Source organism: Engystomops pustulosus, chromosome 7, assembly GCF_040894005.1.
Source record: "Engystomops pustulosus chromosome 7, aEngPut4.maternal, whole genome shotgun sequence".
Lineage (NCBI taxonomy): Eukaryota > Metazoa > Chordata > Amphibia > Anura > Leptodactylidae > Engystomops > Engystomops pustulosus.
This window is the reverse complement of record NC_092417.1, coordinates 15,305,267-15,449,445: the sequence shown is the minus strand read 5'-3', so window position 1 is coordinate 15,449,445 and position 144,179 is coordinate 15,305,267. Positions and strand designations below refer to the sequence as shown.

Here is a 144,179-nt window from a genome sequence, read left to right as displayed (position 1 = left end):
ACCTTATAGCCACGCCTCTGAGGAAGGAAATCTAAAACCGTGTTCTGTAGCCACTCCCCTGAGGAAGATGAATAACATCAACTTAGTGGAATACTATCTACAGCTACAACTTGAGGAGACTTCTTAACATTAGTGTAGAGGGCTACCTTCTTTAGACACACCCCAGAGGAAGATGATAGACATCACCTTAGATGAATAATCCAAGCGGGCATAAAGAGGGCCAGGCCCAGCGGCAGAGTGGGCTTATGTGGGGCATTCTTGGCAGACAGGACCTTATGTAGAACTGCCCCGCTTCGTGATGGAGCAATAGGGCCAGGGCCTCAAAATATTTCCGATGAGGTGGGAGGGGGCAGTGGAAACATCATGTGCCGGCTCACCATGACGAATCCCCCCACGCCAGGAGATAACCTTCTGGAAAGGACCAGGAGAATTGCCCATAATTGCATCTCCCCTACGAATGGGAGCCTTAAACCAAGAACTTTTTGGAGACTTCTGTAGACTATGGTGGTTTTTTATGGTCCAGTGAAGCAGAAGATCCGCTCTTCGATGGTTACCTACCACATCGTGGAAGCCTCAGCTCGAGTAATGTGACTCCTGACACTTATCCCATTTATTCCAAAGAAAAACTAACACAAGCATTTGCTCCTAACGCCCCTTTTATTGAGTCTCGTGTTCACGGGTTAAACAAAAATAAATGCCCAAACAATGGCCCCGGGGGGCCGTAAGAGTTAACGAGTAATCCTCTTATCAGTAAAAGTACTTCCTTAGCCCCTTGTCATCAGCCCATTACTGCCATCATCCCAATTGTGTATCCACTGCAGAGGGCCTCCTGCTGGCCGGGAGATGGTACTACAGGCCTCATATGGAAAACGCTGATGTGGATTAGCATGTGTAATTAGCGTATTTACACGTGAATGAGGCTTCTGGGCTATTCTGAAAGCTGCATCTGAAAAGTTTCTGTTTATGGAGCTGCCCTGCAAGGTGATACTGAGGGATTAGGCCTGGATTTACATTTTGACTACTACCCCCAGGCTGGAAAAGTCTTAGCATAAGGAGCTGGGAAATTGGAAATACCAGGATCTTGGCTGACCCAGGTCATCAGCACCAACGCCTGATTAAAGGCTGATTTCAGGTGGAGTTTTCCTTTAAATCTTAATGATATTTGATATTAATGACTAATAACATCGCTCAAACATCCTCAGTCCAACCCTAGACAAGCTCAATCATGACCCTAGTGGTGGTCAATGCTACAGATGAGAAATACGTTTTCAGCCACCAGTTGTAATACCACATACAACCTGCTGACAGTGATGGCGCTGTTTTCATTTGCACAATTATATCTTGGACATCCGCTTAATAGGCTCTTCACAAAGTATATTCCACAAGCAATGTCCACTATGACACTCAACGTTGGTGGAGCTTGAAGGAGTAGTCTGAGAATGGGAGACCCCACCTCACAGTGGAAAGGTTTTGAATAAAAAGAGATGCAAACCCCCAATTTGGGAGGGTCCACCTGGTCTCAGGTGTTTCTGGTCTGGTTAGAGCGGAGGTGATGACATCTCATACATGGTGCATGTGACCATTGGACAAACCACTGACTTCATTGGTCACATGTATCTGATGGCAGAGCTTCTGGTCCGATGAGGGCCAATGGGGATCTCTGGAGCCACGGGGGGACCTCTCAAGAGGAAAGTATGGAAATTTTTCCTCTATTTTTCCTCAATCCCTTCAGGATCCTTGATTATCAGGAGACATGAGATGGTATGGTCCATCCCTTTCCTCTATCATACGACTTCTCACCCAGCTTTGCCTTGTAACTAGAAGGTGTTGGTAGATGCTGAAGACATTGCCGGATGGATCTGGGGAAGAGACAATCCCGGGAACAGATACATCTCTGGATCTACCTCCTAAGAGGAAAGTATGGAAATGTTTCCTCTATTTTTCCTCTATTTTGGAGACATGAGATGGTATGGTCCATCCCTTTCCTCTATCATACGACGTCTCACCCAGCTTTGCCACATTCCTTGTGACTAGAAGGTGATGGTAGATGCTGAAGACATTGGATCTGGGGAAGAGACAATTACAGGACCCAGTTTTGGCTTTTCCCGGGAACAGACACATCTCTGGATCAGTATTTGGAGTCAGGAGTGAAGGGGTTACATTATCTGCACCCTGTATATGCATTTTTTGGCGTGCAGGTAGCCGGGGTAAGGTGACCCCGCAGGTGGGATTGTTGGAGTTTTTCCTTTCTTTGCCTTTTTTTTAATGCCCCTCCCCGGGAGGAGGGAGAGGTGGCAGCATCACACATCTGAGGGAGGGGGGAGGTATATATAGTCAGCGAGGACGCTGGAGGGTGCAGTAGACAGAACACAGCAGCCCACCCCCAGGCACCGGCCACAGGGAGCGCAGCTGGAATATAACGTATCCTCCTTCTCCATCGCTGTGACCCCCCCAACTACTCAAAGATGCCCAACTTCTCCGGAAACTGGAAAATGAAACATTCCGAGAATTTTGAGGAGATGCTGAAAGCTCTGGGTGAGTCACAATGAATGGGACATGGGTGCCGGGGGTCAGGGAGAGAACGGGTCTATATGTGTCATGTAGAGACTGTGCGGACCTGGGTGTCATCCTAATACAGAGGTAATGGGGTGGGGGGGAGGCGAGATCTGAGACTGATACAGAGATATCAGGGGGCGCGAGACCAAATACAAAGACATTAGGGGGGGGGGGGGCAGAAGAGATTTGGTCCTAATACACAGGCATCAGAGGGGACAGAAGAGATTTGGTCCTAATACACAGGCATCAGAGGGGACAGAATAGATCTGGTCCTAATACACAGGCATCAGAGGGGACAGAAGAGATCTGGTCCTAATACACAGGCATCGGAGGGGACAGAAGAGATCTGGTCCTAATACACAGGAATCAGAGGGGACAGAATAGATCTGGTCCTAATACACAGGCATCAGAGGGGACAGAAGAGATCTGGTCCTAATACACAGGCATCAGAGGGGACAGAAGAGATCTGGTCCTAATACACAGGAATCAGAGGGGACAGAAGAGATCTGGTCCTAATACACAGGCATCAGAGGGGACAGAAGAGATCTGGTCCTAATACACAGGAATCAGAGGGGACAGAAGAGATCTGGTCCTAATACACAGGAATCAGAGGGGACAGAAGAGATCTGGTCCTAATACACAGGCATCAGAGGGGACAGAAGAGATCTGGTCCTAATACACAGGCATCAGAGGGGACAGAAGAGATCTGGTCCTAATACACAGGTATCAGAGGGGACAGAATTTACATTGGTATTAGAGCGTATGAGATATGATCTGTCCTAATAAACAGGTATAGGGGGCACAAGATGAGATCAGGTCCAAATACAAAGACATCAGAGGGGACAGAAGAGATATGTTCCTAATACAGAGGTATCTCTGGTCCTAATACGAAGACATCAGGGGGAACAGAATATACATATGGTCCTAATACAGTATCAGACAGTACAAGATGATATCTGGTCCTAATACACAGCCATCGGATGCACATAATGAGGTCAGGTCCGAGGAGGAGATATAGGACTAATACACAGATATCAGGGGGTAGGAGAGGAGATATAGGACTAATACACAGATATCAGGGGGTAGGAGAGGAGATATAGGACTAATACACAGATATCAGGGGGTAGGAGAGGAGATATAGGACTAATACACAGATATCAGGGGGTAGGAGAGGAGATATAGGACTAATACACAGATATCAGGGGGTAGGAGAGGAGATATAGGACTAATACACAGATATCAGGGGGTAGGAGAGGAGATATAGGACTAATACACAGATATCAGGGGGTAGGAGAGGAGATATAGGACTAATACACAGATATCAGGGGGTAGGAGAGGAGATATAGGACTAATACACAGATATCAGGGGGTAGGAGGGGAGATATAGGACTAATACACAGATATCAGGGGGTAGGAGGGGAGATATAGGACTAATAAACAGATATCAGACGGAAAGGGAGAAGATTTGGTCCTAATACAAAGACATTGGGGAGACAGAAGAGATTCGGTCCTAATACACAGATATCTCTGGTCCTAATACAAAGACATGAGGGGGGGACATAATATACAGATGCTCCAAATACAAAGGTATCAGAGGGTACAAGATGAGATCTGGTCCTAAAACACAGATATCAGGGAGTAAGGGATAGGATCAATGAGAGATCCTAATGAACAGACATCAGGGAGTAGAGATGAGATCCTCTCCTAATACACAGGTATGAAAAGACCTGAATCAGTAGTAGATTAAACCCGTCCCTAATACACAGATATCAGGGGGTGATGTGGGTCACTGGGGTGGATATATATTATGCGTATATTGTAGTTTGCCCTCTTAATACACAGATACTGAGGATTCATGTGTCATAAATTGTCCTAATACACAGTTATTGGGGGTTATTGTGTTATATATTGTCCTAATATACAGTTATTGGGGGTTATTGTTTTATATATTGTCCTAATACACAGTTATTGGGGGTTATTGTTTTATAAATTGTCTGAATACACAGTTATTGGGGGTTATTGTGTTATATATTGTCCGAATACGCAGTTATTGGGGGTTATTGTTTTATATATTGTCCTAATACACAGTTATTATGGGTTATTGTTTTATATATTGTCCTAATACACAGCTATTGGGGGTTATTGTGTTATATATTGTCCGAATACGCAGTTATTGGGGGTTATTGTGTTATATATTGTCCTAATACACAGTTATTGGGGGTTATTGTGTTATATATTGTCCTAATACACAGTTATTATGGGTTATTGTTTTATATATTGTCCTAATACACAGTTATTATGGGTTATTGTTTTATATATTGTCCTAATACACAGCTATTGGGGGTTATTGTGTTATATATTGTCCTAATGCACAGTTACTGGGGGCTATTGTGTTATGTATTGTCCTAATACACAGTTATTGGGGGTTATTGTGTTATATATTGTCCTAATACACAGTTATTGGGGGTTATTGTTTTATAAATTGTCCTAATACGCAGTTATTGGGGTTTATTGTGTTATATATTGTCCTAATACGCAGTTATTGGGGGTTATTGTTTTATAAATTGTCCTAATACGCAGTTATTGTGGGTTATTGTTTTATATATTGTCCTAATACACAGTTATAGGGGGTTATTGTTTTATATATTGTCCGAATACACAGTTATTGGGGGTTATTGTGTTATATATTGTCCTAATACACAGTTATTGTGTTATGTATTGTCCTAATACACAGTTATTGTGGGTTATTGTTTTATATATTGTCCTAATACACAGTTATAGGAGGTTATATGTGAGTTATTGGAGATTAATATTTCATACCTTGTTCTTATATGTAGGTATTGCGTATTATTGTCTTATTTCTTGTCCCAACATACAGTTATTAGGGAATTAGCGTGGGGGTCAGTGTCACCTGCGTTAATCTTATATCTTGTTGTTATACAGAGTTATTGTGGATGACTATATCACATTGCTGTAATGTACAGTTTTAATTGTGGATTAATATGTGATATACTGTATGGTCCTAATATACAGTTATTATGTCTCGTACAGTTATTGGGGATTTATTTATCATTTTTGTCATAAACTTATGTATTTAGATATAAAAGACTAATATAGAATATTTTATCCTAATACAGAGGTATTGGTGGTTCATGTGTGTTTTATAAACAGGTATTAGGGATTTACATGCCATATATTGTTCTTATATCTTCTATGCCTCCCTTACACACTATGTCCTAATACACAGGTCTGTTTCTCTGATCCTTATACACATGTCATGGATATACTATTGTATACATCTCATTATACACAGATATAGCAGGTGCATCTATCATGTATCCCCTTCGTCTACAGATATGAGGGGGATGTTGTAATACACAGGTAAAGGGATATACATGATAGGGGCAGAGCTGTGCCTTGTGTTATACACAGAGACTGCCTGAGGGATGGTAGGAAAGGCTCCTGGATGATATATTACATCTATCACAGCTAGTCCTCAGGCTTCTCCCCCTCCTTATATACAGACATCAGGCTTCTCCCCCTCCTTATATACAGATATCAGGCTTCTCCCCCTCCTTATATACAGATATCAGGCTTCTCCTCCTCCTTATATACAGACATCAGACTTCTCCCCCTCCTTATATACAGATATCAGGCTTCTCCCCCTCCTTATATAAAGATATCAGGCTTCTCCCCCTCCTTATATACAGATATCAGGCTTCCCCCTCCTTATATACAGACATCAGGCTTCCCCTCCTTATATACAGATATCAGGCTTCTCATCCTCCTTATATAAAGATATCAGCCTTCTCCCCCTCCTTATATACAGATATCAGGCTTCCCCCTCCTTATATACAGACATCAGGCTTCCCCCTCCATATATACAGACATCAGGCTTCCCCCTCCTTATATACAGATATGAGGCTTCTCCCCCTCCTTATATACAGATATCAGGCTTCTCCTCCTCCTTATATAAAGATATCAGCCTTCTCCCCCTCCTTATATACAGATATTAGTCTTCCCCCTCCTTATATACAGTTATCAGGCTTCCCCCTCCTTATATACAGACATCAGTCTTCCCCCTCCTTATATACAGATATCAGTCTTCCCCCTCCTTATATACAGTTATCAGGCTTCCCCCTCCTTATATACAGATATCAGCCTTCTCCCCCTCCTTATATACAGATATCAGTCTTCCCCCTCCTTATATACAGATATCAGGCTTCCCCCTCCTTTTATACAGACATCAGTCTCCCCCCTCCTTATATACAGACATCAGGCTTCCCCCTCCATATATACAGACATCTGGCTTCCCCCTCCTTATATACAGATATGAGGCTTCTCCCCCTCCTTATATACAGATATCAGGCTTCTCCTCCTCCTTATATAAAGATATCAGCCTTCTCCCCCTCCTTATATACAGATATCAGTCTTCCCCCTCCTTATATACAGTTATCAGGCTTCCCCCTCCTTATATACAGACATCAGTCTTCCCCCTCCTTATATACAGATATCAGTCTTCCCCCTCCTTATATACAGTTATCAGGCTTCCCCCTCCTTATATACAGATATCAGTCTTCCCCCTCCTTATATACAGATATCAGGCTTCCCCCTCCTTTTATACAGACATCAGTCTCCCCCCTCCTTATATACAGACATCAGGCATCCCCCCTCCTTTTATACAGACATCATTCCCCCCCCTCCTTATATACAGATATCAGGCTTCCCCACTCCTTATATACAGATATCAGGCTTCCCCCTCCTCATATACAGATATGGGGCTTCTCCCCTCCTTATAAACAGATATCAGTCTCCCCCCTCCTTATATACAGATATCAGGCTTCTCCCCCTCCTTATATACAGATATCAGGCTTCCCCCTCCTTATATACAGATATCAGGCTTCCCCCTCCTTATATACAGACATCAGGCTTCCCCCTCCTTATATACAGATATGAGGCTTCTCCCCCTCCTTATATACAGATATCAGGCTTCTCCTCCTCCTTATATAAAGATATCAGCCTTCTCCCCCTCCTTATATACAGATATCAGTCTCCCCCCTCTTTATATACAGATATCAGTCTCCCCCCTCCTTATATACAGACATCAGGCATCCCCCCTCCTTATATACAGACATCAGGCATCCCCCCTCCTTATATACAGATATGGGGCTCCTCACATCACTCTTTCCCTGCAGGCTGGAGATAATGTTACATATAACAGTGAGATTCCTATTTCCGTGGCTCCATAAATCTCCCGGGATGACGCGTCCGCGCTCCACATCTGCAGGAGCCGTGAGTGATGTCTCCTCAGATACATGGATTCTGTGCCGAAATGAGACATCTTCATCTCACCCCACCCCATACCTCCTGCTGTGTGGAAGCCTTGTCTGAAGATCTATGCCCCATTACTGATGACCACCCTATAGTCACCTACAAGAGTCAGGGAGGCGGGGTCTATGTCCTTCTACCTGGGTGAAGGTGCAAATCCCTAAAATTGGCCTCACTCCTTCTCACCTGCAGCAGTGAAATAATGAAACTAGGAAACCATCCAAAACTTGGCTCCAAGAAATATTCCGCAGATTCAAAGAACCCACTAAAGTCTTAAAGATATCAAAGCGCCTTGTAGTTTTATTTTAATAGGATTTTAAAAATTCTGGCGGAGACCCCGGTGCCTGAGGATTACGAGAAGCGTCTGATCTCCGGTTCTGGTTTGTCTGTTCCTCACATTGTCAAATAACCCTGAAGGCACAGAAATGTGAGGCTGGGACAACTCCACGCTAGACAACCGAGCTCATGTAGGGTCTAGATGTCTCCACGGGACCAACATTACCCCCACATCCCCATAAAAGTTATTAGTCACCAGAAAGACCCTTTAAATTTGAGTCTTATAAATATTCCTACAGGAACGGAGGCTAGTAGGACCATCTGTCACATTCTCGAAGCCCCACCATACTCTAATGAGGAGAAATGCCAAAATGATCACCATGGTTGGCCAATGGAGACATAAGCTCCATAAATTAGGGGTCTTTGCATCGTTTTAGGTTAAGGATCCTACTAATATATCTCCTGATCAAAATTAAAGGGATTGTCTGGTGGCAATCAGGAATGGAGGCAAGTAGGACCATCTGTCACATTCTTGAAGCCCCACCATACTCTAATGAGGAGAAATGCCAAAATGATCACCATGGTTGGCCAAGGGACATAAGCTCCATAAATTAGGGGCCTTTGCATCATTTTAGGTAAAGGATCCTACTAATATATCTCCTGATCAAAATTAAAGGGATTGTCTGGTGGCAATCAGGAATGGAGGCTAGTAGGACCATCTGTCACATTCTCGGAGCCCCACCATACTCTAATGAGGAGAAATGCCAAAATGATCATCATGGTTGGCCAAGGGGACATAAGCTCCATAAATTAGGGGCCTTTGCATCATTTTAGGTAAAGGATCCTACTAATATGTCTCCTGATCAAAATTAAAGGGATTGTCTGGTGGCCTATTACTCAACCTATGAGAAGAACCCAAGTTGGAGCTTCGACGTAGATGTCTGATTAGGTCCCATCATTATTGTAAGTGGTTGTCAGGATACTAGAAAAGGAGACCATTTTCCCTGACTCTTTCGAGGAACATAGAAGGGTTCTCCAGGCAATAGCTATTCCGTCAAACCTTCAGAACCTAAATATTTGTGTGTTCTCTGTGGTAGAATCAAGGATAAAAAATGTTCAAATTCAACACAATCATTTTTTCCATGACATGTACCTAACAAATGTTGGCCAAACATGAAGAACACCTCGGATGGTTGGCCAGTCTTGATATGTTTTATTGACCATTGGGGTTGGGCCAACTTTAGTAAAGAAAGGGTTGGCCAATCTTGCCAAAATCAACATGTTTTGCTAACCGTTGGGTTGGGCCAATTTTAGGGATGAAAGAGTTGTCACTCTAACTTGTAGGATATAGTCCTTCAACAATTCCAGAGTGGGTCCACTCTTTGGTTCTTAATTGGTCCTTCTTTGAATTTTATAGTCTCAAAATGGTCAGCACTGACTTGCCTCCATACAGATCCTCAAATCCTCAGGTTTCTCCCCTTCTACTACAAAAATGACCAAATTGATCAAATATCTTCAAATTTTAGTCTCAAAATGTTGGGGTTATGACCCAATAATCTGCTGTAGATCTGTAGACCATAGATCTTGATGTTCCTCAAAACCCGGCTATACTCAGATTTTGTGGTTCTTAATCCCTCACAGTTATCAGCTTTTAGGGCTTGAAGATCATGGATCTGGGTCACAGATCTCGGTGTTCCTCAAGTACCGAGAACCTGCCAACCTGTCCTTCACCTGATGAATAAAATATTACCGGAGCTATTTAATATGGAAACCGACACTCCACTGCGTGGCATCTCCGTGGAGAAGCATTTTGTCATTAACACCAGGGAACATTTTCCAACTTTGATCATATTACGGATGATAGGTCATCCACATTGTTTCTACATGAAATGGACATTTTTGAATAGTACAGAATATTTTTTGTAATATTGATTAAGAGGACATTTCACCAACTCCAACTCTTTAAAATGTCTTCCTTTCACTGAGTCTGACGCACTTGGAATTTTTTCTCTAGCCCCCACCATTCCGGAGCAATCAATACTTAAAGTTTTTGCATTTGATATGCATTATAAAGTGGGCGGTGCCAGACACTGCTCCAGCCCACCTGACAGTGGAGAACCTATTTAGCCTTTCTGGTGCCAAAAATAATGTCACTGATTTCTCCGGAACGGTGAGGGCTACAAAAAAAATTCCAACTGCGTTGGAATCAGTGGAGAAGCGCCATTTTAGAGCTGGTATTGGGGGGAGGTGATGGAAGGTCCTCTTAAATTTCAAAGTTGGGTGTAACATTATAAAAATGTTATTTCTTGCTTTCCCGTGTTGTTCTTAATTGGTCTCACAGCCAGAAATCTTTTTATTGCACTGATTTCACAACCTAGAAGACATGGATAGGGTAGAATGTTATAAAAATGTATAACTTTTATCACCAATAGATCAATGATGACTCATTGCAGTTATACTGATTTATATGTTGCCCTCGTCTGTGGTCTGTAATACGAGAAACCTGAGAACGAATCTGTAACTATATAAAATGTACATATCCGATTTACCGTAAAATTTTTTGAGCTATCTAAACAATGAAAACAAATTTTTACGCCATTCTACAAGAGTAAAATGGTTTTCTCGGTCATTTTATCCGAGATCTTGAAGCAACAACTGGTCTCGTCCTCAAGCAGTTCCTTCAATGTTTCCCTATGTGGTGCTTAATACTTATTGAATGTTGGCGGCAATGGGGTTAATGCACTAAATCTCACCAGTATTTAGTACAGGCCACACGCAACAGGTGCAGTTGTCCCTCGACATCCTCCCCCCACCACACTCCACGCTTCCCGTGTTTCGAGAGACCAGGTCGCTGGCAGAATCTTGGCTCTTAACCAGGACAGCTTGGCCAGCTGGAAGGAAGATTGTTGGGGTTGCGAATTTGACACAGAACTTATTCGACATCCTCCACCGAGAGAGAAAAAAACGGTCGGATTTTTCACCACAGGCTTCTCCAACAGCAGGAAAAATTAATAGGATTTAATTAATGGGCGGTGGGACACAGCAGGGGGTGGCCATTGTGGAGGCTGCTTTCTGAGGGACCTGAGTTGTTAGGAATAACATGGTGATTATTTGGAACTCCTAAGCTCTCAAATTTGTATGAGGGCCGTAACTTGTGATGTCTTAAAATTATGCTGAATGTTCTTTCAGGAAGAATTGATAGTATTAACTAGTAAGTTGTTAATACATATTGGATAAATGTCAGGCAAACATCAATTTTGGTAAGACTGGCCAACTATCTGAAGTGGTTGTTCTCATTGTTAGATTTTAAGAAAATGAAGGGTTGGACTGTTGAATTTCACCAGAACTAAGCTGGAGGTGTCTACAAGAAGCCTTTCCCACTTCTCCAATCTAGAACACAAAAATCTCATCCAAGCTGAGTGTGTATGTGTGTAGGTGGTTAGTGTCGGAATGAGATTCCTTGGATCTACCCAGATGGTAATGCTGAGGTCTACCTCATCTATAATGGGCCTGTTTGTGTCCTTGTTGGATGTATCACCTAAAATCCCATAATATTTGTGAATTATCCCATAAGAAATGACCCCAGGGTAAAATTTTGTCCCGGTCACTTCCAAATAAGGTTGTCCATTTTGTGTCGGATCCTCTGTTCCTCTCATGGCCCAATTAGACTTTGTAGAGGAGTCTTGAGGGATATAGCTGTAGCCTTAAAAATTTAAACTGTATGACCAACATTAGAAGTTGCCACCGGTGTGGTTTGATTACCTCTTAATTCCATAAAAATTCCTCATGGTCTTTGTGTAGCACAGTTTCTAGTAGGGTGGCATAAGAGTCAGATAATTTGTGACTCCACAGAGCTTGGTGGTTCTTAATGGTCATCGTTTTACACAGTGTCGGACTGGCCCACCAGAGTACCAGAGGATCCTCCGGTGGGCCCTGGCTCAAGCCAATACTGAACCCCAGAGCTCCATCAGAAAACAGCACAATTTGTAGGCTGCTAGAGTATATATCCTGGGGGATAATGAAAAGTGGGCCCCAGATTGATTTTCTCTGGTGGGCCTAAGGAAACACTGCTACTGAATACTGAACCCCAGAGGTCCAACAGAAAGCAACCCAATTTGGAAGCAGCTAGAGTCTATTTCGCAGCAGATAATTAAGAGTAGGCCCCAAATTTACTTTCTCTGGTGGGCCTAAGACAACCTTCTTAACATGGGCAACCAGAATAAGAGTCTCCACCAGGGTTGGATGGTTGGTCTATGAGTTCGTTTTTTCCATGGTCCCTTTAGACTTTTTAATCTCCATTGGACCTAGTATAGTAACCTATGACCCCAATCAGGTTTATTTCTGTTTCTTTGACCTTTCCAAAGTATAATGACCCAATCTCCATCATTTCCTTCAACCTTAGTTTAACCTCTAGACATTGAGCAGTTAATTTTTTACATCAAACACAACACAAAAAAAACAATAGACCACCATAATGTTTATGGCTTTTAGATGGGACGCACTTTGATGCACAAGCAGAAAACAACTCTGGAGTTTTAGTGTCTTCTCCATTGTCTGGGAGGATTGTGTAAATCTCCTTAAGACTTTATGGCCTTATCGGCCTGTAGAAAGATCAAAGCGAGGAGTACAGCAGTCCCGGGTTGAGGGGAAGAGTCATCTTGTATTCACTGGGGACTCTAGTCTCTTAGATTTGCAAAGTATTTCACACCTCCACTAGATAAGATACAGTACTTTGAACCTAACTTTATATCATTGTCTAGAACCAAAGAACAAAAAGCACTTTGTATAAGATTCCTTAAAGGACCATTCCCCTATAATAAAGAGTGTGTAGTAAAAAGGGAGTCCTTAAGTTCTTCTATTCTCTCCAATTGTCAGAACATTTTTTTTGAATTTTTGACAAAACCAAGATATCTTCCATGGAAGAAACCAAGGGGTCAACACTTAACTTCTCAGGAGTCCCCGGGGACAACCCTTATTAGTCGCTTGAGAACCAGGGATATGGTACTATATGATCCTCCAATTTATCATGCATTATTTTTAGAGTTGGCCTCCTCGTATGGAGCTGAGAGACCTAACTGACCCCAGTGTGGGGATCAGGGCCTGAATTTGGCTACCAGTCCTGAAAACCACATTCATGGTCATAGCAGGTAAGACTGAGGAGTTCGTTAAGAGTGTCCCAAAATAAAAGCTTATAGATGATAAGTAGAGATGAGTAGACCCAATATTTCCATTCGGGAACAACCCCTCTGGTCAATCAAAGCCATGACTAGTAACTAGGGGCATCAATTTGCTGGACTGGCTGTTCGTCCACCAATCCAGAAATGTGTCACGTGGGTTAAACCCAAATGGAAACATGGATTCAGTTCATCTCCTGTGATAAGTATCTGACTGTTTGAGGACATAAATCCTAGGTACCTATTTGAGTAGGGGGTGTTAAACCTGACACCAGTCCCGTAGAAGTTCAAAGAATCCATACAAACAGATACTTATCACCCTAAATCATATTCCTTGGAGGCCTAAAAGTCTTCAAAATAAAAATAAATCAATTTAAAAAAATTTAAAAAATTATGCATGAATGCATTAACATAATGACTACATGGTGTTATAAACAGGTATAACCTTGAGAATGAGAAAAAATATGAGGACCAAGTTATATAAAATCTGTAAAAAAAAAACTAATCAAATAAAAAGAATTTTGCTAAATGGAAAAAAATACTACGGTAATTTGGAATATAAAAATGTTGTATTATGAGGACCCTGGGGCAATTTTTCTCCTAAGAGTTGATATAAGGGTTATCAGAGGCCACCTATGATAGGAGAAGCTTGGATTTGATGCGGGAGGGGCCTGGGCTCTGTGTCTGCCAGCGTTACCTACATCGGCAGCCAAGGCCCGGGGCAAACAAGGCCTTTATTCTTCATTCATTCCAGACAAGATGGGTCTTATATGAGGAAATGACAGCTCTGTCTATTATATTCTGCACCGAGCTGAATCATACTCGTCTCTCTTACAGAGACGTGACCTTCCATTGCGAAGGCGGGGGGGAAATCATGTGCCTGCCCTGAACTTGTATCTTGTCGGAGGCTGTAGACCTCACAAGACCCACCACCAGTCATTCAACCAATGCTTAGCTAATGACATTTATCCACTCATGTACCATTACTTCACGTTCCCGATGTTCCACAATCCACTTATTGTGTATTTCCAAGTATACGGAGCTTCTCTTTTTCCAAAAAACAACAAAAATATCTTATCTTCTTTCATCGGTAAGTATGAGATTCGTCTCCCTCCGGGATTGTTGCCAAGGTCGAGGTGGGTATCATCTACAACAGTCAATCAAATTCCATCTCTTTGGCAACTTGTTTTGATTGCCACTATTTATTGGGTAACAATATGGGTTCCCTACACTGCTATATTCAGGTGTTACGACCATGGATGGAGCCCTGATGACAGGGGCTGTAGAGGATGTGGTGGCAACTGGCCCAGGTAGCCTGCAATGCCCAAAAAGGATACACATAAGAAGACTTTTATTATAAATAAGGCCTTTTTATTCCGGCCCCTCTATTACATAATGAAAACTGTAAGAGGACCCTCAACCAACAACACAATGAGGGTCTAGTCACAAGTTTAGCATCATAGTCTAGAAGCTCTAGGACCTTTCACCACTTCCACTAAGTCCAACTTTTTGCATCCTTTAGTACACTCTTATCCACTGATTATTCAGCATTTGTTTTTTTTTTCTATAGACTCCACCCAAGAAATCATTCTAAAACCCAATGAGGTTCTCCAAAGTGTTGAGAGGACCCAAACCTCAAAATTTGGTTCCCACTAAACTTTGCCGGTTCAAGTCCAGACCATCATTAGAAGTTCATGTTCAGGTTTGGTTCAACCCCCGATTGGGAGGTCAACAAAGAGAATTGTTGCTCCCTAATGTAGTCAGCCACAATTGCTTATATGCCAGTGGGAGGTCGGGTTCAAGACCTAAGCAGATTTTTCAAATTCGGGACGAATTTGGCAGAATTTTCAGAGGTCCGCTTATCTCTAGCTCTCTAATGTCGGATCGGTAGTGTTAGGTTCCCTGTTGCTTCCCAGGATCACCCACTTGACAGAGATCTAATTAGCACATTGGGTGTTAAAACTACTGCTACTTATTACTTGGGAACAGTGAAGGCTGGCAAACAATTGACGGTCCAGCCAAGGTCCACGGTCTTAAAATGTTTTTTCTTTATTGAAGCATATATGGCAATCACAGATCCACTCAGAAAGACGTGGAAAGAAAGTCGCCTTTGGCGACTACCGTCTTTCTGAGTGGATCTGTTATTGCCATATATGCTTCAATAAAGAAAAAAATTTAAGACCGTGGACCTTGGCTGGACCGTCAATTGTTTGCCATATATTCTCCTACCCCAGCAGAGGGTTGGCCCGTGCCGGGTCCGGTCGTTTTGTGGAGGTGAGCTGGCATCTTTCTTTTTACACGATGTAACAGTGAAGGCTGCAGAAAAAATTCCAAATGTGTTGAAATCGGCAGAGAAGCCCATTCTGTAAGGTGCAAAGACTAGAAGATAGTGGAGTCGGTGAAAGAATTGTATCATGTGGACACAGGAAGTAGTGATTACCATTCAGGTTTACGCTTGATGTAAAAAACACAATAAAAAAGTTCAATAAGATATTTTTAAGTAAAGGAAATTTTTTAACAAAAAATTGCCATTGGCTGAGCACCTCCCTTCCGAGTCTCTCACGTGAAGCACTCAGATCATCAACTTGTTCCTTTCACGACGCCCGGGGTGAATGTTTTTGTAGAACTCCGATGAAGAATGTTTCATGCTGTCGCGTAGGAATGTTGTGCCGTATGTCTGTCATATTTTTGGTCTTTGTTTCACACGTGGCCTATTGGAGGTATTTATCAAAAACAACAGAGCAATTTGTTTAACTTCACTAAATATATTCCCACGATGACAAGTGTAACTCTCAACTCCACCACCGGCCTGGATCACTTGAAAAGTACATCGCCTGAAGGAAATGCTGAAATAATACGAGCATTTGGGTTATTTTAGCACAAATTTTACAGATTCTCTTCTAATGGGGTTGGGAAACAAGTTATTTCGAGGCCAAGAATGTTGAAATATTCACCTTTCATCCAAACCACCCACCTAAAATACCCCTAGAGTCTTTCATCTTGGTTGAATGAGCCGCCTGGGTTCACTTAATGGGATGGGGGACATCTTACTCGTGATGTGGAACGAATGGGGGGGAAGTGCCAGACGGGGCCTGGAAATACTAAACTTTTCTTCTATGAAGCCAATGGCCACACCTCAAATGTGAGATGACATTTTTATGTACTCAGACTCCATTGGAAACACCAACAGTTCTATGGGTCTAGTATAGTGCGGAAGGTCGACTTCTTCTGGTCTCCAGTCTGGCACTTTGGGGCAATAAGGTTAAAATTGTGTATTCTGACCAATCACAGATATGGATAGCAGCTAGGGGGCATCAATTTGACGGATTGGCTGCACGGCTGACAATCCAGCAATACAACCGGTTTGAGCGTGACGAACCCGAACACTGTAGCTGGACTTTTTGTTCAGTTCCGCTCATCTTTTATTGTAAGTTTTATGCCTTTTTATATATACTATAAGGGTAACCAAGTGTGGCGTAGTCTGGTTTCTACTAGAATTTTTTTTTAATTATTTTTTTTTTAATTTTTACATTTTTATGAATTTCATTGAAGTAAGACGCTGTTGTAGGTTTGATATCTTTTTGTATATTGGACATTTGTATATTGGGTTCTTATTTTAGTATTTCTTCCCCTAACTAGCCACATCATAGGAATATTATTTTATTATTGCTTTTACAATTTTCTTCCGATTTTTATGAGTTAACAATTTGTGTTTGTGCCTGTTATCAACTCTCGACTAAAGTTTTGTGCCTAGGAAGCAGAAAGTCTAATTGCCCACAGGTGCAGGGGGGGGGGACATCTCAGGAATCCATCTGTCATGTAATGTGGTATAGGATTCCCCTACTACGTTGACAGACATTCCTATGACAAATGGGGATAAAATTAGCCGTCCTGAGGAAGAGCGTCTGGGTTCTGTCTCCTCTACAGGCTGACAGATCAGCTGACCCGGGTGACCTTTTTAACGCATTTGACGAAACAGATTTCCTGCCACAAAAGCGAAACAAATTTTATAGATTGATCATCTGGGCAGCGTTAATTGTTAAAAATGTGTCAAATTTTGTACCTAGGTGGCGCTGTTGTAACCAATAAATTCTCACTTTCCATAGGTGTAAATGTCATGCTAAGGAAAATAGCGGTGGCCGCAGCCTCGAAACCGGCCGTGGAGATAAAGCAGGAAGACGAGTCCTTCTACATCAAGACCTCTACAACCGTCCGCACCACTGAGATCAACTTCAAAATCGGAGAGGAGTTTGAGGAGCAGACGGTAGACGGTCGTCCCTGTAAGGTAACTATCGTGTCTTCTTCTAGAAATATGTGGGAAGACATTTCTATCCAGTGTTAGGAGTTCCGTCTTCATCTTGAAACATAATAGATTGAACCACAGATCCTCTAAGAGACGTTCAGCCACATTGTCCATAACAATGAAGACCATCCCAGAACCTCCATGACAATGTCATCCACTGTTCCCCATAACATTGACATAAGAGGTCCACCCACAAAGCCCCCAAGCTATAGGCCACCTGTGATATTGCCATTCACAAAAGCACCATCCAAAGCCCTGTAAACTAGAGCAAGCCACAGGAACCCCACAACAGTATAGAGCAAAGTGCCCACAACAATGCTATCCCTAGTGTCCAATAAAAGTGACCAGAGACAGTGGGACATATTTACTTACCCGGTCCTGTCGCGATCCTGCGGTGCGTTGTCTGACGAGGATTCGAGTCTGCCGCGATTTACTAAGATCGTGCGCCTGAGTTCCTGCATGTGTCGCTTCTGCGCGAGGTCCGCCGGAGTTCACCTTCTTCTTGCGCCTTCGTTTTTAAATTCTGCGGTTGTCCGACGGCCACGCCCCCGATTTCTGTTGCATGCAAGCCAACGCCGATGTGCCACAATCCCGGCCCAAATTCGGCGCAAAACAGAAATGATCGCGAAACCCAACGAAAGTGCGGCATTCGGACCCTTAGTAAATGTGCAACCGGGGTGTCTCTTAACACGGGTTACTAAATATACCCCATTGCTCTATAATAACCTCTCCCTGTGTGTTGGCTGCCACTATTTGTCTATGATGTCCGTGTTCGGACTGCTTAAACGCAGTTTACCCGCACACAAATCACCCCACAAGTAAATCCATCATTGTGTAGGACACTTTATAAGCTTTCCAGAAATATCTTTTTTTTTTTGTTCCCCAATGATCTTTCGTTTTGGAGAAAATGCCATTTTCATATTTATGCAAATGAGCTTCTATGTGCATTGGGGGCGGGACCATGCCTGCTTACCTGTCTTCTGTCTATGGTATATGTCAATTGTTTTGTAAAGATATAAAGATGTAAAGGTGGCATCGGGGATCATAATGGGTGCATCAACAGGAGTGGTCCCACCTCTGCTGCAATAAGGACCTCATTTGCATAACAAATGAAATGTAAATTTCTTTAAAATGAAGAATTGAAAAGGGAAGCTTATAAAGTTCTCCATACAATGGTGTACAGCTGATTTGGTATTTGTTGGTCCCCCCCCCCCAACCCCAACCATTCACCTAGCTACCTGTGTGGCCTCCATAACAAGGTGTCATTGATGGTCACAGTCATGTGACATTCATCCCCTACACGTCACCACCATCGCACCTTTCTAACTTAAGTCCAAGTTCCCCCTTGAGAAAGAAACTCGAACACGAGCTTTTCCAATCCGGGGCAAAGACAAGTAATTTTATTGCCCACCATATGAGATTTAATACTGTCATTTATTTTTGCACGCGGGTGTCAAAAAATACCCATAAAACCGATTTCGGATTTCTGCTCGCAGGTGCCTGAAACACAGCACTCATTGTTTCAGCAGAAACGAAGCAGGAAAAAAAATCTGGCTCGTTATTTTCGGGGGGCGCCTATCCCTGCCATTGGCGAGCCATTAAATCATGGACCAAATCCGCCTCTGGTTTACGGCGTGCCGGGAGATTTCTAATAACATATTAGAGGGTAGTGACAAGCAGGCAGGAATCATGTGGCTTCCCCCAGTCGGGGTAATGACTCATAAAGCTATTTATTTATTGTGCGTCGATTTCCACAATTAACCCCGGCACAGCCCCCGCAGTCAGGATCGTCTGTACGGAGATCCCAGTCCTGGAAGCTGAAAGGGTGGAAATTGGAATCTTCTCGGCTCTCGTGTCCCGGTGCAGGACGGTTTTAAGTCGTACTTAGAGGCAATCATTGAGTAACTATTTTAGCAGAGAGGAAATTGCAGTTCTCCTGGATTGCTTTCTGTCAGGCCATTTGCGGTTGGGTAAGGTGAGGTTATGTTGAATCCTTGCCATAAAGAAATTCAGCACCGATGTGAGACCGTGCCCAATCTCACGTGGAGAACGACGTAGGCCCAACGCTTCTTACTTACACTAGATTCACATGTAATGAAGAAAGATAGATTGTCATGACACGTTTTTACACTGAGGTATCAATTTTCTTTAGAAATACATTTTACTTCGTAAACTCTAAGTATTTTGGAGCCTACAGAAACTTGGGAAACATCAAGAATAGTAGATGTCCATTCATTGGCTAACAGTGGCAAAGTATGTTAGGGGGTTCTCTCACCAGTAGAGGTCATGGGCCAGGGATGCGTGAGTGAGCAGTTGAGTGGAGTGGATGCCCAACCATAAGTTGGTGACCCATCCTTGGTTTCGGGAAGTAAGAGTGACTTTGCTAATCAAGACTGCCTTGCAGGCGTGTGGAGACTTAGAGCCATTAAGTTTCTTGAAAGTCATGCTTGACGCTAAAGGGGCTTCCAAAAGAGGCAATGTTTTCCTTGTCCCGTCCTGGAAAATGTATTTGTGTGTTTCTCAGAATCCCCCAGTGGAGCGTCAATGGCTGTAAGTCTCCATTTGCCTGCAAGGCTGCTTTACATGGCAAAGTCTCCATAAGGAGGACTCTTACTTCCCAACCCTAGCCTCTCACTCAGCCAAACCAGTTCCTTACACTGTACTGGCCAGATGCAAAGACATCAAAATAGATATACTGTTTGGCTTTAATCCAGCATCTTATCATTAGGCTTCATGAAAGCCATGCTTGATAATAAGGAGGCTACCTTATCAAATGGCCAAATGAGACAATGTTTTCTTTATCCCATTTTAGAAAACGTTTTTCCATATTTCCCAGTGACCCATCTTTATCGTAGGTTATCATCAAAACCATTCACGAAATTGGCAGCACCTCCACCAATCAGATTCTCGTTCAGGATAGGTAATTGATATTATACCAGAAAACCCCTTAAAAAGAACTCTGCACAAGGCATGGGGATACCCTAAATGCCCCCCATTAACTAACATGATACATGAAACTGGGTGTTCTAAACTGTACAACCCTTTTAAAGGCTCCCCCAACCAAAGTGGTAATCAGAGTCAAAATTTTAGGATGGTTCCATGTGTTCTCATAATATAAAGTGTGGATTAACACTTACCCTAAACGTAAGAAAATATTTAGACATTTCTGAAACAATAGGCACATAAAAAACTTGTGGTTGGGCTCAATTATCAGCCAAGCGTCTACTTCAGAAGTATAAGGGACATTTTGATACAACGCATTACGCCAAGGGCATTGAGAAAGTGTTAAAACTCATAATGAGCCTGAGAAATATCCATTGTTAGAAGTCATTACCTCGTAATAAAGAAAAGAGGACAACGCATGGCACAGGGCCACCTCCAACAAAGGCTTCAGACAGGCTCCTTCAAGCATGACAAGTCTATGGACGGGTCACACACTCCGTTTCCTCAAGTCGTACATGATTCTGATCTCATTATCTGATATATGACTCCCATCGCTCGCTTCGGTGACTCCTCTTGAAATTCTCCTTTGTTTGGTCTCTGGTTCAATAATAAATTGGTATCTGTCTTCTGTACATGATAGACTGAAAGCTGAGCAAAGTCTGGAGAGCAAAGTAAATGGAGATGTTATGTGTCGGGGTGTCATCTACTGTCATGGTCTATGGCAGACATAGTAGTCCAGGTTGATTTTCCATCATGGTGTCAGTAGTGGCCCAGTTCCAGAGGAAACAGGGGAATGAAGTAGGGTGTTGGCATTTTTGTACAACTGTAGATGAATATCGTGGGTTTAGCAGGCTCTAAAGATGTTGAGATGTTGGACACCATGGGGAGTAGAGGAAAAGAGGACACAGATACAATTTAACATGGTCGTTGCTGGTGCTAAAGGATATCTCATGGGGGCCACAGACCATATACAGATGTGGTTTAACACTTGAGTAACTGAGAACCATCCATCCTAATCTCCTGTACCAGTGGTGGCGAACCTATGGCACGGGTGCCGTCACCCTAACAGAGTTCTCCAGACAGGACTCAAGGCCTTTTGCAGTCCCAGGCAGGCCACGACCCTGAAAGGAAGCTAAAATGATATTCCGAAACTTTTTCTTCTTCTTTCTACCGTATTGGTGTCCTCAGGTGCCTTAATAAGTTACTGCTTAAATTGTTGTATTGGCACTTTGCAAAAAATACATGGATTTTGTTTGTAGTTTGGGCACTTGGTGTCTAAAAGGTTTGCCATCACTGTCCTATACCCATTAATGCTTAGTTGGACCCAGCATGGGTGATCTCCCTAAGGAGGTAGATAAGTTGTTGTCAGGCTCCTTTGTTGGTCGCCTAACTCTTGTAAACATAAGATTGGGTATCTAAAAGTTTTGCATACTTTATCCTTGTTTTCCCAAAAATTACATACTAAAAACAGAGTTGGCCTGTACTTCAACGTTGTATGGACATCCGCAAATTTAATGATCTGATTCTTCAAAGTTCCATTAAGGAAAATTAATCAATGAGCTAGTACTATGTGTTTCCCTTCCCCCATTCACTTCCCACAGTCACAACATTGACGAATCAGGGAAATGTAGAAGACAGGAGTCAATTGAGTGTGTTAAATTCCTCCAGGATGAGCTTCCATGAGGTTGGCTGCTGTCTCCTACATGTGATGGATGATGGCCATGGTTTTGAGTATCCTTGTCTGGAGGGCCGGTTTGTTATTTAATTAAGTGTCTTCTCCTTTTATCTTTGTCTGTCTTCAGAGCCTGGCCAAATGGGAAAGTGAGAACAAGATGGTGTGTGAACAAAAGCTTCTCAAAGGGGATGGACCCAAGACTTCCTGGTCTAGAGAACTGACCAACGACGGAGAACTTATCCTGGTAAGAAAACCAGAGCTGGCATTTCATCACTGTGTCCAGAGAGAGAGAGTGGCCTTACTGATCATTATCAGGCCCATTAGGATCATTATGTCATGTATATATTACAGGATCATTGACCTTTAACCTCAACAACAATTAGCTTTTAAGTGTAAGGAATGCAGCAAGCCAAACATTTGCTCTCTATCTGCCAGGTTCTTCTGATGAAATCTAGAAACCTGTCGGCAAGACACTCTTTGTGCTGATACCTTTCCCTTCCGACTCTCTAACAAGGGGGGATTAAGATGACCATGGGCCTCGGGCCATAAAAAAATTGTCGGCCATTACAAGTATAATTTTTTATAATTAAATTTATTTGGCAAATGAGGGGGGTCCCTTCTGTCCACTTTCAGTTCTACAGTTTGAGGACCTTTGGAATACCTTCAAATGTGCCGGAAGGACACTGGTATAAGAAGGTGTTGAAATCATGAGGATTTCAGGATTTCATGGCTGGAGGTCTTCTTTATTATCTCTACAGGACAGTATCAAACTTGCCTATTGGTCCAGGTGGTCATGGGTCCCACTGGCTGCCCAAACGCCTACATTATAATTTGCTACTGCTCCCTAAGTACATGCACACTGGGCTTTACCAAACATGCATTCTGAATCAGAGAAGTCCCTGCCAGACAATTTTACCAATGACTTACTATGAAATAAGAACTAAGGATCAGATCAATTGTTCCTGGTGATATCGACAAATTTGGCCAATATCATGGTAATTAATGCCAAAAGTGGCCATATACTTCAAAAAGCCAACTATATGGTCCATTGACCAGACTTCTATATGAATCCATACATTGAATACTCATCGTTTTGTAGAGTTGACCCAAAGCTGAAATGACCTTTTTGTCTTGCAATATTTCCATTTTGATTCTAAGATTGGTGTGGGCCTCAACCAAAACCTGTGACCAGTTTGATCAAACAGAAGACATAATTAGTTAGGAACCTCCCCGAATGTCTTTTGACAATGCCTTGAAGGTGTCATTAGCTATGTTGGACAAAGGGTCTAGATCTTTATTAATTGTGGATTCTTTGGAATCTGTAGGAGTTTTGACCACGGTTCTTCATCTAGTTTTCAATACATTCTATCTAAAGTCATAATTCTTTTCTAAATAATTCCTAACTTATTGTACAGGGATGGTAAGGTCATATTATACACTAACTTTCATTCGTTTTCCTACAGACCATGACTGCTGATGATGTTATTTGCACACGGATTTACATCAGAGAATAAACCGGCTTCCCGAGGGACCTGAGGCGAGATCTTCTCCGGCCAATAGTCTGAATTTTATTAACACTTATTATGAAGCAGAGAGTATCCCGTTTACAGCAACGTAACGTCAAGCCACCGCTTCTCCTGTAATGTCTTCCATCTTTCATCGACTCTTTGGAAGATGGTAGAAATGGCTTTAACTCCATACCGGGAGTGGGCAACCGGGAGTAGTGTTATCGGGACTGTGAATTGACAACGGCGGGAAATGATTGAATTGTCAATTAGTGTTCGATTAAACAAACGGTTAATCCATAGATTAGATGGACCATTCCAGATCACCTCTGTCGGCCATTTTGAATGTACGGCCATCTTGTTTTGCATAATGTTTTAAGATGAGCTACCAGCCAAAAAATGTGTTGCAGGGAAGGCACTTGGTAGTAAGAATTGGTAGATTATGAAGCAAAGATGTGAATTTATAGTGATTAAGAGTAGTAAACCATGCTTGAAGGTGTATTACTATGAGACGCACTGGATAATAAGTCACATGCAAGTTCTACATATGGAAAATGGAGGAAAATAAGATAATGGCCGCCGGCAAATTGAAAAGCGAGTTCAATAGTGAGTTCCCCTTCAAAATGACATTTATGGTGGCCCTGGCCGAGTGAATATTCCCCTCAGATTTCTTACTGAGAACATTCTAGATGAAAACGAGCCTCATGTTATAAAAATAAGCCTCATGCCCATCTAAAGGTTGCCGTGGCCAATGGGGCAAAAGGTAAAATTTTAAAAGCTCTTGGATATTTTTGATTTTACGGAAGGCGTCCATCTTGTCTGCTTTTACCTTATGAACAAAATGTCCGACTTGCCAACATTTACCACCACCTATGAAATGAAAATGGATCTTCTCTGATTCCGTGACTGGCTTCAATGGTTTTATACATTTTTTATGTATGTTAACACGTGGCTAGAGATTGTAGTCGTGCTAGCGGTAAGGATTATTCCACCAAGGTAGAAATGTCTCACATCACTTCCTCATTTTCTAGTTCGCGCATCATTTCTGTATTTATTTGTCAATATGTTTTTTTTTAATTAATTAAAGAAAGAAAAAATCTTACCTTGCTTTTGTCGAGTTCTTTCTGTGTTTGGGTGGTCAATGACTACAGACCATAACTAGTAATTCTTCTGACTAGGTGGCAGTACCTGATAAGCCTGATAAACCACAATATGAATCAATGGGTTTCATCGAGCTCCATTGGTATGTATTGTACTTTGGATCTGCCATAAGATGTCTTGGAACATCTTCAGGTGACCCTAGACAGAGGATAACTTGACCGAGAGCCACTAGTTATTAGCCATGAATCCATCCTTCTTGACTGCAGTCAATGTCCATGATGCACTAAAGATTAGTGTCATTCAACAACATCACGTCAACCCATCACAGCTCTGCTATACATCTGTCCCCCAATAGTCTACATTGATGGCATCCATCACTTTACCATGGTCTGCATTGATAAAGTCACCAAGAAGGACCATCCTAGTGATGTCAGTCAGAAAAAACACAAAGATCCTATGAATAAGGTCAACCAGAAGGTCCTCCCATAGGTAGTGGATACTATAAATTCAAAAAGTGGTGCCTTAGGGCACAGATCATATAACACAAACAAAAATTGTGATTCTTATGGTGGTGTTGGTTGTTTTGGTTAGTTAAACAACCGAGGTATAATGCCTTGGTTGGGTGATGTGGAGTCATCCAATAGATGTGAAGGATGATGGTGCAGAAAAAAATTGGGATAACGGCCTGCTACATCATCTGGGTCATCATTGGTTCAAAAAGATCAAAGTGAGGAGCCAATCCAATGATATCAATGGAGTTTTTATTGGCAAAACACTCCATTGTTCCGTGTTTCAATGCTGGAACAGCATCTTTCTAAGCCAATTCTAGAGAGACTGGAGCTGTCAGAAAAGTCCATCTATCCTGTAGACCTGAGGACTCTCAAGAAGTGTATGCTAGAAGGACTCCACATAGCGTATAAGCCAGAAGAACCACATGAAGGGTATCAGCTAAAAAGACCAAAAGAATAGTGCCAAAACAAACTTTTAATCCAGAAGATTTTCCTCAAGCCAGAAAGATCCCTCAAACTATATCAGTCAGAACCTCGAAATATGGGTGACCTGATGGAACCCCATCCCCACAAGTTTCATTGAGAAGAACCCAAAAAGTAGAGACATCTAGAAGTACCCCACAAATGGGCTCAGCCTCAAATACCCCAGACAGAGCCAACAACTAGGAACCCATTGGTCATTCCATTAGAGGAACCGGGACCCTCAAATTTACATAAAGGGTGTATTAAACCCAATGGTTTATTAATGATGATGAAAAAGATATATTTATGGGGTTAATTAACTGTGTGCCTAGAATCTAATCCTTCATATTTATGTGTAAGCCTTTGCTAATTCCCACTAGTAAGGAGTCAGCTCGTAGTCTGTAACTTCAAAGCTTGGTCGGCTCGCAGCTCACGCATAATGGATCAGAAGAAAAGTCTTGGTATTAAATAATCATCACAGCAGCTTGGTAAACTGTCTCTAACTCAGGCCAGGAGATCCTCACGGGGCAGAAAAGTAGGTCATGAGACTACAGTAACTTTACTTTTAAGACCAAGTAACCAGAACGTGTAGACATGTAGATGGTCATATAATTACAGAAGTGACCTTTCATAACCCTACACCTGGTGGTCTATCCATGGGGTACTTAGTCCTGGCTAAACCCTTTTTTAACTAGTGTGGGTGAGTTATAGAGGAGGAGAGCAGTCAGACACTTCTGTTGGTAGCTTATATTCACTGAAAACAAAAATATCAAAACCAAAATCCCAATGGTTTTCTCCTGACATCTTCCATAGATGTTGACCAGTTCCACCGATGTCCATGAGGTTTGGCCAATATCTTTGTTATGTACATTTTCACCATAAGACACTTTTGTCTAAAAATAAAGAGTAGATTCTAAAGGAAGAGTGACCATGTCCTTCAGGAATACAGTTCAGTTCAACCAATACAGTTCAGCTCAACCAAAATGGGATGGTCTCCAGATATCGAGGTGACTGTTGACAATGAACACTTGTATCTCTGGTATGTTTTTGTATCTTGTGTATTTCCTGGCATGCTTCACCATGTAGTGTCTGCAGTGTGTCAACAAGGATGGGAACAAAGTAATCTACACAAAGAAAGTTAAGACGAAAGGCTGTCAAAGATTAGGGAGTGTCTGGGTGGTCCAATTATTTCATCTGTTTCTGCAAGAGTAATGTCATCAATCATATCTTCTGGCCAGAAAGTTCTTCTTAGTGAACAGAGATCCTAACAAAACCTTTTAAATAAAGAGGTCCATGACACTGTTGATCCCTACAATCTTGTGAAATGGTACTATACCACCATTTTGAACCAGTCGATAAAAAAATATTTCGACAAGGGTGTCAAACACTCACCCCACAGAGTTTTTGGGCCATGGGGCACCTGAGCTTTAGTTAGGGTTGAGTCCTGTGGCAACACAGGGAGTTGTAGACTCTGCTCACTTGGCTGGCCATGTAGAGTTAAAAAGATCTAAGTCTTATAAGTAGTACATGGTAGTAGGGTTGGGCATGGGAGCCCAAGACCCAAGTTATTTCAAGATACTGTGGTACTTTTGGACCAGTCCAGAGAAAAATTTTCACATTTCTTGTCACCACCCTAACCATGTTTCCTTATTATAGGGAACACAGAGTAGACTTATATAGGAGAGACCAAACAATTTCGGGACAGACCTTCTATTATCTATTTTATCTAACCTTTAATTTAAGATATTACAGTTCCGTGAGAATCAGTCTTTCCCTATACACCTCACTGGATATGTTAATCGCCGATGCATTTCTGGTACTCTATTCATGGATCAGAAAGATAAGGATCATGTGAGATTTTTGGTTAGGACACAAAGTACCATGTACAGAGGTTACAGAGTAAACCACAACTCTTTAGACCTACTTTGGTTAACAATGCCCTACAATTAGAATTACATTAGTTATGGATTTTGCAAGTTATGACGATACATCTCTGTTCATTCCTGGCTACATATACCGTCTCTTCTGTAGAGTATTTTGAAGGCAACTCCATGAGTCATCAGGAGCGTCCTCCTCACCAGGTCTCCTTGGCATGGGTACAGGCCTACAAGCCATTCACACTTAAGTCTGACTGGATGTACAAATAATAATCAGAGCTGCTCATTTGTGTGCCAGGAAGACATTAACATTTGGGAAAGCAGTTGCCCAGAATCGAGGGAAGTTTCCGTAGACTTCTCATTGTCATCTTGGCTTCACACAGTTGGGTGAGGTTCTTGGCTATCTATAGAGAAGGTTCAGGCTTTGATTAGTTTATTTACTCATCGTCAACTCATTGCTGGACTCTTTGTAGTTAAGTGTGTACTTGTCACACCTTGGTTGTTGTTGACATGTTGGATGTTTGTAAGATATGGGTGAGATTTGTATGGCCTGATTGAGTGGATTGGTTCTGCAAGCTTTGATTCCCCAAAAACTCCACATGTAGAGGTTCCTGAGACCAGTGGACAGTATACAGTAATTCCTGACATCATTTTGAAGCCTTGCGTGATAAGTTAGGTATCAACATATAGTTACCCAATGGAAATGTTCCCTAACATTCTTTACACCTTGATTGACCAAGTATTTTCTGAGGTGACAATATTAATTGACCCCACTGCCGTATAGAAAAACCCCAAGTACTAGATGTGGAACCTGGTATTTAGAGTCAGATAGTCCTAGAATTCAACTTACACCAATTTAATTTGATACTTTTGGACATGGGGGTTAGTCCATGACAACACTTACAATTTTGAGGTGCTATATGGGAAAATTTTGGGATACTTTTGAATTCCTTTTCAATACCGTGACCATTATCTTGGGTTGATATACAGTGTTTTTGAGGATTTTTTAGGTTGAGGTTTACACTCTTTGACCCTTCGGAGGTTTCCATGCAATCCTATAATACTGGTCAACCCGTTCATTATTGGTATGCGCTGATGTAAACTCTCGCTTTAATCTTTGGTTGATCTAAAGGACTTTTGAGGAAACTTCACCTCTAGGTTCTGATGTTCTTATACATGGAATTCTCCATGTTTCCATTAACTCTAGTTAAACTGTTCATTGTATTAATAGACCAAATTAAGTAAAATTTTTTAGTTCTTTGACAAAACACCTGGCTTCATCCTTGGTTAATCTACAGGATATCAGCAGATGCTTCAGCTCTAGGTTCTTACATTCTTTGACCTATCCAAGGTTTCCATGCAATCCTATAAGACTGGTCAACCGGTTCATTATTGGTATGCGCTGATGTAAACTCTCGCTTCAATCTTTGGTTGATCTAAAGGACTTTTGAGGAAACTTTACCTCTAGGTTCTGATATTCTTATACATGGAATGTTCCACGTTTTCCATTAAAACTGTTCATCCTCAACATACTAGATCAGTGGTGGCGAACCTATGGCACGTTTGCCAGAGGCGGCACTCAGAGCCCTTTCTGTGGGCACTCAGGCCATCACCCCAGCACCAGACAGAACTCAAATAATCTTTCTGCAGTTCCAAGCAACTTAAAAGATGCTGCTTTCAGTCATATATTGATACTTACTTCGCTACTTGGAACTGTAGGAAGAGGGAGAATGAATAGACAGGGCCGAATTATCTTAGGAGGACTTCCTGCTGGCCCCTACAGGTCTATAGACACTGAAAAGACACTGGGACACAGGAAAGCTAAAATGATGCAAATTCTCCATCTTTTTACTGTGTTGCTGTCCTCAGGAGGCCAATATGATTGTTGAAGGAAGCAGTAAGTTACTGCTTTAATTTTTGGTTGGCACCTCACGATAAATAAGGGGGGTTTTGGGCGTCTTTTTGGGCACTTGGCCGCTAAAAGGTTCGCCATCACTGATATAGATAGACCAAATCAAGTTAAATTTTTTAATTCTTTGACAAAACGCTTGACTTCATCCTTGGTTGATCTACAGGATATCAGCAGACGCTTCAGCTCGAGGTTCTTCAGAGTTTTCCATGTAATCCAATAACACTAGTGAAACTGTTCATCGCCCCACGCTGTGAGGAGGGTAGTGACAGGATGATGAAAAATAAGACACTGTTTTTCTCATCTTCTCAATAGGGAAAACTTCCTCAAAAAAAGAAGACAGCTGCCTCAGAATGAGGGATCACCCGAAAAATGGATGAATGGAAAGAAGTAAGAATGCATGAAAGCTTCCTGTCCATATGAATGGGGGAGTGTAATTATTAATAGCCCTTCTACACATCCCAGGCACGGATACTCTCTTCTCCCTCTTTTCTCCGTGATGGATAACATTTTACGTTTAATATTAAAATGGAGGCATGTCTGACAAAGAGTGGTCAACTTTCTCACCAAGACACAAGACCTGGGGGTTTTTGTGTCTTGGAGAAGTAACTTAATTTATTGTAATCAAGGCTTCTGCTGAGCAGATGTCGCCTCTTTCTTGGTGGGTTGGTCTTTCAGATTCTTCAAGTTTCCAGAACAACGTAATATAATGGAGGTGGACAGTTCTAAAGGTTTCGGAGATATTGACTAGAAGTGATGAATTGACTGTAGCAAGAGGCCCACATAGAGGCCCCCTATGGGTAGACTATATATACATATTAATGACACAACAGTTTCGATAAAGTTTGGTAGGAAAAGCTCCATGTTTTTCTCACCCCGATGCTCCCCGTCATAAGCATGTGCGGTTGTCTCAACATTCCCGACCTGTCACTTCTCTGATAATTGTCATTGGGGGTGTTTGGAAAGGCCACCATACAACATTTCTACAGCAGTGATGGTTGAACCATTTCGAGATCAAGTGCCCGAAGCCCAGTAACTTTTTCTAAAGTGTCAACATGGTAGTAACTTAACTTATTGCTTCATGCTTTGCCAAAGCTTGTTAAAGTATCAGAGACCTAAGGACCCCAATACAGGTGAAAGAATGTATGGTCCCCTGAACAGGGAGAATCATGGGTAGAGATAAGCGAACCCAACGTTCCCATTTGGAGGGTTCAGGTTTGGCTATGACCCAGGCATATTGCTGTTTGGCAGCCAATCCAGGGAAACACTTCTGGCCAATCATAGCCATGGCTAGTTGCTAAAGGCATCAATTTGCCAAATTTGCTGTTTGTCAGCCAAAAAGGCAATATACTTCAGGGTTGTGAGGCTTAACCTGATCCCAAATGGGAACACTGGGTCCACTGACCCAAGTTTCCCAATAGCTCCATACCGACCCTGTCCAAAACTTCTCTCTCTCTTACAGTCCAGGGCAGCCCAAGAGGAGTCACTTTAAAATAGTGCAGGACTACCTAGACTGCCTGGGATTACAGGAAGATTACATGTCTAGCAAACACTGCGCCTGGGAAACAGCCCACGTGCCCACAGAAAGGTCTCCGAGTGGCACTCGTGTCATAGATTCACCACTCCACCTAAAAATAAAATTCTGTCCTGATGTTGCTGTTGATCTCCTAGCATGCCCCATCAGGTCTAAGGTGGCCCATGGCTTCTTCAGGGAAGCTGGCTAGGTCTCAGGTGACAGTTATACCCCTTCCTCAACAGAGATAACATATGGGCCATGGTCTGTGGCGTTCAAACTTGACTGGGCCAGTAGATAAAGCAACTAAGGCTCCAAGAGTGGAACAGAGGACAACAGGCATGTAGACTGTTTATGAAGTACTTCTTGGTCTTCTTACCAGATATGGTCACTTGGATGTATCTAATATTTTTAGAATGTACCAATTTAGTGATTCATAACATCGAAACCCATGGGATTGGTTGCGTTTCGTCAGCATCTGCCAACAAATAAAAAAAAAATCCAACATGGCAAACCACTGTTTATAGATATCTTCTCTCCATTAGCATCTGGCATGATCTTTCATGTTGAGTAAAGATGGCTCCTGCTGGCAGAAAATAATCCCAATCCGACTTTAGCTGTACAAAGTTAAAGGCCAACGTCAACCATCATAAGATCCAATGCTACACATGACTTTAGGTAAATATTTTTTGTATATATCACCCTATTCCCTTACACTGCTCCCAATTCCCACTGGGGCTCATTTCTGCAAAGGGATTATCTGGGCTGTTGGACATTACTTGAAAAGAGCATTAATATTAGATCAATGAGAGCCCATCATCAAGACCTCACAGCGATAAGATGTTTCAGGTATAGGGTATTGAGGTAGAAGTGACTGGGGCTCAGGGCCCTGGGGTTGTACCCTCTTTCATCCAGCAGTGGCCGTTCTTCATTTTCGAAACCCCCGTTCACGGCAAACCACCATGATGTTCTGGACTGATGTGGTTTCCAGTTCCTTACCGCAACATCAACATTTTTGGGATAACCACTTAAATCTCGCTCCTCAAAAAAAAACAAAACCTTGGTATCAAATTTTGACAAAAACTACCATGAATGAATAGGATAATCAACATGGTCACAAAAAGTCAACGCCAGGTTACAGACTTTTATATTAATGGAGTAAAATTCCACTGTCGGAACTTATTCTTGAGTAAATTCCTGTCATGGTTTATGAAAAATAAAATCTACTGAGCAATGAATTTTTATGTGAGAAGTTCTATTGCAGGGATTTATACTTTACTCTAGCAATGGTGGTGGATTATGGGCCACCACCTCTTCTGGATCCTAGTACAATCTTTGTATAATTTGGAATAACTGATAACCATGTTGGTTGTCAACGTTCCCCTGCCTTATTAGACGAAAAAAGTTGATTAATACGTCCTGTTATGGATTATCCGGAGTCGTAGACTTCACGTCTCCTCGAGTCACTGATTGACCACAGCACATGATGTAACTATTTCTAATGCAGCCTCCAGCCTGGTCAGACAAAGACCTAAGGTCTGCTAAGACCAAATATCCAGGTCTGTAAGACATTGCCCCCCCCCCCTTTTCATCTCTTCGGACACCCCCTCCCATTCCCACCAACCCTTTATGTCTACTTTTCTTTGGGCTAACACCCACTTTATCACTGCCAGCCAGGTCAGAGGCCGAGGAGGACTCATTCCTCCGGACCCTACTGTGTGTTAGGAGGTTTTTGCCTTTTCATTATGACATGACATCTCCTAACCTCCTGCCTCCCCCTCCCCAGACCATCCATCATTAGATATTAAGCCGTGAAAGTGTCTCTAAACAGTCTCATTGGATTTCAAGTGATTAAATAATGTTTAGATTCTGGTACTATTTATTTTAATAATACGGTTTAATGCATTGGATAATATTCATACCGTCCCGAGAAATGCTTAGATTAACTTTATTTATACAGTTCTGTAAACCTGACAGAGGATCCAAGGGATTGGGCGAGATGATAGGAGGTGGGAGAAGGGGAAAAAATATAAGCATGTATGGGAAATTTTATGTCATGGCCTGAAAAGTTAAACATTTTGGATGAAGAACACCTCTAGGTCTTGTGTATGGAGAGACTTCATAAAACAAGGACAAGCCATGTGAGGTCAAGATACCTATGCAAACTTTCCGAATTACAATTAGGTCTAAGCAGAAACATCTCAGTATATCACTAATGGTGGAACATTTCATCAACTTGTTGATTTAGGTTGTCCCATCCATCTTTGAGGGGTCATCACGGTTTTTCTACCATGTAGCTTTGTTGGCCACTGTGGACTTACAGACAGGTGTAGCCCAGTTCTCCCTTAGTGACAAAGTTGATTGATCTATCCTATAATAGATTGTAAGACTTTACAGTACCCATGACTATAATCCACTAGCTTGTTGCCAACCTCCATACTTCCAACGACTTACGAAGCCCACTCTGTTATCCCAACCTCTAGACATTATTAATTAAGTACTCAAACATCTTTTAGTCATCTCTATCTTGCTGTTAGTTTAGTTGTCTCTATCTTGGTCAAGTATTGTTCTAGGAGTCTACTTGACCCCAAAAAGATTAACTTGGTACAAGTTTTAAAAGTGGGTACCAGAGAAAAATCATTTGACCACTGAGCCCTATGTGAGTTATTTGCTCGATCATTGGGACATTGGTCACTGGTAGATGTCATAGGAAAGGAATTGAAGAACTGGGCTGCCACGGGTGCTCCCGCAATCTCTGTCTCCAATCGCTCTGCTCACCTGCCCTGGCTCCAGCGATGTCCTCTCTTGCTTATGTGGCTCGGCGTGCGCATCCCCGTCCCCTAGGGCGTGCTCGCGCCAGCTCGCTCAGATTTAAAGGGCCAGCACGCCAGTAATTGGCTCTGGCCTGTTATAAGTTTATGCCTCTTCCTGTGACCCTTGCCGGATCTTCAAGTCTTATCCATGAAGAAAAAGCTCCCATTATTCCTGCGTTCCTGTGATTCCTGCATTCCTGTGATTCCTGCGTGCCAGTCCGTTCCTGTTGTCCTGCGTTCCTGTTTGCCAGTCCATTCCTGTGGTCCTGCGTTCCTGTGTGCCAGTTCGTTCCTGTGGTCCTGCGTTCCTGTGTGCCAGTCCGTTCCTGTGGTCCTGCGTTCCTGTGTGCCAGTTCGTTCCTGTGGTCCTGCATGCCAGTCTGTTCCTGTGGTCCTGCGTTCCTGTGTGCCACCTCCTGCACTTCCTGACGTGAGTCCTGCTGTTTCCTGTATTACTACCTTGGCAGCCACGGCGGGCTAGTCGCACCTGTGGAACAACCTGGTGGTATCCCGCCGCACCAAGTACATCCCGCTTTGCGGCGGGCTCTGGTAAACACTGGGTTCCACTTAGACTCCAGTCCCAGGTCGGCTAGTACCACCTCCCGCGGTGGTCCAGAGGATCCACAGACTCCCTGTCCTGACATGGGCAAAGGATCTCCATTGACTGGACCCTTCACCAATGAGAAGTGTGATATTTGATGTGCTCAGAATTGACATTAAATGGGTTTTCCAGATTAATAAGAGTGACACATGATTCATGAGGTGAGTTATATCTTCTTAAACCCCTTTAAGAAGCCCATAAACATTGCTTTTTGTATGATAGTGCCCCTACTTTCCCTTGTGGCAGATGTTGTATGGTAGGTGTCACATTTCAATTGGCCGGATATCTTGGGTGAGCCTAGTATGTATTTGTATCAGGAGAACCAGCTGTTTGGTGGACAGCTTCCTGAAGAGTATGGCCAACTCTCCTCACACCAATTGTTTGTGTAAACTTTGGAGGAATTTACGATGAAACGAGAAACTGGAAATGTTATCCCCTCCTATAGCCAGTGCCCTCCGAACCCCAGAAAAGCAATTATGGCAGATGTTACCAAAGTAATTAACCCCATTAACTTCTGTGTGCGTGCGGCTATCTATTCTGGATGACAAGTGCAGACATTAATCTCATGATGCCTGAGGCTGGACCCTTTTATATCCCTATGTCCTCATCCTCACTTAATGAGTTATAAATCCTTGACATTCAGGAGCCTCGGAAAAAAAAAAATTCAAGTGACCCTCCACATGGGATATGCCATGAATAGTCAACATTGCGTCATCCATTGTGTTGGGGGTGTCTCCACTAGGGCTCTCCTTAAATATGCGCTGACTTCTTACGGACAGCTTCAGGAGCGTGAATGTGACGGCGTTCCTCTAGAAGTCAGTGGCAATTTTAGGGTGAGGAAGCTTCAGGTGAACCAGGGAAATGGAATCATTGACTACTCACGCCCAATTTTTAATAAAATACTGTTTTGTGAGTGGAGGGTCACTTTAAGGTTGACACCCTAATTTTCTATGATAAGTGTTTAAAATTACACCTGCACCGACAACGTAAGTTGAAAAGAGCACCTCAAGCTATCTATAAAGGCCCTCTTCTGCAAGATGGTGCTGGTGGGTCAGGGATAGCTGAGGGTAGTGAAGTTCTTTATGTTCTTACTGTATTAACCAGAAAGCAGATGTCTGTCCGAGTCCTGGTCAAACTGCAGATCCGATGTCCAATGTCGGAGGTATAATACAATGGCTTTAGGGTGGAGGAGCACCAGCCGGTGGCTTGACTCCGATACACTCTTTGTAAGGACAGTTTACTAGTTCTTCTAGTTTATTGATTAACCAATATCTCTTCTCCCACAGTCAGGGCTAAACTTGAGGGTCCATGTCTTTTAGGGGGCACATAAGCTGGCTTTTCTCTACATGAGGTAAACCCAGTGTCGGACTGGCCCACCAGAGTACCGGAGGATCCTCCGGTGGGCCCTGGCTCAACTCAATACTTAGCCCCAGAGGTCCATCAGAAAACACCACAATTTGGAGGCTGCTAGGGTATATTTCCTGGGGATAATGAAGAGTGGGTCCCCAGATTGATTTTCTCTGGTGGGCCTATGGAAACCCAGTCCAACACTGGGTGAACCTAATTGAAATGAATACATTATAGTCGTGCCTCTGGTACAAATTTCAGTAGTGGCCATATTGGTATTAATTAATCTACATGCTGAGAACTAGAAACGCAACCTTTGGGTTACTCCCTCTCTGGGTTTTTTTTCAAAAATTCTCAGTTCCTACTCTATGTGTCGAGGTATCGAATGCAGGGATCCATTTTGCCGAAGTGGTAGAGCTGACAATTCCAAGAGGAAGGACTCTTCACGACTGAAGATGAGGATACTTAAAAGGTCAAAGGCCACCAGTAAAGCTCCCGACTCTGTCAGAGGAAAAACTCATTAACGTCAGACAGTTTGTACAGGAGACTTACTATGCACATGAGGAATGGTTTTTAAAGCTGGCCCAGTAGGAGACTTTCCACACAGATTTATGAGTTTGGGACCACCTTCATGACAGGCATCTCCTGCAGCCTCTAGGTCAAGGATGTGTCAGTATTTATTGCGTGATGACTAAGTGCTTGAGAAAACATCTACAAAGTATGGCCAACAGGTTGTGAGCTGGGGCTATGTTAGTCAGGGCAGGACCTTTCTGCAGGCAGCATTCCTTTGAGGTGGCTGGCCCCTGAAGGAGGGCTGAGAAGCTTTGAAATCTCAGTTTAGGTTATTTGTCTGAAATGTTCAATTCTCTATGGAGACCCGAAGGCGGCTCCTGTAGCAGCCTTGGTGGCCATCTTGTTCTTTCTATTTCAAAGGGAGACACCATCAAATAACACTAAACATCTCAGCTCCCTTGACACTTGTAGGTGTGACTTGTTTCTAACATCTCAGAATAGAGAAATGGAAGACCTTCTGGTCTTCTGGAAGAATTGTCAAGTCTTCCTCATACTGAGAACCCCTCTCCCCCCAAAAGAAACCCGAAGCTACACAAATTTCCACTGTAGCTCGAAGCCAGGGTCACCATCAGTCTGAACCTCACCATCAATATGTCCTATATTGGGGGCACACCAGGCCTTATATTCTTGCTGTGGTGGTGAGACTTTAACCACGGTTAATGGGGACAGCTCTGAGTGACACATGATTCGTCAAATTCTTGTGGGATCTACTAAAATACATCAGTTCCCAAACTTTAATATCATTTTGTTGAGGTCTCTTTTTGTCTTTGGTAAAAGACACATTTTGGAGGCCTACGATGTTCATAAAGCCTGAGAAATCAACGTGTGGTGGGATTAAAAAAGGGTCTGTGGGTAAATCTAGGGCCTCAGGATGATTTGTTGAGAGATGGGAAATTCTATGCCGAACATTACCCAAGAACTTTAAAGGGGTGTAGATGTAGAAAAAATGGGGTGCGGTTTGCGGCCCAAACTTCAGCATGGTGCTTTGTAGAATCCCTATGAGGCCTACAGTTTATTATTCTGTTATATAGGTGCTCATTGTACAGAGGCATTTTAGTATTGATTTGCTACGGCATATGATAGTGCTATATAAATAAAGATTATTATTATTGTATGGCACTATTATGCAGTCACTATATGAGTGTATGGTATCATTATTTAGGTTCTGTCTTGCATCCTTGTGGTGTGGCATGACCCGGGCAGTTAAAGGCAATGATATTTTGGCGGTATAGGATGTTATAAATGGGCATTGTATACAACCGTTATCATATAAAACCGCTATACAAAGACTCTATTAGAGGACTATATGTGGGATTGATAGGGCGCTGTATGGATTGCTATTTGTGCCGTTTGGGTTGTTATTTGGATACGGTTTAGTGCTATTATTTGTGAACCATACAGTGGTTTTATAGAATCAAATCCTTAGATAAATTATGGTAAAGAATTGTGAAAAATGAAGAAATATGTGAACCCTTTTGTCCCCGATCAGCTCTTCTGCTATGACAGGGTTAAACTATGGTCTCCTGGAGGCAGAAAAGGGTGGGCACCCTACACCCCCTGCTGGTTGTGTCACTCCCATAAAGCAATCAGTAATATCCATCCCAAAGCCTGAGGTAAAGCTATTGTATAGACCTGCTTTACATAGGAAAAGCCGAGACACAGAGGGAAGAAGCCGAGCCGGGAGGATAATGGCTGAAAGGAAAAGACACATCCTCAGAGAAAGGAAAACTTTACCATCATCACTCATAGAGGTTCAGTCACCCCAGGAGAGAAGAATGGGGCAACCCCCCCCCCCCAACCCGGTGACAATCTATCAGGGCATCCGTCACCTCATGGCAGGGCTCCGGCCTACACTAATCAGTCTCTATAGGGTTTCCAAAACAGCTTTGTCCTCATGTTAATGGCTAAACCTTCCCCTGGAAAAGTGACTGGATCCTGGGGAAACCAAATACAGAGGGGACATGGGAATAGGATTATAACATTAAATTATATATGTCTTACTTGTCAGCCTGTCCTGTACCTCATGTCCAGCATAATGACACTGACCCAAGACAGGGACACGCTGACACTTGGGGGACAGGACGGGGACACGCTGACACTTGGGGTACAGAGCAGGGACACACTGACACTTGGGGGGGTACAGGACAGGGACACGCTGACACTTGGGGGACAGGACAAGGACACGCTGACACTTGGGGGACAGGACAGGGACACGCTGACACTTGGGGTACAGAGCAGGGACACGCTGACACTTGGGGGGGGTACAGGACAGGGACACGCTGACACTTGGGGGACAGGACACGGACACACTGACACTTGGGGGGGGTACAGGACAGGGACACGCTGACACTTGGGGGACAGGACAAGGACACGCTGACACTTGGGGTACAGAGCAGGGACACACTGACACTTGGGGTACAGGACAGGGACACACTGACACTTGGGGGACAGAACAGGGACACGCTGACACTTGGGGGACAGGACAGGGACACGCTGACACTTGGGGGACAGGACAGGGACACGCTGACACTTGGGGGACAGAACAGGGACACGCTGACACTTGGGGGGACAGGACAGGGACACGCTGACACTTGGGGGACAGAACAGGGACACGCTGACACTTGGGGGACAGGACAGGGACACGCTGACACTTGGGGGACAGGAAAGGGACACGCTGACACTTGGGGGACAGGACAGGGACACACTGACACTTGGGGGACAGAACAGGGACACGCTGACACTTGGGGGACAGGACAGGGACACGCTGACACTTGGGGGACAGGACAGGGGCACGCTGACACTTGGGGGTACAGGACAGAGACACGCTGACACTTGGGGGGACAGGGACACGCTGACACTTGGGGGACAGGACAGGTCACACTGACACTTGGGGGTACAGAGCAGGGACACGCTGACACTTGGGGGACAGGACAGGGACACGCTGACACTTGGGGGACAGGACAGGGACACGCTGACACTTGGGGGACAGAACAGGGACACGCTGACACTTGGGGGGACAGGACAGGGACACGCTGACACTTGGGGGACAGGACAGGGACACGCTGACACTTGGGGGACAGGACAGGGACACGCTGACACTTGGGGGACAGGACAGGGACACGCTGACACTTGGGGGGACAGGACAGGGACACGCTGACACTTGGGGGTCAGGACAGGGACACGCTGACACTTGGGGAACAGGACAGGGACACGCTGACACTTGGGGGACAGGACAGGGACACACTGACACTTGGGGGACAGGACAGGGACACGCTGACACTTGGGGGACAGGACAGGGACACACTGACACTTGGGGTGTAGGACAGGGACACGCTGACACTTGGGGGACAGGACAGGGACACACTGACACTTGGGGTACAGGACAGGGACACGCTGACACTTGGGGGGACAGGACAGGGACACGCTGACACTTGGGGGACAGGACAGGGACACGCTGACACTTGGGGGACAGGACAGGGACACGCTGACACTTTGGGGACAGGACAGGGACACGCTGACACTTGGGGTGCAGGACAGGGACACGCTGACACTTGGGGGACAGGACAGGGACACGCTGACACTTGGGGGACAGGACAGGGACACACTGACACTTGGGGGGACAGGACAGGGACACGCTGACACTTGGGGGACAGGACAGGGACACGCTGACACTTGGGGGACAGGACAGGGACACGCTGACACGTGGGGGACAGGACAGGGACACGCTGACACTTGGGGGGACAGGACAGGGACATGCTGACACTTGGGGGACAGGAGAGGGACATGCTGACACTTGGGGGACAGGAGAGGGACATGCTGACACTTGGGGGACAGGAGAGGGACACGCTGACACGTGGGGGGGCAGTTGGGTGACAATTGGGGTGTTTGGTAAGTGAAGCAGTGACATCTGGCAGTCAGATATGGAGACAGTATGGGGTGCGGTCCCCTCTCGGGGTGTCGGGCAGGTTACGGGGAGGTCACTGGGCACTTTGATGAATGTGTGATCAGCCTGTGTTAATAGTCAGTGACAGGCGCAGATGTCGGATCCCTCGCTATCAGCAGGACGCGCTCATTCACATGCCGCCACCTATCCGCTAATGAGCCCATCACTGCCGCTGCTGCCGTCTGCCCGGGACGCTTTCCCTGAGCCAATCAGCAAGCGGTTACAGATCAGCAGAGCGTTCCCTGACATTGTATACATGAGAACATGGCGGCTCGTACCAAACACACAGGGAGGATACAGTACTAGGAGCTCTGGGCAGGAGTCTAGGGCCACATCTGCAGCCAGTGTTAGGTATTGTCCATGGAGAGACGTGTAATCAGCCCTCTGTGTGTGTTGTTAGTAGCAGCAGGACTGTGATGTATGGATTCATATTCTATTAGTATTGCTGGGGGCGTGTCCTTTCACTGCTGTGCTCTGTGCTCTCTGCGGCCACTGTTAGGTATTGCCCCTGGAGAACTGTATTGGTTTATGTTTTACGTAGCATCAACATTCATTTATCTTCCAGCATTGTAGCCTCTCCTCACACTGCTGTGCTCTTGGCACTCTGCAGTTCGCTGCCCTTCTCTTGAGTAAAGGCTTTGCAATGCTTCCAGTTGAGATACTAGAGCAGTGAAATCAATGTGTAGGGGAGGGGCTGTGCAGCATTTCAATGCTGAGAGCTCAGAGCACAGCAGTGTGAGGACATGCTGCAATCCTGGGCTATAAATGCATAGTACACAGTCCTGCTTAGCTGTCACACCTGAATCGGTAAAGAAATCCAGATGTGATGGAGATAACAGATCGCAGACACTTTATTGATCTCTTTTGTGTGGCGAAGTGCTGCCCCCTACTGTTGTCATGGTAGAACATTTAGTCTGTTACGTTTGATAGATATATAGACAGGAGATAGATGATAGGCATCTTCACCCGGGGATTCAAAGAGCAATACATCCTGTGCCTACAAAAGTCCACATGCAGGAGGCCCCTTTAGGATAGGGGGCCCTGGGCAAATGCCCAGTTTGCCGCCCCCAGTCCGGGTCATTGTGTCACCCTATGTGATTATATCCTAATATAAGGAATATATCAGTATTTTAAGCCTATTTCATAAATTGTATCTAATCTAAAGCACAAAATAAAAATGCAAATGAGATCATTGTAAAAGACACTGATCAAAATTCGAGAAAACTTTCAGATACCTGCAAGTTATTGGTGTTAATCTGACACCAGGTGCTAATTTTCTTGATTATCGGATAAACCCGATGTAACTGGTGCAGAACTTTTTACTGACTTTGAAAAAATGTTGTGTTGTTCCAAAGATACGGAAACGCTCCGGCAGCAGGTTGTACAGATGAAGGACAAAAGGGGTGACCCTATCAGCCACAGCAAGAGAAATTTGTCTGTGATTTCTAGAATTTTGCATCTTTACAACATCACAAATTCATTCAATCCCCTTAAAAGATTAGGGTCACTTCCGAAAAAGACAAATGCAAGAGAGGACAGCATAATGCGGAGAATCTCCATGGGTAATTGTTTCTTCACTGCAGCATGGAATTGCTCACTGGTTCAGCACGGAACAGGGTAAGGATCTGTGGTTCAGTGTCTCCACGTTTAAGATTATTTGGACTCAAATTTTGGCGCACGCGATCGGATTGTGGCACATCGGCGCCGGCATGCACGCAATGGAAATCGGGCCGAGCGAAAACCCGACAGATTCGGAAAAACCACCGCATTTTAAAAAAAATAAGTGTCGCTGTACTCGCGCTTACCTTTACTTGGTCCGGCTTGGTGAGGATCAGTGCATTCCGGGGAACTTCAGCGCAGCAGCGCCACCTGGTGGACGTCGGAGGAACTACCTTAGTGAATCGCCGGAAGACCCGAATCCACTGCAGAGAACGTGCCGCTGGATCGCGAATGGACCGGGTAAGTAAATCTGCCCCCATTATGTTCATTGAGAAACTGGGGAAAGACTGAACCTAAAGTGTGCAGAGAAGTCAGTGAAAGATGGTGGAGTAAGTGTCATGGTTTGGGGAATGTTTTCTACAGCAGGAGTTGGATCTCTCATACAGCTACAGGCAGAGTGAATACAAGTATCAGAAGCTTCTTCAATGACAGATGGCTCCTTCTTTGTGTTCTTCACTCAGTCAGTAGCAATTTTCATGCAGGACAATGGCCCCTGTCACACGGGTAAAGCCGTTTTTTGAAACAGAAAACATTTGAAAAATGAAAGATCCCAGAGTCCTGATCTAAACCCAATTTAAAAACCCCAGAAAATCATTGGTGACAAAGTTCTGGCCAAAAAACCCACAACAGTCACTGATCTATGGAGGAGACTGGAAGAAGAGCGGAACAGATCCCAGCAGAGCCGAGAGACTAGTGATGTCCTGTGGCCGGTGCGGAGGTCCTGTGCTCTCCCTACTGATTGGTGACTGGTGGGACCTTCAGAGAATGTCATTATAATCTTTCTCTGCGCTCCAGTCATTGCTCTTCTCTAATTAGGATCAAACTGTTTTTATGTGGAAAAAAGGTTTTATGTTGATACTTTGGTAATTGTGTAAATCCCTGTTCTAGTGACCTGGAGACCCCTTACACAAATCCATGAAACGTTCATCAATGGAGATGACATTATTCCCGAAAAAAATCAAGTGACCGGATTCTCTTATTCCCCATTGTGTGTGTGTTGTGGTCTTGTCTATGTCTTGTCTCTGTATAGCGTTGTATGTTTGCTGTATTTAGTCCTCTGTACATGTGTAATTAGTGTTTTATGTGTGTGTTGTGAATTCTGGGGATGGGTCACCCCCCCCCCTCGTCACTGTCCCCCTTAGGGCCTGACCCATAACATAAAGTATTGTCTGTGGCTCAGCTGTTAGGAAAAAGCACTTAGCAAAGGAAATGGCTCCGATGTGTGAAGAGGCCGGCGCTCCCATGAGAGAAGCTCTGTCCTCCTAGGCCGTGTCATGACCATGTGTCACTTAGGCACAAGTGTTTGTATGTAGGTGGCAGCTGATGTCCTAGTGTCTTATCCGTCCCTCAGTGGGATCCTCATCATTAACCCTTTCCGTACCTTTTCCACAAACAACCTCACCCATATCTAAGACTACGAGCCGATTGGCCACCACTCTATAGGCCGTGTCTGGTATTGCAGCTCAAACCCCTCAATGTTTAGGGCGAAGCAGCTATCGGCTTGTTGCTATTGAAAGTGTTTGGTTGTCGTCTGAGTGAGGACCTGAAGATCCATGAAGAACTGGAATTAGTCTTCCTAAAAAAAACTGCGACAGACGTGTGTTTTTATATTGAACTTAGCTCCATGAACAGCTGAAGGCCAATAGTTATGGTGCACATTCTGAGGATCCCTGAAAAAGTGGAAAAGATGCCCAGAAACAGCACCACACTTGTCTACAGGTTGTGTCTGGTATTGCAGATCTGATTCATTGACCTCACCGAGTGGGAAGGAACAGCTGTCGGTCTTCAAGATGTAGGGTAAGATCATCGTCTAGTCATAAATCCCAACTACATGAAAAAAAAATCAGAAACCTGTGGATTCCTTGAAGATATCCAGATAGTCAACCAGACTTTTTATTGTGAGGAACAGTTATCAGTATAAAGATATTAGGGCAGATTTACTTACCCGGTCCATTCGCGATCCAGCGGCGCGTTCTGTGCGGTGGATTCGGGTCCGGCCGGGATTCACTAAGGTAGTTCCTCCGACGTCCACCAGGTGGCGCTGCTGCGCTGAAGTTCCCCGAAATGCACTCAAGTTCACCGGCCTATTCCTAGTGAAGGTAAGTGCAAGCTCCGCGACACTTTTTTTAAAAAAAGCGGCGGTTTTTCCAAATCCGTCGGGTTTTCGTTTGGCCACACCCCCCCCCCTTTCGGTCGCGTGCATGCCAGCACCGATGCGCCAAAATCCGATCGTGTGCGCCAAAATCCCAGGGAAATTCAGGGGAAATCGGTGCAAAACGGAAATATTCGGGTAACACGTCGGGAAAAAGCGAGTCGGGCCCTTAGTAAATGACCCCCATTGGGATAATAAGGTCATTATCTAATCAATTGTACTGGGAAGAACAAGAACCTGAGGATCCTTCAAAAACTAGAACCATGGAAGGAGATTCCAAGAAACAGCACCACACTAATGGTCATGTCTTCTACTCAGGGAAAGCTGTCGGCCTGTAGCTAGTCAAATTATATGGTTTAGGTCTAGGCGTATAAGTAAACTGTTCTGGGAAGAACAAGAACCTGAGGATCCTTCAAAAACTAGGACCATGGAAGGAGATTCCAAGAAACAGCGCCACACTAATCTAAAGTTATGTCTGATGCTGAGGAACAACTGTCTGCCTACAGCTATGGAAAGTGTTAGGTGAGAATCTAGTCATACATCAAAACCGTATGAGAAGAACAGGGACCTGTAGATCCCTCAAAACTAGGATCATCGGAGAGGATTCCAAGAAACAACACCACACTAATGGTTATGTCTGGTACTCAGGGATATCTGTCGGCCTGTAGTTAGTCAAATGATATGGTTTAGGTCTAGGCGTATATGTAAACTGCATTGGGAAGAACAAGAACCTGAGGATCCTTCAAAAACTAGGACCATGGATGGAGATTCTAAGAAACAGGACCTCAGTAATCTAATGGTTATGTCAGGTAATGAGAGACAGTTGTCAGCTTGTAAATATTGAGAGTGTAGGGTCATAATCTAGACATATATCTCAACTACATGGGAAGAACAGAAAGCTGTAGATCCTTCAAAAAGCTAGGGTGATGGTAGATGGCTCTCAGAAACACTAGTTGTCTACTGGTTATGTCAGGTCATAGTTGTTGGCTTGTAGATATTGAGAGCATAAAGTATCTAGTCATACATCTAAAAAGCATAGAACGGTAACCTAGATCATTCAAAACCAGGATTATGGGAGAGGATTCCATAAAACATGCGTGTTTGGTACGGAGGAACAGTTGTGGTCCTACACATATTGAAAGTGCAAGGTCATAATCTAGTCATACATCCCAACCACATGGGAAGAACAAGAAACTGTAGATTCCTCAAAAACCAGGATCATGGAAGGGGATTCCAAGAAACAGCACCACGTTAATGTAATGGTTATGTCTGGTACTGTAGAACAGCTGTCTCTAGGTGTATCTTCCAACTGTCCGGGCATGAACAAGAACTTGACTTGGGCCATGGAAGAAGGTTCCAAGAAACAAGAACATCATCAATCTAATCGCTGCCTACAGCTATTGAAAGTATAAAATCAAAGTCATATATGACATGGGAAGAACAGGAACCTGTAGGTCCCTCAAAAATAGGATCATGGGAGATGTTTCCATGAAATAGCACCTCACTTATCTAATGATTATGTCTGGTACTGAGGAACAGCTGTTGGCTAACAACTATCAAGAGCGTAAGATCATAATCTAGTCACATGCTGTGTGCTCAACTCATTGGGATCTCAACTGTATTAGGAAGAACCAGAAACTGTGAGTCCTTTAAACATTAGGACCAGGAAAGAACATAATAAGAAACGGCACCAAAATATTCTAATGGTTATGTCTGGTACTGATGAACAGCCGTCGGCCTATAACTAGCCAAATTATATGGTTTTGGTTTAGTCATATATCCCAAATGTATTGGAAAGAACAGGAACCCAAGGATCCTTCAAAAACTCGGATCATGGAAGAAGACTCCAAGAACCAGCACCACAATAATCTAATGGTTATGTCTAGCACCGAGGAACATCTGTAGAAGGTGTAAGATCATAGTCTAGTCATACATCCCAACCGAATGGGAAGAACATGGACCTGTAGATCCCTAACAAAATAGGACCATGGCAGAGGATTCTAATGGTTGTGTCTGGTACCGTGAAACAGCTGTCGGCCTAAAGCTGGTCAAATTATATGGTTTGGTCGTCATAAATGTTCCAATTGTACTGGGAAGAACCAGAACCTGAGGATCCTTCAAAAAACTAAGACCATGGAAGAAGATTCTAAGAAACAGGACCTCAGTTATCTAATGGTTATTACAGATCGGCTTCATTCACATCAGTTAGTAGGGAGGAACAGTTGTCGGCCTATAGCTATCAAAGCCTTATGGAGAAGAGTCATCTATGGTGCCCTAAAAACTGGGATCAAAGGAAAATAGGAGACACATGATGGTTGCACCGGAATTGCAGATAAGCTCTATAGCCATTAAAACCGGGTCCCCCGAAACACAGTTCTCTAGTGGTTATGTTGGGAAGAGCAACTGTCGGTCTATAGCTATCAAAACCGCATGGAGAAGAAGAGGAATTTATGGACCCCCAAAAATTTGACGAACGGTAAAGAATCACCTTCAGTCTTGGTGTTGGTGGTGGTGGGGTCTATCATGAGCCACTCAGAAGTGTCCGGACTTGTCCAATCTCTTAAATTTACCCAAAACATTTGTTGGTTTACCCACAACAAATAAAGGAGCCCTCCACCCCCCCTCCCCTCCTCCAGCTTCTTATCAGTTAATGAGATAATTGGTTCTTCAATTAGGAGCCAGTGTCTCACAAATGAAGCCGATTTGCATGATGTTTGTATCTCGGCCCTTCCTAAATATTGCGGGACAGCAGGGGCATTCTACATTAGGGGTTTGGGGAGGGGGTCAGGTATGTTACTAATCCTCCACAAAGTCAATTACAGCTAAAGCCGTTACCTTTGTAGATGGGAGATCTGCTCCGGGCAATGGGGGGAGAGGGGGGGGGGTGCATAATCTCATTAGTGGATGATTCTTTACACAGTCAATGGTTTTCTCTACCCCATGGGAAGGGGGAATGAGGCTGATAAGACCAGGAATGGGATCAGGTTAACTTGTCCTCATCAGGATGCAAGTCAGGTAGTCAGAGAGAGCCGGGATAGGACTGACATAGGGAGCCGTGATGTCATCATAGGAAAGGGTTGTGATGTCATAGAGAGAATTAGGACACATTACACTGAGCATAACATCAACATAAATCCTCTAATCTGACGACCAACAGTCCAGGAGAGAAGCAGATGTAATCCGACGGGTCTAAACTTCACGGTGGAGCTTGTTGGTGCCTTAGTTTGGCAACAGTGATGTCATCTAGCAAGGTTCATGATGTCATAGAGAAGATTAGGGCGCATCAGGCTGAGCACACATCCATATGACATAAATCCTCTAATCTGCCGACCAATGGTCCAGGAGAGAACCAGATGTAATCCAACGGGTCTTAAAGAGAACCCAAAATAACCCACTAAACTAAATATATTTTCATAAACTGCCATTAGAGAGCATTGCCTCTATCCCTTCATTGTCCCTCTACATGCCTGTAACCCTAAGCAATGAGGTCCTAAAGCTGTATGCAAATGACCTGTGAAATGTCCAATAAGTCATTATCAAATTCAAGCTGTCCAGCTTATTCATGAGTGGGAGGCACAGCCACACCCCCAGTGCTAGACTGACAGCCTGTATAATGGTGTAATGGCTCCTCCATGTGCTTCCTGGTGCTGGCGCCCCCTGCAGCCTGTGTGTGTATGAGACACTACTATACACATGACTGACAGCCTGTATAATGGTGTGATGTATAATGTGTAATGGCTCCTCCATGTGCTTCCTGGTGCTGGTGCCCCCTGCAGCCTGTGTGTGTACGAGATACTACTATACACATGACTGACAGCCTGTATAATGGTGTGAGGTATAATGGTGTAATGGCTCCTCCATGTGCTTCCTGGTGCTGGTGCCCCCTGCAGCCAATGTGTACGAGATACTACTATACACATGACTGACAGCCTGTATAATGGTGTGAGGTATAATGGTGTAATGGCTCCTCCATGTGCTTCCTGGTGCTGGTGCCCCCTGCAGCCTGTGTGTGTATGAGATACTACTATACACATGACTGACAGCCTGTATAATGGTGTGAGGTATAATGGTGTAATGGCTCCTCCATGTGCTTCCTGGTGCTGGCGCCCCCTGCAGCCTGTGTGTGTATGAGATACTCCTATAGACATGACTGACAGCCTGTATAATGATGTGAGGTATAATGGTGTAATGGCTCCTCCATGTGCTTCCTGGTGCTGGCGCCCCCTGCAGCCTGTGTGTGTATGAGATACTCCTATACACATGACTGACAGCCTGTATAATGGTGTGAGGTATAATGGTGTAATGGCTCGTCCATGTGCTTCCTGTAGCTGGCGCCCCCTGCAGCCTGTGTGTGTATGAGATACTCCTACTATACACATGACTGACAGCCTGTATAATGGTGTGAGGTATAATGGTGTAATGGCTCCTCCATGTGCTTCCTGGTGCTGGTGCCCCCTGCAGCCTGTGTGTGTATGAGATACTCCTATACACATGACTGACAGCCTGTATAATGATGTGAGGTATAATGGTGTAATGGCTCCTCCATGTGCTTCCTGGTGCTGGCGCCCCCTGTAGCTTGTGTGTGTATGAGATACTGCTATACACATGACTGACAGCCTGTATAATGATGTGAGGTATAATGGTGTAATGGCTCCTCCATGTGCTTCCTGGTGCTGGGGCCCCCTGCAGCCTGTGTGTGTATGAGATACTCCTATACACATGACTGACAGCCTGTATAATGTTGTGAGGTACAATGGTGTAATGGCTCCTCCATGTGCTTCCTGATGCTGGTGCCCCCTGCAGCCTGTGTGTGTATGAGATACTCCTATAGACATGACTAAGAGGCTGTATAATGGTGTGAGGTATAATGGTGTAATGGCTCCTCCATGTGCTTCCTGATGCTGGTGCCCCCTGCAGCCTGTGTGTATGAGATACTACTATACACATGACTGAGAGGCTGTATAATGGTGTGAGGTATAATGGTGTAATGGCTCCTCCATGTGCTTCCTGGTGCTGGCGCCTCCTGCAGCCTGTGTGTGTGTATAGGAGAGAGCCAGGCAGCCATGTTACAGCAGAACATGTCAGGTACTTGTGTAGCTGATGTCTGTGTCTCTCACCTGTATATTAGGAGGATGCAGCATGTCAGCAGATGCAGCACACACACTAGCAATGCTTTACTATACATTACACACAGACATGAGCAGGGGGAGGAGAGGGGAGGGGTAACAGGGGTGACATCACTGCCTCTGACCATGTGACCAGCCTCATTTACATAATAAAAAATAGATGATTTTACAATGAATAATGTATGAAATAACTAGATAAAGGCTGGGATGGGATCCTTGTGAGCTGCTCCAACAGGTAGAGGTGACAGGACAAGTGGCAGAGACCTGATGACAGGTGTCCTTTAACTTCACGGAGCTGGGACAATTGTAGTCCGGCAGGTCAAATCTTTAGGGAGAACTGTGTGATGTCCTGATGTGGGAGCAGTGATGACATCATAGCTGTGGCCATGATGTCAGAAGATCACAGCATGCCAGACAGAGCACAACATCAATGTGGTATAATTCCTTTAATCCGGCATTTGATCATCCAGAATTCTTTCCCGCGTGGAGAACCAATTCCAATCAGGAACTTCAGGGTTTCAGGGAGAGCTGAACAATGAGCAGTGACATCATCATCTCGGGATATGATGTCATATACATGATGGGACGGAGCGTCAGATTTATATGGTATAATATCTTCTAATCTGATGACTGATAATCCAGTAGAGAACCTGTAACGGATCGGGCCCCCCCGGGGATGGTCAGATCGAGAATTATGGGAGACCAGAGTGCGGTGATGTCATCATAGCCGGGGTTATGACATCACTTGGACCAAAACACAACATGAATGTGTCCTAATTCCTGTAATCTGGCGCCCAATAATCTGGAAAATTTTGCTTTGACTGTAATGTAAATGTAATCCTGCAGTCCAGGACATCAGGGAGAGCTGGACAGCTGTAATACCAGACACAACCAGTGGGGAGTGGTGGCGCCACGTCTACCTCATCTCATGGCTTCCCTTAATGTTTCCCAGCCGGGTGTATAATGGGCTGGATGTGGGTCCCCCAGGGGGGGCGGGTGACATTTAGGTCGGATGATAAGAGGTGTGAGAACCCGGGCGTCTCATGGAGACATCAGGACAATGGCCGGTGATGAGGAGACGCTGGTGTTGTCCCTGGGAGAGGAGGCCTCCTCCTACCGCACTGACACCGGATACCCCCAGGGGGCGCCGCACTGAAAGGAGCATCAACCTGACCCCACTAATAGCCCCACACACACAGAGAGGATTGTCACACACACAACCACGAGATGTATCCGAGCCCGTCATGTGTGATACTGACTGCTGAGCCACGTATCTAATCCTATCATGTGTAATACTGTCTGCTGAGCTGTGTATCTAATCCTCTCCTGTGTGATACTGTCTGCTGAGCTGAGTATCTAATCCTATCATGTGTGATACTGACTGCTGAGCTGTGTATCTAATCCTCTCCTGTGTGATACTGTCTGCTGAGCTGTGTATCTAATCCTACCCTGTGTGATACTGTCTGCTGAGCTGTGTATCTAATCCTATCCTGTGTGATACTGTCTGCTGAGCTGTGTATCTAATCCTACCCTGTGTGATACTGTCTGCTGAGCTGTGTATCTAATCCTATCCTGTGTGATACTGTCTGCTGAGCTGTGTATCTAATCCTATCCTGTGTGATACTGTCTGCTGAGCTGTGTATCTAATCCTATCATGTGTGCTACTGTCTGCTGAGCTGTGTATCTAATCCTGTCCTGTGTGATACTGTCTGCTGAGCTGTGTATCTAATCCTACCCTGTGTGATACTGTCTGCAGAGCTGTGTATCTAATCCTATCCTGTGTGATACTGTCTGCTGAGCTGTGTATCTAATCCTACCCTGTGTGATACTGTCTGCTGAGCTGTGTATCTAATCCTATCCTGTGTGATACTGTCTGCTGAGCTGTGTATCTAATCCTATCCTGTGTGATACTGTCTGCTGAGCTGTGTATCTAATCCTATCCTGTGTGATACAGTCTGCTGTGCTGTGTATCTAATCCTATCCTGTGTGATACTGCTGAGCTGTGTATCTAATCCTATCCTGTGTGATACTGCCTGCTGAGCTGTGTATCTAATCTTCTCCTGTGTGATACTGACTGCTGAGCTGTGTATCTAATCCTATCCTGTGTGATACTGTCTGCTGAGCTGTGTATCTAATCCTATCATGTGTGATACAGTATGCTGAGCTGTGTAACTAATCCTATCCTGTGTGATACTGTCTACTGAGCTGTGTATATAATCCTATCCTGTGTGATACTGACTGCTGAGCTGTGTATCTAATCCTATCCTGTGTGATACTGTCTGCTGAGCTGTGTATCTAATCCTCTCCTGTGTGATACTGTCTGCTGAGCTGTGTATCTAATCCTCTCCTGTGTGATACTGTCTGCTGAGCTGTGTATCTAATCCTCTCCTGTGTGATACTGTCTGCTGAGCTGTGTATCTAATCCTATCATGTGTGATACTGACTGCTGAGCTGTGTATCTAATCCTCTCCTGTGTGATACTGTCTGCTGAGCTGTGTATCTAATCCTGTCCTGTGTGATACTGTCTGCTGAGCTGTGTATCTAATCCTATCCTGTGTGATACTGTCTGCTGAGCTGTGTATCTAATCCTACCCTGTGTGATACTGTCTGCTGAGCTGTGTATCTAATGCTCTCCTGTGTGATACTGTCTGCTGAGCTGTGTATCTAATCCTCTCCTGTGTGATAGTCTGCTGAGCTGTGTATCTAATCCTATCATGTGTGATACTGACTGCTGAGCTGTGTATCTAATCCTATCCTGTGTGATACTGTCTGCTGAGCTGTGTATCTAATCCTATCCTGTGTGATACTGGCTGCTGAGCTGTGTATCTGATCCTATCATGTGTGATACTGACTGCTGAGCTGTGTATCTAATCCTATCCTGTGTGATACTGACTGCTGAGCTGTGTATCTAATCCCATCCTGTGTGATACTGTCTGCTGAGCTGTGTATCTAATCCTATCCTGTGTGATACTGACTGCTGAGCTGTGTATCTAATCCTATCCTGTGTGATACTGTCTGCTGAGCTGTGTATCTAATCCTATCCTGTGTGATACTGTCTGCTGAGCTGTGTATCTAATGCTCTCCTGTGTGATACTGACTGCTGAGCTGTGTATCTAATCCTATCATGTGTGATACTGTCTGCTGAGCTGTGTATCTAATGCTCTCCTGTGTGATACTGACTGCTGAGCTGTGTATCTAATCCTATCCTGTGTGATACTGTCTGCTGAGCTGTGTATCTAATCCTATCATGTGTGATACTGTGTGCTGAGCTGTGTATCTAATCCTATCATGTGTGATACTGACTGCTGAGCTGTGTATCTAATCCTATCCTGTGTGATACTGTCTGCTGAGCTGTGTAACTAATCCTATCCTGTGTGATACTCTCTGCAGAGCTGTGTATCTAATCCTATCCTGTGTGATAGGATTAGATACTCAGCTCAGCAGACAGTATCACACAGGATAGGATTAGATACACAGCTCAGCAGACAGTATCACACATGATAGGATTAGATACACAGCTCAGCAGACAGTATCACACATGATAGGATTAGATACACAGCTCAGCAGACTATCATGTGTGATACTGTCTGCTGAGCTGTGTATCTAATCCTATCATGTGTGATACTGTCTGCTGAGCTGTGTATCTAATCCTATCCTGTGTGATACTGTCTGCTGAGCTGAGTATCTAATCCTATCATGTGTGATACTGACTGCTGAGCTGTGTATCTAATCCTCTCCTGTGTTATACTGTCTGCTGAGCTGTGTATCTAATCCTATCCTGTGTGATACTGTCTTCTGAGCTGTGTATCTAATCCTATCATGTGTGATACTGTCTGCTGAGCTGTGTATCTAATCCTATCATGTGTGATACTGTCTGCTGAGCTGTGTATCTAATCCTATCCTGTGTGATACTGACTGCTGAGCTGTGTATCTAATCCTCTCCTGTGTGATACTGTCTGCTGAGCTGTGTATCTAATCCTATCCTGTGTGATACTGTCTGCTGAGCTGTGTATCTAATCCTATCATGTGGGATACTGTCTGCTGAGCTGTGTATCTAATCCTATCATGTGTGATACTGTCTGCTGAGCTGTGTATCTAATCCTCTCCTGTGTGATACTGTCTGCTGAGCTGTGTATCTAATCCTATCCTATGTGATACTGCCTGCTGAGATGTGTATCTAATCCTATCCTGTGTGATACTGTCTGCTGAGCTGTGTATCTAATCCTATCCTGTGTGATACTGTCTGCTGAGCTGTGTATCTAATCCTACCCTGTGTGATACTGTCTGCTGAGCTGTGTATCTAATCCTCTCCTGTGTGATACAGTCTGCAGAGCTGTGTATCTAATCCTATCCTGTGTGATACTGTCTGCAGAGCTGTGTATCTAATCCTATCCTGTGTGATACTGTCTGCTGAGCTGTGTATCTAATCCTATCCTGTGTGATACTGTCTGCAGAGCTGTGTATCTAATCCTATCAAGTGTGATACTGACTGCTGAGCTGTGTATCTAATCCTATCCTGTGTGATACTGTCTGCTGAGCCGTGTATCTAATCCTATCATGTGTGATACTGTGTGCTGAGCTGTGTATCTAATCCCATCCTGTGTGATACTGTCTGCTGAGCTGTGTATCTAATCCCATCCTGTGTGGTACTGTCTGCTGAGCTGTGTATCTAATCCTATTCTGTGTGTACTGTCTGCTGAGCTGTGTATCTAATCCTTTCATGTGTGGTACTGTCTGCTGAGCTGTGTATCTAATCCTATCCTGTGTGATACAGTCTGCTGAGCTGTGTATCTAATCCTATTCTGTGTGTACTGTCTGCTGAGCTGTGTATCTAATCCTTTCATGTGTGATACTGTCTGCTGAGCTGTGTATCTAATCCTATCCTGTGTGATACTGACTGCTGAGCTGTGTATCTAATCCTATCCTGTGTGATACTGTCTACTGAGCTGTGTATCTAATCCTATCCTGTGTGATACTGACTGCTGAGCTGTGTATCTAATCCTATCCTGTGTGATACTGTCTGCTGAGCTGTGTATCTAATCCTATCCTGTGTGATACTGTCTGCTGAGCTGTGTATCTAATCCTATCCTGTGTGATACTGTCTACTGAGCTGTGTATCTAATCCTATCCTGTGTGATACTGACTGCTGAGCTGTGTATCTAATCCTATCCTGTGTGATACTGTCTGCTGAGCTGTGTATCTAATCCTATCCTGTGTGATACTGTGTATCTCCATCTCCCTGTATCCTCCTCAGTACAGGCGGTACAGCACTGCCACCTAGTGGGCAGCTTCTTTATGACAGTCTAGCCCTATAGAGCAGGGAGGTCTCTGCTGAGTTAATACACTGTATGTGTCAACCTATTTCCATTTTCCATACCTCTGCTTGCTGTAAGTGAATGTGTCCATTCATCTGTTTTTGTATAAGAGAGGTAGGTGGCTGAAGGTGTTGGATGTGTGTCCCATGTAGGATCAGGGGGTCCCGCACTCCTCCCCTCTCCTGTGTGTAGGGCATGGACATCCCCTTTAAGCTGCTATTCCTGCAATGTATAAGGAGAGACACCAGGAGGCGCTGTGGGACACAGAGGACATTGCATTTTATTCCCCCAGGTCTGGACCCTGTATAAAACATGATAAAACTGGGGGTCCGCCGGTGGTTGGTTGGAGGGGTCATTGTGGTATTTTGCCTTCTGCCCGTTCTATCTCGTACTCCGACTCCACGGCGCGGTACAGCTCCATCGTGCTCCTGGCGTCTTCCACCGAGGAGTGGCCCTGCCTCCCCATCTACAAGATACAGACAGCAGGTAAGTACCACATAGCAGACACTGGCAGGTACAGTCCCTGGAGATCTGTGTCATCCATCCATGATTTATATTCCAGGATTGTAGCTGGACATGTCCTGCCACTGCTGTGCTCTCTCTGTTCGCAGTGTTCTGTACTGTCCCTGGAGATCTGTGTTATCCATACTGCTGGGTGTGCTGTTAGTAGCAGCAGGACTGTGAAATATGGATTTATATTCCAGGATTGTAGCTGGACATGTCCTGCCACGGCTGTGCTCTTTCTGTTCGCAGTGTTCTGTACTGTCCCTGGAGATCTGTGTCATCCATACTGCTGTGTGTGCTGTTAGTAGCAGCAGGACTGTGAAATATGGATTTATATTCCAGGATTGTAGCTGGACATGTCCTGCCACTGGTGTGCTTGCTCTGTTCACAATGTTCTGTACTGTCCCTGGAGATTTGTGTCATCCATACTGCTGTGTGTGCCGTTAGTAGCAGCAGGACTGTGAAATATGGATTTATATTCCAGGATTGTAGCTGGACATGTCCTACCACTGCTGTGCTCGCTCTGTTCACAGTGTTCTGTACTGTCCCTGGAGATCTGTGTCATCCATACTGCTGTGTGTGCTGTTAGTAGCAGCAGGACTGTGAAATATGGATTTATATTCCAGGATTGTAGCTGGACATGTCCTGCCACTGCTGTGCTCGCTCTGTTCACAGTGTTCTGTACTGTCCCTGGAGATTTGTGTCATCCATACTGCTGTGTGTGCTGTTAGTAGCAGCAGGACTGTGAAATATGGATTTATATTCCAGGATTGTAGCTGGACATGTCCTGCCACTGCTGTGCTCGCTCTGTTCACAATGTTCTGTACTGTCCCTGGAGATCATGTATTCATCCTTTTTGCAAGCTGTTAGTAGCAGCAGGACTGTGATACAAGGATGTATGTTCAGGGATTGTACGGTGGTCACGCCCTCACACTGCTGTGCTCTGCACTCTCTGCAGCCAGTCTTTGGTATCGATCTGTGTCATCATACCTTTAGACCTTTGCATGTGTTGTTAGTAGCAGAAGCAGGACTGTGAAATAAGGATTTATATTCCAGGATTGTACAGGGGGTTTGTCCTCACACTGCTGTGCTCTGTGCATTCTGCATTATTATTAGTGTATTTTACCTGGTATCTGTGAAAATTGAGTTACATTCCAGGATTGCAGCCGGACGTGCACTAGTCCACTACAACTCTCATTTAGAGCTGACGGAAGGGGCTGTGAATCAAAGAAATGTTCAGAGCACAGCAGTGTGAGGATGCATCCCTGATGCTGCATTTGCACACCTACTGCTACTAACAACATACACAGAGGAACGATAACACATCAGAGCTGCATAAAACCTGTCCTGTAAGTAATGGCACTGGGGCAGTGTCCTCACACTGCTGTGCTCTGTGCATTGTACTACCACACAGCCCTTCAAATCCGCTCTTAGTAACATTTTTAAGCTTCTGGGTCAATGCTACATCCAAAGAAAAGGGGATGGGAGGGGCTGTGCATCTGCTCAATATACAGAGCACAGCAGTGTTAGGATAGCAGAAAGTAGCTACAATCATGGAACGTAAATCCACATTGTACAGTCCAGCTGCCACTCTAACAAACCTAAAGGTACAATTACATATCTCTCTAGGGATACAATCTAACACTGCTTTTGAAGAGCACAGCCCTGTGTGGGCATGTACACAGTCCAGCTACAATCCTGTAACATAAATCCAAATTTTACAGTCCTGACGCTACTAGCGTCAGACACATAGGTATGATTGCACATCTATCCAGGGACAAGAAATAACACTGCTTGCAGAGAGCACCAGTCAAAGCAGTGTGAGATTATGTACACAGTCCAGCTACTTTCCAGGAATATAAATCCAAAATGTTACAGTCCTGACACTACTCACAACATAGACACATGGGTATGATTTGAACATCTCTCCAGTGACAAGACATAACACTAGTTTGCAGTGAGCACCAAGCAAAGCAGTTTGAGGGCATGTTCACAGTCCAGCTACTTTCCTGGAATATAAATCCATATTTTACAGTCCTGCTGCTACAACATGAACATGCATAAAGGTCCGATTACTTACCTCTCCAGTTACAACACCTAACACTACTTGCAGAGATCATAGAGCACAGCACTGTGAGGGCATGTAGACAGTCCAGCTACAATCCCGGAATATAAATATATAAGTGGATCCCACTTCAAGGGCTCCAGTGTGGTTGGGTGATGGGTATTAGGTCAGTACCTGGATTTCCTTTTGTAGAATCTGCTTGGAGAGTCTCTTCAGGGAGACGACCTCTGTCTCGCGAAAGCCGGCTTTGCGGTTTAGTTGCGGCATCTTGGAGGTGTCTCGCGTCATCTCCTTGGGGTGGAAGTAGCCCAGCGCCTTGTAGTCGTTCTCGATGGCGTGCCCGATGACCACCTTACCCTGCAGCAGCTTCAGGACCTGCAGGGAGGAGAAGGGGTGACTACCCAGGATACATCATACATATATCGCCACATATTATGAGCGCCCTCTGGTGGTGACTGCAGGAAACTATGAACATCTCCCAGTGAGGAAACATCTATGAGAAAGACGGGTGTGCCCTCTGGTGGTGACTGCAGGAAACTATGAGGCATCTATGAGAAACACAGGGGCGCCCCCTGCTGCCAGAACCTGGGATATACAGTGTATTATGCGCTACGCTTTGCTTGTATATAATTTATATTATTTCTCTGCTTACAGACCTACGCGAGGGCTTGTTTTCTGCGGGACACACGGTACTTCCTACTGGCACCATTTACTATTCCGTAGAATGTACCGGGAAGCTGGAAAACAATTCCAAATGCAGTGAAATTGTCAAAGTAACGCAGTGGTGCCGTATTCTAGAGGCCTTTGTATATGAGGCTGAGCCCCCAATATACCGGGCAGGAGTCTACCGGGGCTGGAGAGGTGGAGTCCTGATAGAATGGACACTTTACTTGTCCACGTTGTCACACTGCTCAGGTACAGCAACCACAGGACAGGACAAAATGCCATAAAACTACTAATACTGGAGACCCCAGAGCATAAAACTACTAATACTGGAGACCTCAGAGCATAAAACTACTAATACTGGAGACCCCAGAGCATAAAACTACTAATACTGGAGACCCCAGAGCATAAAACTACTAACAGTGGAGACCCCAGAGCAGAAAAAAAAAATTTAAAATATACTCTCCTCCCTGCACCGCACACTGCAGCTTCCTCTCTCCTCCCTGCACCGCACACTGCAGCTTCCTCTCTCCTCCCTGCACCGCACACTGCAGCTTCCTCTCTCCTCCCGGCACCGCACACTGCAGCTTCCTCTCTCCTCCCGGCACCGCACACTGCAGCTTCCTCTCTCCTCCCGGCACCGCACACTGCAGCTTCTCCTCTCCTCCCGGCACCGCACACTGCAGCTTCCTCTCTCCTCCCGGCACCGCACACTGCAGCTTCCTCTCTCCTCCCGGCACCGCACACTGCAGCTTCCTCTCTCCTCCCGGCACCGCACACTGCAGCTTCCTCTCTCCTCCCGGCACCGCACACTGCAGCTTCCTCTCTCCTCCCGGCACCGCACACTGCAGCTTCCTCTCTCCTCCCGGCACCGCACACTGCAGCTTCTTCTCTCCTCCCAGCACCACACACTGCAGCTTCTCCTCTCCTCCCGGCACCGCACACTGCAGCTTCTCCTCTCCTCCCGGCACCGCACACTGCAGCTTCCTCTCTCCTCCCGGCACCGCACACTGCAGCTTCCTCTCTCCTCCCGGCACCGCACACTGCAGCTTCCTCTCTCCTCCCGGCACCGCACACTGCAGCTTCCTCTCTCCTCCCGGCACCGCACACTGCAGCTTCCTCTCTCCTCCCGGCACCGCACACTGCAGCTTCCTCTCTCCTCCCGGCACCGCACACTGCAGCTTCCTCTCTCCTCCCGGCACCGCACACTGCAGCTTCCTCTCTCCTCCCGGCACCGCACACTGCAGCTTCCTCTCTCCTCCCGGCACCGCACACTGCAGCTTCCTCTCTCCTCCCGGCACCGCACACTGCAGCTTCCTCTCTCCTCCCGGCACCGCACACTGCAGCTTCCTCTCTCCTCCCGGCACCGCACACTGCAGCTTCCTCTCTCCTCCCGGCACCGCACACTGCAGCTTCCTCTCTCCTCCCGGCACCGCACACTGCAGCTTCCTCTCTCCTCCCGGCACCGCACACTGCAGCTTCCTCTCTCCTCCCGGCACCGCACACTGCAGCTTCCTCTCTCCTCCCTGCACTGCACACTGCAGCTTCCTCTCTCCTCCCTGCACTGCACACTGCAGCTTCCTCTCTCCTCCCTGCACTGCACACTGCAGCTTCCTCTCTCCTCCCTGCACTGCACACTGCAGCTTCTTCTCTCCTCCCTGCACCACACACTGCAGCTTCTCCTCTCCTCCCTGCACCGCACACTGCAGCTTCTTCTCTCCTCCCTGCATCACACACTGCAGCTTCTTCTCTCCTCTCCTCCCTGCACCGCACACTGCAGCTTCTCCTCTCCTCCCTGCACCACACACTGCAGCTCAGGATCCAGAAAACCTAGAAGCAGTGATGATTTCTCAGCTGTACTCACTGATACCCAGCCTCCTGCACCAATGAATGCTTCCATCAGTTATGGAAGTGCTCATTCGATTCATTGAGATGAAGGTGACTGCACTTTATGTACATGCTCAGCAGTTAAACTCCTCTGCTAGAGATCAGGGAAATAAGGCACTGGGAAGGAACGTATCTCAGCATACAACAAATGGATCCCATATACTCATCCCTGTGCACTGGTGCCCTATTTATTGCTATGAGACTGCAGTGCCATGCATGAGCCCCCTATTCTCGTCAATCTGACCCCTACCAAGTGCTGTGGTCCGCGGGTGATGAGACGCCATTACTTATCCCATCACATGGTGTTCACTCACCTCTTTCTGCGCCACCTTAAAGGGAGTGGCTTTCAGCATGTGCTCCTTGCGGATCCCGCTCCACCTGGTCCTATAGTTCACAATGTGACAGGGGGGCTTTACGTACTTGTCGTACATCACGTCTCCATGGTAGCTCACGATGCTGCAGCGGGCCAGCGAGCTCACCTGCCCCTTAGGCCCGGTGCCCACCATTTCACAGTCGATGGCCACTATTTTGTGGCTGGGCACCAATCTACTGGAGGGGAGGCCGCTGTCATACTCACTGACCAGCTCCGGTTGCACCATTAAGGGCTTTTCGGGTTTTGGGGCAGCACCTGTCTTTGTGGTAGATGAGGCAGGATGGGGATGATTTGGGGCACACTTTATAATAGCGCCAGCCTGCTGTGGGGCAGTTATAGTCTTGGAGGACGTATGTGGTGCCCCCTTCTGGTGGAATATATTAATATGTACCCGCCCAGTCCTGTCATGGACGCCCTTCTGTCCGTTGGGTTTATTACTGCGATCCTTAGGATTTTCCGGCGGTTTCCGGTTTGGCAACTTCTGCGGGAGCTGCTTCTGCTTCAGGAATCCGCGTCTTTCCAGGAACCTTCTCTTCTTAAGGAACTTCTTATGCTTGGAATTTCCCTGCTCGTTTATTGGACCTGACGGAACGGACGAAAAGTCCAAGTTCATAAGCAAGTCTGCCATGACGGATCAGGCCAAGGCAGGCGGACTACTGAGCGACGTGCAGGATCCAGTAGGAGGGCGGCGGGAAAGCGTCATCACCTACAACACAAGAATGGAGTTATTTATAGATATTAGGTATGACATCATCCTGAGATACTGATGACCCAGTCACTGGACTATTGAGGCCGATGATCACATGACGTGGTAAACTTCCTATGTGATAAATCCAGACATCTGGGATTGTGGCCCTTTCACTATGGTGGTCACTATATCATCCATGGGGCTTATCATTCCGCTTTTCCTGGGAAAGCTGGGTGATTGATAATACACAGAATGGCATTATTGTCATTGCTATTAGGTGACAACAACATAATCTTATAATATTAAACAGCTGTATACTGTGTGCGGTATAAACCAACATCGGTGCGGACGCGTTACATCAAAATCCGGCTGAAGATTCACAGCAAATAATGCGATAGATTTGTTATGGAATTTCCTTTGGATTTTGTCACATAGGATTTCTATTTGTCCACTGAAAGAGGGTAAATCGGCTGATACGCCGCTTATTTTAAAATCAATAGGCCACCACAGTTCCCATAGAGAAATTTCGGGTTCGTGGAGATCAATTTTCCCAAATGTCATTGAAAAATATTCAGAGTATGTCCACAGGTCACCAAAACACTGCGGGTATTGGTAGAATTTTTTATGTTGTGCAAATTTCTATACGAAAACGAGAGCTCCCACCGGTTTTACAAAATTATTCGGGGATGTGTATCGGGTATGGACGAACAATGGCGTCTTAGGGTACACTCACACTGACGGCAATGTGTGCACAGCACCGTACGGTAGAGGTACGGCGCCATGCCCCATGTTTCTTTATGGAGAGGGGCGCTCATCCCCTCCCCGGCGCCAACGTGTGCCCACAGTAAGACGAGCACACATCATGTGAATGTGGCGGCACAAGTGGCATTTTGAACCAGTTTTTGGCCAGTTTTTAACGCATCCGTTTTTGACCGTTTTTACCAATTATCTTAATTAAAACGGGTCTAAAACGTTTGTGTTTTCCAAAATGCATGTGTTTTTTAATGGACTGCTTAAAAACGGCCCAAAAACGCGTTCAAAACGGCACGTGTGAACGCGCCCTTAGGCCGAGATTACATGTTGTGTTTTGAAGTATAATTCAAGCCCATCAAAGAGGAGCAATTCCCGAACTTAGATGCGTTTAGTACACAACACTTGCGTTTGGGAAACATCAACATGTGTTTTGCTGCTTAAAGGAAACCTACCACTTGTAGTGGCAGGTTTCTGATGGCAATACCGGGCACCAGCTCAGGGTGAGGTCAGGGTGAGCTGGTGCCGTAGCTTATTTTCGTTAGTGTTTTAAACCGCAGTATCGCGGTTTAAAACACTTTTTAAACTTTATAGCCGGCGCAGGCAGGTACGCGCTCGGCGCTTACCGTGCGCGCGGCTACATAGGAAGTGAATGAGAGGCGCGCGCATGATAAGCGCCGAGCGCGTACCTGCCTGCGCCGGCTATAAAGTTTAAAAAGTGTTTTAAACCGCGATACCGCGGTTTAAAACACTAACGAAAATAAGCTCCGGCACCAGCTCACCCTGAGCTGGTGCCCGGTATTTCCATCAGAAACCTGCCACTACAAGTGGTAGGTTTCCTTTAAAAAAAGCAAAACACGTATTATGTGTTCCTGTAAGCAAATGTGTGGCTGCGTTCACACGTTGCGTTTCAGTTGTATTTACATACGCAGACGGTAGGGAATTACCCGTAACCCCTGGAAACGCATGTGTGTTCGGGCCGAGGACCTCCCCCTGTGCGCTAGTGTCGCGTTATGACGGACGCCTAGCGGTACGTGTGACCGCGGCCTTATGCGTTCTGGGGAAGCCCCTGCCCGTCGTGTTTGAATTGTGTTTAAAAACGTAACGTGTGAACACAGCCTTTGTCTCCAGCTGTGCGGTCAGCTGTTGAGTTACATCTCAAAACGCAATGTAAATGCAATGTCCGGACGCACCCTAAACGCATCTTCGGTCTGAATTAGTTCCTCAGCAATACTATAAAATTTAATTTCCACAATGCAATACATACACAAAGCATCAGTGCATTGCCTATGTTGCAAATGTGAACACAGCCTTACATCTGCACCTGGAAAAGCTGGGTGCTCGGGACTTTTTTGCTACATCTATATTATAAAGATGTAAATAATGATATATGTGGCATAATGGCATAAATGTAAACATTATATGAAGAATTGAATTAAATATCCGCAGTCACACACGTCTCTCTAGAGCGCGGTAATGGTGTAGGCCGCACGTGAGGCCGCGGACTCTCGTACACCGCTGCCGGGGACGCGCTGAGCGATGCGGTTGCCCTATAGGAGAGGCCGGGGATTTACAGGCCGTCACCCCGTTAGGTGTACGGGCGGGTAATAAGTACCGTAGACGGGGTGAGGAGGATAGTACCAGGGACTTACCAGACACACAGACCGGGGCGGAAACCATCAGCGGCCATGAGAGGCTTCCGGGTGTAACGTCACGTCCCACAACACATGGAGAGCCGGCCTCATGGAGGAGTGTAAGTGATGGAGGAGGGAGGAAGCGCCTCATGTCCAGTATACACAGTATAGGGCCCCTAGCGCTGACAGTAACAGTTACTGGGGCCCCAATTGTTTATAATGCTGGCTGCATGTATCGCAAGGATTGGGTTTAGCTACCTGGCTTAGATACAGATATTAGGGGATATGCAATGTATTGTCTCACACCAACCCCCCCCCCCCCGAAATGTTTATATTTTGGATAAAAAAAATGGTGAAATATAAAATATTGCTTTATTTTTCTAGGGTTTATTTAGGATAGGATTAGATACACAGCTCAGCAGACAGTATCACACAGGATAGGATTAGATACACAGCTCAGCAGACAGTATCACACAGGATAGGATTAGATACACAGCTCAGCAGACAGTATCACACAGGATAGGATTAGATACACAGCTCAGCAGACAGTATCACACAGGATAGGATTAGATACACAACTCAGCAGACAGTATCACACACGACCGTATTAGATACACAGCTCAGGAGACGGTATCACACAGGATAGGATTAGATACACAGCTCAGGAGACGGTATCACACAGGATAGGATTAGATACACAGCTCAGCAGACGGTATCACACAGGATAGGATTAGATACACAGCTCAGCAGACGGTATCACACAGGATAGGATTAGATACACAGCTCAGCAGACAGTATCACACAGGATAGGATTAGATACACAGCTCAGCAGACAGTATCACACAGGATAGGATTAGATACACAGCTCAGCAGACAGTATCACACAGGATAGGATTAGATACACAGCTCAGCAGTCGGTATCACACAGGATAGGATTAGATACACAGCTCAGCAGACAGTATCACACAGGATAGGATTAGATACACAGCTCAGTAGGCAATATTACACATGATAGGATTAGATACACAGCTCAGCAGACAGTACCACAGAGGAAAGGATTAGATACACGGATCAGCAGTGAGTATCACACAGGATAGGATAAGATACACAGCTCAGCAGACAGTATCACACGGGATAGGATTAGATACACAGCTCAGCACACAGTATCATGCGGGATAGGATTAGATACACAGCTCAGCAGACAGTATCACACAGGATAGGATTAGATACACAGCTCAGCATACAATATCACACATGATAGGATTAGATACACAGCTCAGCATACAATATCACACATGATAGGATTAGATACACAGCTCAACAGACAGTATCACACAGGATAGGATTAGATACACAGCTCAGCAGACAGTATCACACAGGATAGGATTAGATACACAGCTCAGCAGACTGTATCACACAGGATAGGATTAGATACACAGCTCAGCAGACAGTATCACACATGATAGGATTAGATACACAGCTCAGCAGACAGTATCACACATAGTAGGATTAGATACACAGCTCAGCAGACAGTATCACACATAGTAGGATTAGATACACAGCTCAGCAGACAGTATCACACAGGATAGGATTAGATACATGAGCTCAGCAGACAATATCACACATGGTAGGATTAGATACACAGCTCAGCAGACAGTATCACACATGATAGGATTAGATACACAGCTCAGCAGACAGTATCACAGAGGAAAATATTAGATACACAGCTCAGCAGACAGTATCACACATGGTAGGATTAGATTCACAGCTCAGCAGACAGTATCACAGAGGAAAGGATTAGATACACAGCTCAGCAGACAGTATCACACATGATAGGATTAGATACACAGCTCAGCAGACAGTATCACAGAGGAAAGGATTAGATACACAGCTCAGCAGACAGTATCACAGAGGAAAGGATTAGATACATAGCTCAGCAGACAGTATCACAGAGGAAAGGATTAGATACACAGCTCAGCAGACAGTATCACACAGGAAAGGATTGGATTTAGATTCAGCTGGGCAGCACATGATGGGGGTTGTAGTCCTCCTCAGTATCGCCTCTCTTCTCAGGTGTAGTATGTCTGGTATCCGGATACGTGGAGGTTCTCTGGATCAGAACCAGCGCCTGGCGGTGAACATCTCCCGTGTTCTCTCCCTCTACGGCTTCATCACTGACTCGTACATCATTGTGAGTATCGCAGGTGACTGGGGGGGTTCTCTATGGTGACATCATGAGTAGTAATGTTCTCATTTTTCCTTAATTTCCAGGAATTTTTCACGGACAACCTGTGGGAGGCGCTGCCGGAGTCCTGGCGCTCTGTGTTGTCGGATCTGACGGCTCCAGAACTGGCCGATCAGCTCCTGTCTGACAGTCACCCCAAGACCACCAGGTAGGTAGATAGGAAACAGACCACAACTTCCTGGGGCTGATGGCGGACCCCTGAAGTCTAATATTGATCACCCCTTAAAGGGAAGGTGTATTATTGTAACCCTTTAAATCCCTCTATTGGTCAATGTAATTTTGTGGACCCTATCACAGTATTTGGCTGCCATCTAGTGGTCAACGTTATAACTGCAGCATTGATGGACACGGGTCACATCCAGAGCTGTAGAAAAGTGCAGGAGTCGTCCACAGCGTCCGATTCCTTTCCCCGGAAATCAGGAATTAGTATTTTTGTCACGATGGACGACTGCTGCACTTATATCACATGTGTCGGGATATAAGGAGAGCGGATACAATACTCCAGGTCTCCCATCTCTCTCCAGTTACAGGTCAGTTTGGCCGCTCAGTCTCTTGGCTCTGAAGGTGACGGCGCAGTCCTTGTCCTTCCAGCGGACGCCGCGTCGTGACATCGGAGGAGCAGACGGGAAGAGACCCCCGGAGTTCCAGGATAACCACTGCCAGAGCTCCTTACTGGATCCCCTATTCCGGAAACACGTCAAGCCCAAGAAGCAGCACGAAATCCGGCGTCTGGGGGAGGTGAGGCTCCGCACGCTGTAAGGGGGTGTATCGCATATTCGGGATCATGGGGGGGGGGGGGGAGACCAGACCGTGTAGGGGTCTATTGTCATCAGTATCAGGTTATTGGGGCTCCCACTGTTCACCTGATTTAACTGGGTGCTGAGCTGCAGTAACCACGCCCGGCCACAACACAGAGCATGGCGCTGTTCTTCCGGCTCCGCTCCCTGTGTTGTGTTGAGGTCACAGCTGGGGGTCAGGACCCGCGTCTATACGATGAGGCATCAGTATTAATAAGGTGGAAACGCCCCTTTAAGCCTAATCATGACAAATCCTCAGCTCAGTGATGTCTTTGTGCTCCGCAGCTGGTGAAGAAGCTGAGTGACGTCACAAGGTGCGACCATGTGGTGGACGTCGGCAGCGGTCAGGTATAGCTACTATGAGGATGACGAGGGGTCCTGACGGCCGGGACCCCCAGGTATCACAAGAGCAGGGGCGCTGGTGCACCTGATCTTGTGATCGCTGGGGGTCCTATTGCTCAGACACGTCCCCCATGAGCTCAGTGTAATCTCTTCCCAGGGTCACCTGTCGAGGGTCTTATCCTTTGGTCAGGGGCTCCGTGTCACGGCAGTAGAAGCTGACCACCGCCTGGTCGCCACGGCTGCCAAGTACGACCACGACCTGATGTACGTCCTGAAGAAGGAGCGGACGAGGCCGACTAAGGTACAAGTCACTCCTTCTCATGATCGTGGGGGTCCCTGCAGTCGGACCACCAGCAAGCAGTAATATATGGTGTGACTCAGTATCATCCTGTATGACCCTCAATGTGTCCTTCCCCTTTAAGAGCGCGTCTTACGATGTCACCGGCATCCGCTCCCTCACGCCTCCGCGTCACGTCGCGGCCTGCGTGGACCCCCAAGCCACGTGGGAGGAGTTCCTGGATCAGTTATCTGGAGACACAAGTGCCCCCTGTACACAGGACCCCGATACGAGCGTCAGCTCTTCAGCCCAGATGAACACTTTCATCCTGAGCGGACTCCATGCCTGCGGAGACCTGAGTGTGGCCATGCTCCGACACTTTGCCCGCTGCCCCCGGGTGCTTGGCATCACCTCGGTGGCTTGCTGCTATATGAAGCTGACCACGTGCGAGCAGCCGCGGCCCCCTGGGGTCCTGGGCCCCTCGTGTCATTGTGGGTCACCCCAGTATGGATATCCTGTAAGTTCCTGGGTGTCTGGACTCCCCGGCCACGAGCTTTCCTACAAGTCCAGGGAGGTGGCCTGTCACGCCATAGAGGACTACATAGAACGTCTTAAAGGGGAAAGCGACGTATTAAAGGTCCATTGTTACCGCGCTGCGCTGGAGACGGTGATCCGAGGGATAGACCCCAACATGAAGCGGGCCGGGGTCCAGACCATCAAGAACGCCCACAAGCTGCCATTCACAGAGTATGTACAGACTCATGTATATATACATCATTGAGATATAGTGCAGGATTGTATCACTGGGGGGCGTGTCCTCACACTGCTGTGCTCTGTACTCTCTACATTAAGCTGCTCCACAGTCAAAGGTGTAGCTGATGTCTTGTTGGATACTGCAGAGGTCATTGAAAGGGGATTGGATATTGAGTAGTTCAGTGGAAAGAGCAAAGCAGCGTGAGGACATTCCCCCAGTACAGCTACAATCCTGGAATATGACATATCCTGGAATATGTCACAATCCTGCTGGTACAATCAATACACACAAAGTAATGATTACACACCTAACAGTCTACAGAGAGTATAGAAGTGTGTGGAAGCACCCACAGTCCAGGTGCAATCCTGGAATCTAACTATGTATTTCACAGTTTGGCTGTGTCTTATGACATATGTGCAGTTATGGATACACATCTCTCCAGTGATAATAGCTAACATTGACTGCAAAGAGCACAGCAGTGTGAGGACAATGTCCCAGTGCACTTGGAGAGGCATCAATCCTGGAATTTAAATCCATATTTCATAGTCCTGCTCCTACTTACATTATATATAATGTATGGTATGGTAACACCTCACTCCAGGGACAATACCTAATGCTAACTGCAGAGAGGGACAGCAGTGTGGGGACACACCCACAATGCATCAGCTACAATCCTAGAATATAGATCCTTACATCACAGTCCTGCTGCTACTAACAACGTAAACACAGGTATGATTACACAGTCACCAGGGACAATAACTAACACTTTCTTTAGAGAGCACAGCAGTGTTGAGGGCATTCCCCCAGTCCAGCTACAGTCCTGGAATATAAATACATCTTTCACAGTTCTGCTACTGATAACCCACAGAAAGTTATGATTACACATCTCTCCAGGGACAGCACCCAACAGTATCTGCTGAGAGCACAGCAGTGTGAGGACATTCCCCCAGTCCAGCTACAATCCTGAATATATAAATATTTCACAGTTCTGCTGCTGCTACTAATAACACACAGAAAAAGTTATGTTTACACATCTCTCCAGAGACAACACCCAACACTGTCTGCAGAGAGCACAGCAGTATGAGGACATGCCCCCAGCCCAGCTACAATCCTGGAATATAAATATTTCACAGTCCTGCTGCTACTGCTTACACACACAGTGGTATGATCACACATCTCTGATATTCCTAATCTATCTCTGTGTCCTGCAGATATGCCAGGCAGGGTCTGCAGCGGGTGGGCTTGCATCCGGAGACCCCCATCGATCTGGCTGTGGTGGAGGACATGTTGTCTCAGCAGCAGCAGGTGGTGGGCTTCTTCAGCCTGGCGCTGCTGCTGGCGCCCCTAGTGGAGACCCTCATTCTGCTGGACCGGATCATTTACCTACAAGAACAGGGTCAGTACCACAACTTTATCAATTATCTCAGAACTTTCTCTCTATAATTCCCATCCCCCCCCCCCCAGGGTTTCGTTGTGAGGTCCTCCCCCTCTTCAAGCCGGAGTTCTCCCCGAGGAACCTGGTGATGGTAGCTGCGAAGGGCGTCCGTCATCCCCCCGACATCCTGGACGAGATCTCATCCCACCGATCCAGGGAAGGATCAGAGGAGCCGTAGAGAACAGAGAACACTTGTGTTTTTAAAGATTTTATTTATAGAAATATTACATTTTTACATGAAAATATTTTTGTGCTCCGGGTTTTTTTTTAAATTTTAGCTGCAATCACAGGTTAATTTTTGAGATTTCAAGTGAAAACACGACCCAGGTCCACATCTCCGACAGAAAGTAGAACTTTTCTAGAATTCCCCCGTTTCTGTGTTATTTCACTATAAAAAGTCTCCAACAATGAGCAGAGAAGAGTCATCTTCTGCTTGAGATGAGTCAAGTTAGAGGATGCTAAAGGGAGTGTCATCTTCAGTTCTATAGCCCCTAGAAACATGATGCTGGTGTCATATTAAAGATAAGAATCTTTTGGATCGCTTGTGGTTCTTCTCAGGCTGGTGGTTCTCTACAGTTCAGAATCAGACAGTTACAGGGAAAAGATCAAATTCCCACCTATTTCTATATCTGCCTGTGTTTCTGGTTCTGTAGCCTGATGAGGAGATTCTTATCTTTACTATGACACCAGTACCATGATTCTAGGTGCTATAAAACAGAAGAGGCATCTGAAGTGACTCTCCCCCTGTAGCCTCTAAGCTTGACTCTTTTCAGAGAAATCTGGCTCGTCTCTGCTCATTGTCAAAGAGGTTATTTATAAGTAAAAGGGTGAGATTTATCTTCATGTTGACTTGTATGCAGATGATATTTTGGGTGCACTATGGGTGTGGTTATGAGCTCCAGTGCACCTTCTCTTGTCCGGTTTTGCAGGTACACAGGACGCTGTCAATCAAGGATGAATAAGAGGAGCTGAGCGGTGAAACTTGGCTAGAGATGGGGTGCACTGGGCTCTATGACCACGCCCACAGTGCACTGAAAAATTAATTTGCATATAAATAAAGATAAAGACTTCTCAGCGCTCACACGTCAGGTAATGCTTTACACCTATAAGATCTTATGTATAGTTTATACATGACCAGATCCATTTAATGTAACTAATGTAGAGAGGGTGTGTCCCGCGTAGAGAGGGTGTGTCCCGGGTGTCTACTTGATTTATCATTGATACAGTCATCGAGGCGAGTGGCCGCAGTCTGTTCCGGGCATCATGGGAAAAGATCATCATATGGAAGAGAAAAAAATAGGAAAATGTTGATGTAAATATGCCAATGGAGATCACATAAAAATAAATTAAAGGTCTGTTCTTTTTTTTTTCTTTATAAAGTTTTTATCATAATCAACAAAAAACATTACAAAAACAAATGCAGTAGTTAGGACATGTAAAATGCTCAGGGACACACACTCTATCTGGTGCACGCCCTCTGTACCCGGGACACACCCTCTGTACCCGGGACACCCCCCCTCTACCCTTGGCAAACCCTCTCTATCCGGGACACACCCTTTCTACGGGGTGCACACCCTCTCTATGCGGGACACACCCTCTCTATGCGGGACACACCCTCTCTATGAGGGACACACCCTCTCCACATAGGACACACCCTCTCTATGCGGGACACACCCCCTCAACCCTTGACACACCCTCTCTATGCGGGGCACACCCTCTCTATGCGGGGCACACCCTCTCTGTGCGGGACACACACTCTATTCGGGACACACCCTCCCATGGGGGACACACCTTCTCTACGCGGGGCACACCCTCGCTACATGGGACACACCGTTTTCTACCTGGGACACACCCTGTCTACCTGGTACACACTCTCTCTACCCGGGACACACCCTCTCTACATGGAACACAAACTCTTTCAGCGGGACACACCCTCTCTACATGGGACATAACCTCTCCAAATTTTTAGGACACACCCAACGTGGGGAGGTGATTACGTAATGGAGGGAGCCTTGTATGGTGACTATTTGGGTGACTATAATGTGTAGGGTCACTTTCAGTTGCCGGGTCTCTTAAAGGGACAGTTACCTTGTAGAAATACTTGGACAATGAATGTTTCTTACCTTTAGGTTAACACAGGATGAAATCCTTTTTGGTCCCCAGGTCGTTCTGATGTGGATAATTGGGGGGCAGTGAAGAGTCTGAGAGAGACACAACAAGTCATTGTCCTGTTTCTACTTCTAGAATATGATACTAGCCCCCATGATGCTCTGGGATCATAAATCTCAGAGCTCCTCCAGTAACCCCTCGGTTGCCGGTGACCTCACATATTTTGTCACCAACAATTTCCCTACATTGTCTATAGACTCGGCATGTAATGGTGTTCCTTGTAGTGGACACATATGGACTGTACATACACGGCTTCCTTCTCCACTTACTTTGCTCTTCTTATGATCCCTCCTTCCCTCCTAAACTAATTTTCACTTAAATCTCTGCTCAATTCCATCATTCTAGCAAGAGAGACAGAAGATAACCATGATGTCAGCTCTAGGAATAGGGGAGGAGGAGCAGTGAGTCTCAGCAGCTACATCTCCACCTCATATCTCAGGATGTAGATCAGTGCGGTGTCAGATTACATGGCAGTTCTAGGCATAGGGGAGGAGGAGCAGTGAGTCACAGCAGCTAGGTCTCCAACTCATATCTCAGCATGTAGATCAGTGAGGTGTCAGATTACATGGCAGTTCTAGGCAGAGGAGAGGAGGAGCAGTGAGTCATAGCAGCTAGGTCTCCACCTCATATCTCAGGTTGTTGGTTACCTAGTTGTCAGATTACATGGCAGCTCTAGGCAGAGGAGAGGAGGAGCAGTGAGTCACAGCATCTGGGTCTCCACCTCATATCTCAGGATGTAGATCAGTGAGGTGTCAGATTACATGGCAGCTCTAGGCACAGGGGAGGAGGAGCAATGAGTCGCAGCAGCTACATCTCCACCTCATATCTCAGGATGTAGATCAGTTTGGTGTCAGATTACATGGCAGCTCTAGGCAGAGGGGAGGAGAAGCAGTGAGTCACAGCAGCTAGGTCTCCACCTCATATCTCAGGATGTAGATCAGTTTGGGGTCAGATTACATGGCAGCTCTAGGCAGAGGGGAGGAGAAGCAGTGAGTCACAGCAGCTAGGTCTCCACCTCTTATCTCAGGATGTAGATCAGTGAGGTGTCAGATTACATGGCAGTTCTAGGCAGAGGGGAGGAGGAGCAGTAAGTCACAGCAGCTAGGTCTCCACCTCATATCTCAGGTTGTTGGTTACCTAGGTGTCAGATTACATGGAAGTTCTAGGCAGAGGGGAGGAGGAGCTGGGTCTCCACCTCATATCTCAGGATGTAGACCAGTGAGGTGTCAGAATACATGGCAGCTCTAGGCAGAGGGGAGGAGGAGCAGTAAGTCACAGCAGCTAGGTCTCAACCTCATATCTCAGGATGTAGGTTACCTAGGTGTCAGATTACATGGCAGCTCTAGGCAGAGGAGAGGAGGAGCAGTGAGTCACAGCATCTGGGTCTCCACCTCATATCTCAGGATGTAGATCAGTGAGGTGTCAGAATACATGGCAGTTCTAGGCAGAGGGGAGGAGGAGCAGTAAGTCACAGCAGCTAGGTCTCAACCTCATATCTCAGGATGTAGGTTACCTAGGTGTCAGATTACATGGCAGCTCTAGGCAGAGGAGAGGAGGAGCAGTGAGTCACAGCATCTGGGTCTCCACCTCATATCTCAGGATGTAGATCAGTGAGGTGTCAGATTACATGGCAGCTCTAGGCACAGGGGAGGAGGAGCAATGAGTCGCAGCAGCTACATCTCTACCTCATATCTCAGGATGTAGATCAGTTTGGTGTCAGATTACATGGCAGCTCTAGGCAGAGGGGAGGAGAAGCAGTGAGTCACAGCAGCTAGGTCTCCACCTCATATATCAGGATGTAGATCAGTTTGTTGTCAGATTACATGGCAGCTCTAGGCAGAGGGGAGGAGAAGCAGTGAGTCACAGCAGCTAGCTCTCCACCTCATATCTCAGGATGTAGATCAGTTTGGTGTCAGATTACATGGCAGCTCTAGGCACAGGGGAGGAGGAGCAATGAGTCGCAGCAGCTAGGTCTCCACCTCTAGCTCTGAATGAAGAGCACAAAAAGTTGAACTTTTTAATCTTTTTGTAAAATAGTTTCTCCTTTGCATACAGCTCCCCTTTGCCTATGAAGAAGTGGGTTGTAGATGAGAAGCAGAGGTAGCCAATGGCTCCCTTGTACTGTAGGCACATATGGAGCCTCTTCTCTCATTTCTTTTTTTTTGTATAAATTGTAATAGTTTTTTTTAAATTTCTGGCTAAATTCTTACATTTAAGGTGGTTTTCCTGTCTTACTAAAAAAATAGAAAACCATCCAGTGTGCAGGGAGGACACATCACCCTTAAAAACCCCACTTAGACCCCAGTTAGGATGAAAATTGAGAAACACTTTGACCTTTCACTTACTTTGCCATTTGATCTCCACGTCCGGATCTGTGTAAATATTCAGCATTTCGGTATCGGGATCTCCGCATGCGACTATTAGGACAGGAGAGAATAGTAAACATAGAAGAACAGGGACAAGAACAGTGAAGCCTTGCAGAATGGAAAGCTACAATTTTTAACAAATTTCCTTGTTAAAAAGTAACATGAAGTAACTAGAGCAAATACTCTGCTTTTAAATAAGAGACTGCTGTGTGATCCACTGATTGCTGCAGGTTGTGGTAGCAGATGGTGCAGCTGAGCATGTACACGGTCCGCACTGCTATGTTGGTGAAGTTAGTGTCTCAGCTGATCCTGTTTGCTGGATTGGCAATAGATCAGGATGTCCTACATGAAAATCAAAAAAGAAGACAGACAGATGCGTGCAACAGGCTGAAAATACAATACAAAGTTTATTATAAAGCCATAAAGTGAAATGACAAAGACAAGACGCTTATGAAATAAAAACACTAAAAACGTGCACCCAATTCCCACTGGTCGGAAAATGACTGTGTTCCCCCTATCTGTAACCATGAATGAAGAGCAAGGGGCAAACACCAAGGTAAACAAATTTATGGCTCAAGTGAACAGATACACTCAGCGGCCACTTTATTAGGTACACCTGTCCAACTGCTCGTTAACACTTTATTTCTAATCAGCCAATCACATGGCGGCAACTCAGTGCATTTAGGCATGTAGACATGGTCAAGACAATCTCCTGCAGTTCTCCCGAGCATCAGTATGGGGAAGAAAGGTGATTTGAGGCCTTTGAACGTGGCATGGTTGTTGGTGCCAGAAGGGCTGGTCTGAGTATTTCAGAAACTGCTGATCTACTGGGATTTTCACGCACAACCATCTCTAGGGTTTACAGAGAATGGTCCGAAAAAGAAAAAACATCCAGTGAGCGGCAGTTCTGTGGGCGGAAATGCCTTGTTGATGCCAGAGGTCAGAGGAGAATGGGCAGACTGGTTCGAGCTGATAGAAAGGCAACAGTGACTCAAATCGCCACCCGTTACAACCAAGGTAGGCAGAAGAGCATCTCTAAACGCACAATATGTCGAACTTTGAGGCAGATGGGCTACAGCAGCAGAAGACCACACCGGGTGCCACTCCTTTCAGCTAAGAACAGGAAACTGAGGCTACAATTTGCACAAGCTCATCGAAATTGGACAGTAGAAGATTGGAAAAACGTTGCCTGGTCTGATGAGTCTCGATTTCTGCTGCGACATTCGGATGTTAGGGTCAGAATTTGGCGTCAACAACATGAAAGCAGGAACCATCCTGCCTTGTATCAGCGGGTCAGGCTGGTGGTGGTGGTGTCATGGTGTGGGAAATATTTTCTTGGCACTCTTTGGGCCCCTTGGTACCAATTGAGCATCGTTGCAACGCCACAGCCTACCTGAGTAGTGGCCGTCGGAAAACCCGACGGATTCGGAAAAACAGCAGAATTTTTAAAAAAATTGTGTCGCAAGAATAGCACTCACATAGACCGGGACGGAGAAGGTGAACTCCCGCGGACTTCAGCGCAGCAACGGACACCTAGTGGATATCGGGCGCACGACCTTAGTGAATCCTGACAGAACCTGAATCAGCGTCGGAGAACGCGCCGGGTAAGTAGGTCTGCCCCTATCTGTCCTGCTAATACAATACCAGACAAGGTTATCCTCATAAGACCGAGTGAATAGAGGTTTTGAGCGTAGACAGATAGCAGGGGAGGCGGAGAACCCCACGTGTATCGTCCGGGGTAAGTGACAATACAATACAAGGTCTTAGGGCGACTCCCCCGAAATACGATACACGTGGGGTGGTCTGGTATTGTATTAGCAGGACAGATAGGGGCTCATTTACTAAGGGTCCGTGGAGCGCATTTTCGGTGGGTTTACCGACTATTTCCGTTTTGTGCCGCATCGTGCCGAGGATTGCACGCGATACAATTCGGGGGCCGTTGGACAACCCGACAGATTCGGACTATGCGCAGGATTTAACATTCAAAATTGTGTCACAAGACTCGCACTTACAAGCACCTGGACGAAGAAGGTGAACTCCGGCGGACCTCGGCGCAGAAGCGACGTATGCAGGATATCGGGTGCACGAGCTACGTGAATCGTGCCGGACTTCATTTTAGTCGGACAACGCACCTCGGGGATCACAACAGGACCGGGTAAGTAAATGAGCCCCATAGTGTGCATCCAGCGGCATATATTTGTTGACTTCAGCCATAAATTTGTTTACCTTGGTGTTTGCCCCTTGCTCTTCATTCATGGTTACAGATCGGGAGCACGCGGACATTTTCCGACCAGTGGGAATTGGGTGCACGTTTTTAGTGTTTTTATTTCATATGCGTCTTGTCTTTGTCATTTCACTTCATGGCTTTATAATAAACTTTGTATTGTATTTTCAGCCTGTTGTACGCATCTGTCTGTCTTCTTTTTTGATTTTCATGAATTGTGTGGGATGCGTGGGCATATTTTCAACTATTTCACATTGGTAGTGCCCGTCCCTCTTGTTTCTATCAGGATCCTACACCTATTGCTGAGCTGCTAGTGTCCCTTGTATCTCTACTAGTGGTGACTGTCCTATGTCATGGCTCCCCATATCATCTCACCAGCAAGGGACAGTGTGTCCTCCTATCACTACTAGGGGTGACTGTCCTATACCATGGCCCCCACATCATCACACCAGCAGGGGGCAGTGTCCTCCTATCACTACTAGTGGTGACTGTCCTATACCGTGGCTCCCCATATCATCTCACCAGCAGGGGGCAGTGTGTCCTCCTATCACTATTAGGGGTGACTGTCCTATACCGTGGCTCCCCATATCATCTCACCAGCAGGGGGCAGTGTGTCCTCCTATCACTACTAGGGGTGACTGTCCTATACCGTGGCTCCCCATATCATCTCACCAGCAGGGGGCAGTGTGTCCTCCTATCACTTCTAGGGGTGACTGTCCTATACCATGGCCCCCACATCATCACACCAGCAGGGGCAGTGTGTCCTCCTATCACTACTAGGGGTGACTGTCCTATACCGTGGCTCCCCATATCATCTCACCAGCAGGGGGCAGTGTGTCCTCCTATCACTTCTAGGGGTAACTGACTGCCCTATGCCATGGCTCCCACATCACCACACCAGCAGGGGGCAGTGTGTCCTCCTATCACTTCTAGGGGTGACTGTCCTGTGTCATGGCTCCCACATCATCACACCAGTAGGGGGCAGTGTGTCCTCCTATCACTAGTAGGGGTGACTGTCCTATACCATGGCCCCCACATCATCACACCAGCAGGGGCAGTGTGTCCTCCTATCACTTCTAGGGGTGACTGTCCCATACCATGGCCCCCACATCATCCCACCAGTAGGGGGCAGTGTGTCCTCCTATCACTGGTAGGGGTGACTGTCCTATACCATGGCCCCCACATCATCCCACCAGCAGGGGGCAGTGTGTCCTCCTATCACTAGTAGGGGTGACTGACTGTCCTATACTATGGCCCCCACATCATCACACCAGCAGGGGGCAGTGTGTCCTCCTTTCACTACTAGGATTGACTGTCCTATGCCATGGCTCCCCATATTATCTCACCAGCAGGGGGCAGTGTGTCATCTTATCACTACTAGAGGTGACTGTTCTATATCATGGCCCCCACATCATCACACCACAGGGGGCAGTATGTCCTCCTCGCACTTCTAGGGGTGACTGTCCTATACCATGGCCCCCACATCATCTCACCAGCAGGGGGCAGCCTGTCCTCCTATCACTACTAGGGGTGACTGTCCTATATCATGGCCCCCACATCATCACACCAGCAGTGGGCAGTGTGTCCTCCTATCACTACTAGGGGTGACTGTCCTATATCATGGCTCCCACATCATCACACCAGCAGGGGGCAGTGTGTCCTCCTATCACTTCTAGGGGTGACTGTCCTATGCCATGGCTCCCTACATCATCACAACAGCAGGGGGCAGTGTCCTCCTATCACTACTAGGGGTGACTGTCCTATACCATTGCTCCCTACATCATCACACCAGCAGGGGGCAGTATGTCCTCCTATCACTTCTAGGGGTGACTGTCCTATACCATGGCTCCCTACATTATCACACCAGCAGGGGGCAGTGTGTCCTCCTATCACTACTAGAGGTGACTGTTCTATACCATGGCTCTCTTACATCATCACACCAGCAGGGGGCAGTGTGTCCTCCTATCACTACTAGGGGTGACTGTCCTATAACATTGCTCCCTACATCATCACACCAGCAGGGGGCAGTGTGTCCTCCTATCACTACTAGGGGTGACTGTCCTATAACATTGCTCCCTACATCATCACACCAGCAGGGGGCAGTGTGTCCTCCTATCACTTCTAGGGGTGACTGTCCTATACCATGGCCCCCACATCATCACAACAGCAAGGGGCAACCTTGACGTGCTTTCATAGAGAGGGCGAAATTTTGCTTTTTTATTATGGTAGAATAAAGAAATACTTTTATAAGGAGCGCTGCTTCACGACTGTATTTATCTGGTGAACTTTTGATGCGTCTGGATCAGCCGCTTTTAAAGATTTGCACCCGTACAAGTGCCGATCCAATTTTTGTTCTTTTTTTTTCCTATATATACACTGGGTAATCTTTGATCCATGAGATCTTAACAAAGGAAGACAAACTACAGACAGTCTCCGAGTTACATACAGGATAGGTTCCTTGGGTTTGTACTTAAGTTGAATTTGTATGTAAGTCGAAACTGTATATTTTAAAATTGTAACACCAAAATTTTTGCTGTAATAGGACCTAGGATTATCCATAAAGCTTCATTACAGACACCTTACAGCTGATCATTGCAGTCTGGGACTATAGTAACATCCAGAGAGCTTCACCAGAGGTCACAGGGGTCTGTCTTTAACTAGGGGTAAGTCGGGAGTCCTTAAGTAGGGGACTGCCTGTACTTTTGCTGTTTTGGGTGGTGGGGGTTAGTACCCATTACCTCGGGTTGGCTGGTGGTGATTACCAGGCAGGACGTGTCTTTTTCTGTACAGGATGACCATGATGGTGACAATGAGCGCCAGGACTAAGACCAGGGACGTCACCGAAACGATTGTGATAAAGTGACTCGACCCTTTAAGAAAAAACAGCAACAGAAAAATAGTCATTGTCAATGTCTAAAACCTCCGAACTCTACGTGAATATCCACAATTATCCAACAGATTGCCAACGACCTTTATCCAATCCCAACTTCCCTAGACTGGAAGACGATCCCAATTGATGCCCCCACCAATCCAGTGTCATTGGCTTAGCCTGAGGATAGACCATCAATAATAAATCCTGGCCACCGCCTTTAATTCACGGTTTTAGGGAAATAAGAAAAATCACCTGGTTTAGGTGTTACTTCTGTCTTCGAATTATTAAAGAGCTCTACAAGAGAGAGAAAATTACCAGAGGGATTTACAGGGAATAATATAAAGGGTCTTTAAAGTTAGAAAAATTCTGGCGACATCTATGATTTTGGTCCTTATGGGACCAATTCATCTATTTATTATAGGTCAATGCATGTCCTGGGGGGCAAGAGGTCTGGATTGTAATTTCTATCTGGCATTGGTTCCCATTCCTCTATTCGTCCTTTGCCGCTGCTGTGTGCGGCTCAGGAGCAGGCGCCATGTGATGATGTCATCACTCCTGCTGTCTTTAGAGCCACACACACAGCAGCGGCAGAGATGAGAAGAGGATTGCTGTGAGGATTAGGTTTATTTTTTATTTCAATTTTCTAGCAAAATGCTTGAAGGTGGACAAGATAGGGAGGAATCATGGTGGGCCACACCTTGAAGGGATTATAAATTTGGGGGGATTTAAGTGGATGGTCGCAGGAGAGAGGCGGGAAAGGTAATTATTCCATGTGGTGGTTCATATAAGTAATATATTGGGGCACATTTACTAACCCTAAAATCCTGATCTGGAACCTGGTCTGATAATAACCAATAAACTATGGACATTACCTCTTATCTTTAACTAGCTAAGCCCAAGTCCAGCCCACTGAAGGTTTCTGTAAAATCCTTTGTGACATGAATATAGTTACACGTATCTGCCTAGCCTTGCAGAGATCAAGATATTATACCATACATTGTCTTGGTGTGATTTTTCTTTGAGCTCACCTCTGTGAATTTTATCAGTTATCAGAGAACCTGAGGTTGTGTGAACAAGGACAGAACTTGACAGCTGGTGGAGAATGAGGGCACTACACTTGAGGAGCCCCCGGACCAGCAATCAAACAGTGTTTTTTGGCCATTCACTGGATTGACCCGAGCTTGATCAACTCAACTGAACACGATAAGTTCAATGATTTTTTGTGAATCTTTGTCTAACCTGTGACATTGGTCCAGTGTTTGAGTTAGTTTCACTTCTGGGCCAACCTGGGGCCAAGCCTATGGGACAGGTCTAGGACTCTGCTGTGTAGTTCCAAGAATTTATACATTGTTATAGTGTCACTGCCAACCCAGGTTATTCTAAGCCTTCTCCTGACAGGGCATGGTTATTGCTGCAGCGGTGAAGATATTGAGCATTGAGTTGTGTTCGGGCCTCATATAGCAGACACTGACAATTGTATTTTGATTTTGGGCGAATAGTTAGGTAGGGAGGGATATTGAGGAGTCCTAAGCATTGAAGAGTGAGTAGGGGCTTGGGGCTGGTACTGGTACTTTGTACTGGTACCCATGTGGTGTTGCCCATAGACCTGGTTCCTTTTTGGTTGGGACGTTAGAGAGGGATAGAGAGTCGGCATGACACGCTGAGGAAGCACAAGGTCCTCATAAGTCGTGGTAAGACGTCATGATGTTGTGATTACACGACCGGAGGAACCAGGGGAGATTTGATGGCAGGAGAACGTGAAACTGTACAAATTCCGGAAACTGAAACTGATTGTACATCGAGCAGCCGCTATCAAATTCTTTGTAAGAGGACAGAAAGAGTTAAAGCTTTGTTCAAGAAGTCCTCTGGGAGGCAGAGATAAGGAAGACTTTCAAGATTTACTGAAAGAGAATCTTACTGACCATGGCCATGTCTGTGTGATTCTTTGCGTACACATTATTTAATATATATTGGAGCAGAGATCAATACATTCAGAGTGGCACACAGGTTTAGTGTGCAATTCCTGCTGGAATAATGAATTAGCGAAAAGGAATGTAACAAAGAGATAGTAGGTTGTAAATTATGAGATCTGTGTGGAGGATCCTTTAGAGTATCCGCTTTACTAAGAGAGCTTGATAGAAAGAGACGGGCAATATGAGACAGATCAAAGTTGTTGTTGTGGAAAGTAGTTTGAAGAAAAAGAGATTCTATGGTTTTTTTTTCCTCCCTGAAACAAAGAAGAAATATGGCGCGGAGCAGCTCCTTGTTAGACTCCACCCCCTTTATCCCATATCACCAGAAGGGTGGATTAATGGAGTCAGGAGAGACTTGTTATAGTTGTGGTGCCCCCCCAGATCACCATGGCATTAATCACGCCCCTTTATCTTTGTTTAAGGCAAAAGCCACTCCCCACCATACTTTGGTGGCGGCCATCTTAAAACAGTTTGCCTATGACCGAGTTTCTCAAAAACTTAGAGTTAATGGACTATGAATTTACTCTGTTGGCAGCCACAGAAGCTGGAGTAGGAAATGTCAGTGACACTGATGAGGGTAAGATTTATGTAGAATGATGGAAAAGTGCAAATATGACATGATGGCATATGAAGGCTGGTAGCATTGTGGTGGGAAAGCAGGTGCATAGAAAGAAATGTGTTCAGGTGTTATAGAGAGGATTCTGGGAGTGGGTAGTGCTGTTCATTTTGTTTATGGTCCAGTTAAAGCATTTGATTCTGATGATTATAGAAACCCCCTGTGGTTGGAAAAATTATTCAGACAAGGCAGTGGGCGGTAGAAGAAGTGATTTTAAAATAACATTTCTCTGTATTACTTTCTATTACTCCTGAGACTTGTTGTCTGACAGTGGGAGACACAGCTTAAGAGATATCACAAGCACGGCAACATTCCAGCTCATAGCACAGTGTGATATTGTCTTGTTGAATACGAGGTCATTGGGAGAGACTGACCCCCCCCCCACCCCTTTCCCCAGCAGCATTAGAGAAAATCTCTTTACAAAGCCCATTTACATTTTCTCAAGTTAATAATAATTAGAATTGGTAACCAGTGACATTACAAACTATTTCCGTTGACTTGTGAAAAAGTTCATTTGGTTTACTTTGTGAGCAAGTGTCGAGTACCAACAGATTGTGGTTTATTGTTTCCTAATATTAAGTTCCGTGGAGTGATGTCTCTGAGTATTCTGCAGTCCAGTTAAAATTCTCTTATCCACAAATGTAGGACAATTCCAGATTTATCTGCAGAAGTTAAAATTCATTGCTCCAAACAGGAAAGTGTATCCATTAGCGTTGAGGATTTTCTGTTTTGTAGAAGTAGTGTCCCATCATTATAGAGCAAGCAGTCGCAGCCAGTGTCACACACTTGTTGGCTCGAATTTGTGAGAAAGTGAGAGGTGTCATTTGGGAAAACCGCTATCTGTCCGACAGGCAGATGAAAGGCAGGTGGTAAAAGCCCTAGGTTTGCCTGCAGTAACCCAAGGGTTAATGCAGACATGATAAGCAGGAGTAGTCTGTTTTGTCTGTTTTGGCCTAGCTAACACAGACACCTTTGTAATGTCCGTACTAGGCCTGCTTATTATGGAGTAGGGGTAGGCTGGTAGTGGGACTCCTACTCCACCCGGGCTTCGGTCCTGGGCTTTTGTATAGCCCACAGGTGTGGGTCACAGGCCTCGTTAGGGCCTGATTTAGTCTGCAGGCCAGAAGCAGTAGGAGAGCTGAAAGCGAGATTGCAGTCTGACAGCAAAGGTAACTGAGGGTCTCCTGTACTACTGCTGGCCAAGAGCGGGTGCCAGGCAGCCTGGTACCCGGATAGCTAGAGTCCGTCAAATGTATTAGACAGCGCCTAGCCGGGCAGGAATTACTTTTGTAACATTTTTGCATGCGCCTAAGCCAAGGCTGAATTTGTGTTCTGTTTTGCAAGTGTGAATAAAACACTTAAGTTGGACTTTAAACCGGCGTGTGTCCCTGCTTCCTGCACTGCTACCAGTCAACTACCAGAGCAATTCCCCACAAATTCTGTACCTTTTGACTTTTGCATCTAGATTTTTATTTGGTTTTCAGACATTAAAGGAAGTAATATCTGTGGAAAGTCATTCTCCAAGTGTACATACTGTAGTTATATCCTCAAAGAGTAGAAGAGGTCTAGATGTTCTGTTTTTTATATATTTATGACCTTTTATCTCATTCTGAACTTATCTTATCCCTTTTGTGTTTTTTTTTAGCCCAGAGAGCGGTTGTACAACTTCAAGATCAAGGTTCTAAATTTATGTATAACCAGTGATTTTTCCCTTTTGGGCAATGTATATCTACTAAAAAGTTTATTCTAGAGAAAGTTTAGAGCTCAGAAATGCCCATAGAACTTCATATAGATAATTCCAAAAAGACCAGTGATCCAAGGTCACCAGCAGTGAGAAGTACTGGCTGGAAGCCAAGGAAATAGATAAGGCTCATAGCTCATTATTTGGTAAGATGAGACCCTCTAGTGCAGTGGTGGCGAACCTATGGCACGGGTGCCAGAGGTGGCACTCAGAGCACTCTCTATGGGCACCTGTCTCAGCACGCCAGGGCAGGGTTCGCCAGAAAGAACTCAAGGCCTCTTACAGCCCCAGACAGTCTAGGACCCTTGAAGGAAGCTACAATGATAATCCAAACTTCTTCTCCTTCTTTCTACTGTATTGGTGTCCGCAGGGGCCTATATAATTTAAAACTCTGAAAGTTCAGGGAGTAATAAATTACTGCTTAAATTGTCGCATCGGCACTTTGTGAAAAATTTTTGGTTTTGGTTATAGTTTGGGCACTGCTCTAGTGTTTGAGCAGATAGCAGCAGCTTATTCATTATTATAATTTTTTTCTCTAACAATTGTTGGCAAATTACAGTTTACAGTTACATTATAATATTTTAGCTATGTGCTCGTAAGTGCGGCCCAAACACTTAACCCGTTCACGACCCGTGACGTAATAGCACGTCACAGGTCGGCCACGTGTGCATGGAGAGGGCTCACGCAGATTGCGGCGCATGGGAGGATTGCGGAGCGTCGAGGATCGCCGCTCCCCGTGACGTCATCGGGGAGCGGCGATCCGTCGCCATGGCAGTGTCGGGTCTCACGAAGACCCGAGGCTACTTCGGGTTAACCAATGCATTACAATGTGCTATCAGCACATTGTAATGTATGAGGAGTAAAATCCCCATATATTGCCATACTGTAGTATGGCAGTATATGATAGGATCGTGCAGACAAACTAGGGTTAAAGTACCCTAGGGAGTCTGAAAAATACTAAAAATAAAAATAAAAAAAAGTAAAAAAAAAAAAAAATTATAATAAAAAACCCTAAAAACTCAAATCACCCCCCTTTCCCTAGAACTGATATAAATATAAATAAACAGTAAAAATCATAAACACATTAGGTATCGACGCGTCCGAAAATGCCCGATCTATCAAAATATGATAACAGTTTTTCACTGCGTTTAATCCCGTAACGGAAAATCGCGCCCAAAGTCGAAAATGGCACTTTTTTTGTAATTGAAAAAAATTAAAAAATTCTATAAAAAGTGATCACAAGGTCGAACAGTACTAAAATTGATAACATTGTAAACGTCATCAAAATCCGCAAATAAATACACCATCCACAGCTCCGTACACCAAAGTATAAAAGTTATTAGCGCCAGAAGATGGCAAAATCCCCCAAAAAATTTTTGTACAGGAGGTTTTAATTTTTTTAAATGTATGAAAACATTATAAAACCTATACAAATTTGTTATCCCCGTAATCGCACAGACCCAAAGAATAAAGTAGACATGTCATTTGGGGTGCACAGCGAAATCCGTAAGATCCAAGCCCACAAGAAGACGGCACAAATGCGTTTTTTTACCAATTTCACTGCATTTGGAATTTTTTTCCCGCTTCCTAGTACATGGCATGGAATATTCAATACCATCTATATGAAGTGCAATTTGTTACGCAGAAAATAAGCCGTCACACAGCTCTGTACATGGAAAAATAAAAAAAGTTATGGATTTTTGATCATGGGGAGTGAAAAATGAAAATGAAAAAACAAAAAAGGGCCAGGTCCTGAAAGGGTTAAACAGCCTGGTACTAATGTTTACAATATGTTTTCTTTTTATTTCTGTCCTTTTATATGCATCCAGTTGAGCAAGTGGGGAGAAGGTCCAGGTATTTGGTTAAATTTAATTAACTTTCTTCCTCTCACGGAGGACTATGATTATGTGGCCCATATGGCCCAGGAGACGGTGGGATTTTCTCACAGCAAAGATTCAGTACCCTGACTTTGTACTCTTTGTGGATGGTTCCAGGAATTATTATGAAGGAACTTCCATTACATATTACAATAGTGGAACAGAACTGAAAGTATAGATAAAAGTATGTTCATTAGCTTAGGGTAAGACAGATAGCATGTACACAGATTCAAGGTATGTTCGGAACAGCTCATGTTAACAGCCCTATGTGGAAAGCCAGAGCGTTCATCACACCAGCAGCAGGCGCCTAGTGAAGACCTGATTAAGATCCTTATAGAGAGGCTACTCGAACTAACATAAGAAAACTATTGTTAAGAGTAAGGCACACACCCAGGTGAACAGAAACACAAGGGAATGACCAAGCCGATAGAGCAGCCAAAGAAGCTGCCAAGACGTCTTAGTCGCCACCATGACAGTGTTGCCAGCTGAGGAAACCTCTACCTTGGAAAGTCCTAACATGCTACAGGTCCCGCAGAGACAAGCGGCAACAGAAGAACAAGAAGATGCCGCAAGAAGAAGAAGGTGCCAGTCTGATCTGTGGACAATGGACTCTTTACAACCTACTGTGACCCAGATCCACCAGTTAAAAACATCCGGGTGCTCCTGTATTTGGTGAAGTGGCCTCTGTGTTACAGACGGTAAAGGTGCCACCCCGGTACACCAAAGATTTTTTGTATTTTTCCCAGAAAGAAGCGTATTAACCATGTTCAGCTCAAAAATGGTCTACAGGTATGAGTGACCAGAAATGCTCTAAGGTACCCACTTCTCAAGAGAAGTTAGGATTTAGGGATAGATTAGGTAGTCACATTCCACCCCATCCACAAAGTAGCAGGAGAGGTTGATTGGGACTCTGAAACTAAAGATCCAAAAGGCAATGGTGGAGACCGGGAACCCATGGACCGAGGGTCTACCATTGGCCCTTTCAGTAAGATATAGGCAAGTAAAAAGACAAGATTTCATTTGGTTTGGTTCTAGATTAGGATGTTATTATTCACAGTTGCTCCAAATACAGTATGGGAGACTTACAGACTATATGATAACCTTACACATATTCTGTACTAAAGTATGTTTTTGAGTTTTCTCTTTTATTAGCTTCAACCTGGAGATCGGTTGGTGATAACGAGCCATGTGCGGATGAGAGATGACCCGGGAGATGACCCTGATGACTTCCAGGTTCTGCAGACAACGAGTACAGGCAGTCCCCAGGTTACATACAAGATAGGGTCTGTAGGTTTGTTCCTAAGTTGAGTTTGTATGTAAGTCGGAACTGTATACTTTATCATTGTAACCCCAGCCAGAACTTTTTTGGTCTCTGTGAGAATTGCATTTTAAAAATGTTGGATTGTCATAAGAATCAATATTAACACTAAAGCTTCATTACAGACACCTGTGATAACTGTTACAGCTGATCATTGTAGCCTAGGACTAAAGTACAATAAATTACCAACATCCAGAGGTCCGTTTGTAACTAGGGGTCGTATGTAAGTCGAGTGTTCTTAAGTAGGGGACCGCCTGTACTTCAGTAGAGCCAGAAGGAAGTCCTAACTGGATTCACTAACGTCAAGTTTGTTACTTTTATGCCTCATTAAAGTTTTGATAGGGACTAATAAACTTCTTAGGGAAGCAAATAAACTCTAGTGTTGACCACCCATGGGACTCTTAGATTTCGGTGGGTAAGTGATTGGTGCTCAGCCCTTAAAACAACTCAGATTATTTCTCTGTGTGTCCTTATTAGCCCTTCTATTATTCTGTTTTCTCTTGCACTTTGGTCATATGTTGTGTGAAGAGGTTAATGTCTAAGGCCATTGAAGTCGTAAGGCCTGTCGAGAAGGGAAACCAGTGGGAACATTGGAGTCTCAGTCCCCTCACTGGTTTATAAGGATATCTAGAAAGGGAAAGAATAGGAGGAGTCTATTCAGCAGACAAGTCCAAGTACAAAGGGGGGTGGAGCGTAATAACCAATAAACAATGGACATTACTTCTTATCTGGGCCCAAGTCCAGCCCACTGAAGGTTTCTGTAAGGTTTCTTTGAGCTCAGCTCTGTGTATTTTATCTGTTATTAGAGAACCTGAGGTTGTGTGAACAAGGGCAGAACTTGACGCTAAGATCGTGCGCCCGATTTCCTGCATGTGTCGCTTCCCAGCTCAGGTCCGACAGAGTTCACCATCTTCTTCCCGGTGCATGTAAGTGCTTGTCTTGCGATACAATTTTAGAGTTAAATCCCGCGCTCAGTCTGAATAATTCAGAATGTCCGATGACCCGCCCCCTCCCAATTTGTGTGGCATGAAAGCAGACGCCGCTGCGCCAAAATCCCCTGCTAAACGTGGTGCAAATTGGAAAACGTCAGAATATCCAACGAAAGTGTGGTCCGTGGGCCATTACTAAATGAGCCCCATTGTGTTAGCCTTCTATGGGTTTATGCATAAAGGGGAAGTAAGCAATAATAGTAATAAAAATTTTTGTGACTTTTGTCCCTCTTTCTATGTCTATAAAGTTGGGGGATGTGCCGGCAGGTATGTTAGGAAAAGGTAAAAAGAAAAACAAGCAAAAACTACATTTTTTTACCTATTAGAAAAACATGTAATACAAATATAATCCCATCAGTACAGCTGTATGAGGCTTGTTTTTTACAGGACAAGTTTTATTTCCCTCTGGATCTTTTTGTATTTAGTTAAAAGTTGCAAAGTTATTGGTTAACTTTTATTAACTCTTTGCAGGAGGTTGGGAAATTGTATGTTTTATCGTTGGTTATTAACTAATGTGTTGGCTTTCTATCAGAGGCCGATAGAACTACAGTGGTATCAAATTTAGGGTTGTCTTAATTTTTTTTTTTTAACTTATTTTTACTATTATTTCTGTTTCGAGTTACAGGGCAAATTGTTACAAATTTTGGAAGGGAGTGTAAAAATAAAACAGAATTTTTTAAATGAAAAATATTTTTTACTTTGTGTGATAATTGTGATGGTTTTTAGTGTTTATATTTTTGTGTGTGGACATTTTTTAATGTAATTATTTTTTATAAATTTATAAACTTAATTACCGGGCCCAAAGAAACAACCTGCCACCCTAAAACAAGGATCCACAAAGGGATCCCCTTCTCCTTAGTGTTGGAGTAGAGGCGCACGGCAAAGTTTGGGTTCTACGAAGTTCAGAGCTCAACTTCTCCCTGCACTTCTCCATTGCGTATTGCAGAGTCACCAGCAACAGTGAAATTGCTCTAGGAGCCGACATTTTTGGGAAGATCGTCGTTACCTGATCACGTAGTGCCGGCGGGGGCGCAGGGAGAAGTTGACCTGTCATCAATCGCATGTGTTACTGGTTTGGGTATGTGTTTGGTACCCAAACCTGGACCCGACCAGGATCTTAAAATTTGGGTTCGGCCAAACTCAACCAGACCTGAATTTCAACGAGTTCACTCGTCACTACTGAGATGCCATTGTTTGTGTTGAACTGTGCATATAAATGGTAAAACATAGTCGGATCAGAACTCGCTCCAGGTAGGTTTTTGTATGGGGGGGGCTTGTCTTTAAAGAGTTTTTTTCTATCATGCCGCAATGTACAACTTTGTAAAGTATTTGCTGTGACAACGTTGCACAGCTCCTGACATCTGCAATACGTCCACATGACCTAGTCCAGGGTCACCAAGTCCATTGGTATTTGCCAAAATCGGACCCTTACGGTTGGGGCAAAGCAAAGCATATCATTAGTGATGTGACTGCGAGGCGAAGTGGATGTGCTCAGTACCCTGAGGGCAGACCAGCCACGAGATCAGGAAGTAAAACTTTCATAGATCTGAGGGATAATATGAGAAGAGATGGGACTCTGGGATGGGAAGTGAAGCTTTCAATGAAATAGGGAATAATGTGGGGACAAATTATACATTTTTGATAGGAAAAAGAGAGGCAGTACTATAAATTAGTTTGGATTCCGAGAATGGGGACGCCAGTTTTGGTGGCTTTAAGGAGTGAAAATAGAAAGAACCGGAAAATTGTGGGTACAAAATACAATTCGGCAACTTCGGTAGCCGAATCTTTCTAACCCAAAGATCACCAGATCTCCTGCCCACGTGGTGTTGTGTTCTGCATGTGATGCTATATTTTATTCACTCACCGGAGTCACCACGCTCCTCCACATGTAGGGTTATTGCTGCGCTCATCTTCTTCAGTCTGTAATTCAATGCCGCAACTTCACACTCATAATCCCCGGAATTATTTTGTTTCATGTACGGAATCTCATATTTATTGGATAGGCTGAACTCCTGAATGTTCTCTCCATTGTGGTAAAAGGCAAACTGTAATTCGGTGCTCTGTCGGAGGGGACTGATCCATGCCTGACATGTTAGGGTCACACGGTCACCACATGCCGCTGAGTGTGAACTTGTTCTTAATGTCAGAAGTGGAATTAGTTCTGGGGGGAGAAAGGTTGAGATTATGATAAATATGGATTGTTATAGGTACCTTCATCTATATGCATCCACGTCCTCTAACCCTTCCTGGTTCATCCTGGTCCATCCTGGACCATGGGGATTTCCAAGCTGGGGGATGTTTTTAGGTCATCAGTATCATATCTGTGGGCGTCTGATGAGAATTTGGGTTAGGGTCACTATGACATTAAACTATACAGTGGACAGATCCTTCTGCATTGGTCTCAAGTATGACGTCAAGTGCTGAAGTTACCTTGGTCGGGAAGTAAGAGTTCTCCTTACAGAGATTTTGTCATTTAAGGCCGCCTTGTAGGTGTGTGGAGACTTATAGCCAATATTGCTCAACTAGGGGATTCGGGGAAATATGCAAATACGTTTTTCAAAAAGGGACAAGGAAAAAATTGCCTCTTAGCTCCCTTGTAAGGCAGCCCCCTTAACATCAAGTATGAGTTTCAGGAAGCCTAATGGCAGGATGTCGGATTAAATCCAAACCAGTGTATGTATTCCAGAAGGAACAGACTCCCAACTGTAGACAGTGCTGTTCCGAGATGGTTGCGTCTCTTCGGTACAGTGTAGGAACCTGGATTCGCTGAATGAGAGTCTATTGACTAGGTTCGGGGACTAAGAGTTGTCCTTGCAAAAATGTTGCCAGGTTTGCCGGAGCACCTGATCAATGCAAGGTCAGGATGTCACTCGTCCACCGATAACCAACACCACGTGGAACAGGTTATCGGTGTTGAACCCCCATTGATCTGATAAAGATGACCTATCCAGGAGAATGAGAAAAAATTAGGCTAAAAACCCCTAGTCTTTTAGTCTGTTTTTAAGTTTCCATCCAAGACATAAACTCGGAGGGTTAGAAGCTTCTACATTTTATGAAACTGCTGAAAAAAAACCTTTTTTAGTCAAAGGCGTTGGATTTGCTATATAGAAAAAAATTCCATATAGGAATCCAATCTTGTCTTTTATTTCCCTTCAAAAGGAACTCCTCAGTGGGAATGGCCATGTAGTAAAGCAGGCAGTGTTGGGTATTGTCCCTGGAGGGAAGTGTAAACATACCTTTGTGTATGTTAGTAGCAGCAGGACTGTAAAAATATCAAATTATCTGGTGGTACTGGGTGTGTCCTCACACTGCTGTGCATAGGATGGTGGAATTACTTGTAGATGCAACCCGATACCGATACTGATGCGCCTCGCCAATCCAGAATGTCCGACGAGGATTTGGAGCTGCCACGATTCACTAAGATCGTGCTTCCAATATCCTGCATGTGTCGCTTCCCCGCTGAGGTCCGCCGGAGTTCACCTTCTTCTTCCTGGTGCATGTAAGTGCATTGTCTTGCGAAACAATTTTGAAAGTTAAATTCCGCAGTTTGTCCGAATCAGTCAGGTTGTCCGACGGCCACGCCCCCCGATTTGTGTCGGATGCAAGCCGGTGCCGATGCACCACAATCCGATCCCGTGCACCAAAAACCTAGGGCAATTCAGGGCAAAACGGAAAAATTAGCAAAACCCGACGGAAATGTGCCCGACGGACCCTTAGTAAATATGCCCCAATGTACTTAACTTGTTTTTAGTCCCATGATGCAACTTCCATGGGTTTTCCTGGTCCTTGTAGGTATAGCCGTAATTGTCCCTGCTCAATCCCACCATAACAGAGACCAAGAGCCCCACTGGAGGTGCAGGGCTGGATCACCGTTTCAAGACTATGAATAGGGTGAAATAAATTAATAATGTGACAACTACAAGAATCTCAGATTCTTCTCTTAGGGTATGTTGGTAATTAAGAGTGGATAGTCAATACTTGTTATTCTTAAAGTTATCCTTAACATCTCTGTGGAGCCATCTGCAATATTAGTCCAGGCGACGTCTGCAGCAGATAGCTCTACATCTAGGCCAGTGACCATTTCAAATAATAAAGCTAAATAATTTTAGGTTACAGGTTACATTTTTATTCCAAAACTTGGGCCATAATTTACCTTGAACGGTAATTGAGGTTTCAGCTGAGAGCTCGTAGAAGAGGAGATAGTAGTTGACCTTCTTTATGCACTTGTATTCGCTGTTTGAGGTCAAGTTGACATTCTCGATAAGTAACTCGTCCTCGGGACCCCAGTCTTTTATGACTGTATTATTCCTGTAAAATATAGACTTCCCTGCTGGATGTCCAGGGTACTGGTGGCATCGCAAGGTGACGTTGTCTCCTTCGTAGATATGTGGGGATACCTGTAAGACGACGTAGCCTGAAAGGCAACATAAAAGGAGTTATCATAAATTCCAATGGAGACTGAGAGCACATCAGAGGAGTCGTATACATCTTCTAATCCCTGACTGATGCTGATCCTACGTTGGCTACTACGACCCCTCTTGTGAATGGAGCTCAAATAGCAGAGGTTGACGTATGTGAGAGTCATAGCCGAGTTGAGCGGCTTCTCCTTTTTTAGTGGCCAACAACAAAGCCTCAATCTTGTGAATAACACAAGACCCAGAGGCATTTTTGGCATATCCTATCTATAAAGCAATACATTTAGAGATTGTTGTGCCCCGTTCAAGTGGTTTTCCTACAAATGTTACAATTTTAACTGTTGGGAGCCTAGGGATTGGGAGGAAAGTTTCTCAAATGCTAATTCGACTGCTGGTAGACCTGCCCACTTTCCGTCCCTCGCGGAAGCTGTCCATGTGGATAGGAGATAAGTTTGTGGCTCAACCCTTTAAGATACCATGGTCTGTATCTGAAACTACAAGTTCCTTTACAAATGTTCCACTTGTACCTACTAGTTTGTCATTCTAATTGGAGCCCACCCAGTGGATAAATCACGAGTTGGGTTTCTAGCCTGCTAGCGTCTTCATGTGTCGAATCCTACATTTGCTCCTATTGTGTTGGTCCAGGCATTACTTCTAATAAGACATGTCTACCTTGACCTACAACAAGATTGACTCTCACTTGCCTTGACCTTGAGTCATATTCGTCTAAGGTTTCTCTTGACCTACAGCCAGATTCACTCTACGTAAACTATGCTTGAGTCATATATGACGTTTTGTATCTTGACCCTAGGCTGATATCACCTTTCAAGAGGTAGCGACCTGGAAACCTCTTTGTTGTGTAGTCCAGATCCCTCGATAGGGTTTAAAGTTAGAGATGAGCGAACATACTCGTCCGAGCTTGATGTTCGAGCATTAGCGTACTCGAAACTGCTCGTTGCTCGGACGAATACTTCGCCCGCTCGAGAAAATGGCATCTCCCGCCGTTTTGCTTTTTGGCGGCCAGAAACAGAGCCAATCACAAGCCAAGAGACTCTGCACTCCACCCAGCATGACGTGGTACCCTTACACGTCGATAGCAGTGGTTGGCTGGCCAGATCAGGTGACCCTGGAATAGACTAGCCCCTGCCTGCGCTGCTTGGATCATTCTGTGTCTGGATGCCGCTAGGGAGAGAGCTGCTGCTGGTCAGGGAAAGCGTTAGGGTGTTCTATTAGCTTACTGTTAGGCAGGAGTGATTCTACAAGAACCCAACAGCCCTTCTTAGGGCTACAATAACGTTATATATTTACTTTTTTTATTTGCTTGTGGCTGGGCTTGCTGGCACTAGTAGTGCAGCTAGTACCATATTGTGACGAATTTGCAGGGAGACTTGCGAACGTTGTGTTTAGCTCTTAGTGACGCACATATCCACCTCAAACACCAAAGTGGGACAATTTATTAGGGGTTTGGGTAGAATTAGGCAGAGTCTGCTGATTTTTTTTTTTTTTAGCTGTATTTCATTTTATAGCTCAAACTCATCCTGCAAAGCAGTGTGCTTTCAGTGTAGGTTACAAAATAGCCATAGGAGAACCCCAACGGCTTACTTAGGCCTACAATAGCATTATATTTTCCTTTTTTTTGTTTGCTTGTGGCTGGGTTTGCTGGCACTAGTAGTGCAGCTAGTACCATATTGTGAGGAATTTGCAGGGAGACTTGCGACCGTTGTGTTTAGCTCTTAGTGACACGCATATCCACCTCCAACACCGAAGTGGGACAATTTATTAGGGGTTTGAGTAGAATTAGGCAGAGTCTGCTGATTTTTTTTTTTTTTTTTACCTTTATTTCATTTTATAGCTCAAACTCATCTTGCAAAGCACAAAATCCAGTTGTGTGCTGTCAGTGTAGGTTAGAAACTAGCCATAGCAATAGGATAGCATCGTTTTGTTAAAAAAAATAAAAAACAAAAAAAAAATAAACACAAAATTTTTTTTTTTTTCAAGTTTACACTTTAATTTGGAAAATGTTTAACCCGAGGGCTAGGGGTAGAGGACGAGGGCGTGGACGTGGGCGTCCAACTACTGCAGGGGTCAGAGGCCGTGGTCCTGGGCGGGGTGAGACACCGCCTGCTGATGGGGGAGCAGGGGAACGCCGCAGAGGTACACTCCCTAGGTTCATCATGTCTCAAGTTACTGGGACTCGTGGTAGAGCACTGTTGAGGCCAGAACAGTGCGAAGAGGTGATGTCATGGATTGCGGACAATGCTTCTAGCCATTTGTCCACCAGTCAGTCTTCCACGCAGTCCACCCATGTCACCGAAATCGGCACTCCTCCAGCTCCTCCACCTCAGCCTCCTTCCCCCAGTCTGCCCCCTCCCACCAAAATTTGGCATTTGAACCGGCATACTCTGAGGAACTGTTTTCTGGACCCTTCCCACAGTCACAAACCCCTTGTCCTGCTGCTGCTGAGCTATTTTCCGATGCCCAGGTTTTCCACCAGTCGCAGTCTGTGGGTGATGATGACATTATTCACGTAGTGGAAGAAGTGTGTAAAGAGGTGTCGGACGATGAGGAGACACGGTTGTCAGACAGTGGTGAAGTTGTTGTCAGGGCAGGAAGTCCGAGGGGGGAGCAGACTGAGGGATCGGAGGATGATGAGGTGACAGACCCAAGCTGGGTTGATAGGCCGGGTGAACACAGTGCTTCTGAGACGGAGGCGCGTCCTATAGCAGAACAGGTTGGAAGAGGCAGTGGTGGGGCCAGACGGAGAGGCAGGGCCAGAGCTGGTGCATCAGCGCCAAATGTTGCCCGTAGTCAAGCTCCCGTGGCGAGGGCTAGATTTTCAGAAGTCTGGAGGTTCTTTAAAGAAACACCGGATGACCGACGGACTGTGGTGTGCAACCTTTGCCAAACTAGGATCAGCAGGGGTTCCACCACTACTAGCTTAACTACCACCAGTATGCACAGGCATCTGAATGCTAAACACCCCACTCAATGGCACCAAGCCCGTTAACCTCTGGCCGGGCACACCACTGCTCCTTCCCCTGTGTCATCTGCTAGTCAGCCCCCTGCCCAGGACCCCGGCCCAAACACCTCCCGTGCGAAAACCCCATCTTCGCCTCCACGATCCTCCACAGCATCCACCAGCGTTCAGCTCTCCATACCCCAGACGCTGGAGCGCAAAAGGAGGTATAGCGCAACCCACCCACACGCCCAAGCCCTCAACGTCCACATCTCCAAGTTGCTTAGCCTGGAGATGCTGCCCTATAGGCTGGTAGAGACCGAGGCCTTTCGAAACCTCATGGCGGCGACCGCCCCTCGGTATTCGGTCCCCAGCCGCCACTACTTTTCCCGATGTGCCATCCCAGCCCTGTCAGAGAACATCCTCCGTGCCCTGACCAACGCCGTTTCTGACAAGGTCCACCTGACCACGGACACGTGGACGAGTGCTGCCGGGCAGGGCCACTATGTATCGCCGACGGCACATTGGGTTAACTTGGTGGAGGCTGGGACCGAGTCTGACCCTGGGGCTGGTCATATACTGCCGACGCCGAGGATTGTGGGGCCTACCTCGGTCCAGGTCTTAAAGGCCTACTATGCCTCCTCCTCCTCCCACCCCTCCTCCACCTCCTCCTCTGAATTACCATCCGTGGGCATGGCGCCATCAGTCGGTAGCTCTAGGCACAGCAGCAGTGCCATCGCTAAGCGACAGCAGGCGGTGCTCAAACTGCTGAGCCTAGGCGATAAAAGGCACACCACCCAAGAGTTATTACAGGGCATCATGGCGCAGACTGATCTGTGGCTGGCACATCTGAACCTGAAGCCAGGCATGGTTGTGTGTGACAACGGCCGTAACCTGGTGGCAGCTCTGCAACTCGGCAGACTGACACATGTGCCATGCCTGGCCCATGTGTTAAATCTCATAGTTCAGCGTTTTCTCAAGACATACCCCAATCTGTCTGATTTGCTCACGAAGGTGCGCCGCATCTGTGCGCATTTCAGGAAGTCCAGCACAGATGCTGCCACTCTTAGGGCAGCGCAGCGCCGCCTCCAACTGCCCGCTCACCCACTGTTGTGCGACGTGCCCACGAGGTGGAATTCAACACTAACCATGTTATCCAGAGTTTACCAGCAGCGCAGAGCGATTGTAGACTGCCAGATGTCAACTTCCACCAGAACTGGTAGTCAGGTCAGTCAGCTTCCTCAAGTCTACAATGAGGAGTGGACGTGGATGTCTGATATCTGTCAGGTGCTGAGTAACTTTGAGGAGTCAACACAGATGGTCAGTGGTGATGCCGGCATCATCAGCCTCACCATCCCGCTGCTTGGCCTGTTGAAAAACTCTCTGGTCAGCATGAAGTCGGAAGCTTTGCGCTCGTCACAAGAGACGGGGGAAGAAGATTCCCTTGTTGATAGCCAAAGCACCCTTAGGTCTGTTTCTCAGCGCATATCGGAGGAGGTGGAGGAGGAGCAGAATGTTGGCGAGACAGAAGAGGGGACCATTGTTCAGTCCTTCACTGTTCAGCGTGTATGGGCAGAAGAAGAGGAGTTGGAGGAGTTGGAGGAGGAGGAAATGGACAGTCAGGCCAGTGAGGGGAGTGAATTCTTGCGCGTTGGGACTCTGGCGCATATAGCAGATTTCATGCTAAGCTGCCTATCCCGTGACCCTCGCGTTCAAAGAATTTATTCCAGCACCGATTACTGGGTATTCACTCTCCTGGACCCACGGTACAAGCAAAATCTTTCCACTCTCATCCCTGGAGAGGAAAGGAGTGTGAGAATGCATGAATACCAGCAGGCCCTGGTGCACAAGCTGAAACAGTATTTCCCTTCTGACAGCGTTAGCGGCAGAAGGCGTACTTCTGCGGGACAAGTAGCGAGGGAGAGTAGGCGAGCAGGCAGCTTGTCCAGCACTGGCAAGGGTACGCTTTACAGGGCCTTTGCCAGTTTTATGTCACTCCAGCAAGACACTGTCACCTGTCCCCAGTCTCAGCAGAGTAGGGCTGATCTTTACAGAAAGATGGTGAGGGAGTATGTAGCTGACCATACCATCGTCCTAAATGATCACACAGCTCCCTACAACTACTGGGTTTCAAAGCTGGACATGTGGCACGAACTAGCGCTGTACGCCTTGGAGGTTCTTGCCTGCCCTGCCGCTAGCGTGTTGTCCAAGCGGGTTTTCAGTGCAGCTGGTGGCATCATCACCGATAAGCGTACACGACTGTCGACTGACAGCGCTGACAGGCTGACGCTTATCAAGATGAATAAAGCCTGGATTTCTCCGCATTTCCATTCTCCACCAGGTGAAAGAAGCTGAACCTGAATAATGTATGCACTCCTCCTCATTGTCCTCCTTCTCCTCCTCTTTGTACACTAAAGCAGAGGAAACTGGCTATTTTTTTGCCAGGGCCAACTGGCTCTGGCTATAGTACTCTATGTATTTAATTTTTCTGGAGGGCCAACTACCCTGTCCTCTGTTTTAAACAATTTTTGGGAGTGCCACATACAGGCACTCAATCTATGTAATTTTTCTGGAGGACCAGCTACCTGCTCCTCTGCTTTGAAAACTTTTTTGGACTGCCACATACAGGCACTCCATCTATTTAATTTTTCTGGCGGACCACCTACCTGCTCCTCTGCTTTGAAAACTTTTTTGGACTGCCACATACAGGCACTCAATCTATGTAATTTTTCTGGAGGACCAGCTACCTGCTCCTCTGGTTTGAAAACTTTTTTGGACTGCCACATACAGGCACTCAATCTATGTAATTTTTCTGGAGGACCAGCTACCTGCTCCTCTGGTTTGAAAACTTTTTTGGACTGCCACATACAGGCACTATCCAAATTAAATTGTCTCCATAGCAGCCTCCACACGTCGTCTTTTTAGCTGCCTTCACACGTTGTCTCCATTGCTACCTCCACACGTCATTGCCATAGCTGCCTCCAAAAGTCGTCCATATAGCTGCCTCCATACATGGTCCCCTTATCAAACGAGCTGTGTCAGGCAGAATTTTGGATTGTTTTCATGGCTTCCATGTTAACTTTGTCGCCACCCTGCTGTGTAATCCACAAAATATACTGGCAAACTTTTATCATTTACCAATATTATTTCAGCGCTTTTTGAGCATCTGTTTACATTCCCCTCACCCGCCAGAACCCAAACTTATAAGAACGCTACTACACTTGATCTTATACAAAAGGTTCTTAGAAGTGCTGTTTGGGGAGTAGCCTAGAGACAGGGGCTTGGATTGGGCGAAAGCTCGCCTGGCAGCGGAGCGCCAGCTCCATCCCAAGATCCAACTAACATAGTTTTAACTGCAGCACCTTTAATCTACTACTAGTTCACTGCCTCCATACATGGTCCCCTTATCAAACGAGCTGTGTCAGGCAGAATTTTGGATTGTTTTCATGGCTTCCATGTTAACTTTGTCGCCACCCTGCTGTGTAATCCACAAAATATACTGGCAAACTTTTATCATTTACCAATATTATTTCAGCGCTTCTTGCGCATCTGTTTACATTCCCCTCACCCGCCAGAACCCAAACTTATAAGAACGCTACTACACTTGATCTTATACAAAAGGTTCTTAGAAGTGCTGTTTGGGGAGTAGCCTAGAGACAGGGGCTTGGATTGGCGAAAGCTCGCCTGGCAGCGGAGCGCCAGCTCCATCCCAAGATCCAACTAACTTAGTTTTAACTGCAGCACCTTTAATCTACTACTAGTTCACTGCCTCCATACATGGTCCCCTTATCAAATGAGCTGTGTCAGGCAGAATTTTGGGTTGTTTTCATGGCTTCCATGTTAACTTTGTCGCCACCCTGCTGTGTAATCCACAAAATATACTGGCAAACTTTTATCATGTACCGATATTATTTGAGCGCTTCTTGCTCACCTCCTTTGGTTCCTCTCTGCCACCCATTGGTTTGAAGCCTGAGTCCATTTAGGGTATGTCGCCATGCCACTCTCTAGCCTGCCGCTGCCTCTGCATGCCGTCCCCTATAGTGTCAGGGTCAATTATTGGATGTTTTAGATGCTATCTAGCTTCATTCTGTCACTCTGTCATGGCCATGCTGTTGCCCATAATTTTGGCATAATGGTGCGATTAAGCAGCCTCAGAGGCATCCATGCATGCTGCCCCTGCTGTTTCCTGTCCATTTCCGTGATGTTTCCATCCTTTTCTGAGGTTCCCAGGTGCTTGGCCAAGCTTCCCTGTGCAGATCCTTGGTCCCCTTGAAAAATGCTCGAGTCTCCCATTGACTTCAATGGGGCTCGTTATTCGAGACGAGCACTCGAGCATCGGGAAAAGTTTGTCTCGAATAACGAGCACTCGAGCATTTTAGTGCTCGCTCATCTCTATTTAAAGTTTATATACTAGGGAGGTCACATAGACGACACCTTCAGAGTGGCCTACACCCAGGTGGCACACTAGATCCCCATCTATGTGGGGCAAATATTATGGTACTACCCACCATGGTGGACACCTAGTCTGGTCAATTCGAACCCTACATTTGCTCCTATTGTGTCGGTCCAGGCATTACTTCTAACAAGACATGTCTACCTTGACCTACAGCAAGATTGACTCTCACTTGCCTTGACCTTGAGTCATATTCGTCTAAGGTTTCTCTTGACCTACAGCCAGATTCACTCTACTTAAACTATGCTTGAGTCATATATGACGTTTTGTCTCTTGATCCTAGGCTGATATCACTTTTCAAGAGGTAGCGACCTGGAAACCTCTCTGTTGTGTAGTCCAGATCCCTCGATAGGGTGTAAAGTTTATATCCAAGGGAGGTCACAAAGACGACACCTTCAGAGTGGCCTACACCCAGGTGGCATACTAGATCCCCATCTATGTGGGGCAAATATTATGGTACTACCCACCAAGGTGGACATGTAGTCTGGTCGAGTCGCTTCGAACTCCAGCACTTGTCTGGCATTGGTAGTCTCCGGTGTAGGACGACTCAGCAGAGGGTATTGTGAAGGTTTTCCCTGTGAAGTGTATCCAGTAGCCATCTACGAACCATTCATATGTGAAATCTTCTTCAACAGAAGAGTCCACTTCGCAGGTCAGATTGATGGATTCCCCTGTGATGATTTTGTTCCAGTCTGGGTTGAATGACACCACGGGGCTGAGGACAGCTCCTGGAGATAGAACAGAGGAGACGGCCATGTTGTGGTCTTCAATTGGCATCTGAATGCAATACTATGAGTTAATTGCTACCGGAAGATAAGAATATACTATGATAATACTACATGGACTTCTTATGGACTTCTTCATAGGAAAATTTTTTTTGTTAACTCAAAAACCCAAAAACATGGGTCCTTAAGAAAATGTTTTGACACCAGGGAGTCTCCTTACAAGTGACCTACATATGTGACATATTTGAACTTTTAACAAATAATCATATTTTAACAAGACACTACGGCTAATGCTACATTCACATTGCTGTATGGGGGATGTATATATAGATGGTAATGGGCTCTCGCCATGTAATATGGGGCGGGGGTGAGCAGCGCCTCCTCCTCTCCCCGACGTCAATGTAAATGTAGCCTATGAAGAAATCTCTGTGTCTCTCAGGCCTCAATCACGGCCTTGGCAGACAAATTCCAGGATTCTGGGTACAGGGTTACATATAACATGTCAGGAGAGAGTGCACAGCTCTGCTATTACATTACAGTATATTGGAAAATGTACACTTACCTACGATTTCTGCCGTCAGAGCTGAAACAAGAATGAAAATTACTTATAGCCAATAAGGTTTATAGGAAAGCCTTTATATTAAGAGTCTGCCCTTTATGTACGAGAATATAACTTTAATAATAAACTATAATACTGCCCCCTATGTACAAGAATATAACTACTATAATACTGCCCCATATGTACAGGAATATAACTACTATAATACTGCTCCCTATGTACAAGAATATAACTACTATAATACTGCCCCCTATGTACAGGAATATAACTACTATAATACTGCCCCCTATGTACAGGATTATAACTACTATAATACTGCCCCCTATGTACAAGAATATAACTACTATAATACTGCCCCCTATGTACAAGACTATAACTACTATAATACTGCCCCCTATGTACAAGAATATAACTACTATAATACTGCCCCCTATGTGCAAGAATATAACTACTATAATACTGCCCCCTATGTACAAGAATTTAACTACTATAATACTGCCCCCTATGTACAAGAATATAACTACTATAATACTGCTTCCTATGTACAAGAATATAACTACTATAATACTTCCCCCTATGTATAAGAATATAACTACTATAATACTGCCCCCTATGTACAGGAATATAACTACTATAATACTGTCCCCTATGTATAAGAATATAACTACTATAATACTACCTCCTATGTACAGGAATATAACTACTATAATACTGCCCCTATGTACAAGAGCATAACTACTATAATACTGCCCCCTATGTACAGGATTATAACTACTATAATACTGCCCCCTATGTACAAGAATATAACTACTATAATACTGCCCCCTATGTACAAGACTATAACTACTATAATACTGCCCCCTATGTACAAGAATATAACTACTATAATACTGCCCCCTATGTGCAAGAATATAACTACTATAATACTGCCCCCTATGTACAAGAATTTAACTACTATAATACTGCCCCCTATGTACAAGAATATAACTACTATAATACTGCTTCCTATGTACAAGAATATAACTACTATAATACTTCCCCCTATGTATAAGAATATAACTACTATAATACTGCCCCCTATGTACAGGAATATAACTACTATAATACTGTCCCCTATGTATAAGAATATAACTACTATAATACTACCTCCTATGTACAGGAATATAACTACTATAATACTGCCCCTATGTACAAGAGCATAACTACTATAATACTGCCCCTATGTACAAGAATATAACTACTATAATACTGTCTCCTAGAGGTGAGGTTGTGCGTGATTTGTGCTCCTCACCCCTCCTGATGTCAGGAGATAGTCCAAAGTGGGGAAACCCTGGGTGGGGAAGCTCACCAAGCAATGCCCAGTCTCCAAGGGTGCAGGGGGGGAGTGGAGGGGAGGGGGGGATGGAGCGGAAGAGGGGGGAGCGGAACGGAGATGAACAAGGCGGAGGGAGCGGAGATGAATGGGACAGAGGGAGCGGAGCAGAGGGGGGGGGAGCGGAGCAGAGCGGAGGAGGGGGGAGCGGAGATGAGCGGGACGGAGGGAGCGGAGTGGACTGGGAGGGGGGTGTCCGAGCAGACAGGTGCTCAGGGGGATGTGGCGGCCAGCGGGTATAAGGATGTGCCGGCTTACGGGGAAGAAGATGTGCCAGACGGCATGCAGCGGGGGTGTGTTAGCATGAGTGGCGGCATGGGCGGGCGGTTAGGCAGACGGCAGCACGGGCCGGCAGGCATCAGCATGGGCTGGCGGACAGGTGCATGTCAGCACGGGTGTGGATTCCAGCAGCAGCATAGGCGGACTGGCGGGCGGCAGCATGGAGGGGCGGGCGCACAACGCCGCCCCTTCGTCCAGCAGGTGGCGCTCCGCCTGAGGCGAGATTCTCAACTCGCCTCATGACAGGTGCGCCCCATGGCAGGAGGGTAATGCTGCTGCAGTTGATAATATTGCTGATATTCCTGATAATGTTAATATCTCTGTGTGTGATTTTTTTCCCAGCTGAGGAGTCATCCCAGGTACAATCTGTGGCAGCTGTTTGCACAGAAAGTCCTGATGTTGTTGTTGCGGAGGGTGCGGGACAATCTAGAGTTGAGGAATTACCCCCCTCTAGTCACACCACAGACAGCAGAGCCCCATGGTCCAGGTGGTCAACAGTCCCATGGTCCGGGTGGTCAACAGTCACATGGTCCGGGTTGTCAGCAGCCCCCTACTACTGATGGTCCACAGCTCACACATCCCCCACAAGACAGGGGTCAGACATCTGGGAATGCGTGGAATAGGGTTTCCCCATTCTTCTCCTCTAACACCAGTTACAACGGGCAGGAGGAGAAATGTGGTCAGGTTTAGACATAGAGAGCTAAGGAAGATCTACCTCACAGGAGGCATGTGGTCAGGGACATGTTGTGCACCCAGATGGGTTTCATCCATCCAACATCCTGGCCATAATAAATCTTCCAGGCAGATAGAGGTATGATGTAAGCTTCAAGCTCATGTCTAATCTGGACCAGTTCTGGGCTCTCTACCCCAGAGTCAGGGATACTGAGGGGTGGAATAAGTTCAGTTTTATACCCATCTCAAAGCCAGATACAGCGATTGTCACCATCATGTTCTGGAATGAGTCTGCCCTCCCTCAGGACATCATTATCTGGCTCAAGAGACATTGTACCCTTATGTCACACCTGACCAAGACCAGGGATGAGGATGGAATCTGGAACAGGAGGTGGAGGGTCCTTATTAGACTACATCAGAACCAGAACATCCACCATCACCTCCCTAGTTCCTTTTTAATTGGTAGAGAGAAGGGTGTATGTTTTTATGTTGGTCAGCCCAGGTTATGCTTTAGGTGTGGGAGATCAGGTCACGTGGCGAGTAACTGCACCACAGTGAAGTGCACCCTGTGCGGGGACCTCGGCCATGTGAGCGCCAACTGCCAGACCATAAGGTGTAACATGTGTGGTCAGATTGGTCACCCCCCCATATGGACAACATTTGTAGGGACCTCCCTGATGAGCATCTGATGGAAGGGGCAGATGTTTCAGATGAGGAGCATGAAGATGAGGCGCTATTGTCAGGGTCAGTGTATACAGTGCCATAGACCCCAGATATTAGTGGTGCTTTTTTATAACAACATGGCCGACTGGTGGGAGGATGTCTGAGACAGCATAAAGAATTGGAGTCACTCTATTCGGCTGACCGGCTGAAATCTGAGATAAGACATTATCAGTACAGTAGGTACACCTCTCTGGTAGTTGAAAGGGACTATGGGACCCTAGGGGCACCTGATCCATTTGAGAATTGCCGGGAGCGTTTGGAGAAAAAACTGGTCACAGGTCTCACTGACTCCCCGGGTGCTTTACAAGTCTCGGGAGGGAATCCTGGGGGTGGTGAGATCGTACTATACTGAATTATTTCAGAAGAAGGCATTGGATAAGGAAAAAGTGACCCAATTCTTGGAGGCAACTCCAGGCCCTGATGCTAGAGAATTGGAGTTTTCTTCTTTGACAGCAGGAATAATGGTGGAGGAGGTTAAAGAGGACATTGATAGGGTAAATCTGAAGAAGGCACCAGGTCCTGATGGTATTATCGCAGAATTTTATAACCTCTTGGCTCCTTTCTTTGTGGATGTTTACAGAAATTGTCTAGGAAATCACCTGATGCCTCCATCCATAAGGGTCTCATCGTTAATTCTGCTGTCCAAAGGGAAAGAGCCTAGTGACATCAAGAACTGATCAACCATCGCCCTCATGTATGTTGAAAGGAAGATTCTGGCAACAATTCTGTTTTCTAGATTAGTCTGTTTGTCCCCGGCACTGTTATCAGGCTCTCAGTACGGCACGGTAAGAGGGCGGAACATCTCTGGAGCAGTCATCTCGATAAGAGAGATGTTTGAGAGATGTAAAGCTCTGAGGTGTGGGAGATATGTTGTAGGTCTGGACCAGGCTAAAGCCTTTGACAGGGTTGATCATGAGTATCTGTGGGCCACTTTATCCTTGGGGTTAAATTTTGGAGGCTGGCCTATAGAGAAAGGGTTACTCTGCTAAAGACTTACCTGGTCCCTGTCTTCCTCTATGTCTCTTTAGCCTGTTTTTTCAGCTTTTATGGGGAAACAGGATGAATCCAGTAAAACGAGGTATCACCTACCTACAGAGGAGAGAGGGTGGACTGGATATGTTAAATCCAAGGGATCTTCTTTGACTTCATGTTTCTGAAAGTCATTTTCAGTAGCCTGGACACAAACAACAGTTCCCTGTGGGTAAGTAGTGTCAGGGACTGGATATTGCCTTATGCAGAGTCTTGGGTGCGAGGCGGCAGTCTCAAGAGGGGCCGATGGACTCCTGGCTTCCTCCCCCAGTATTTTGTGTATGGGATACAATGACTTAAGAAATGGGGTATAAACAAGTCTTTCATAGAGAGTATGACCAGGATAGATCTGTACTCCAGAATATGTAAGACTTTCTATTGTCTACAAATGGTACTCCCAGACTGTCCAACCACCACCCTAAAGGACAGTCTGAGGTTTTTGAGTGGTCGGAGGCTGCCCCCCCCAAGTTCTGTGACATCGCCTGGCTCTCATTGCAGGGGAAATTTTTTTTTAGGGGGAATCTAAAGTTCCTGGGTGTGACAGACCGCATGTGTCCCGTCGGGTCTCCGACAGAGGAGACAATGGTCCATTTTATTTCTGAGTGCCAGGGTGGACGGAATATCTGGCATGACATATCCACCAAGATAAGGATATCATTGTTACAGGCCCTTAAGTACCCAGAAATCCTTTATGGTGTAACATGTAGAGAACATAACAGCAACCGTGAAACCATGTATGTGATAATCTAGGTGATCAAATATTATCATTGGCGCATGAGAACCAGGGTGTCCATCCATAGTGAGCCATTCCACTAAAATAAAGCCATACGCCTCTGCAACATCCCCCACCAGGGCCTAGCCTTTTCTTGGGACCTGGAGACAGCCAGGGCCCGGAACGCCGGAGTGGCTGGCGGTTGCTTCCTAGGCACGCTAGTGTCACGGTGCTTGGTATGGGGACCGGAGGGCTGTCCTACAGCCTGGCTGCTCTCCAGCAGGGTGGTGTTGGCAAGAAATGATATGGAGGGAGAGGCTCTGGTACTGGTTCTCCCTGGGGCAGCCCTTAGAGTCTGTAGTATGGGTCCCTGGTAGATGGAGGGGCACCCTTGGTGGTGATACAGCCGTGGCAGGGACCAGACGGAGGCAATGTTGTGCATAAAAGTAACTTACAATTCTTTATTCAACCAACGGTAACAACATGCCAAACGATTCTGTACTCGTGCAGTACTGGAGTGATCTAGGAGAGGAACCTCAGGAGTTGGGTCACCAGCTGGGCCTGAAGAGTGCTAACTCCTCCCCTGACTAAGGGTTTAGTTACTCCCCTAGTCAGGTGGTCTCCTTCTCCAATCACACTCCAGTTACAAAAGTGGAACATCATTGGATAATAATATTAACATTTAACCCTTGCCTATCCAGGCAGAATCTACCGCTGCTCAATTACATATATATATATACTGAGTAGTAAAAGGGCTTATTCGCAATTCCTCTGCCATGCACATTGGCAGGGACGTGCACCTCATCATATCCGAGCTCAGGTGGATCCAGTCATTAGAGGTCAGGAAAAAGGGGGAGAATATGAGTCTACGGAGTCTATGGGGCAGATTTATCAAGTGTCTGAAAGTCAGAATATTTCCATTTACCCATGGCAACCAAACAACGCTCAGCTTTCATTTTACCAGTGCTCATGAATATTGTAAAGGGGAGCTGTAATTGGTTGCCATAGGCAACTAGAAATATTCTGACTTTCAGACACTTGATAAATCTGCCCCTATATTATTTATTATGTTTCTTTTCCCTATAGCAAAAATGGACTAAGTTACAGTTTAATATAATTAATTTTCTTATGAACAAGTAAGTTTTTAACTGAATGACCTCTAATTTATATTGATGAAAATGTAATTCTGTATTTGTTTGTGTTATATTAAAAAATTGCCCCCTATGTGCAAGAATATAACTACTATAATACTGCCACCTATATACAAGAATACAACTACTATAATACTGCTCCTATGTACAAGAATATAACTACTATAATACTGCCCCCTATGGACAAGAATACAACTACTATAATACTGCTCCTATGTACAAGAATATAACTATTATAATACTGCCCCCTATGTACAAGAATATAACTACTATAATACTGCCCCTATGTACAAGAATATAACTACTATAATACTACCCCCTATGTACAAGAATACAACTACTATAATACTGCTCCTATGTACAAGAATATAACTACTATAGTACTGCCTCATATGTACAAGAATATAATTACTATAATACTGCCCCTGTGTACAGGAATATAACTACTATAATACTACCCCCTATGTACAAGAATACAACTACTATAATACTGCTCCTATATACAAGAATATAACTACTATAGTACTGCCTCATATGTACAAGAATATAATTACTATAATACTGCCCCTGTGTACAGGAATATAACTTCTATAATACTGCCACCTATGTACAGGAATAAAACTACTATAATACTGCCCCCTATGTGCAAGAATATAACTACTATAATACTACCCCCTATGTACAAGAATACAACTACTATAATACTGCTCCTATGTACAAGAATATAACTACTATAGTACTGCCTCATATGTACAAGAATATAATTACTATAATACTGCCCCTGTGTACAGGAATATAACTACTATAATACTGCCTCCTATGTACAAGAATATAACTACTATAATAATGCCTCCTATGTACAAGAATATAACCACTATAATACTGCCCCCTATGTACAAGAATATAAATACTATAATACTGCCCCCTATGTACAAGGATATAACTACTATAATACTGCCCCCTATGTACAGGAATATAACTACTATAATACTGCTCCTATGTAGAAGAATATAACTATTATAATACTGCCCCCTATGTACAAGAATATAACTACTATAATACTGCCCCTATGTACAAGAATATAACTTCTATAATACTGCCACCTATGTACAGGAATAAAACTACTATAATACTGCCCCCTATGTGCAAGAATATAACTACTATAATACTGCTCCTATGTACAAGAATATAACTACTATAGTACTGCCTCATATGTGCAAGAATATAATTACTATAATACTGCCCCTGTGTACAGGAATATAACTACTATAATACTGCCTCCTATGTACAAGAATATAACTACTATAATACTGCCCCCTTTGTACAAGAATATAACTACTATAGTACTGCCTCATATGTACAAGAATATAATTAAAATAATACTGCCTCCTATGTACAAGAATATAACTACTATAATACTGCCCCCTATGTCCAGGAATATAACTTCTATAATACTGCCCCCTATGTACAAGAATATAACTACTATAATACTGCCCCTATGTACAAGAATATAACTACTATAATACTGCCCCTATGTACAAGAATATAACTACTATAATACTGCCCCCTATGTACATGAATATAACTACTATAGTACTGCCTCCTATGTACAAGAATATAATTAAAATAATACTGCCTCCTATGTACAAGAATATAACTACTATAATACTGCCCCCTATGTCCAGGAATATAACTTCTATAATACTGCCCCCTATGTACAAGAATATAACTACTATAATACTGCCCCCTATGTACAAGAATATAACTACTATAATACTGCCCCCTATGTACAAGAATATACCTACTATAATACTGCCCCTATGTACAAGAATATAACTACTATAATACTGCCCCTATGTACAAGAATATAACTACTATAATACTGCCCCCTATGTACAAGAATATAACTACTATAATACTGCCCCCTATGTACAAGAATATAACTACTATAATACTGCCCCCTACGGACAAGAATACAACTACTATAATACTGCTCCTATGTACAAGAATATAACTATTATAATACTGCCCCCTATGTACAAGAATATAACTACTATAATACTGCCCCTATGTACAAGAATACAACTACTATAATACTGCTCCTATGTACAAGAATATAACTACTATAGTACTGCCTCATATGTACAAGAATATAATTACTATAATACTGCCCCTGTGTACAAGAATATAACTACTATAATACTGCCCCCTATGTACAGGAATATAACTACTATAATACTGCTCCTATGTAGAAGAATATAACTATTATAATACTGCCCCCTATGTACAAGAATATAACTACTATAATACTGCCCCTATGTACAAGAATATAACTTCTATAATACTGCCACCTATGTACAGGAATAAAACTACTATAATACTGCCCCCTATGTGCAAGAATATAACTACTATAATACTGCTCCTATGTACAAGAATATAACTACTATAGTACTGCCTCATATGTGCAAGAATATAATTACTATAATACTGCCCCTGTGTACAGGAATATAACTACTATAATACTGCCTCCTATGTACAAGAATATAACTACTATAATACTGCTCCTATGTACAAGAATATAACTACTATAGTACTGCCTCATATGTGCAAGAATATAATTACTATAATACTGCCCCTGTGTACAGGAATATAACTACTATAATACTGCCCCCTTTGTACAAGAATATAACTACTATAGTACTGCCTCATATGTACAAGAATATAATTAAAATAATACTGCCTCCTATGTACAAGAATATAACTACTATAATACTGCCCCCTATGTCCAGGAATATAACTTCTATAATACTGCCCCCTATGTACAAGAATATAACTACTATAATACTGCCCCTATGTCCAAGAATATAACTACTATAATACTGCCCCTATGTACAAGAATATAACTACTATAATACTGCCCCCTATGTACATGAATATAACTACTATAGTACTGCCTCCTATGTACAAGAATATAATTAAAATAATACTGCCTCCTATGTACAAGAATATAACTACTATAATACTGCCCCCTATGTCCAGGAATATAACTTCTATAATACTGCCCCCTATGTACAAGAATATAACTACTATAATACTGCCCCCTATGTACAAGAATATAACTACTATAATACTGCCCCCTATGTACAAGAATATGCCTACTATAATACTGCCCCTATGTACAAGAATATAACTACTATAATACTGCCCCTATGTACAAGAATATAACTACTATAATACTGCCCCCTATGTACAAGAATATAACTACTATAATACTGCCCCCTATGTACAAGTATATAACTACTATAATACTGCCCCCTATGTACAAGAATATAACTACTATAATACTGCCCCCTATGTACAAGAATATAACTACTATAATACGGCCCCCTATGTACAAGAATATAACTACTATAATACTGCCCCCTATGTACAAGAATATAACTACTATAATACTGCCCCCTATGTACAAGACTATAACTACTATAATACTGCCCCTATGTACAGGAATATAACTACTATAATACTGCCCCCTATGTACAAGAATATAACTACTATAATACTGCCCCCTATGTACAAGAATGTAACTACTATAATACTGCCCCTATGTACAAGAATATGACTACTATAATACTAACCCCTATGTACAAGAATATAACTACTATAATACTGCCCCCTATGTACAGGAATATAACTACTATAATACTGCCCCCTATGTACAAGAATATAACTACTATAATACTGCCCCCTATGTACAAGAATATAACTACTATAATACTGCCCCCTATGTACAAGAATATAACTACTATAATACTGCCCCCTATGTACAAGACTATAACTACTATAATACTGCCCCTATGTACAGGAATATAACTACTATAATACTGCCCCCTATGTACAAGAATATAACTACTATAATACTGCCCCCTATGTACAAGAATATAACTACTATAATACTGCCCCCTATGTACAAGAATATAACTACTATAATACTGCCCACTATGAAGGTAAATGTGTACTATATTGGTAAGTAATTCTCATTATACTTACACATAAGGATGAGCAGTGATGGCACATACATGGTGGCTGCTCTCGATCTGTGTGTTGCAGTTATTATGGATGTGGATGAACAATCCAGTGTTTTGTACAGAGGTGGGGGGGTTGTTTGGGGACATGCAGCGGGGGGGCTGGGGGTAGTGAGCGCTAGCAGAGCTGGATGACCTTGTGTCTGAGTTGGGAGCATAGTCCGTGGTGTGTATTTGGATGAAGCACAATCCTCCCCGGCATGTGATGAGCTGATGTCCCATTTGGAACTAGAGCAGCGCCCGGGAAGAATTTAGTATTTCTCAGAAAGTTTCCATGACGCGCTTCCTTTGGTATTTTGGAGTTTCTAAAACGTTTTTGCTCCAAAAAATGAATTTGATGTATTTACTTTTTGTAACACTGCTTTTTTTTTGGATATTTTACTGATAAATGTTTCAACTAGTATTGTGGCCCTAATAAATCCCACCCACAGTGTCTAGTCACAACAAGTTCTCAATGATGGGGACCTGTCACAGTTGCCCCCGTGATTCGTGACCCTTGCTGCAGTGTGGCCCCCCCCCCCCTCCGGCCCTCACTTACCTCTCCACGATCCGGCTTCTGTCTAGACTAGGCTTTGCGCTAGTACTCGCTCCCTAGGGCTCCCTAGGGCACTCCATAGTTTAAAGGGCCAGCACGTCGTTGATTGACACTGGCACTTCCGGGTTTCGCATAAAGACCACGGGTCCCATCATTCCCTGCCGGTTCTTTGAGCCAAAAGCCTTAGAGAAAGCTCCACCTGGGGTGATTCCTGAGTCCCGGTTCTCTAGCGTTCCTGTTCCCATGTTCCTGTGCTCCAGCGTTCCTGTCTGTTCCTGTGTTCCCGTACCCATCTGCCTAGACCTCCCATTGCTGACCCCGGATTTGGACTCTGACTTCTGCATCTCTGCTGCCTACTCTGACTGCTTGCTTGAGCCTGACTACGAGACTGTCATCTCCAAGGTACCGTACCTTGGCTGCCAACCGAGGGGTAGTCGCACCTGTGGAACGACCTGGTGGTACCCCGCCGCAGCATGACCATCCTGCTTTGTGGCGGGCTCTGGTGAAGACCAGGTACCACTTAGACTCCAGTCCCAGGTGTCGGCTAGTACCACCTCCTATGGTGGTCGAGAGGGTCCACTGATCCTGAACCCTGACAGGACCCCACAGATCATGAGAATACTTGTCCGTTGTACCCCGTTGAACAACAAAAGAATGGAGCCACTCCATCAGGCTATCTCTGTCGGCGCCATAGACATGACTAGAGAAGGGCGTACACGCGACTGACTGCTCTGTTCATCTGGGGCAAAACGGACGACTGTTCTCATGATCCAGGGGGTCCACAGGATAGGTGGTAACTTGCTAATCGGTGGAGGTCTCAGTGGTGGGACTCCATGGGTCATGAGAACGGGAGTCCATTATACCCCAGATGAAAAAGGAAAGTCATCCGCACATACGCCCTACTGCTTTATTCATCACTATGGCACTGACAGAGATTGCCAGATGGAGCGGTAGTGGGTATGTATGACCGGCTGCCCCATTCTTCAGGGGTACAACACCCCCTGTTCTTTTGATCTTGGGGGGGGGGGGGGGGGTTCAATCATTCTGTGGATAGGGCCTAACTTGTTGTGAACGGACAACCCATTTAATGGAAATGTTTCCACAAAGCAATGTATTCCTTGGCCCGTTAAATGGTGGAACTTTTAAGTAATTTTTATATGTGGACAGTCCAATTCAGGTAATAAAGTAAAACACCAAACAGAGATGTCTCACTAAAAATTACGATGGTTGTAATTAACAGACTGCATCACTAAAGCCCCGCCTCCAGACCGCTGTTTGCACTGCCCACTCCATGCATCTTACGTCTCAGCCCCACCTCCCCAGGCAGCCTACAACCTATTCCTTGCTATATTCGGCTCACCAAAATTTCAAGCAAATCTGGTAAAGGCATCTACCACCTAATCAGAAAATGCTGGCAACATTACTAACAACTGAGAACATTCCAGCACAGCGCCACCAATCCCCAACATAGGCTGACGCTATCTTGCAATTGAAGAGTCAGTCAGTGACACAGACATTAGTGGCATCTAGTACCTTACAAGATATGATGTGCTCTATCAGAAACAGGACTTCATTACGATTTCTCCTGCCCGTGACTTATTACTGCAGAATTCGCCACCAGATGTCTTCAGCTCTGTGCAGCAAATCCCCCACACCATGCACCTAAAAATATCACAGTCACTTACAGTATAATGTCACCTGGATAACAATCCCACATAATTTATAACTCAGACACACCTGACAACACAAATAAAGCATACTATAAACATTATATAGTCCGCCGAATATATTAAAATATGTACAGCACCCACAAATTATTATATATACCAGAACCCCCTCCCTAATTAACATATAAATGGCTTATACAACCAAAGCCCCCTCCCTAATTGTTAATTATGTACAAAAACGAAAAATCTCTTACTTTGCAATCCTAGTCACAAGCTTCTCACTCAGCCAAACCAGTTCCCTTCACTGTACTGATGAGATGCAAAAGACATGGAAACAGCACTGTCTGCTGTTGGGAGTCTGTTCCTTCTGGAATATACTGGTTCGGTTTTAATCCCGCACAATGTCATTAGGCTTCTTGAAAGTCATGCTTGATATTTAGGGGGGCTCGCTTACAAGGCAGCTAAGAGGCAATGTTTTCTTTTTCCGCTCCTGGAACACTTGTTTTTATATTTCCCAGAATTCCCAGCAGAGCATCAATGGATATAAGTTTCCCCACACCTGCAAGGCAGCCTTAATCGGAAATCTATCCATAAGAAGAACTCTTACTTCCCAGCCCCAGTAAGAAAACACTAATCCTTTATGTTGATGGGTGGGGGGTTATGCTGGAGCTCTGCAACAGGGTCTATACATAGAGCACCTCTGATGAGGTAGAAACGCATTAGGTGCTAGTTTCAATGTGCAGTCTGTAGGGTAGGTGGATTAGTATGGGATGCGTATTGTGGGAGGTAGACTAAACTTATAGGCTACGGGGTTGATGTGCTTCAGCACCTCAAATAGACCTAGGAAATGAGGACCAGGTTTGTAGCTGGGAATCTTCAGCTGGACATACCTGGAGGACAGCCCCACTTTATCTCCTGGAGAGAAGATCGGAGGAGGCCTGTGTTTTTTGTCGGTGTGAGTATTGGTCCAGGCAGACGCCTGGAGTAGGTAATGATAATAATAATTCCTTTATTTATATAGCACAAACAGATTACGCAGTGCTGCACAGAGCTTGCCAAATCAGTCCCTGTCCTTAATGGGGCTGACAATCTAATCAACCTACCAGTGTGTTGGAGGAAACTGGAGGACCCGGAGGAAACCAATGCAAACACGCAGAGAACATACAAACTCTTTGCAGATGTTGACCTGGGACTTGAACCCAGGTCCCCAGCGCTGGAAGGCTGTGGTGCCACAGTGACGAGTCTACTCCCAGAACGACTTCAGATCCTGAACCAACTCTTCCACAACAGGAACGTCGGAAGGCACAGAAAGAGAAAGAGGTGGGCGTGGGTGTTGTCCATAGACAATGAAGAAGGGAGCGGAGCCATCAGATTCAGAGTCCAAGGAATAGTAGGAAATATTTTGCCTATGGCACAGAGTGTACCAGTCGTCCTGCCGGGCGTAGACAAAATGGCGGACATAGCAGCCCAGAGTCTGGTTAACTCTCTCCACTTGTCTGTTAGACTGCTGATGGTATGCAGAGGAGAAATCCAACTTTACTTTAAGTTGGCTGCACAGGGATCGCCAAAACTGGGGAACAAACTGGACCCCATGGTCCGAGACAATGTGCAGTGGGTGTCCATGAAGCCGAAAGATGTGGAAGAAGAACAGGCTGGCAAGACGAGGAGATGATGGTATTACAAGAACATGGCGGGAGATCCGTAACAAAATCCATTGCTATGTGAGTCCACGGGCAACTGGTTATTGGCAATGGCTTAAGCAGACCTGCTGGTTTGAGATGTGATGACTTGCTACGGGCACAGGAAGTGGAAGAACTCACGAAATTTTGTACATCTTTGACCAGATCTGGCCACCAGTAGAAACAAGATATGAGAGTGACAGATTTCTGCACTCCAGGGTGCCCGGACACACAAGAGCAATGTCCCCAAGTAAATATCCTCTTCCGAAGAGTTGGTCGGACATAGGTCTTGCCAGGTGGAAGTTGCTGTAGATCCACAGGAGCAGCAAGAACCAGGGATTCAGAGCTCTTCCAAAGCAAGCTTTATGGCCAGAAGCTCCCGATCACCTCTCTGCGGCTGAAAAGGTTTTAGAGAAAAAGCTGCATGTGTGAGTTCAACCCTTAGGCCCTTTCTGGGTGAGAATGGCTCCAGCACCAACCGAGGAGGCGTCAAGCTCTAACAGGAGTGGTTTCTCAGTATCAGGCCAGGTGAGAACGGGAGCGTAGGAAAAAGCAGACTTCAGCTTGGAGAAACCTTCTTCAGCCACCGGAGGCCAGAGTTGAGTATTGGCATTCTTCTTGGTCAGCGCCACAATGGAACACACGAGGGAAGAAAAATTAGGTATTAACTGCTGGTAGTAAATAGCGAAGCCCAGGAATCTCTGGATAGCACAAAGTCCTACTGTGGAAGCCGCTGAAGTACCGCAGACAACTTTGTAGGCTGAAAAGGTTTTAGAGAAAAAGCCGCATGTGAGAGCTTGAACCCTAGGCCCTTTCTGGGTGAGAATGGCTCCAGCACCAACCGAGGAGGCATCAAGCTCTAACAGGAGTAGTTTCTCAGTATCAGGCCAGGTGAGAACGGGAGCGAGGCAAAGGCAGACTTCAGCCTGGAGAAAGCTTCTTCAGCCGCCGGAGGCCATAGTTGAGTACTGGCATTCTTCTTGATTAGCGCCACAATGGGAGACATGAGGGAGTAAAAATGAGGTATAAACTGCTGGTGGTAATTAGGGAAGCCCAGGAATCTCTGGATAGCACAAAGGCCTGAGGGAGGCCGCTGAAATAGACCCTTGTCAGTGTTGATGTACCCAGGGAATGGAAGACTCTTCTGTCGGAACTGACGCTTCTCGAGCTTGGCATATAGGCGATTGGCCCTTTAGGCGCTTGAGAACTTGTTGTACTTGGACCTAATGGGATTCCATGTCTGTAGAGAACACCAGAATATTGTCCAAGTAGACCAAACCAAAGTATAAAGCAAGTCTCTGAAAATGACATTAACGAACTCTTGAAATATGGCAGGTGCATTACAGAGTCCAAAGGATGGGACCACATACTCGAAGTGTCCAACATGAGTATTGAAGGTGATCTTCCATTCATCGCCTTCGCGGATGCAGATGAGATTATATGCCGCCCTTAGGTCCAACGTGGTGAAAAACTTGGCACAACGTAGACGGTTGAAGAGTTTCGTGATCAGAGGTAGTGGGTAGCGATTCTTCACCCTAACTTTATTAAGACTGCGATAATCAATACATGGACGGAGTGAACCATCCTTCTTGGCCATGAAAAAGAATTCAGCACCAGCAGGGGAGGAGTACTTGCGTATGAACCCCTTCTGTAGATTCTACTTCACATAAGATGACATAGACGCTGTTTCAGGCACAGACAGTGGATATACCCGACCCTGTGGTGGAGACATGCCCAGCATCAAGTTTATAGGGCAGTCATAGGACCGGTGTCTCCACTTGTTTCTCCGAGAAGACATCTGCACAGTCCATGTATGAGCAGGAAGACCCACCAGAGGCTTGGTGGACTCCGGAGAAGCCGTGGTGGATACAGGATAAGTTGCCACCAAACAGTGGGACGGGCAATCCAGTCCCCAACGAAGAACCTCACTGGTACACCAGTTCAGAAGCATGGCATGAAACCACGAGAGCCCCAGAAGAACGGAAGATGTGGACCGAGGTAGCACATAGAATGATATACCCACTGACAGATGAAATGAGCAGCGGCTTCTCTAGACAAACCACTGGAAGGTGATACTGGGAGACCAAGGCAGCATCCACAAAGTTTCCTGCATAGCGGGAATCCAAGAAGGCTAAAGCTTGAAACTTGGCCCTTGTTCCAAAGCCGATATTCAGGCTTACCACCATATTTTTTGTATGGATCATTCATATATTTATAAAGATTAACCGGTTAAGGACCGGGACCTTTCTTGTTTTTCCATTTCCATTTTTCACTCCCCACCTTCAAAAATCTATATCTTTTTTATATTTACACGTAAAAAGCTGTGCAATGGCTTGTTTTCTGCATAACAAATTGCACTTCATAATGACAGTATTGAATATTCCATGCCATGTACTGGGATGGGGAAAAAAATTCCAAATGCAGTGAAAATGGTGAAAAAACGCAAGACCCGAGGCTACCATGGAGACGGATAGCCGCTCCCCGATGACGTCACGGGGAGCGACGATACTAGGCAAGTTGGCGACGCCCATGTGCCGCCATCTTTTTGAGGCTGCCAGCAGCTTTGCCGGCAGCGATCGCTGTGATAACACACGTGATTACCGGTAAGTCTTTGCTGCAATATGTAGCAAAGACTAACCGGCTATGGAGAGGGCTCAGCCCGTGAGCCCTCTCCATGCAAGACCCAACCGCCGCCGTAAACCAGTTAATCATGTCCCCTCGTAGTCGTCTCTTTTCCAGGCTAAATAAATCTAGTTGTTTTTTTTTTTCTTTTGAAAAAGTTTTATTAGTTTTTACATAATTTATACACATAATACATTTCTCACATATAATACATTCCATACATAAAAGATATACTCTTGTGCATATTGATTTACATTCCAGTCATAGCACTACCTTAAAGTTTATGAAAAAAAACCGCACAAACCTAAATATTGGAGTGCCATCTCTCTACTTATGTATACAAACATTAACCTGAGGAATTAAATCTCTAGATGAGTATAAGACAATTTTTTTATCTCCATAACCCCTCTCCCTCCCTATCCCCCCCCCCTGGCAGGAGGAAAAAAGAAAGAAAAATTAGAATAATGATAAAATTTTTATCAACTTTTAGGATGATTCTTAAGGGTATTAACTTTTCCCGTATGCTAGTTTGTCTAATTCCATTTGTCCCAGGTACTGGCCCATTTCCTCATGGTAGCCCTCTTCTCAGCTTGTATTCTTTCATATTCTTTTACCTTCAAGGATAGATTTATCCACCTCCTAATTGTTGGTTTCCTACCACTGTTACATCCCCATTCCCTTACAATAAGCACTTTCGCCAACATCATTAATTTGAGAATAGTTACTTTAAGGGTTGACCTGCTTTCCACGGAGCTAAATCTCCCAATAATGGCTATCGAGATGGACGGACTAAGAGATAATTCTAAATACTATTCACACGCTGAAATACTTCACTCCAGAACTCATAAATTGCCTGGCATGACCAAATTATATGAGTAAAATCGGCTCCATCCTCTCCACATTTGAAACATATGGATGATTCCCTGATTTTCATCTTATGCAGATCTATAGGGGAGTAGTACAGCAAATAAAGAATCTTGATCTGTATTATTCGATGGTTTTCATTTATTGATCCCATCTTGGCGTTTCTATAAATCCCACCCCATTCCTCCCTCGTTATAGCTCCTACCTGCTTTTCCCATCTCTCTTGTGATTTGTGAGAAACCCCCACGGAATACCCCTTAACCAAAAATGTATAAATACCTGAGATCAAACCCTTTCTTTTTCCTGTGTTTTGCACATATTCTAAGCATTCATGTGAATTTATTTCTAAGTGTTTCCTCACTCTAATTGCGTTTATCTAGTGAACTAGTTGAAAATATCTCAAAAAATCCTTTTCCCTTAGTCCGTATTTGTCCTTAAAAAATTTGAAGTTTACCCCTCTTCCATTTTCTACTATCTGTGAGAAATATCTAATACCCTTCCTTTCCCAGAATATTGGATCTGGCAATCTCCCTAATTTGGGAAATTCTTGATTGTGCCATAGTGGAGTGCAGTCTAATATTCCCTTAATGTGTAAGATTTTTTTAACCTCTTTCCATCCCCTAAACCAGTGATGGCTAACCTATGGCACTGGTGCCAGAGGTGGCACTCAGAGCCCTTTCTGTGGGCACCCAGAACATAACCAGAGATGATTCCAGGTATCTTCCTGCAGTCCCAGACAGCCCAGGACTTGCTGTGCACAGAGCTATTTTAAAGTGACAGCTGTACCTGGGACTATTTTCTGCTTTATTGGTGTCCTCAGGAGCTGGTATCAATGAAATCACAAATCACAAATTACATTTCTGTGTTGGCACTTTGCGATAAACAAGTGGGTCTTTGTTGTAGTTTGGGCACTCGGTCTCTAAAAGGTTCGCCATCACTGCCCTAAACATTGCCCCTTTCATGCTAATTTTCTTATTCCCCTTATGATCTGCATTCTTTTCCAATATTTCAAATACCGAGCTTGTGTGATTATCCCTCATTATAAGTGCTTTAACTGGATCCGCCACATCCTTCCAGCCCACTATCCTAGATAGTTGAGCTGCCAGATAGTATCCAAAAAGAAAAGGTATCCCTATTCCTCCTTCTAAAATTGGCTTGTGCCAATCTCTAAGCTTTATTCTGACCCTTTTTCTACCCCAAATTAACTCATTAAACAAAGATTCCATAGCCTTGAAAAAGGAGTTATCTATCCATATGGGACAAACTGCCAAGAAAAAAAGGGTTTGTGGTAGAAGAACCATTTTAATTAGGGCAACTCTGTCTGCAAAAGAGAGCGGCAACTTTTCCCATAGCTGTATCCTTCCTCTTATTGTTTTAATTAATGGTCTTAAATTTAACATGTCGTATTCCTCAATCTTCGCGGAAATTTTAACCCCAAGGTATTTGAGGGAGTCATTGCACAGAGTAATTTCGCTCGTGTCCAACTGTTCCCCCCTATACCCATCTAATGGCAGTAAGCAAGTTTTTTTCCAATTTATTTCAAACCCTGAATATTGACCAAACTCCCTAACAATTTCAACTATCCTCGGTATTGACTCGGGGGACTCTTGTACGCAGAACAGTACGTCGTCTGCGTATAAGCACAATTTGTCCTCAACTCCTCGACTGCCTCCCCCCCTTACCCCTATGTCCGATCTGATCTTAATAGCCAATGGCTCAATAAAGAGCGCAAAGAGGAGAGGGGAGAGGGGGCAGCCCTGTCTAGTACCTCTATACAGGGAAAAGGGTTCTGACTCTATTCCATTTACCGCCACCCTGGCTTTTGGTGAGCTGTACATGCTTTCAACCCATTTCATAAAAATGGGGCCAAAGCAGAATCTTCGCATGGTTTCCCATAGGAAACCCCACTCGACCCTGTCAAACGCCTTAACTGCGTCCAGCGACAGGATCGAGCGGAGGGCCCCCTCTCCTTCCTCCAGGGAAGCGAATAGTCTATTAAGACAGTCATTCACACTTCTTCCCGGAACAAATCCCTTTTGATCCTCGTGGACAATATATGTAATAACCTTCTGGAGCCTGCGAGCGAGTACTTTGGCTAGGATCTTAATGTCAGTATTAATTAGGGAGATTGGTCTATATGACCCCATGTCGAGCAGGTCCTTCTCCTTTTTAGGGATTAAAATTATACGTGCTTCTGCCATGGTTTCAGAAACCCTCCCTCTCTTATAAATTTCTTCCATCATACCTAGCAGCATAGGCAACAGTACAGTTTTATACCTTCTATAGAACCCAAAAGGAAGTCCATCAGGTCCTGGGGCTGTATCTTTCGTACATGTGTCAATTGTTTCTCCCAGTTCTATAAGGGTGATTGGTACTTCAAGCATGTCTACCTGTTCTTGTGATAGACTTGGGAAGTTAATATTCTCCAAGTACCCCTCAATCTCCTCCCTTCTTTTACTACATGTGGACTCATATAGAGCCTTATAAAAGTTTCTGAACTGTACCTGAATGTGGTTTTGATCAGTGTACAGTCTCCCATCCTGTCCTCTAATGGCGGAGACAGTTTTGTTCCCACTTCGTGTATTTTGGATCATTTTGGCCAATTATTTCCCCGGCTGCCCTCCTTCCGTAAAGTTAGACTGTCCTGCGAAGAAGATCTTATGTTGAGATTTTTCTACCAGAAACCCCTTGCATTTTTCTTTTGCTTCTGTATAGCTGTTTTTATACCCAACACCCTTCATGCTCTACCATATTTTTAAGAGACTGTTCAACTGCCTTTCTTAGGGATTCTTCTTTCCTTCTATATTCCTTTTTAGCTGAGTTAATAATCTGTGAAAGTGTGCTTCTAATAAACAGTTTAAGAGAGTCCCACACAACCAGGTTATTTGTGGAATTAACATTTACTTCCCAGTACTCCTTTATTTTCTGCTCAAGGTCCGTTCTTGGCCCTATTATGGTCAACCAGTGGAGATTAAGTTTGAAAGCACACCCTCCCCTTGGAGTATTACCAAGTGTCACCAAGACCGGGGCATGATCTGAAATCAAGATGTGTTCGTATCGCATCGACGTGACTTCTCCCAGCATTTCTTGACTAGCCAGGCCATGATCTATCCTGGACATAGTGTTGTGCGTTTTACTATAACAGGAAAAGGCCTTACTTGTGCCATATTTGGCCCTCCAAATGTCATATAATCCTATGTCATCACAAAAATTACTAAATTTCAAGCCTTCATTCTCTTTTGACTTTTGTTCTCCTGGCATATTTAAACGGTCCAGTTTGGCATCAAATACCGTGTTTAAGTCGCCCATAACCAGAATTTTTTTGCAGTCCCTGCTCTCCATAAATCTAATTAATTCATATAGTACCCCTAAAGAGAAGGGGGGGGGGACGTACAAAAACGCCAGGATACATTCTATCTCTCCTAGGGTACAATGCAAAAAGACAAATCTGCCACATTTGTCAATCTTTTCCCCAATCAGTCTGTAATCTATGTTTGAATGAATTAAAACTGACACGCCTCTTGAATATATATCCCCATAGGAGTGATATTCCCATGCTACCCAACGTTTCTTTAGGCGGTACTCGACTTCTCGTGTCAGATGTGTCTCTAATAAAACTATGATAGATGGTAAATGCTTATTAATCACGTCAAATATCATACATCGTTTCCTTCTTTCACTTAATCCTCTGACATTCCAGCATAAAGTCCTAATTCCTTTTATCGTCCTTCGTTAAATCTAGGAAAAAAAAATCTAGTTGTTTTATTCTTTCCTCATAACTCAAACCCTCCATAACCCATTTTTGGGGCTCTACGTTGAACCCTCTCCAGCTCCAGGGCCTCCTTTTTATGGAGCGGTGCCCAGAACTGGACAGCATATTCCAGGTGTGGCCGAACCAATGCCTTGTACAGTGGTAATATTACATCCCTTACATTACTTATCCCGAGAGTCCAGCCACTTTTGATACATGACAAGATCCTTGTTTTTAGAGTTTTAGAGGCAGCTAATTGACAATAACATGCTGTTATTCAATTTATGATCTACTAGTACCCCCAGGTCCTTCTCAACAAGGGACTCTCCCAGATTTACTCCCCCAAGGACATATTTTGCCTTTGGATTATTAGCCCCCAGATGCATAACATTACATTTATCCACATTAAACCTCATTTGCCAAGTGGATAACCAAACATTCAGTTTGTCCAAGTCACCCTGCAGCCTATGAGCATCCTCCATAGACTGTATTACACTACACAGTTTGTACTACTCCCCCCATCCTCCATAGACTGTATTACACTACACAGTTTGGTGTCATCTGCAAAAATAGACACAGTGCTATTAATTCATATATATATATATACACTCACCGGCCACTTTATTAGGTAGACCATGCTAGTAACGGGTTGGACCCCCTTTTGCCTTCAGAACTGCCTCAATTCTTCGTGGCATAGATACAACAAGGTGCTGGAAGCTCCTCAGAGATTTTGCTCCATATTGACATGATGGCATCACACAGTTGCCGCAGATTTGTCGGCTGCACATCCATTATGCGAATCTCCCGTTCCACCACATCCCAAAGATGCTCTATTGGATTGAGATCTGGTGACTGTGGAGGCCTCATGACCTCATTGTCATGTTCAAGAAACCAGTCTGAGATGATTCCAGCTTTATGACATGGCGCATTATCCTGCTGAAAGTAGCCATCAGATGTTACAGGGTACATTGTGGTCATAAAGGGATGGACATGGTCAGCAACAATACTCAGGTAGGCTGTGGCATTGCAACGATGCTCAATTGGTACCAAGGGGCCCAAAGAGTGCCAAGAAAATATTCCACCACCATGACACCACCACCACCAACCTGAACCGTTGATACAAGGCAGGATTGACCATGTCTACATGCCTAAATGCACTGAGTTGCCGCTGTGTGATTGACTGATTAGAAATTAAGTGTTAACGAGCAGTTGGACAGGTGTACCTAATAAAGTGGCCGGTGAGTGTATATATATCATGAATAAATATATTAAATAGTAGTGGGCCAAGCACAGAACCCTGGGGTACACCACTCATAACTGGTGACCATTCCGAGTAGGAATCATTGACCACAACTCTCTGGATACGATCCTTTTGCAATCCAATCCAATTGCAATCCAATTGCAAATGATTTCTGACAAACCAATAGCCCTAATCTTACCCATCAGGCGTCTATGAGGGACAGTGTCAAATGCCTTTGCAAAGTCCAAGAACACAATATCCACAGCTGCTCCTCCATCCAGGCACCTGCTCACCTCTTCATAGAAGCAGATCAGCTAAGTCTGACAACTTCTATTCTTAGTAAACCCATGCTGGCTGTCACTTATTATGCTATTTGATGTTACATACTCCGATATATAGTCTTTTACTAACCCTTCCAATACTTTCCCCACAATGGAAGTTAAGCTTACAGGCCTGTAATTGCCTGGCAAAGTTCTAGAGCCCTTTTTATATATTGGCACCACATTTGCCTTGCGCCAGTCACTTGGCACCACACCAGACATTACGGAATCCCTGAAGATTTTAGACAGTGGTACAGCAATAACAGAACTGAGTTCTTTAAGAATTCTGGGGTGTAACCCGTCCAGGAGTCTTGTACACATTTATTTTATTGAGCTTAGATTGGATAATGTCTACATTTAGCCAGCCTAGTATATTACAGGATCCATGACCCGCACCGGCACCACCCACATCACAAGTTCTTTCTTCTATCGCAGGGGTCCCCAAACTTTTTACATAGGGGGCTATTCACTTTCCCCCTCAGACCGTTGGAGGGCCGGACTAAAGTTTAAAAATAAATATTAGTGCATTTGACCGCATCCGTAATACACTGGTACCCCCCTCAATTAATTATTTAATATACTGCACCCCCTTGTGAACTATTTTAAATATTGGGCCAATTAATTATTAAATATACTGGGACCCCTCTCCATTAATTATTGAACATGCTTCCCCCCCCCATTAATTACAAGACTGCCCCTCATAATTAATTATTTCCTAAACCCCCACCATTAATTATTTCCTATGCTGCCCCCACCATTAATTATTTCCTATGCTGCCCCTCATAATTAATTATTTCATATACTGCCCCTCATAACTAACTATTGGCCCCCGGCCACCACAATCTTTTTACTGCCCTTTTTAATAAAAACCCTGTACTCACCTAAGTCTTCTATCTTCTTGTCGCGTCCGGACAGGAAAGGGTGCTCGGCCGTGTGACGACGTCTAACGTTGAAGTCTCCCATTATCCCTCCGGTCCCCTCCTGTGCAGCCTGCTCCATCTGTTTATATAGGTGACCCTCTATTTCCTCAGAGATGTTAAGGGGTCTATAAATTACACCAAAAATAATTTTCTTAAAGCTCTCTTGGCTTTGAATTTCAACCCACAAAGTTTCAGCCTCCTCACACTCTGAGACCACTGACTCATTCACAATCGCTTTTAAGTCTCTTCTGACATACAGACATACACCACCTCCCCCCTATTACATACAGACATACACCACCTCCCCCCTATTACATACAGACATACACCACCTCCCCCCTATTACATACAGACATACACCACCTCCCCCCTATTACATACAGACATACACCACCTCCTCTCCTATTACATATATACACACATACACCACCTCCCCTCCTATTACATACAGACATACACCACCTCCCCTCCTATTACATACAGACATACACCACCTCCCCCCTATTACATACAGACATACACCACCTCCCCCCTATTACATACAGACATACACCACCTCCCCTCCTATTACATATATACACACATACACCACCTCCCCTCCTATTACATACAGACATACACCACCTCCCCTCCTATTACATACAGACATACACCACCTCCCCCTATTACATACAGACATACACCACCTCCCCTCCTATTACATACAGACATACACCACCTCCCCTCCTATTACATACAGACATACACCACCTCCCCTCCTATTATATACAGACATACACCACCTCCCCTCCTATTACATACAGACATACACCACCTCCCCTCCTATTACATACATACATACACCACCTCCCCTCCTATTACATATATACACACATACACCACCTCCCCTCCTATTACATACAGACATACACCACCTCCCCCCTATTACATACAGACATACACCACCTCCCCTCCTATTACATACAGACATACACCACCTCCCCTCCTATTATATACAGACATACACCACCTCCCCTCCTATTACATACAGACATACACCACCTCCCCTCCTATTACATACAGACATACACCACCTCCACTCCTATTATATACAGACATACACCACCTCCCCCCCTATTACATACAGACATACACCACCTCCCCCCTATTACATACAGACATACACCACCTCCCCTCCTATTACATACAGACATACACCACCTCCCCTCCTATTACATACAGACATACACCACCTCCCCTCCTATTACATACAGACATACACCACCTCCCCTCCTATTACATATATACACACATACACCACCTCCCCTCCTATTACATACAGACATACACCACCTCCCCTCCTATTACATACAGACATACACCACCTCCCCCCTATTACATACAGACATACACCACCTCCCCTCCTATTACATACAGACATACACCACCTCCCCTCCTATTACATACAGACATACACCACCTCCCCTCCTATTATATACAGACATACACCACCTCCCCTCCTATTACATACAGACATACACCACCTCCCCTCCTATTACATACATACATACACCACCTCCCCTCCTATTACATATATACACACATACACCACCTCCCCTCCTATTACATACAGACATACACCACCTCCCCCCTATTACATACAGACATACACCACCTCCCCTCCTATTACATACAGACATACACCACCTCCCCTCCTATTACATACAGACATACACCACCTCCCCTCCTATTACATACAGACATACACCACCTCCCCTCCTATTATATACAGACATACACCACCTCCCCTCCTATTACATACAGACATACACCACCTCCCCTCCTATTACATACAGACATACACCACCTCCCCTCCTATTACATACAGACATACACCACCTCCCCTCCTATTATATACAGACATACACCACCTCCCCTCCTATTACATACAGACATACACCACCTCCCCTCCTATTACATACATACATACACCACCTCCCCTCCTATTACATACAGACATACACCACCTCCCCCCTATTATATACAGACATACACCACCTCCTCTCCTATTACATACAGACATATACCACCTCCTCCCCTATTACATACAGACATACACCACCTCCCCCCTATTACATACAGACATACACCACCTCCCCCCTATTACATACAGACATACAACACCTACTCTCCTATTACATACAGACATACACCACCTCCCCTCCTATTACATACATACATACACCACCTCCCCTCCTATTACATACAGACATACACCACCTCCCCTCCTATTACATACAGACATACACCACCTCCCCTCCTATTACATACAGACATACAACACCTACTCTCCTATTACATACAGACATACACCACCTCCCCTCCTATTACATACAGACATACACCACCTCCCCTCCTATTACATACAGACATACACCACCTCCCCTCCTATTACATACAGACATACACCACCTCCCCCCCTATTACATACAGACATACACCACCTCCCCCCCTATTACATACAGACATACACCACCTCCCCTCCTATTACATACAGACATACAACACCTCCCCTCCTATTACATACAGACATACAACACCTCCCCTCCTATTACATACAGACATACAACACCTCCCCTCCTATTACATACAGACATACAACACCTCCCCCCCTATTACATACAGACATACACCACCTCCCCTCCTATTACATACAGACATACACCACCTCCCCCCCTATTACATACAGACATACACCACCTCCCCTCCTATTACATACAGACATACACCACCTCCCCCCCTATTACATACAGACATACACCACCTCCCCTCCTATTACATACAGACATACACCACCTCCCTCCTATTACATACAGACATACACCGCCTCCCCCCCTATTACATACAGACATACACCATCTCCCCTCCTATTACATACAGACATACACCACCTCCCCTCCTATTACATACAGACATACACCACCTCCCTCCTATTACATACAGACATACACCGCCTCCCCCCCTATTACATACAGACATACACCACCTCCCCTCCTATTACATACAGACATACACCACCTCCCCCCTATTACATACAGACATACACCACCTCCCCCCTATTACATACAGACATACACCACCTCCCCTCCTATTACATACAGACATACACCACCTCCCTCCTATTACATACAGACATACACCACCTCCCCTCCTATTACATACAGACATACACCACCTCCCCTCCTATTACATATATACACACATACACCACCTCCCCTCCTATTACATATATACACACATACACCACCTCCCCCCTATTATATACAGACATACACCACCTCCCCTCCTATTACATATATATACATACACCACCTCCCCTCCTATTACATACAGACATACACCACCTCCCCTCCTATTACATATATACACACATACACCACCTCCCCCCCTATTACATACAGACATACACCACCTCCCCTCCTATTACATACAGACATACACCACCTCCCCTCCTATTACATACAGACATACACCACCTCCCCTCCTATTACATACAGACATACAACACCTCCCCTCCTATTACATACAGACATACAACACCTCCCCTCCTATTACATACAGACATACACCACCTCTCTCCTATTACATACAGACATACACCACCTCCCTCCTATTATATACAGACATACACCACCTCCCCTCCTATTACATACAGACATACAACACCTCCCCTCCTATTACATACAGACATACACCACCTCCCTCCTATTACATACAGACATACACCACCTCCCCTCCTATTACATACAGACATACACCACCTCCCCTCCTATTACATACAGACATACACCACCTCCCCCCCTATTACATACAGACATACACCACCTCCCCTCCTATTACATACAGACATACACCACCTCCCCTCCTATTATATACAGACATACACCACCTCCCCTCCTATTACATACAGACATACACCACCTCCCCTCCTATTACATACAGACATACACCACCTCCCCTCCTATTACATACAGACATACACCACCTCCCCTCCTATTACATACAGACATACACCACCTCCCCCCCTATTACATACAGACATACACCACCTCCCCTCCTATTTGCCCTGTCTTTCCGAAAGAGTGTAAAACCTTGAATATTAACACCCCAATCATGCGATGCATCGAGCCATGTCTCTACTACACCAACAACATCTAACTGTTCCTCTAATATCAGAGCCTTAAGCTCGCCCATTTTGCCTGTGATACTTCTGGCATTTGTGAACATACAATTTAATTTCCCACAGTTATTTATCTGATTTAAAGTAATTTTACTGGCACATATATCCTCACCACTGTTCTGCAACTTGTGGATCTCCTTATCCAATGCCTTAGGCCCCCATACACTGCCTACATCACCACCCACCAACATAACCTGCCCCCTCTCTGACCCGTCTACCCCTTCAGTGTCTTCCTTTTCCTCCTCCCCCGAGCCTAGTTTAAATACTTCGCCACCCCTGCTAGGATCTTCTCCCCCAGCACAGCAGCCCCCCTTCCACTTAGGTGCAAGTTATCTGCAGAAAACAGGTTGCACCCCAGTGAAAAGTCAGCCCAATGCTCTAGGAACCCAAATCCCTCTGCTCTACACCAGGATCTGAGCCATGCATTTAACTCCCTGAGCTCCCGCTGTCTGCTCTGTGTAGCGCATGGCACAGGTAGGATTCCAGAGAATACTACCTTGGAGGTCCTTTCCTTAAGCTTTGAACCTAATTTTTTAAAATTATTCTTCAGGCTCCTCCACCTACCATCTATTCTGTCATTGGTACCAACATGGACCACGACAGCTGGGTCATCCCCAGCCCCTCCCAGTAATTTATCCACCTTTTCCACCACATGCCGAACCCTGGCACCAGGGAGACCACTCAGAGAAGACGTTAGGCCTTGTGCAGACAGGGCGTCATTAATCTGTCCTGAAAGTCATTTTTTAAAGGTGGAGACCAAGGGCGCTTCATTCAAGGCTTGCTCATAAGCTAGGGTGCGGAACTGGACTGCGTTGTCCACAACAGATGAGCCCCTTGGTGTAAGTTCAGCAGTGCGGTTTTAGCAGATGAAGCCCAAGCTGGTTCCTCAAAGACGGACTGGAATTTGGAGATTAGCTGTGACTGCGTCATTCGTGACCTAGAGGGCAATCGCCCATTCCAGGGCTTTCCTGGAAAGAAGGCTGATCACGAAAACCACCTTAGCCCATTCTGTGGCAAACTGTGAAGGCATCAATTCAATGTGCAAGGAGCACTGTGTGATGAAACCCCGGCACAACTCAATCATACTTGGATGGCACGGATAGTTGCAGTTTGGGGTCTGCAGTAGGCTGGGTTGTTGCAGTAGCAGGAGGTGGCACAGGAACTGAACGCTGCTGCTGGGTAGCCAACAATTGCTGCAAGACGATGGTGAGATGTCCAAGTTGCTGGCCCTGCACAACGATTTGCTGGGACTGCTGGGCCGTGCTACCTTGTTGGTAAGATCAGCCAGTTCAGGTAGCGTAACCTTGGAGGAATCCATGGCCGTATTTTACCGTCAGGATCGGGGTAGTGAAACCACCGCGATTGATGACATAAGTCGACACCTGGGATCGAAATCTAAGTGGCACCCGGTTTTCATGGAATGCCAGCCTCATTATCATAATTTTATAATTATGCTCACTCATTATCAATTATCACTCAGCTCAGGGATTATACAAGACATGTTTTCCTTACTATTTTCTTTATGGGTCGTAAGAATTACAATCTGCTGCAGTGACCCGGGTACCGCACTACCCAGATATCAGCGCAAACTAGATCCTGTGCTTGCATGGTGAATCAAATTTTTTAAAATTACGCTTTATCTGATCACCATATATCAGAAATAAAGTTATGAGTCAATCGACTTGTAGAATGGGTAGAAATATGCTGATTTTCCACCAACAAATCAACTCCTGTTATTGATTTGTTTCGGATGAGGCGATGTTGCTTCCATTGATGTGGAAAATGGTATAATACTCCCTCTGGTCTTCCGAAACACAGCTTTATTACATGACGGCCCTATGTTGTTTTGTTTATTTTATTAGGGTTAATATTCGGATTTTCCACCTTATTCATTTCAATGTGCGAATCGGGTTAAATAGAGAGAGCCTCGGGTCTTTGGAATTATTTTTGAGCTGTCGTGGATGTGGTTAATAGTTGCACATATTTATTTTTAGAAATGGTTCTTCGCGGCAGCACTTTCCCTCTTCGCTTGTGGTTTGTCTATGTTGCGGTTGCACTTTATTTCTGTGTTACACGTAATCCTACCACTGGGCGGCAGCAGAATCTCATTATTTGCTCAATAATGTAAAATCTCTGACATTTTCTATTTACATTTTTTTGTGTTACTGAGATTGAGAAGTTTTCCATAGACAGTGGAGTTGGAAGAACATTATTTAGTGGCCTTGATGGGTTACTGTAATTTATTGTCCATTCTTTTGAATAGAAGTCCAGCTACGGTAAACTGACCTTTGAAAGTCCTAAAGACCAATATTAAATCGTAACTGTAAAGCTATGGAGATTTTACCAAATTATTATATGTGATTCCCCCTTTGATGAGTACCTTGTGCTGCTCGTCCTTTTCTTTCCAAAGTTGTGGCATTTTCTGTTCTGAAAGCGTTTTACAAAAATCTTTGTCACTAGAGGTAAAGAAGGCGGAGACTAATGTCTGTCTGTCTATGCCCTCAAGCTGAGGCCAGTTAGCTCGCCCACAGATCCCATGATGCCTTGTATTCTCTCTCAAAGTAATTTAGCATTAAATCCATTTAGTTTCCCATAAGTAAATCCAGTGAACATTGCACAGTGCACATACAGGATGTTTATGGTGACAACCTGGCAGCTTCCATCACATGGAGGAGCAGGGGACATGCACAGGGTACATACAGGATGTTTATGGTGACAACCTGGCAGCTTCCATCACATGGAGGAGCAGGGGACATGCACAGGGTACATACAGGATGTATATGGTGACAACCTGGCAGCTTCCGTCACATGGAGGAGAAGGGGACATGTACAGTACATACAGGATGTATATGGTGACAGCCTGGCAGCTTCCATCACATGGAGGAGCAGGGAACATGTACAGTACATACAGGATGTATATGGTGACAGCCTGGCAGCTTCCATCACATGGAGGAGCAGGGGACATGTACAGCACATACAGGATGTATATGGTGACAGCCTGGCAGCTTCCATCACATGGAGGAGCAGGGGTCATGTACAGTACATACAGGATGTATATGGTGACAGCCTGGCAGCTTCCATCACATGGAGGAGCAGGGGACATGTACAGTACATACAGGATGTATATGGTGACATCCTGGCAGCTTCCATCACATGGAGGAGCAGGGGACATGTACAGTACATACAGGATTTATATGGTGACAGCCTGGCAGCATCCATCACATGGAGGAGCAGGGGACATGTACAGTACATACAGGATGTATATGGTGACAGCCTGGCAGCTTCCATCACATGGAGGAGCAGGGGTCATGTACAGTACATACAGGATGTATATGGTGACAGCCTGGTAGATTCCATCACATGGAGGAGCAGGGGACATGTACAGTACATACAGGATGTATATGGTGACAGCCTGGTAGCTTCCATCACATGGAGGAGCAGGGAACATGCACAGCACATACAGGATGTATATGGTGACAGCCTGGCAGCTTCCATCACATGGAGGAGCAGGGGACATGTACAGTACATACAGGATGTATATGGTGACAACCTGGCAGCTTCCATCACATAGAGGAGCAGGGGACATGTACAGTACATACAGAATGTATATGGTGACAGCCTGGCAGCTTCCATCACATGGAGGAGCAGGGGACATGTACAGTACATACAGAATGTATATGGTGACAGCCTGGCAGCTTCCATCACATGGAGGAGCAGAGGACAGAGCTGATACTGCCGATGACAAAGTAAGGGAAGGGGGCAGCATGAAGAGCAGAGACGGACAGAGAAACTCTGTAGAATCACAGACTGGGATGGAGGGACTGATAGTGAACATGGAGATCTTGTACCTCACTATTCTGTGCAGGAGACATCTGCATACACATCCAGCTCTGCTGCATTCACTGTTACATAACCTCCTCCCCTGTGTGCAGGGAGCAGCAGCTCATCTCCTCCCATGAATCAGTAGTTTGTTTATACTTTGCTTCTCTGGTGGATTCCAGGGCTTATGGAGCAGCACATGGAGAGGAGGTAGCCATTGCAGAACTGAGGTAATCTGAGGGGGGATAGCAAGGAAACTACTGCATATAGGTAATAAAGATAAAAGGCAAAGTTGTTTTACATCCCAAGAACTATTGATTTGTGGAAAACAAAAATCCTTTACAGTTACTCTTTAAGAGGAAATGATGTAGACAAATTTCCAAATGGTCATAAAAACTTAGACTGGTAAGAGAATTTTCACATGGCACAGATCTGCCTGGAGGAAAATAGTCAACTTTTTGTTTTTTTGTGACACAATTTTTTTAAATTGATGCCTCGTGTCCATAGCTTGGTTTGGTGATCCGATACCCACATAGAACACTTATTAAACTGTGTATATTTGTTAACCCTTGCATTTTCTTCCTGTTTTTGTTTTCAGCTATTAAACCAATAAAAAAATTTGGTTACGCTTTTAGGCTGGGTTCACAATTTTTTTTGTTAGTATCTGCCCAGCGTATACATTGGAAGAGCTCCAGATGTATACCTTGTGCTTAGCCATTGACTTATTGGGGCTCATTTACTAAGGGTCTCGCTGCTAACTTTCGCCGGACTATGCACATTTTTTCGGGGACTGCTCGGCATCCACAGGTATTGAACAAGAGTCTGCGCTGGGATTGTGTCGCATGTGACCCTTTTTGTGGCGCAGGGGCACTGGCTTCCATGTGACCGCATCGAGCACTATACAGTGACGGGCAGGAGCTTCCTGTCCGGACGGGCCGCATGTGGCCCGCGGGCTGTAGTTTGGGGACCCCTGCCATAAATGGTCACCATTGGATAACCAGATGGACCTACACAAGGAAGTCAATCAAATTATTTTTATTTGCAAAAACTATATATTCACATAGGGGCTTATTTACTAAGGGTGCGCGTCCACACTTTTTTTGGATTTTCCAACGTTTTCGGGTTTTGCATGGCTGTGACAGGTATTTAGTAGGGGATTGCGTTGCATGCGATGAATTTTTGGGGCAGCTGCGATGGGTTCCATGTGATAGAAATCGGGAGGGGGGGGGGGGGGCAGCCCGTCGGATGATCCTACTGATTCGGACTGAGAGCGGGATTTAACATTCAAATTGTGTTGCAAGACAATGCACTTACATGCACCAGGAAGAAGAAGGTGAACTCCGGGGGACCTGAGCGGGGAAGCGACACAAGCAGGATATCAGGGGCACAATCTCAGTGAATCGCGGCACAGGACATTATACACGGACAATGCAATTTCGGTGAACTCTTCCGGACGGGTAAGTAAATGTGCCCCATTATATATTCCAGCACTCGCATTGTCTTCTTAAAAGAAGTAAATTTATTTCGTAGTATTATAAACGCAAGGTCACATCTTGCATGACCACCAACACACGATCTACGCGTTTCGGACTGTAGTGTTTAGTCCTTAGCCATGGTCTCCGTGTTACTACCAACAAACCACTTGAAAACCGGTTGTATCACCACCCAGGTAATTAGCACATGCGCAAACAGGCAGCTTGCGACTTTTTTCGTTTTGCACCGCATTTAAGTGGCATTTGGGCCCAGGCGATCGGATTTTGCATGCGACACAAATCTAGGGGGTTGGGGCGCTCCGACGGACAACCCGACTGATTCGGACTAAGCACGGGATTTAAAATTCTAATTGTGTCGCAAAACATGCACTTACATAAACCGGGAAGAAGAAGGTGAACTCCGGGGACCTTGGCGGGGAATCGACAAATGCAGGATCTCGGGTGTACGATCTTGAAGAATTGCGCCGGACTTCATCCTCGTCGGACAACGCACCTCGGGGATTGTGACAAGACCAGGTAAGTAAATGTGCCCCATAGTATCAGTTTTACCATTTAAACCTAGTGGCATCCTGGTATTAGAATTCAGAATATCTCGCGGTTGCGCAGTTTCTGAATCTTGTTGCCTCCTCTAGTTGGGGGTTACGGGTGGATCATAGGGGCATAGGGGGGGGGGGGCGCCCGGGGCACGAGCCCCTGGGCCCCCACCACTTCGCCTTTAAAAGATTTCACTTATGTCTCCCTTTTAGAAATAAATTCTTATCATTACTATTATCCTCGTATTTGAGAGTCGGCGAATATCCCACGTAATTAGCGCCACAATTTCTGCCTTCACTTTTTCCTACTTACATTTACATTGATCCTGAACGCTGACTGCAGAGAGAACAGCAGTGTGGGGGACACACCCACAAAACATCAGCTACAATCCTGGAATATAGATCCTTACATCACAGTCCTGCTGCTACTAACAATGTAAACAAAGATATGATTACACAATCACCAGGGACAGCACCCAACACTGCTGAATTTCACAGTTCTGCTACTGATAACCCACAGAAAGTTATGATTACACATGTCTCCAGGGACAGCACCCAATACTGTCTGCTGAGAGCACAACAGTGTGAGGACATGCCCCCGGTCCAGCTACAATATAGAATATATATTTCACAGTACTGCTGTTACTGATAACAAACAGAAAAAGTTATGATTACACATCTCTCCAGAGACAACACCTAAGGGTTTCGTTGTGAGGTCCTCCCCCTCTTCAAGCCGGAGTTCTCCCCGAGGAACCTGGTGCTGGTAGCTGCGAAGGGCGTCCGTCATCTCCCCGACATCCTGGACGAGATCTCATCCCACCGATCCAGGGAAGGATCAGAGGAGCCGTAGAGAACAGAGAACACTTGTGTTTTTAAAGATTTTATTTATAGAAATATTACATTTTTACATGAAAATATATTTGCGCTGCGGGGTTTTTTTTTTTTTTTTTTAATTTTAGCTGCAATTACAGGTTAATTCTTGAGATTTCAAGTGAAACACGACCCAGGTCCACATCTCCGGACTACTTACATTATGGACAGAAGTGCCTGGGGTCACGTAAAGGGGGACAAATTTTTGTCTCCAGTTTTAGCCCAGTAAACTACCACATCCCCCTCAAGTCGGGTATAAAATTTCCTTTCTAGATTTCCCTCTATGTGTAATTTCACCTGTTTACCTAAAAAAAAGGACCAGAGAAGAGTCATATTCTGTCTGAGATGAGTCAAGTTAGAAGAGTGTCATCTTCAGTTCTATAGCACCATGGTGCTGGTGTCATATTAAAGATATAGAATCTTTTGGGTCGCTTGTGGTTTTTCTCATGCTGGTGGTTCTCTACGCTTCAGAATCAGACAGTTACAGCCAGTTAAATACAATGTTGGGAATGTGAGCTGCGGGAAAAGATCAAATTCCCACCTATTTCTATATCTGCCTGTGTTTCTGGTTCTGTAGCCTGATGAGGAGATTCTTATCTTTAGTATGACACCAGTACTATGATTTTAGGCGCTATAGAACAGAATCTAGAGGCATCTGAAGTTACTCTCCCCCTGTAGCCTCTAAGCTTGACTCATTTAAGAGAAATCTGGCTCTTCTCTGCTCATTGGCAAAGAGGTTATTTATAAGTAAAAGGATGAGGTTTTACATAAAAGAGGGAATTCTAGAAAGGACGTTTCATACCCGACCTAAGAGGACTAGTAGATTATTCATGTAAAATCTAGTGACAGGTTCCCTTTAAGCTACAGAGAAATATATCACCTATACAGGGAAACACTGTCAATCAAGGATGAATAAGAGGAGCTGAGCGGTGAAACTTGGCTAGAGATGGGGTGCACTGGGCTCTATGACCACGCCCACAGTGCACTGAAATACTAATTTGCATGTAGAGATAAGGACTTCTCAGCACTCACACGTCAGGTAATGCTTTACACCTATAAGACCTTATGTATAGTTTATACATGACCAGATCCATTTAATGTAACAACAAGAGTAGAGAGGGTGTGTCCCGCGTAGAGAGGGTGTGTCCCGCGTAGAGAGGGTGTGTCCTGCGTTGAAGGTGTGTGCCCCGCGTAGAGAGGGTGTGTCCCGCATAGAGAAGGTGTGTCCCCGGTGTCTTGATTTATCATGGATACAGTCAGTGAGGCGAGTGGCCGCAGTCTGTTGCAGGCATCATGGGAAAAGATCATCATATGGAAGAAAAAAAATAGGAAAATGTTAGTATGCCAATGGAGAGAGCATAACATTTTTTTTAAAGGTTAGTTCTGTTCTTATATTGTGGTTTAAAGGGAACCCGTCATCAGGTTTTCACCGTCACACATAATGACTATATACTTGCTATAAGACTTACAGAGGCACACCTCAGCTCCCCTCTACCTCGGGAATAAGAGAGACGTTGGTTCTGGGACTTGCTGAAGTGAATTCCTAAAGGAGGGGTGGATGTGGTAGCTGATTGCTCTTCAGTGAGGCACACACAGCCAGCATCCCTCTAATTTATGAGGGAGGGGGGAATGAGGGAGCTGATTGCTCTTCAGTGAGACACACACAGCCAATGTATCTCTAATATATGAGGGAGCTGATTTCTCTTTAGTGAGGCACACACAGTCAGCATCTCTCTAATTTATGAGAAAAGGGAAATGAGGGAGCTGATTGCTCTTCAGTGAGACACACACAGCCAATGTATCTCTAATATATGAGGGAGCAGATTTCTCTTTAGTGAGGCACACACAGTCAGCATCTCTCTAATTTATGAGAAAAGGGAAATGAGGGAGCTGATTCCTCTTCATCGAGACACACACAGCCAATGTATCTCTAATATATGAGGGAGCTGATTTCTCTTTAGTGAGGCACACACAGTCAGCATCTCTCTAATTTATGAGAAAAGGGAAATGAGGGAGCTGATTGCTCTTCAGTGAGACACACACAGCCAATGTATCTCTAATATACGAGGGAGCTGATTTCTCTTTAGTGAGGCACACACAGTCAGCATCTCTCTATTTTATGAGAAAAGGGAAATGAGGGAGCTGATTGCTCTTCAGTGAGACACACACAGCCAATGTATCTCTAATATACGAGGGAGCTGATTTCTCTTTAGTGAGGCACACACAGTCAGCATCTCTCTAATTTATGAGAAATGGGAAATGAGGGAGCTGATTGCTCTTCAGTGAGACACACACAGCCAATGTATCTTTAATATATGAGGGAGCTGATTTCTCTTTAGTGAGGCACACACAGTCAGCCTCTCTCTAATTTATGAGAAAAGGGAAATGAGGGAGCTGATTGCTCTTCAGTGAGACACACACAGCCAATGTATCTCTAAAATATGAGGGAGCTGATTTCTCTTTAGTGAGGCACACACAGTCAGCATCTCTCTAATTTATGAGAAAAGGGAAATGAGGGAGCTGATTGCTCTTCAGTGAGACACACATAGCCAATGTATCTCTAAAATATGAGGGAGCTGATTTCTCTTTAGTGAGGCACACACAGTCAGCATCTCTCTAATTTATGAGAAAAGGGAAATGAGGGAGCTGATTGCTCTTCAGTGAGACACACATAGCCAATGTATCTCTAATATATGAGGGAGCTGATTTCTCTTTAGTGAGGCACACACAGTCAGCATCTCTCTAATTTATGAGAAAAGGGAAATGAGGGAGCTGATTGCTCTTCAGTGAGACACACACAGCCAATGTATCTCTAAAATATGAGGGAGCTGATTTCTCTTTAGTGAGGCACACACAGTCAGCATCTCTCTAATTTATGAGAAAAGGGAAATGAGGGAGCTGATTGCTCTTCAGTGAGACACACACAGCCAATGTATCTCTAATATATGAGGGAGCTGATTTCTCTTTAGTGAGGCACACACAGTCAGCATCTCTCTATTTTATGAGGGAGGGGGGAATGTTGTAGCTGATTTCTCTTTAGTGAGACACACACATTCAGCATCTCTCTAATTTATGAGGAAGGGGGGAATGAGGGAGCTAAGCCTAAGTCACATAGTGGCATGCCCATGTGACCCAGTGAATCTCCTGACAAGGTGGCAGCAATTTAAAAAATATATATATTTTAGCTGGATCTGAGCTTAGGAAGTTTTTTTACAAAAAGCATGTGACACATCAATAAAGTCTTCTGTTGGTGAAAACTTGATGACAGGTTCCCTTTAAAGGTAGTGGTGTAATGGTTGGAACAACATGTAACATATATGATAAGATCAGAAAACTTAAAGGAAATGTTCCATCAAAATCCATCCTGATAAACCAGGGACATTACTCAGAGATCCAGGCACCGGGACTGTGGGGATCTTCTTAGTTATCCATGGCCTCCTTACTTCCAAAATCAACTTTTATAATTATACTAATGATCCTGAAGAGCCCTGGAGGCTTCTATATATTGAGTCATCAGCCCTCTCGAAGTCACCGACTCTTATAATGGGCTGTAGGCAGTGCCAGGCGGCACCGAAGCGTGAACTATTTAATTTCCGGAAGAGTCTTGGGGTGCTATGCTAATTAGCATATTTTAAAAACTCTAATTTTAACCAAAATAGCCGATTCTAAGGTATAACAAAAGTAGATAACTGGAAAAGGGCCTGAGACAGGGAGGTGAGTGACATCTAGCCTCAGGTAATCTCATGGTAGATGCCCTCTAAGGCCTGAAAAGACAACATACCAGCTGCTCCCTTCATTACTTTCTTCTCCTGTGTCCTTTAGTTTCTGACTTTTTTTAGGGAAGCGCTTCCTGTATGTCAGAGACACACCCTCTCTACTAGGGACACACCTTCTCTGCTCAGACACACCCTCTCTGCCCGGGACACACCCTCTCCACCCAGGGCACACCCTCTATGCTCGTAACACACCCTCTATATGCGGGACACACCCTTTCTAAGCTGGACACACCCCCTCTATCCTTGACACACCCTCTCTACTCTTGACACACCCTCTCTACCTTTGACACACCCTTTCTATGCAGGACACACCCTCTCTACCCGGGAGACACACCCCCTCTACCTGGGAGACACGCCCTCTCTATCTGGGAGACAAACCCTCTCTATCCGGGACACACCCTCTCTACGCGGGAAAACACCCTCTCTACGTAAGAAAACAACCTCTCTACGCGGGACACACTCAGTCTACGTGGGACACATACCCTCTCTACTCAGGACACACCCTCTCTATTCAAGGGTGTGTCTGTGACAGAAAGCTTCCCTATTTTTAGGAGACACCCAATGTAGTGACACCCAATGTAGTGAGGTGATGACATAATGGAGGGAGCCTTGTATTTGACTATTTGGGTGACTATTGGTATTGTAGGTTCACTTTAAGGGACAGTTACCTTGTAGAAATATTACTTACCTGTAGGTTAACACAGGATGAAATCTTTTTTGGTCCCCAGGTCGTTCTGATGTGGATAATTTGGGGGCAGTGAAGAGTCTGGGAGAGACACAACCGTCATTGTCCTGTTTCAATTTCTACAATTTCTAAATCACAGAGCTCCTCCAGTAACCCCGCTGCTCTCTGCTGCTTGTGACCCTCTTTAGATATTTTCACTAATTTTCACTTTAAAATATCTGCTCAATTCCATCATTCTAGCAAGACAAACAGTAGATAACTGAGGTGAAAGCTCTAGGCAGAGGGGAGGAGGAACAGTGAGTCACAGCAGCTAGGTCTCCACCTCATATCTCAGAATGTAGATCAGTGAGGTGTCAGATTACATGGCAGCTCTAGGCAGAGGGGAGGAGGAGCAGTGAGTCACAGCAGCTGGGTCTCCACCTCTTATCTCAGGATGTAGATCAGTGAGGTGTCAGATTACATGGCAGCTCTAGGCAGAGGGGAGGAGGAACAGTGAGTCACAGCAGCCAGGTCTCCACCTCATATCTCAGGATGTAGATCAGTGAGGTGTCAGATTACATGGCAGCTCTAGGCAGAGGGGAGGAGGAGCAGTGAGTCACAGCAGCTAGGTCTCCACCTCATATCTCAGGAAGTAGATCAGTCAGGTGTCAGATTACATGGCAGCTCTAGGCAGAGGGGAGGAGGAGCAGTGAGTCGCAGCATCTAGGTCTCCACCTCTTATCTCAGGATGTAGATCAGTGAGGTGTCAGATTACATGGCAGCTCTAGGCAGAGGGGAGGAGGAGCAGTGAGTCACAGCAGCTAGGTCTCCACCTCATATCTCAGGATGTAGATCACTGAGGTGTTGGATTTAATGGCAGCTCTAGGCAGAGGGGAGGTGGAACAGTGAGTCACAGCAGCTAGGTCTCCACCACCAGCTCCGAATGAAGAGCACAAAAAGTTGCACGTTTTCTGAAAGGCGCTGTACACTTTTTAATCTTTTTGTTAAATAGTTTCTCCTTTGGATACAGCTCCCCTTCGCCTATGAAGAAGTGAGTTGTAGATTGGAAGCCAATGGCTCCCTTGTACTGTAGGCACATATGGAGTCTCTTCTCTCATTTCGATTTTTTTGTATAAATTGTTTTTTTTTTTAATTTCCGCCTAGATTCTTACACTTAAAGTTCTTTTCCTGTCCTACTAAAAAAATAGAAAACCATCCAGTGCGCAGGGAGGACAAATCACCCTTTAAAACCCCATTTAGACCCCAGTTAAGATGAAAATTGAGTAACACTTTGACCTTTCACTTACTTTGCCATTTGATCTCCACGTCCGGATCTGTGTAAATATTCTGCATTTCGGTATCGGGATCTCCGCATGCGACTATTAGGACAGGAGAGAATAGTAAACATAGAAGAACAGGGACAAGAACAGTGAAGCCTAGAAGAATGGAAAGCTACAATTTTTAACTTTACCTAGTTAAAAAGTAACAAGTAGTAACTTGAGTAAATACTCTGCTGTTAGATAAGAGGCCGCTGTGTGATCCACTGATTGTTCAGGTTGTGGTAGCAGATGGTGCAGCTGAGCATGTACACGGTCTGCACTGCTATGTTGGTGAAGTTAGTGTCCCAGCTGATCCTGTTTGCTGGATTGGCAATAGATCAGGATGTCCTACACCTATTGCTGAGCTGCTAATGTTCCTTGTATCACTACTAGGGGTGAACAATCATCCAATGTTGTGGCTCTCCATACCATCACACTAGTAGGGGGCAGTATGTCCTCCTATCACTACAATCAGTAACTAACTGTCCCATACCATGGCTCCCCATATCATCACACCAGCAGGGGGCAGTGTCCTCCTATAACTACTAGGGGTGACTGTCCTATGTCATGGCTCCCCACATCATCACACCAGCAGGGGGCAGTGTCCTCCTATAACTACTAGGGGTGACTGTCCTATGCCATGGCTCCCCATATCATCACACCAGCAGGGGGCAGTGTCCTCCTATAACTACTAGGGGTGACTGTCCTATGCCATGGCTCCCCACATCATCACACCAGCAGGGGGCAGTGTCCTCCTATCACTACTAGGGGTGACTGTCCTATACCATGGCTCCCCACATTTTCACACCAGCAGGGGGCGGTGCGTCCTCCGATCACTACTAGGGGTGACTGTCCTATGCCATAGTCCTGTACTATGGTTCACACCAGCAGGGGGCAGTGTGTCCTCCTATCACTGCTAGTGCTGACTGTCCTATGCCATGGCCCATATATCATCACAGAAGCAGGGGGCAGTGTGTCCTCCTATCACTACTAGGAGTGACTATCCTATACCATGGCTCACCATATCACACCAACAGGGGGCAGTGAGTCCTATCACTACTAGGGGTGACTGCCCTATACAATGGCTCTCCACATCATCACACCAGCCGGGGGCAGTGTCCTCCTATCACTACTAGGGGTGACTGCCCTATACCATGGCTCTCCACATCATCACACCAGCAGGGGGCAGTGTGTCCTTTCATCACATCTAGGGGTGACTGTCCTATACCATGGACCCCACATCATCACACCAGCAGGGGGCAGTGTGTCCTCCTTTTACTCCTAGGGGTGACTGACTGTCCTACCCTGAGGCCTCCATACTCCAACTCAACTTCGGGCGATGGATCTAGTACAGCCGATATGCACTGGGTAATTTTTATCGCCATGAAATTTTAGCAAAGTAAGCCAAACTACTTTTGGGGTTTTTTGTGTGTGTGTGTGGGGGGGTTAGTACCCATTACCTCGGGTTGGCTGGTGGTGGTTACCAGGCAGGACGTGTCTTTTTCTGTACAGGATGACCACGATGGTGACGATGAGCGCCAGGACTAAGACCAGGGACGTCACCGAAACGATTGTGATAAAGTGACTCGACCCTTTAAGAAAAAACAGCAACAGAAAAATAGTCACAATAAATGACTAAAACCTCCGAACTCTACGCGAATATCCACAATTATCCAACCGATTGACAAGAACCTTTATCCAATCCCAACTTCCCTAGACTGGAAGATGATCCCAATTAATGCCGCCACCAATCCAGGAGCGTTGGCTTAGCCTGAGGATGGACCATCAATAATCCTGGCCACCGCCTTTAATTCATGGTTTTAGGGAAATAAGAAAAATCACCTGGTGTAGATGTTACTTCTGTCCCCGAATTATTAAAGAGCTCTACAAGAGAGAGAAAATTACCAGAGGGATTTACAGGGAATAATATTAAGTGTCTGTAAATTTAGAAAAATTCCGTTGACAAATATAATTTTGGAATCAGAAGATCACATGGGTGGAGTCTAAGCCAATCATCTGTTTATTATACATCAAAGCAAGTCCTGGGGGGCAAGGGGTCTGGATTGTAATTTCTACCTGGCATTGGCTCCTGTGCCACTGCTGTGTGCGGCTCAGGAGCAGGCGCCATGTGATGATGTCATCACTCCTTCTGTCTTCAGAGCCACACACAGCAGCGGCAGAGGATTGCTGTGAGTATTAGGCTCATTTTGTATTTCAATTTTCTAGAAACATGGTTGAAGGTGGACAAGATAGAGAGGAATCATGGTGGGCAACACCTTGAGGGGATTTTAAATTTAGGGGCCATATTGGGGGGGATTTAAGTGGATGGTCACAGGAGAGAGGCGGGAAAGGTGCTGGAAATGTAATTATTCCATAAGGTGGTCACATCTCAGGTCGTGGGTACACCCATGCTACGCTCCGGCCCCCAGCTCCCCCCCCCCCACACTTCCTTACCTATCCTGGCTCCTGCTCCAGATCCGGCAGCCACCTAGGGCGCATGAAGATTTAAAGGGCCAGCACACCGCTAATTGGTGCTGGCCATTTCCTGGAATTTTATAAAAGCCCGCCACTTCCTGCATTTCCCGCCGGATCTTTGTGCTTCATGCCTGAGAGAAAGCTTGTTGCAATTGCCTTGTGCCTGTCTGCTGATTTCCCATTGTGACCCCGATTCCGATCCCGACTTTGACTCCGCGCTGTGTGTCCTGACCTCTTGCCTGTTCCCGACCACAATTCTGCCTCACGACTTTGTACCACGCCTTGGCTACCACCGCAAGCAAAGTCGCGCTTGTTGCCCGACCTGGTGGTACGCCGCAGCAAGTCCAACCCGCTTTGTGGTGGGCTCTGGTGTAAACCAGGTGCCTCTTAGATTCCGCTCCCAGGTGTCGGCTTACGCCATCATCCGCGGTGCTACAGAGGATCCATTACCTCAGATCCTGACAAGTAATATATTGGGGCACATTTACTTACCCGGCCCATTCGCGATCCAGCGGCGCATTCTCTGCACAGGATTCGGGTCCGGCTGGGTTTTATTAAGGTAGTTCCTCCGCCATCCACCAGGTGGCGCTGCTGCGCTGAAAATCATCTGAACGCGCCGGAATGCACCACCTCGGACCAGGTGAAGGTAAGCGCTTCCCGAGCGACACTTTTTTGTTTTTTAAATGCGGCGGTTTTTCCGAATACGTCGGCTTTTCGTTCGGCCACGCCCCCCGATTTCCGTCGCATGCATGCCGGCGCCGATGCGCCACAATCCGATCGCGTGCGCCAAAATCCCGGGGCAATTCATGTACAATCGGCGCAAATCGGAAATATTTGGGTAACACGTCGGGAAAACGCGAATCGGGTCCTTAGTAAATGACCCCCATTGTCTAGGCCTTCCATGGGATTATGCGTGGGGGCTACTTTGAGATATTGGGGCAGATTTACTTAGCCAGCCCATTCGCGATCCAGCGGTACGTTGTCTGCGCTGGATTCAGGTCTTCCG

At 45.1% G+C, this 144,179-nt stretch overlaps 5 protein-coding genes across 6 annotated transcripts in view; 2 read left to right on the top strand and 3 right to left on the bottom strand.

The window, feature by feature from the left end:
* Nucleotides 1-2,344: 2,344 nt before the first annotated feature.
* On the top strand, nucleotides 2,345-24,862 carry CRABP2 (cellular retinoic acid binding protein 2). The gene is made up of 4 exons (XM_072114899.1): nucleotides 2,345-2,535; nucleotides 17,441-17,619; nucleotides 22,383-22,499; nucleotides 23,719-24,862. Exons 1-4 carry the CDS (start codon nucleotides 2,466-2,468, stop codon nucleotides 23,767-23,769), a joined length of 417 nt encoding a protein of 138 aa, XP_071971000.1. The 5' UTR covers nucleotides 2,345-2,465; the 3' UTR covers nucleotides 23,770-24,862.
* A 30,115-nt stretch (nucleotides 24,863-54,977) lies between these two features.
* ISG20L2 (interferon stimulated exonuclease gene 20 like 2) lies at nucleotides 54,978-63,460 on the bottom strand. The gene is made up of 4 exons (XM_072114896.1): nucleotides 63,303-63,460; nucleotides 60,154-60,918; nucleotides 57,464-57,664; nucleotides 54,978-55,186 (listed from the first exon to the last, which is right to left on the bottom strand). Exons 2-4 carry the CDS (start codon nucleotides 60,838-60,840, stop codon nucleotides 55,073-55,075), a joined length of 1,002 nt encoding a protein of 333 aa, XP_071970997.1. The 5' UTR covers nucleotides 60,841-60,918; nucleotides 63,303-63,460; the 3' UTR covers nucleotides 54,978-55,072.
* METTL25B (methyltransferase like 25B) lies at nucleotides 63,121-69,379 on the top strand. Its single transcript, XM_072114892.1, has 9 exons — nucleotides 63,121-63,403; nucleotides 65,358-65,475; nucleotides 65,556-65,677; nucleotides 66,054-66,267; nucleotides 66,612-66,674; nucleotides 66,826-66,969; nucleotides 67,091-67,692; nucleotides 68,911-69,095; nucleotides 69,164-69,379. The coding sequence occupies exons 1-9, from the start codon at nucleotides 63,378-63,380 to the stop codon at nucleotides 69,310-69,312; spliced, it is 1,623 nt and encodes a 540-aa protein (XP_071970993.1). The 5' UTR covers nucleotides 63,121-63,377; the 3' UTR covers nucleotides 69,313-69,379.
* LOC140069331 (high affinity immunoglobulin gamma Fc receptor I-like) lies at nucleotides 69,342-110,508 on the bottom strand. The gene is made up of 10 exons (XM_072114893.1): nucleotides 110,373-110,508; nucleotides 100,391-100,411; nucleotides 99,571-99,831; nucleotides 91,433-91,693; nucleotides 89,144-89,440; nucleotides 79,018-79,059; nucleotides 78,632-78,763; nucleotides 73,649-73,720; nucleotides 71,258-71,335; nucleotides 69,342-70,383 (listed from the first exon to the last, which is right to left on the bottom strand). Exons 1-9 carry the CDS (start codon nucleotides 110,401-110,403, stop codon nucleotides 71,265-71,267), a joined length of 1,188 nt encoding a protein of 395 aa, XP_071970994.1. The 5' UTR covers nucleotides 110,404-110,508; the 3' UTR covers nucleotides 69,342-70,383; nucleotides 71,258-71,264.
* A 24,458-nt stretch (nucleotides 110,509-134,966) lies between these two features.
* Nucleotides 134,967-144,179, bottom strand: part of LOC140069332 (high affinity immunoglobulin gamma Fc receptor I-like) — a 16,683-nt gene continuing 7,470 nt past the window's right edge. The window contains exons 6-10 of one of the 2 annotated variants that reach the window (XM_072114894.1): nucleotides 142,541-142,582; nucleotides 142,159-142,290; nucleotides 140,687-140,758; nucleotides 139,404-139,481; nucleotides 134,968-136,218 (exon numbers count right to left, since the gene is read on the bottom strand). In XM_072114894.1, coding sequence (XP_071970995.1) covers nucleotides 139,411-139,481; nucleotides 140,687-140,758; nucleotides 142,159-142,290; nucleotides 142,541-142,582 — 317 coding nt within the window. In that variant the 3' untranslated portion in view covers nucleotides 134,968-136,218; nucleotides 139,404-139,410. Of the gene's footprint in view, nucleotides 136,219-139,403; nucleotides 139,482-140,686; nucleotides 140,759-142,158; nucleotides 142,291-142,540; nucleotides 142,583-144,179 lie in introns of both variants that reach the window. The other variant, XM_072114895.1, reaches the window with a different exon arrangement.

Excerpts from the sequence above, each read along its gene's own strand:
- LOC140069331 (XM_072114893.1), bottom strand. The coding sequence starts at position 110,403 with ATGTATGTGCCATCACTGCTCATCCTTATGT. Across the intron at positions 100,412-110,372 it reads ATCACTGCTCATCCTTATGT|CTCTGACGGCAGAAATCGTA; the intron begins GTAAGTATAATG and ends TTCTTGTTTCAG. Across the intron at positions 91,694-99,570 it reads CAGACTACATGTCCACCTTG|GCTACGTCGTCTTACAGGTA; the intron begins GTGGGTAGTACC and ends GTTGCCTTTCAG.
- METTL25B (XM_072114892.1), top strand. The coding sequence starts at position 63,378 with ATGGAGAGCCGGCCTCATGGAGGAGT. Across the intron at positions 63,404-65,357 it reads AGCCGGCCTCATGGAGGAGT|GTGTAGTATGTCTGGTATCC; the intron begins GTAAGTGATGGA and ends CTCTCTTCTCAG. Across the intron at positions 69,096-69,163 it reads CATTTACCTACAAGAACAGG|GGTTTCGTTGTGAGGTCCTC; the intron begins GTCAGTACCACA and ends CCCCCCCCCCAG.
- ISG20L2 (XM_072114896.1), bottom strand. The coding sequence starts at position 60,840 with ATGGCAGACTTGCTTATGAACTTGGACTTTTCGTCCGTTCCGTCAGGT. Across the intron at positions 57,665-60,153 it reads TTAAGGTGGCGCAGAAAGAG|GTCCTGAAGCTGCTGCAGGG; the intron begins GTGAGTGAACAC and ends TCCTCCCTGCAG. Across the intron at positions 55,187-57,463 it reads TTCTACAAAAGGAAATCCAG|ATGGGGAGGCAGGGCCACTC; the intron begins GTACTGACCTAA and ends TGTATCTTGTAG.
- CRABP2 (XM_072114899.1), top strand. The coding sequence starts at position 2,466 with ATGCCCAACTTCTCCGGAAACTGGAAAATGAAACATTCCGAGAATTTT. Across the intron at positions 17,620-22,382 it reads TAGACGGTCGTCCCTGTAAG|AGCCTGGCCAAATGGGAAAG; the intron begins GTAACTATCGTG and ends GTCTGTCTTCAG. Across the intron at positions 22,500-23,718 it reads ACGACGGAGAACTTATCCTG|ACCATGACTGCTGATGATGT; the intron begins GTAAGAAAACCA and ends GTTTTCCTACAG.